Source organism: Lissotriton helveticus, chromosome 3_2 (genome assembly GCF_964261635.1).
Source record: "Lissotriton helveticus chromosome 3_2, aLisHel1.1, whole genome shotgun sequence".
NCBI classification, from domain to species: Eukaryota; Metazoa; Chordata; class Amphibia; order Caudata; family Salamandridae; genus Lissotriton; species Lissotriton helveticus.
The window spans coordinates 321,123,598-321,267,776 of NC_136062.1; positions in this window are offsets into that span (position 1 = coordinate 321,123,598).

A 144,179-nucleotide genomic window follows, 5' to 3' on the forward strand; every position below is an offset into this window, starting at 1 on the left:
TGGACCACTTACTCATGTTCCTCATGCTCCTGGCTAATACGGGGGAAGCTCTGAAGGGGGCGATGTCTTTACTGCATGTATTTGGTGCGGCTTCTGGACTTTGGGGGAGCTGGGCGAAGACCTGCCTATTCCCTGTAGATGCATCGATGTTGGGCCCTACCCAGACGAAGGGTATACGATGAGTACCTCACTGCTTGCCTTACCTTGGCACTAATATTTATCATAAGCAGAAAGACCTGTTAGAGGGTAGTATATGTAGAGATAGGAGAGGAATTAAGGGCAGTTTGGCGTTCTGGAGTACTGTGCCATTATTAGTAGCAGGTCGGGTGGCACTCCTGAAAATGGTGGCGCTCCCCCGGTTGCTGTATTATTTTAGAACATTGCCGATCTGGATACCGAGCTCATTATTCAAAACAATAAGATCACTAGTAGGTGGATTCCTGTGGAGGACCGGCAGACGACGGGTGGCCTTGATCACAATGATGCGACCGCGAGCTGAGGAGGGGTGGGCAGTTCCTGATTTTGAACTGTAATATTTGGCGGCCCAGTTGGAATGGCTTACGGAAGCAGTGGCTAGGGAGTTTAGGGGCCCGTAGGTCCGATGGGTTGGTGGATGCCACGGCATGTGTAATCCTTTATTATACTTCATCAGTGACTGCACCTTGGGTCGCTAACACATGAAGAACAGACGCTTAGGTTATGTTGACTCGGAGTCATAACAGAGGGGGGATTGCCCGACCATACCTCCAGAGATTCCTCTGGGTGCGTTTAGTGCTCTTCCACATGGGGGGGGATTGGACTGCTCTGGCTACGTGGGAGGACATAGGAATACAAGTAGTGGGAGATTTATATGAAGATGGCACCCTTCTTTCTTACCAGGCCCTGCAAGATAGATATGGCCTCCCCAGGGGAGAGTTCTTATTACATTCAGCTCTTGTGTCAGAAATTCAGCGTCACTGGGGAGGGGGGTTGTTCAAACCACAGACGGTTATGGTATGTCAATATGTGGCGATGGCAGCCGGAACCTTCAAAGCTATCACATGTATCTATAGACGAATGGTGCGTGAAGGGACGAAACCCCTGAGCCAATTACAATGGAAATGGGATGAAGGCCTTGGCCAGGATATTCCAGAGACAACTTAGGCCCGATTAGTTGAGAGAGCGTGGAAGTGCAGGCGCAAAGCCAGGTTTTAACTGATTCACTTCTATATCTTACATAGGGTGTACTTAACCCAGGATAACATCAACAGGTATTTTAAAGTAGATACAGCCCACTGCCCGCGGTGCAATGTAGTGGGGGCGGAGTTTCACCATAGGATGTGGAGTTGCCCGCAGTTGCGAACAAACTACGAGGAGGTGGTTAGCATACTGTGAGATTACAGACCGACAGATAGAGCCGGACATAGGTATGTGCTTATTACACTGGTTTCTGCATATGCCTAGAATAAAAGTCACAAGTAAGTTTTTTGATTTGGGATTGCTGTTGGCCAAGAGGGATCTTACGGCTCACTGGAAATCTAGGCAAGGGACCAGCATTGCAAGATGGAAGGTAGAATTACTTAAGTGGGCAGCCAGTGAGAGCATAGTTAGGTTCCGGCAAGCTAAGAGAACTAATAATGATAAAGCACTAGAGTCTGTGAAGACGTTGGAGGCATTAATTGTGTTACTACAGATCCCTGAGGCAGAGTCAGATGGAGACTCGGCACTGAATGAACACTGAGGGAACCCCAAACCGATGGGAATAGGGGGGTCTCCTGACATTCCTGGGTGGCACTGCTATAAAAATGGGGAATGTCAGATTGGAATGAGCAGTCTGGAGGTTGATATGCTATATTAATCTAGAATAATACAGCATATTGTTGTTTCCTTTATGTGAATGATGAACACACCGGTGGCAAAGGGTCAGGAGGGTAATAGGAGTGGGACTGGCTTTTCTTTTATACATAGATACAAATTTCAGTTGAATCACAGAGACCTGTTTTGAAAAGGGGCAGATAATACCCTTAAATGTGATTGCAGAACGTTCCAAGGTAGATGGGACATGAGAGATAGCTAGTCAATAATGGAGCATATGGTGATATAAATGTATAAACAGGTATGCTGACAAACAGCATAATGGATCAATGTCATCAGAGTGTGTACTGAAGTCTATTATTGTAATGCAAATGCCAGATGTTTGATGTTGGGGAAAAATCAATAAAAAAAATAAAAATAAAAAAACAATTCAAAATTTGATTTTTAAAAGGTTTCAAGAAGTTCTGTCCATGGAAATCTATGGGTCAAAACCCAGAAGGCAAGTTACGTGCATGACAGTTACAGAAATGTTCAATGTTTAAAGTGGTACATGGGAGAACACGTTTGCAGTGCATGGGGTGTACAGATACTAGGAGTAGGACGAATAATATCACAAGTAATTAGAAGACTGACCATGACGCCGCCTGCCGGGGTACTATCAACAATGACTAAATGCATGATGACGCTAAGGTAGTTCCACCAGTCGGCCAATTTCGAAACTTTCGTGGAACATGAATGGGTTGGGGGTCAGAATTAAATGAGGAATAGTTTTGCAATATTTGAAGAGACAGGCCCCTGAAGTGGTGCTGTTACAAGAAACCCACATAAAAGGAACCTCCTTTTGTGTGGTTATTGTGTGCTTAAGAGAAGGGTTTATAAACTGGTAGCTCATGCTGGATACACCAAGGGGTTGAGAGGGGTAGGTATTCTCCTCCATACATCATTCCCCTTTCAAGTACAAACTGTGACATATGACGCATTGGGTAGGTTTGTGACCCTGTCGGGATCCTGGAATGGAAGGTTACTCAATATTACATCTCCCTACGTACCAACCAGCAGGCACTCCTCGGCCCTGGCCATACTTAATCTGCCCGAGGGTGACTTGTTGATAGGAGGAGACTGTAATGCAGCCCTTAACGGGGACTTGGATAGGAAACCACCTACACAAAGGAGAACGGTTGGGAAGGCACTTGAAGACTTTTTGAGAGCAGTGGGTCTGATAGATGTCTGGAGAGCTCATAATCCCCTAACCCTCCAATATACCTTCCACTCAGGGGTACATGGTAGTTTGTCCTGTATAGATCACATCTTTGGTAGAGACAACCAGCGCCCTATGTTTAGTACTTTGGGGCACCACCCTAGGGGTATCTCCGACCATTCCCCAGTGATAGCAAATCATGGAGGCAATCCCTTTGCCAAGTGATATGAGATGGCACTTAACCCCAGGTATTTAAAAGTGCCGACTATACGGGAGGGTTTTATTGAGGCTACCACAAACTACTTTAAAGAAAATTAAGGGTCAATAGACTCATCCATAATGTTTTGGAAAGCATATAAGACAGTAGTAAGAGGGCAAGTAGTTTCTGCAATCGTTGGACATAAGAAGGAAAAAAGAAAGCAACTGCATGAAGACGAAAAAGAAATTAGCCACCTAGAACATGAACTTATAATATCAAACTCCCCAGAAGCTAAAAAAAATTGTAGATAAAGCCGAAAGAATATTAAGGTATTGCTGAAGAAGTGGCTAAAGCTCAATACCGTGCTACTCAACATCGATTATATGAGATTGTGATAAGGCGGGTAAATTGCTGCAATGGTTGGACAAATGAGAAAAGGCCACTAGGTGGGTGTTTGAGATTAAGATGAGAGATGGGACTCTACTTAAAGACAGGCAAAGCATAGCAAACTTCCTACCCTGGAAAACACATTTAGAAGATTTAGACTCAGCCTTGACTAACGAAAAAGTGACCAAGGAGATTGGGGCACTACAATCCGGGAAAGCAATGGGCCTGAGTGGTCTTCCAATTGAACTCTATAAAACAAATGCATTCACAGTCGCCCCGTACCTGGGTAAAATGTATGGAGAAAGTTTGGCAAATGGTATCCTGCCCGAAACTCAGAGACTGGCCAATATTGTGGTAATACACAAAAAGGTGGAATCCTCCAGAGCACTGCAGCTCTTATCAGCCTATATCCCTGCTAAATCCAGAGGTTAAATTACTAGCCAAAATTCTAGCCAAACGTCTGTCCCCCCTGCTTCACAAATTAATCCACCCAGATCAATTCGGCTTTATGCCAGGCAAAAATACTGCACTCAACCTGCGGCGTCTTAATGGTGTTATGGGTAGAGCTGGGACTATTAGAGAAGAGCCAGTGATAATGTCCCTTGATGCTAAAATGGCATTCGACATGATCGAATGGCCCTTCCTGTTCACAGCGCTTGAAAGATTTGGATTTGGCGGAAAATTCTTGTCATGTGTATGGCTCCTCTACTCTGGGCCCCTTTATTTATTTATTTAGTCATTTGTAGAGCGCGAACAGCTACCCCCAACGGGGGTGTCCCGGCGCTGAAAACATGTGAACTCCTCCAAGTACCTATACAGACGGTATGGCTGGAATAGAATGGACGGTATTAAACAACATAAACCCATTAACCCTGCTAACAGCCAGCACTAAGCACCTTGACAGATCCAAATACATATTCCAGAATACAACAAAACTCTCGCCTAAAATTACATAAGAGACTACCCTCAAGCATAAGACCATCTAACTTGGCTTCACTCTGGAACAATCTGAACATTAAATATAATGCAAAACTTTACACTGCCAATCATGGATAAACAAGGGCATTTTGTCCCGCAACGACTCAGCTCCACATCATAACCTCTAACCTTCTCTGACTTCCAATGATTATTCCAGCTAGAAAAACTGGACTTCTACAATTTTCTTAAAATCAAACCTGTCATATCGAAATCTAGGGGCTATATAAACGCACCATCCCTACCGGAATTAATAGTGAAACTTAAGAAATCCGGCCATCAAGTTTCCTAACTATACAGACTTCTATGACCAAAGACAACATTGTTAAACAAAAATATAACAGCCTTTTGTTAAAACCACTCCTCCAAGCCCATAACAGAATCAGATTAGATCAATATCTATAAATCAGTCACACATCTCGAAAAATGTCCCCTGTACTTTTACAAACTAAATTCTGGCCCATACACAAAACATATTGGAATCAATTCTGCCTATACACACGACAAATGTTAGATGATCCCACTTGCTGGAATTGTATGGAAGAAAAAGGGGATCTTCATCATCCGTTCCTCCATTGGAAATCTCTGTCCCACTTTTGGAATAAGGTCTTTTCATTTCTATCTGAACTATTCAATTGTCTTCCTCAAACAGTACTTGCATTCCTCATTAAAGGATTTCTTGACTCTAATGTTGAAAGCCCATCCGACCGAGCCTTATTAGCTCTACTAATATCATCTACAACCAAAATAGTTCTATCTAATTGAAAAAGCACACACAGGTCCTCCTTTAACTCCTGGATCAACTGGATATACCACATTAGAGGCGCAGACAATATTTCACCCCAACACTCCCCATGGAAGTCATCCTCTATACACATGTGGGATACCTTGGACAACTACTTTGCAACCAGAAAACCACCTTACAAACACTCTATATACAGTTCTCTCTCCCTATTATAGATTCTCTAATCATCGATTGAGAATAACTCTAAGACTACTACCATCGTTGTGTAACGTCTCACTCTCTTTCCACTAACCTCACCATTTGGTGCATTGTTAATCAGAATACCTATGATTATCTGTACACCAGATATCACATTCATTCTAAACAGAGGACTAAAATCTTGTATAGCACATTGTACTAAGGATATACAAATACCAGAATGTTGCCACACTTCTGTACTTAACTCGTACCACCTGTTTGGTATACCCTTAGAATGTACACAAATTAATGTTTCTGCCTCAGCAAGTTTGTTTTACATATCACCAAACAGCTCTCAGCAGAATGCTGGCTGGCTATACCATCTTCACAGGTACATGTTGTTAAAAACCCTTGCACTATGTATGACTATAGTACAAATCTGAGTCCATAACCTTAACCCCTCTCCTTACATTCATTTTGCCTTTTAGGTTTATTATGTACATGCTTATGTTTCTTTGAATATGATTAAATTCCTGCTTATCCTTTAAAATTCAATAAAACGTTTTGAAATCAAGAAAGACATTGCGCTGATGCATACCTATTTATTATACCCACACTACATTACAGAGGTAAAGCTTTTCATGCGACCTTCTTTTAAGGAAACTATTGTAAGGACTAATGAGAAAGCATTCAAAATCATTTTTAGTGAGGAAAGTTGGGAAGCAGCAATAGCAAGCTTGAATTTTTAAGAGAAGGACCCTTAAAACATAAATGTTATTATTAAATTTAGAGTTGCCTGCAATTTTTGTACGAAAAAGATTATTTCTATTTATCCACAGTAGTAGTAGTAGTAATGTAATGCACATATGCAACAAATGTCTTAGGGCTTCAATGAAACAATAACATCTGCTGCCAAAAGTCTAGCCACTCCTATTGGCAGTCACCCCACATGTCTCAAACCCCTAGGTGTAGTTGCTTGGGTTGATAGTAGTTGAGACAGAGTGAACCCTATTCAACTATATATGGGCTCCACCAAACCCCAACATATATTATTTACAGATTTGAGTGCCCTTGCTTAACCGTTTTCATAATTTGGCTGATCCCAAGTATTGGACCTAGAAGTAGGTGGTGGCAGCACAACTGAACAGCAAAAGAGATAAAGAAGGTGCTATACAGGCAGGTGAACCTCTACAAATGGTAAACATTTAACTAGGCACAAGTCTTGAAAACATAAAGCAAAACTATCCAAGGTTCAAAACAGAAGTCTCATCAACATTAGAATAAAAGTTTATTCCATGGCCCCTTCAATGACAGAGGAAAATATAAGCATGTCTCATAATGACTAGGCACCTTTGTGGGAGAATTTGTGTGAACAAGGGTAGGTTCTGATCTATGATTCCTGCGTTATGAACAGCTTGGCAAGTGCTCCTGAATTCAGACTATCTCCCTGAAGCCTCTTGGGGGAAAGAATAGAGGATGCAGGTCCACTGCATCATTATAACATATCAGACATGTGGCACTTTTTCTTTCTCTGAAGAGAGACCAACTCCGCCACCAAACACGAGCAAGAGCAGGACGTGTGTGTTTTTTCTCTGCTTTAGGCATCACTGCACTAAAGTCATTGTGGTTTCTATCCGCAGCATTGGTTTAGAGGTTCACCAGTGTACGATAATGTACATTTCTTTAACACCTGTGCAAGTTCAAAATGAATTGGTTGACTTGAAAAATAAATTTACTTCCCCCCATTTTGCTGGGTGGTTTCTGACAGCATTTTGAAGACGTGTGAACTTTTTCTGTCAGGGTTTATATTATATGCAGGGCCACTGGAATTATGCAATTGTACGGCTGCGAAGATTTAACCACGTAATCCATCAACTTCCACATAATCTGCTGATGTAGGGCCAAATGTACAACCCTTTTTTGCAGTTGCAAACGGTAGATCCTCCTGTTTGCGGCCGCAAAAAAGGGGAATAGCATGTACAAATGCTGACTCGCAAAATAGCATTTGCGACGCTCGCTATTAGGAAGGGTGTCCCTTCCAAATAGCGAGTCAGCATGCTTTGTACTGATGTGTTGCGGCCGCATTTGTGGCAGCAAAACACTTGCAGTTTACCACCTACTTCAAGCAGGTGGTAAACCACTCGCAAAGGGGAAGTGGTCCCCAGGGGACCCCTTACCTTTTGTGAGTATGTGGGAACTTTTTTTTAAGAGCAGGCAGTGATCCCAGAGACCACTGCCTGCCATTAAAAAAATGAAACTGAAATGTAAAACGGGCTGCATTTTAAAAAATAACAGCTTTATTAAAAATGCAGTCACAGACATATTGGCCTGCTGCGCCAAGCATGCCACCATACCTGGGAGGGCCTGTCATTCCCAATGGGCTCGCAAATTGCGAGAGGCTCATTAATATTAATGAGCCTCGCAATTCGTGACCCCATCGCAAACAGTGGCCAAAACACTGTTGAACATGCAAAATAGCACCTCGCAATTTGTGAATCGCAAAAGACTCGCAATTTGTGAGGTGCTATTTTGTGCATTGTACATCTGGCCCTTTGTCATTTATTTTGAGAAAACAAAATTGTTTCTATGAAATGGCATTTATAGGGTAGAGTGTCCACCCTGAATAGGGCAGCTCCTCTAACAGGGATGGACTGGCCATCGTGGGTACCGAGCGTGTCCCCGGTGGGCCGCCAGGCTGGGGGCTGATTTTGGGCCCCTGTGGGGCCCTTTTTGTTACAGGAGGTCAGCTATATCGGCCCCATGTAACAAAATCGTCCGAAACAGGCCCTAGAAAACAGCGAGGCCGCAAGCGCTCCCCACACCCCCTATTGCCCCCCCCCCCTCACCCTGGGGCCGGCTGAGTAGTTTGCCAGTGCCAGTTTCAATTCCCAATCCAGCAGCAACTCTTGTTTCTTTGGATTCTTAGCTCCCAGTACTTCCTGATTCCTACCCTGCATTTGTATCTACATCTTCCTTTGAAGTCATTTAAAGTTAACAAAGAGTGCATCATAAAAACTCTTTAACCGCATGCGCCCTAGCGGTTTTCCCGCTGCGCGCTGCGTTTTGCAAATTACCGCGTTACATGACGAGCTCAGCTCGTCATCAGCGCACAGCAGGTTACGCTCATGACGAGCTGAGCTCATCATCAGCCCCGAAGGGGTTAAAAAACCACACAATGCTTTGAATATATGGTGCCCGGCGGCATAACGTCTTAGAATTATTTCAGCAGACAGGGAATGCTATTATTTCTCCATAAAGTGGTGCTCAGTTATTCTCCTCCGGTCTGGCCACTGCAGCCATGAGGAAGAGGCCATGATTGACGTAGTGCAAGTGTAATTTATTTTAGACTCACGTCTTTATCGGTTTTATGGGCTTATTCCTGTCAAGATTCAGGATGTTATCCCCATCGTTTGCTGCTTCCCATTAGCCTGTAAATTCATGATATCACTCTTACTTGGTTACACTAGTGCATGTGGCACCAATGCTACTCCAGCAAATGAGGGGCATAGATTTTCTGTTTCCACAAGTATGCTGTCGCACCATATACACAGGCGTGCCACTTAACTCTCAAATGGTACAGGGCCAAAATCCTGCAGGAAGCTCAGACATACTGCCCCCTCAGTCACATACCCAGGGTATGACCCCTGCCTGCCTAGCCTCTTGTAACCCTTGCCTGCTGTGTCATATGGCTCCCCATGCTTCCAGTGCTTCATTGTATGGTGCTCAGGACGATACTTAATTGTCAGCACCGGCAGCTTTGACAGTCTGAAATATGATAGCAATGTTTGTCCAATTTCCACAACAGGAGATGAGCACAACAGATGTTTATTAATTCAATATTGTTAGAAATGGAAGTCTCTAGCTGGCATAGGTGTGTACCCTGTCCAAGTATAGACTTTTCCTACAAGTCAGGATAAGGGAGTTACACACGTAGATAGCCCTTGCTCATCCCCTTGGTGGCTTGACATGAGCATGTGTAAAGTATTTGTTCATAATACACACATTAGCACAGTGAAAATACTACAAATGGACACCACGCCAGTTTAGAAAAATAAAATATCTTTATCTAAACCATACAAGAACGAAATGACAAAAATCTAACATACCCAATTAAAAATATGATGGGGCGTGGCCACGGAGCCGATGAGGGAAGACGCGTGAGCCTGAAGCTCCGCGTTGACCCCGAATTTTATCATGATTTGGGACCAACACTCGATCCTCTGAGCACCTACGTTGGTGCCTATTGATGAGGAAAGCACCTACCGATGGCGATTGAAGGTTGGGAGCCCTAACCGACTGGTGATCGGAGAATGTCAAAATGAAAATGTAAATGTCAAAGGCGCTTGCTATGGGAACCCGTCCTGGCTTTTCCCTGTGAGATAACCCCTACTGGGCATCACCAAGGTGAAAGCCAGGCATCCTGCCGCGAGGGGGCCGTAGTGGAGATTAAGCAAGCTATTGCCCAGAGTTGCAGAGTGTGAACCCGTGATTCGAGTAGGCACCGAAGCGAGAATTATCGAGTCCATGGACATTTGGGCTCAAGACCCAGCCGCGTCGGGAATTGAATCCTGGTCCCGGGTCTGACCTCTGCTTCAGGGTCTGCCTCCTCTAACCAGTGAGCCAGTGAGAAGTGTGATCATCTAAGGAGCATCCAAGATGCCACTGTCGGGGGCTCTGAGGGACTGAGCGCGGCGCCAATAGCCAAACCCTGGTGGTAGCGAAGGTGTGGAGGAATCCGGAGAGTACAGTCTACCCACGGAGCTCCTGAGACCCCCACGTCGCACTAGTGGCATGGGAGGGCCCTGCAGCACCAGAGATGACGGCCGCCGCACCGGCGGAGTGGGAGCTAGTGGAGTGACGATGTAGCCCGCACAGTGCTTGTGGAGATATCGAAGGTGATAATGCAGCACAGAAGTGGTCCGCACAGGAGTGCTCAGGATTTGGCCCCACCGATGTGACTCTGAGACACTACTTGGGCAAAGAGCTGGACTTGCGGATGGTCCTCTATTTTAAAGCACCATCCACCATCTTGGGCTATTGAGCGAGTGGTGGGCAGAGCTTGAGAAAATGGCAGACAGCTGATAGCTCACTGCAGAACTACCTCTGCTCTCATCGAGGAGCCAGGAGGGCGACCAATAGCGGCAACTGCTGGAGGGCACTGCTGTGGAGAGCTTGCACAAGGATGACCCACTATCTCGTGGAAGGGAGTGAGGAGATGATCAGGCGGTAGGGCAAGTGACAGTGAGGCCATGAGGTGCTGATCGGTGAGGCACGCCACAGGCAGCCCTAGGCGGGGGTAGTGTGCTGATGCCTGTCTAGGAGTGGTTGTGAGCTGTATGTGCAGCTACTCGGCTGGTCTCATGATGGAAGGATGCCACTAGGACAGTGATCATCATAGTTCCTGGGACATCACATACTGAAGAACGCTGCTGGAGGTTGCACAGCGGAGGAGGGGATGATATAGCGGCACAGTGGCAGCTACAGGTGGAGTTGGAGCGGTGCGCAGTGACCGTGCATGAGACTTGGGAGGTACGCTCAGCAACTGCATGCGGTTTGTGATGTATTCCTATAGGTTCTGTATCGATCCCCCTATTCCTGACCCTATTCTGGTTAACAAGTTAACTAGCAGCCATCCCATGATGCAGAAACCATTATCTGATTACGCCAGACCACGGCACAGGAGCGCGTTATCTGATTAGGTCATAACGCTTGCCATCTAATTAGGCAAAGCAATATTCCTCCAGCCCCTGATAAGGCATACGGAGTTCTCAAAACAAATCAAACCTATGACAACCTGGGAAAAACCCTGCGGCCATTGTTTTGATTTCCCCGAGAACTTCAGTAAAAGAATGTGCTAACGACCAGCTCGTATGACATCCTTATTGACGTATCTATGTTCATCCTTACGTCAATCTCGGCACCTTACAGGTATAAATATTACCGATATTGCCTTAAGCAAACACACGCGGTGGTGACGAGATCGGAGCAGCGAGACTTGCCGAAGCCCAGCAGAGAGCGAAGCCCACTGGCGCTGCCCCGCCTTCCTGACGCGCTGAGAATGAGACGCTGCTTTCTCCTGCCGAGAAATCCAGCTCCGGCGCTTCCGAGCAGCCCTCGCAGGCAGCTTGGAATATCGAGACCTCAGACGAGAGATACTATCCCTCAACCATCCTAGATAACAGGTACAGAGCTGAATAACCCCTTGCAGAGAATTCTTGAGTCAGTCACTTGGCAAAACAAACTTAACTCAAACTGCTAATTTCTATCCCCGCCCACGTATTAGGCTTAGGTCAGGTACACTGGGGTAGGCGTAGTTAGAAGCACCAGTTGAGTACTATTAGTCAAATGTATATGTGTATGTATATATTCTGTCCATTTTAAATAACGTATGGCTTAGAAACCATATCAATGTTTTTACAGTATTATTTTATAATTCTGCTTTTATTGTATGCACTTTACTTAACCATAAGTATTGCAATTATATCGATTCATTTCTCTTGTACGAGAAAAGAGACTGATCAATAAATAACATCTTTTATTGAACACGCCCGTCTCTTCCTTTTCTCTACAATCTGGTGAAAGTAAGAATGCACGTACTGACTGAGTAAAATAAGTTGTCTTTTGTTTTCAAACGACTCTAGAGATACACTCTTGATTAGGGGAGAGCAAAGTTGTCATGTTCTATGGTTGTCAGAAACTAAATCCCTTCTTGTCTATCCAGGGAGGTTCAACTCCTCCTTGTCTATTCGAGAAAGTTTCTAGTGAACTCTGAGCTAGCTGGCAAACCCAAAACTTTAAGTCTAATATCGACAGTAGAAGACCTAGTTAACGTCTGGTCTAGGTCTATACTATTGGAGGTATTATTCCAATGCGCAGAGCCTATTGGGATAATAGGAACTACACTACATGGCGCCCAACGTGTTTGGATAGGCGATAAAACTAACGCAAGACTTTAGAGTAACTCAGTCGTGCTTTTTCACTCAGACCCCTTTTTCCCATAATACTCCAAAGACGTCTGGAGTGGGTGAGAGGTAAAATCCGCCAAACCTTGCAGGAGGGAACTCCTATGTATGGTTCTTGGTTCAATCAACGTTGAATGATACACTGTTCCAAAATATTGTGCATCTAATCTTTGTTTCCATAAGGAACCTGATCTGCAAACAAACAGAATAACCTTCCTGACAGTAAAATGCCAGAAAGTGATGACGAAAGAGAGAGAGCTAGATTAGCAGCTGAACTAATAGAAGCTGATAATACTATGCAAGAAGCAGACCCGGATATAAAACTCATCCCGGTCAACATAAGAAGATCTATAACGTTAAAACTTATAGACAATGGACTGACACCAAGAGGTGGTACAGTCATATTCGTAATTGAGGCACATGAATATCGGCAGACAGAGGTATTCTATTCATGGATAAACTTTCCAGCAGCAAATGCTGTAACAAAGGAGTTCCACTTTTATAAAATAGAGGAACCTCCTGATGAGTACACTCCTTTCGAGGAAGTGGAAGTACCACTCAAATTCCAAGAGCACCTGCTCTTGTTTAATGGCGCCCTAAAACATAATAATCACATCACCAGGCTCGGTCCACTAGGTAGACCAGGAGCAACGTGGCCGGTCCTAGCCGGATACACACCACATCCAGACATCGAAAGGATGTCTGCAGCAGATGTTTTAGTACAACTAAAACAATTAATTAAAATATATAGACAACTAGTCCAATATGTAATGCGGACTTCAACCATCCAACCTGTAGTTAAAATTCCACAGCTGACCCCACATCAGGGGAACACAAATAAAATTACACCACAGAACATACAGTCCTGCCTAGGTAAAGTACCAGCTAAACGGGAACAAATACCATTCTGGTTAGCACAAAAAATCACCCAAATAGAGGCGGTGTTTCCAGACACCACCCCTGTGGATAAACACAGGATTCTGACTATCTGTCTTCCAATGGGAATCGCACCACACGTGGAGGACTGTGACACTTGGGGTACAGTCTTTGCTTTCATTTACACAAAAACACATGGTGTACCATCCATGTCGGTAATACCAGATGTGCTAAAACAAATTCAAGACAAATACGGTCCAGAACCTGCTTTAACTCTCGGTATGAAATTACTAAAAGACTTCAAGCAGGTCTCGGCAATATTACTAGCCAACATAAAAGGGCAAGCAGCGAATGTGGCGATCCGCCAGATGTTAAAAGAGACAGATATAGCAGACCAACCAGCTGAAATTGCCAGAATAATAGAAAAATCCTATGAAGAACTAGGTAGAGATAGTTTGGGTGGAATACCAGTGAAGCCCCAACTAATTGAAAGTCCTGAAAAAATATTTATTAAAAATAATCTAAACAGTCAAAAGAAGAACTGGGATGGAAACAAACAATCCAATCCAAAAGAAAAGAGATTCCAGTCCAGAGGAAGGTCTCCTCGGCGGAGAGAAAGATCTCCGAACCAAGGACCCAAGTCTCCCCAAAGGGAGCCCTCTGTGAAAAAATACAACCTTAGAAATAGGGATAACATAAAGAAACCGGATAGATATCAAGATTTTGATACACGTCCCTCTCAATCTTTTCAGACTTCCTCGCAGAAATCGGAAAGAAGAGGACGATCGGAACCCAGGGAAGGGCACGTCAAGTCCAAAGACAAGGAACCTGCTCATCCAAATAAAAAATTACAGTTTCCAAAGAAGAAGGTAGCCAGTATTAAAGTATTCAACAATGCCGAGAATACTGAGGACACAGCTGAAAAACAGAGAGTGGGCTCAGACAATGCTAGACAGCGCAGCAGAAGTGAGCATAGCACGCAAAGTCCTTATGAATCATCTGGAGACAGTGGACACGAATGAATACATTCAGGTGGAACCTGCAGACACCAGAGTTAGCAAACCTCACAAAATATATGAAATAACTTTACGTATAGAAGGGGATAAGACTAGGAAAATAAGGGGCCTTTTTTGGGATAATCTCTCCAAGGGCTATGACATCCTTCTAGCTGAAAAAGATTGGCCACCAGAGTTCGTCAGGGAGTGCCCACATGGCGAAGAAATAATTATGCCTGCCTTCTCAAATCATATTCCAATTCATAAAAAATACACACTTGCAAGAAAGTGGGCAGTAGCTCAAGCTCCTGCTTTATATAAAAATCATGTAGGATGGGATGAGGACTCTCCTCCTCACAAAATCCAGTTAAAATCACAACCTACTGCACAAAGGCAGTATCCAATCAAGCAAGAAGCTAAAAAACAGGTAAAAGAAATTCTAGATCAACTAGAATACCAGGGGGTGATTGAAACTTGCACCTCACAAATGAACAACCCTTTGTTTCCTGTCTCCAAACCAGACAATTCATATCGTCTAGTTTTGGATTACAGACACCTTAACTCATGTTGCAAAACCTTTGCAGTACAAAACTCGCATAGTGCGGCACTAATGAATAACATAGTGCGCAAAAAATACAAAACAACATTAGACATCTCTAATGGATTCTTTTGTCAAAATATAGCACCAGAGAGCAGATACTTATCAGCGTTCTCAATAAATAGCGCTCAAAAAGAATTCTGTCGGTTACCCCTGGGGTACAAGAACAGCCCAGGAGTATTCTCAGCGAGGGTAACAGAGTTACTACAAACCTATGATGACGAAGCATTATCGTATGTCGACGACATATACCTAACAGACGATGACTTGGATACTCACTTGAAGAGAGTGAACACCATAATACTTGGGTTCGCAGCAGAGGGTTACAAATTCAACTTTAAAAAATCTAGAATTGCCCATCTATCAGTCCTGTTCTTAGGATATGAATTATCAAGTGAAGGCAAAAGCCTGGCTGACAATTTCCTAGAGAAATGTGCCGTACTCCAAGCACCTAGAACACTAAAAAACCTACAGTCAATTCTAGGCTTCCTAAATTTCGGAAGAACATACATTGCAAATTACGCAGAAAGGGTCAAACCCCTTTATGATCTAATAAAACCAGATTTAAAAAAAACAAATTGGACTCAAAAACACACAGAAATTCTGAGATCCTTACAAACAGATATGTTAATTAAAACAAAATTAGAAACACGTGATAACACACGCAACCTTGTGATTCGAGTCATCCCAGGAAGATGCGGATTCACATACCTGACCTCTAATGAGGGAGAAAAGGTACCAATTGCATTCAAATCACACTTGTACACAGAAGCTGAAAAGAAATTCAGCATTAAAGAAAACATTGTTCATGCAGTTCAGACCGCAATAGCTAGAGAAAAAGATAAAGCTGGAGGTAGACACATCACAGTCAGAACAGCGGAATCAGCCTTTGAGGCATTAACAACCCCGTGTAATTTACCAACAACAGCATTGAATCCAGGATGGATACAATGGGTGAATTCCATTACAATGGACAAAGTAAAATACTACTTTGATCCAGAACTAGAGGAACTAAAATATCTAGAATATGAAAGAATATTCCCTCTGCCAATCGACATTCTGCCATTACGACAGTACGCTTGTGTAATCTATACAGACGGACATGCTCAACCATCCGTTTGGGGAGAACAAGCATACAACCCCACATGTGAGATTACAAAAGAAGTGTGGCGCGGAGGTATATTAAGACCTCTATTAACAAAAACACACTCAGTAGAAACTAATTCAGAACAACAGACTGAAATAATAGCATTGAAAATGGCGCTAGATAATGCAGATCGCGAATTCCCGACACTCATAGTGTCCGATTCGTATTACTGCGTCAAATCATATAACAGCGATTTACAGAAATGGATTCAAAACGGTTACAAAGATGACACAGGTGCAACAATAAAGCAAAAACTGCTTTGGGAACAAATAGTTCTGTTAAAGAAAGAACTACCAAAGACTCACGTGATACACTCACTGAGTCATCAGCGTGATGGCGTTCACGTTGCAGGGAATTCATTGGCTGAGAAAGCCACAGCGGTAGCAACTAAATCGGCTTCCGTAGCTAGAAAAAAGCGTGCAGTAAAATACATTGACGGTGAAACAATGCTGGCGGTGAAAACGTCATCAAAAGGCGACTGCTCAGCGTTACCGATCAGTTACCCACTCAAATATACATACATAATCGATGCGAACTCCGTTCCTTTTGCTCGAATCCCTGGAGTGGGGGATAGAGTAATTCCAAACAAGGACAGGAGAACTTTGTTAATAGCAGACGCACATATGGGCGAGGGTCTCAGACACCTCAAACTAAAAGATTCTCTGGAAGAACTACAATCAGTGTACTGGTGGCCAGGCATGAGCCTGCATCATCACATTTTTGTAAAAAAATGCCTGGGCTGCAACAGAGATCGCAGCGGCGAGAGAAACAGGGTAATACCATGGCGTTTCACTCAATACGGGTTAAACAATAATCAGTGAAACAAGTGTAAATAATGCGTCCCATTAACAAATAAAGACTAGTTTCCACTTATAAATGTAGACCCCAGCACTCGGCTGACGTCGGGACTGTTATACAAAGATTTGCGAGTCTAAATGGCATATACGCTAGGAGCATGCTGCGTTTGACCAATGTTTTCACTTTAGCCCTCAAGCTTGTGGGAAAGCACGGCCAAATGAGCATAGCGAAGCGGGATTCTTCTCACTTCCTTCCTGAGGGATACGGGATGGTGTAAAGAAAAAACCAAGGCATAAAGCGATCTATAACAGCAATGGTATTAGGCTCGGGAGCTGGGTTGGTCAAACATCTAATAAGTGTCCAACGTAGTCTAAACAACTTGCCAAGAAATTCTCTGAGGGGATTCAGTCAGTACGAATTACTGTTTGGGACTAGGATGCTAGTCTTAGATCTTGACAGTCAGACTTCAGTGGTGAAAGAAAAAAGCTTTGATATCAAAGATCGTTTGGCTATTTTACAGGACTTAAACGAAACAAGAAAAGACCTGAGCAACATAAAGTTGAAACAGCAGCCAACAACCACTGAAGAACCACCACCTGTCCCAGCAAGACCTGTCTGGATTCCAAAAATCGGGGATCTAGTCAGAGAAAAGATCGCGGTAAAGAAGGAATTTGGGCCTTCTTACAGAAAAGCAGTTCCTGTCTTGTCCATCAACGGGACAAGATCAGTTGTACTACCGCCACTTGCTGGTAAAAAGGAGAACCGAGTTGTATCCATCGACCTGGTAAAACCACAATCATGTGGCCGATAACAAACAGTAGGCCAAGTGGACTCCCGATAAGTAGTAGAACACCAAGGTTTGCTACAAGTACAGAGGTGCTAACTAAAAGGCTAATCACATTTGAAACGCCTACAGAACAACAACAAGGACTATGCAACAATGCAATGGAACTCACACCTCTGAAAACCCAAATAAAAACATTTAGTAGAGACACACCAACCTACAATGAAGTAACAAATGAATATGCTGAAGCTGCAAGAAACAGTAATCCTGAAGCAATTGGAACAATAGACAGAACGGCATCCGGCTACTTCATCAACTTTGATGATTCTTCTGAAGATCTAAGTGAATCAAAGACACAGCCATCAACAAAAACTTTTAAAGATAAAGCTAATGAACTTTTGAAACAACTGAAAGAAACCTATCTGATTTCTCCATGGATTGAATTTTGGGTGTCCTTTGGTGTATTTATCCTGATACTTTGGCTCATCATGATACTATGTTTGGGACGCTTCATTGAGGGAAAATATGCTAAAATGGACACAGCAAGCCAGAAAATCAACTTGATCCTCAAGCCACACACGTCTTCACACGTCGAGAAAAGAGAACTTTCTTCAGTCAACTTCACAGCCAATCCCATACCGGGTGGGGTAGCATGGGACAATACTGACTATGAAATTTATGGTCCGGTTGAAATCCTCAAATATCCACACCAAATCAAGATCTCGTTGAGTGACTTTGTAAAACCAAACTCATTTGCTGATGATTGGGACTTTGTATTAATGACATGATGTCTGACGTAGTGATGTCTGCTAAATTTACCAAACATGATTATTTGCAGGGTTCATCTAATTATGATAGTATGTACTGCTACAACCACTATGGTAACCTTTTTTTACATAAATCAGCACAACCTAGAAATGTTTTAAATTATAATCAATGGGAATATTGTGCAACCCCTCCAAAAGGAAGCTCAAGAACCTTTTATGACAAATATTCATACTTTTCAGGGTTCAACACAAGTAATGCTGAAACATTTTATTTCAAATTGTCAAATAAGACAGGAACAAAAACCATGCTTACAAACACGAAATTGATATATTCGGACTCATTTTTTGAACAAATGAATACATTTGGTTTTAATTACTGGGACAAAAATGTTGAAGTAAAAAGTGTTTGGGGTACAAAAGAATGGCAAGTACAAGGTATAGAATCATTGTTTAGAGCCTGCATGATCCCAGAACAAATTATATTCTTGAATGAAACTATTCAACAAACTACCTGTCTTGGATTAGCCAAAATCAAAGACTTAAATAAACCGTCTATTCCGAAACCAACAATGAACAGCAATAACTCTGCGGATGAAGAGATAGACGTAAACTATGTATTAAATCAAAACAGAACAAATCCTGATTGGAAACAATGGTTAATCTGGCCCACAGATACCAATAACTGTCAAGACAGATTCCTGAACAAAACACAGGGGTTCACATTGACCAGGCCAGACCCTAGATATTCCCAAAGACAACACCCAGGGATAATCACCACCTACAGTGTGGGCAAACTCTGCCTTCAATGGCTAAAAACTTCCACACTGACAGAAATTAAGCAACACCTAACTTTACTTACTGATGGTGCTGACTTGCGTGATTTCATTATGGGACCGCGCAAACAGCGTCAAAAACGCTTCATAGCAGCCTCTATATATGCAGCTTACAACGAGGCCTGGAAGATAACTCAAATTGAGACAGCAGAAAGTATACGGGAAATTAACCGTATTAATTTGGAAAAATCACTTTCTGTAGTGGACAATGGGTTAATGACTCTGTCCTCCAGAATCTTTTCATTGGACAGCATTGTGTCATCAGCAATCGACATAATATCGCAAGACTTACTGTTGTTACAACACGGTCAGTCTCAATTGCGTTCTATTGTACAGCTTGGCTGGACGTTACAAAATCTGCGTTCAGGCTATGTGCCTTGGCGTTTAATCAACACAACGTCACTATTCAATATCTTTAACCTTACTGATAAACAAATCAGTATGGCACAAAAGGGTGCTGATTATACAATCCTGAGCATTGAGAAACTCGAGAGATTACCATTGACAATGTCAGAACGACCTGTCATTGAATGGATAATACATGGGATAATTAATATTCCGATATCTACTTTCAGGTTTCAATACTGCCAAAAATATATACAGGCTGGCATGTACGAAAAATTGGGAAAAGGGTACATTAAGACAACATGGAACTTGCCCTATTCACATGCATGTGTCAGTAATAAAGGATAGAAAGTGTTTCTTAGTGGCAATAATCGTGCAATGTCACTAAGCGGTACACTTCTGTGTAATGGAATTAGTTTGCATGGAGGCTGTGAAGGGAACTCAAATAACCTTTCATGTCACCAGCTAGGCGCACCTGCAACAGAGATAGAACCATTCTTTAAAAGACTCTATAACGGGAGTTACATTCTAAATGTGGATCGCAGATGTTGTAGTCTACTGCCCGGGGTTCCTTATCTCGTTAGTACGACTGCGAAGGTCATGTGCTGTGGACGCTTATTGTTCCCCAGCTCCTTTCCAGACAGGGAGGCAAGGGCATGGCCTAACTTGAAAATTACTTCTATTCGAGTTGATACTTTAAGCAGAATGAAAACAGTGCTTCTTCAGACGCCGACCAGGCTCACGTCATCAAAAGAAACGTATGATCTCCTAGTCGCAAGGACGACTGCAAAGATTCACTCATTGTTATCAACTAATTCCCCCATACATTTCGCAGAAATCCTGAATGAAATCTTAAATATTTCTGATACCAGTGGAGTCTCAAATGTTTTCAGGGGCATTAACACCATTCAAAGCCATACTGGGTATTTTTCCAGACTTCGTCCATTCGATTTTTGGAGGAGTTCCCCTCATTTTGGGACTAATTGCAGGAATCCTATTCTTAGTCCTTATATTTCCTTATGGCAAACCATGTCACAGACAAAACACCCGCGACAAGGGAAGAAACAATCCGAGCCATTGGATACCGGGACCGGATATCAAAAATCCTGGGACTAACCCGGCTTAGAGACCTGAACATGACTTGGTTTCTTTCATTTCGGCCGATATGGCAAAGATGTGTTTTACCTGTATTAAGGTGCATGCTGTGCGGAGAAGAATGCGTGTTGGACACCTGTCTGACGCTACAATCGGATGCACCAATGGATGCAGAAACATTGTTGGGTCCGGTAAAGGCTCATGCATTGTGCTGCCCTCAACGGCTGCCAATCCTGATGACGGCATTCGTGGAAACTTCACCACTACGATTAAGGGGTAGTGAAGATCAAGATGAAAGCAGCATCGATCAGGTACAACCTTCTGCCAGCAATACTACTCAAAACGTCAATGGAGACAATCATGCACATGAATGCATGGTTACATCCTTTTCCGAGTTAGTGGAACTCTCACAGGAAGCTGTTGACAGCTTTTTCAGCAGTCTCAATGATATGATGTTCTCACCAGAGCAGAAATAATGACTCTTGAACAGGCTAGCACACGGCGTTCCCGACACCTTGAATTTGGCCTTCAACTTTAATAATAAAGTAGCAAGATCAACTTTTCCTCCAGTCCACGGACAGCAATTTTTTTAGCAGCCCCAAAATATTTTTATAATTTTTCGGGACACTTATCTTCTGCTTAAAGTAAGAACTATTCTTAGAGAACTAATTTCTGTTTTTAGAAACTTCATAGACATTAGCTGCCCGCTGGTATGTTCATAAATATATATTTTTTTCTTGAACTGTGATGAAGTGGTCTCGAACTTTTCTTCTGTATTAAGAGCCATTTCATGTGTAATTCTCATATTCGATTACTAATAATGTATACATATGCGTGATTAATTTAGCATTATTCTACTGCTTGAGTGCATATAGTACATGTGACTATTTTTTTTCCCGTATATTACATAATTTCGAAATGCATTATATGTATTTTGGGGTGGTAGGTATACACGATACTCTACAGTGTGTTTTACTATGCCTAGATTCGTAAATATGGCCATAGTTAGCGTGGAGTGGGTGTGATGTATTCCTATAGGTTCTGTATCGATCCCCCTATTCCTGACCCTATTCTGGTTAACAAGTTAACTAGCAGCCATCCCATGATGCAGAAACCATTATCTGATTACGCCAGACCACAGCACAGGAGCGCGTTATCTGATTAGGTCATAACGCTTGCCATCTAATTAGGTAAAGCAATATTCCTCCAGCCCCTGATAAGGCATACGGAGTTCTCAAAACAAATCAAACCTATGACAACCTGGGAAAAACCCTGCGGCCATTGTTTTGATTTCCCCGAGAACTTCAGTAAAAGAATGTGCTAACGACCAGCTCGTATGACATCCTTATTGACGTATCTATATCCATCCTTACGTCAATCTCGGCACCTTACAGGTATAAATATTACCGATATTGCCTTAAGCAAACACACGCGGTGGTGACGAGATCGGAGCAGCGAGACTTGCCGAAGCCCAGCAGAGAGCGAAGCCCACTGGCGCTGCCCCGCCTTCCTGACGCGCTGAGAACGAGACGCTGCTTTCTCCTGCCGAGAAATCCAGCTCCGGCGCTTCCGAGCAGCCCTCGCAGGCAGCTTGGAATATCGAGACCTCAGACGAGAGATACTATCCCTCAACCATCCTAGATAACAGGTACAGAGCTGAATAACCCCTTGCAGAGAATTCTTGAGTCAGTCACTTGGCTAAACAAATTTAACTCAAACTGCTAATTTCTATCCCCGCCCACGTATTAGGCTTAGGTCAGGTACACTGGGGTAAGCGTAGTTAGAAGCACCAGTTGAGTACTATTAGTCAAATGTATATGTGTATGTATATATTCTGTCCATTTTAAATAACGTATGGCTTAGAAACCATATCAATGTTTTTACAGTATTATTTTATAATTCTGCTTTTATTGTATGCACTTTACTTAACCATAAGTATTGCAATAATATCGATTCATTTCTCTTGTACGAGAAAAGAGACTGATCAATAAATAACATCTTTTATTGAACACGCCCGTCTCTTCCTTTTCTCTACAATCTGGTGAAACTAAGAATGCACGTACTGAGTGAGTAAAATAAGTTGTCTTTTGTTTTCTCTAGAGATACACTCTTGATTAGGGGAGAGCAAAGTTGTCATGTTCTATGGTTGTCAGAAACTAAATCCCTTCTTGTCTATCCAGGGAGGTTCAACTCCTCCTTGTCTATTCGAGAAAGTTTCTAGTGAACTCTGAGCTAGCTGGCAAACCCAAAACTTTAAGTCTAATATCGACAGTAGAAGACCTAGTTAACGTCTGGTCTAGGTCTATACTATTGGAGGTATTATTCCAATGCGCAGAGCCTATTGGGATAATAGGAACTACACTACAGGTTAGTGCCTGGGGATTTGAACTGTTATTTACAACAAGGGGTGGTGATGGACAGAGTCTCTGAATTAAGCAGAGTACTCTCACCCAGTCAAGAGATCAGGGCTAGATCCAACACCGTTTTTTAGCTCATTGCACCATCCCAGTTTCAGAACCTGGCTGTATGCAAATTAGTCTGTCCCTGGCCCAGTGCATCATGGGAACAGGGCAGACCAGACTACAAAAGCCAATTCTTACACTGGGAAGGAAACAAGCTTCCGGGGACCGGTTTCTGGCATTACAGCCGTCTTCGGCCCGGCTTGCTTGAATCCTGATGGTGCAATGAGCAAGGGACTCACATCTGAGTATACCCTTCCACGCATAGGGTGGACAAAATTATTTACAACAAGGGGTGGTGATGGACAGAGTCTCTGAATTAAGCAGAGTACTCTCACCCAGTCAAGAGATCAGGGCTAGATCCAACACCGTTTTTTAGCTCATTGCACCATCCCAGTTTCAGAACCTGGCTGTATGCAAATTAGTCTGTCCCTGGCCCAGTGTATCATGGGAACAGGGCAGACCAGACTACAAAAGCCAATTCTTACACTGGGAAGGAAACAAGCTTCCGGGGACCGGTTTCTGGCATTACAGCCGTCTTCGGCCCGGCTTGCTTGAATCCTGATGGTGCAATGAGCAAGGGACTCACATCTGAGTATACCCTTCCATGCATAGGGTGGACAAAATTATTTACAACAAGGGGTGGTGATGGACAGAGTCTCTGAATTAAGCAGAGTACTCTCACCCAGTCAAGAGATCAGGGCTAGATCCAACACCGTTTTTTAGCTCATTGCACCATCCCAGTTTCAGAACCTGGCTGTATGCAAATTAGTCTGTCCCTGGCCCAGTGCATCATGGGAACAGGGCAGACCAGACTACAAAAGCCAATTCTTACACTGGGAAGGAAACAAGCTTCCGGGGACCGGTTTCTGGCATTACAGCTGTCTTTGGCCCGGCTTGCTTGAATCCTGATGGTGCAATGAGCAAGGGACTCACATCTGAGTATACCCTTCCACGCATAGGGTGGACAAAATTATTTACAACAAGGGGTGGTGATGGACAGAGTCTCTGAATTAAGCAGAGTACTCTCACCCAGTCAAGAGATCAGGGCTAGATCCAACACCGTTTTTTAGCTCATTGCACCATCCCAGTTTCAGAACCTGGCTGTATGCAAATTAGTCTGTCCCTGGCCCAGTGCATCATGGGAACAGGGCAGACCAGACTACAAAAGCCAATTCTTACACTGGGAAGGAAACAAGCTTCCGGGGACCGGTTTCTGGCATTACAGCCGTCTTCGGCCCGGCTTGCTTGAATCCTGATGGTGCAATGAGCAAGGGACTCACATCTGAGTATACCCTTCCACGCATAGGGTGGACAAAATTATTTACAACAAGGGGTGGTGATGGACAGAGTCTCTGAACAGGGCAGACCAGACTACAAAAGCCAATTCTTACACTGGGAAGGAAACAAGCTTCCGGGGACCGGTTTCTGGCATTACAGCCGTCTTCGGCCCGGCTTGCTTGAATCCTGATGGTGCAATGAGCAAGGGACTCACATCTGAGTATACCCTTCCACGCATAGGGTGGACAAAATTATTTACAACAAGGGGTGGTGATGGACAGAGTCTCTGAATTAAGCAGAGTACTCTCACCCAGTCAAGAGATCAGGGCTAGATCCAACACCGTTTTTTAGCTCATTGCACCATCCCAGTTTCAGAACCTGGCTGTATGCAAATTAGTCTGTCCCTGGCCCAGTGCATCATGGGAACAGGGCAGACCAGACTACAAAAGCCAATTCTTACACTGGGAAGGAAACAAGCTTCCGGGGACCAAGCAAGCTGGGCCGAAGAGGCTGAAATGCCAGAAACCGGTCCCCGGTAGCTTGTCTCCTTTCTGGTGAAGAATTGGCTTGGTAGTTTGGTCTGCCCTGTTCCCATGATGCACTGGGCCAGGGACAGACTAATTTGCATATAGCCAGGTTCTGAGCTGGGATGGGGCAGTGAGATAAATAACGGTGATGGATCAAGCCCTGATCTTTGGACTGGGTAAGAGTGGTCTGCTTAATTCAGACACTCTGTTCATCACCACCCCCTTTTCTGTATCATTTTTGGCCACTATAGGTGTGGCAGGGTATACTCAGACATGAGTCCCTTTCTCACTGCTCCATCAGGATTCAAGCAAGCCGGGCCGAAGAGGCTGAAATGCCAGAAACCGGTCCCCGGTAGCTTGTCTCCTTTCTGGTGAAGAATTGGCTTGGTAGTTTGGTCTGCCCTGTTCCCATGATGCACTGGGCCAGGGACAGACTAATTTGCATATAGCCAGGTTCTGAGCTGGGATGGGGCAGTGAGATAAATAACGGTGATGGATCAAGCCCTGATCTTTGGACTGGGTAAGAGTGGTCTGCTTAATTCAGACACTCTGTTCATCACCACCCCCTTTTCTGTATCGTTTTTGGCCACTATAGGTGTGGCAGGGTATACTCAGACATGAGTTCCTTTCTCACTGCTCCATCAGGATTCAAGCAAGCCGGGCCGAAGAGGCTGAAATGCCAGAAACCGGTCCCCGGTAGCTTGTCTCCTTTCTGGTGAAGAATTGGCTTGGTAGTTTGGTCTGCCCTGTTCCCATGATGCACTGGGCCAGGGACAGACTAATTTGCATATAGCCAGGTTCTGAGCTGGGATGGGGCAGTGAGATAAATAACGGTGATGGATCAAGCCCTCATCTTTGGACTGGGTAAGAGTGGTCTGCTTAATTCAGACACTCTGTTCATCACCACCCCCTTTTCTGTATCGTTTTTGGCCACTATAGGTGTGGCAGGGTATACTCAGACATGAGTCCCTTTCTCACTGCTCCATCAGGATTCAAGCAAGCCGGGCCGAAGTGGCTGAAATGCCAGAAACCGGTCCCCGGTAGCTTGTCTCCTTTCTGGTGAAGAATTGGCTTGGTAGTTTGGTCTGCCCTGTTCCCATGATGCACTGGGCCAGGGACAGACTAATTTGCATATAGCCAGGTTCTGAGCTGGGATGGGGCAGTGAGATAAATAACGGTGATGGATCAAGCCCTGATCTTTGGACTGGGTAAGAGTGGTCTGCTTAATTCAGACACTCTGTTCATCACCACCCCCTTTTCTGTATCGTTTTTGGCCACTATAGGTGTGGCAGGGTATACTCAGACATGAGTCCCTTTCTCACTGCTCCATCAGGATTCAAGCAAGCCGGGCCGAAGTGGCTGAAATGCCAGAAACCGGTCCCCGGTAGCTTGTCTCCTTTCTGGTGAAGAATTGGCTTGGTAGTTTGGTCTGCCCTGTTCCCATGATGCACTGGGCCAGGGACAGACTAATTTGCATATAGCCAGGTTCTGAGCTGGGATGGGGCAGTGAGATAAATAACGGTGATGGATCAAGCCCTGATCTTTGGACTGGGTAAGAGTGGTCTGCTTAATTCAGACACTCTGTTCATCACCACCCCCTTTTCTGTATCGTTTTTGGCCACTATAGGTGTGGCAGGGTATACTCAGACATGAGTCCCTTTCTCACTGCTCCATCAGGATTCAAGCAAGCCGGGCCGAAGAGGCTGAAATGCCAGAAACCGGTCCCCGGTAGCTTGTCTCCTTTCTGGTGAAGAATTGGCTTGGTAGTTTGGTCTGCCCTGTTCCCATGATGCACTGGGCCAGGGACAGACTAATTTGCATATAGCCAGGTTCTGAGCTGGGATGGGGCAGTGAGATAAATAACGGTGATGGATCAAGCCCTGATCTTTGGACTGGGTAAGAGTGGTCTGCTTAATTCAGACACTCTGTTCATCACCACCCCCTTTTCTGTATCGTTTTTGGCCACTATAGGTGTGGCAGGGTATACTCAGACATGAGTCCCTTTCTCACTGCTCCATCAGGATTCAAGCAAGCCGGGCCGAAGAGGCTGAAATGCCAGAAACCGGTCCCCGGTAGCTTGTCTCCTTTCTGGTGAAGAATTGGCTTGGTAGTTTGGTCTGCCCTGTTCCCATGATGCACTGGGCCAGGGACAGACTAATTTGCATATAGCCAGGTTCTGAGCTGGGATGGGGCAGTGAGATAAATAACGGTGATGGATCAAGCCCTGTTCTTTGGACTGGGTAAGAGTGGTCTGCTTAATTCAGACACTCTGTTCATCACCACCCCCTTTTCTGTATCGTGGGGATTTGAACTGGATTTGCTTGGGACACTGTGCTGTACCTGGGCATTTCGCATTTGAAGGTGACTATGGGCGGCACTAGTATATCACTCAGAACGTAACGGAAAGATATTAGAGGGTGACCACAGAGAGCAGACGGACGTGTGGTAAGAGAAGTGCGGAACGGTGGTGGAGAGAGACCTAACTGGCGAGGGCGCAGGCTTGGTAGCAACACTAGGTAAGTGTAGAGTTGGCAGTTGGATGCGGGGTTGCACTGGTTCTAGGACTCGCAACGTAATCAATAATGGGGATAACGTGAGGGAAAGAAGGAGGGGCGCCCCCAGAGCTGGATGAAGAAACAGGTGCGCAAGACAAGCAAGAAGTGCTATCACAACATCCGGAGGGGATGATGCAGCAACAAGTAGATCAGATACTCAAAGCCCATTACTGACACTAGAGATGCTCTCTATCAAGACATTGTGCATGTCGCGCAGGGACTGGGTCTTCTGCGAGCAGATCATGCTAAACTTGTGGACAGGGTAAAGCAAACGGAAGCGACGCTGGAGACTCTGGAACCTGCTCAAAAAGCACTGGAAGCTCAGATGACGGATGTCAACCATCGGTTGCAAACTTTGGAGAGGAGGGAGGAAGACGCTGAAGGGAGGAACCGAAGAAACAACGTCTGCGTGGTAGGGCTGCCGGAAGGAGTGGAAGGAGCCAACATGGTGGATTACCTGGAAAAACTGGCTGAGAACAGAGGTTGCCCCTGAAGGTCTGTCTTCCTTTTATACCCTGGAGAGAGCGCACAGGGTGCCAGCTCAGCCACTGGCTCCTGGCAGGCCACCCAGACCGGTGGTGGCTAGATTACTCCACTATAAGGATAGAGCTCTCCTGTTGCACATAGCTCGAACATCGTGCCCCTACAAAGTAAACAATTAAAATGTGACACTGCTCCCGGATCATACATTTGATGTGCAGCGCCGCCGTGCCTAGTTCTTAGCAGTCAAAGAGGAGCTCCGAGACGAGGGTCTCCAGTATTCGCTGCTGTTTCCGACACATTTAAGAGTGGTCATGGATGGTAAAACATATTTTCAAGATACTCCTGAAGAAACCTGGACATGGCGTGAATCGTACAGTACTGGCACAGGTGAAGCAGGACGCAGCATGAAAACATCAGCAGTGGGGCTGCCACGCCTGATCAGAGACGGATGAAACGGAAACGGGAAGTGTTCGATTGCCACACGTAACACCTGGGACAGCGGACAAGATTGTAGATGCTGAAGGACATAGGAGAGCCTAAGAATACATGAGGGAGGGGGAGGGAGGTTTGTATTGTTTCTTGCTGATTCCCCGCCCTCATGTAGGGAGTAACTGGGTGACGGTTAGAATGGTCAGTAGGGACGGATGGGTGCTCGCAATGTATGGATCCTTCGTAAAACATCGCCACAAGAGATGGAGAGGTTTATTTATCATTGGGGGTAAGGCGTGCGATGGTGTGGGACTGGTGGGTCGGTCCTCTACGGCTCTAGGCCACCTCCCCTCTTTTTGTGTGGTTGCAGTTCCTCGGTTGTTGCCAGAGGAACACTTAGAGTGTTAGTTTGGATGGGTGCTAGATTTGTAGAGCCTCTTTCTGGGGTGGAGTTGTTGGGGACATTTTGTGTTGTTTTTGGGGTAGCTAGGGCCACCGGTGTGGTTGAACGGGGGCACAGCTGATTGGGAGATTTTGGCTTTGACATAGAGGACGTTACTTGATTTGAAATGCTTTACCTGGAATGTACGAGGGCTCCGCATGATGATACAATGTCATAAGGTGCATGCTTATTTGGTGCGGAGGGGGGTTCATATGGCCCTTCTCCAGGAAACTCACATTAATCAAATTGATGGGTTAGCATTGAAGTGTAGATAGAGGGGACATCTTTATTACATGACGTACTCAACTTTTGCGAGGGTGGCCCTGATATGGATTAGGGCGGGAGTCCCATTTCAGCTGATCCAACAATTGGTGGATCTAGAGGGGAGGTTTGTGGTGGTGACGGGTCATCTTAATGGTGTAGACGTGACGCTGAGTAGTATTTATGCCCCTAATGTAGACTAGATTTCCTTTTTCAGCGGTCTGTCGGGGAAGTTAGCACCGTACTTAACTGGTTCTGTATTGATGGGAGGGGACTACAACTCTATAGCGGACACTGAAATGGATAGGTCCCATCCCCGGATGCCTGAAGCCCCTATGCATAGATTGACCCAGTCTAGGGGAGACTGGCAAAATGATTGGGGGTTGATTGGACACGTGGCGCGCACACCACCTGGAGGAGCGGGATTATTCTTACTTTTCTGCACTAAACTAATTACATGTGCGGCTTGACAGGATGTTATGTACCCCTGACGTCCATACTAGAGTAAGACACGGTGAATATCTCGCCAGAACGTCAGATCAAAACCCTTTATTGGTTAAAATACATTGGGCCCTGGAGAGACCTGTGATACCGGACCTGGCGGTTACGCCCAGAGACACTGGAGGACTCTGTCTTACGTGAGGAAATTAGGGCAGGTATAACTCAATACTTTAATGAAAATGAGAGCACAGCATCAACACTGGCGCTGGAGTGGGATGCCTTTAAGGTGTTAGTGTGGGGTTTATGTATAACTAAAATGGTGGAGATGAGGATGACACTCTTGAGTGACACAGAGACGGCTGGACAGCGATTGCAAATGGCAGAGAGAGCCGCCCGGAAAACCTAGATGCGCAAGGGGAGGTTTCGAAAGCAAGGGAGGCGGTAGCCCCGCAGGTAGAAAGGCTGCTCTGCTTTGATCATCAGTCGTATCTGGCGAGGGTGTATGAAGAAGGGGATAAAATGGGCACGTTATTGGCATGGCTGGCTAACCCGCACCCTCGGGGCACGCCTATATTGGGCCTGACGGCACCGACAGGAGAATGGGTGTATACAAAACAAGTGATTAATGGGTTGTTCTTAGAATATTATGCAGAACTCTACTGCAGCAAATTGCACGACACTGGGGATGCTATAGGGGAATTCCTATCGGAGTTGCAGTTGCCCCGGATAGATGAGGAGCAAACGGACTTATTAGGAGGGGAAGTCACGATAGGAGAAATACGGGGCGCAATTAAGCACATGGTGAGTAACAAAACACTGGGGGTGGATGGGTTGCCTGTTGAGTTCTATTCGTGTATGTTGACTGCTCAGCGCCACGTCTATTAGCGCTATTCCAAGAAGCACGCAATGTGGGAAGTTACCGGCTACTACTAGGGAAGCTATTAATATACCGCTGCTGATAACCTGAGCGGAACTCTTCGGATAAGACGGCCTATCACCCACTATCAATGTTAACCACTGATTATAAAATCCTGAGAAGGATACTGGTGACCCGACTCCTCCCGTACATGGTGCGCCTGATCCACCAGGACCAGGTGGGATTCATCCCTACACAGACTAAGTCTATCAGCGTGCGACGTTTGCTTCGCATTTTGGGGGACGATCACAGCCACGTGCCCTCTGCAACAGCTCTTTCAGTTGACACTGGAAAGGCTTTTGATAGCCTGGAATGGCCCTATTTGTTCCAGGTTATGCGAGTCATGGGTCTGGGAGAGGCATTCGTGGGATGGACAGAGATCCTTTATAGATTGGTAGACGGCTCAAGTGCGGACAGGTGCAACGGTTTCCTCCTCCTGTTCGGTTGGACGGGGCACGCGACTGGGGTGCCCACTTTCTCCTTTGCTATTCGGATTGCCCATCGAACCGTTGGACAGGGAGGCATTGCCATGGCCTGGGATTACGCATGGACATATATATCGCTTTATGTGGACCACTTACTCATGTTCCTCATGCTCCTGGCTAATACGGGGGAAGCTCTGAAGGGGGCGATGTCTTTACTGCATGTATTTGGTGCGGCTTCTGGACTTTGGGTGAACTGGGCGAAGACCTGCCTATTCCCTGTAGATGCATCGATGTTGGGCCCTACCCAGATGAAGGGTATACGATGGGTACCTCACTGCTTGCCTTACCTTGGCACTAATATTTATCATAAGCAGAAAGACCTGTTAGAGGGTAGTATAGGTAGAGATATGAGAGGAATTAAGGGCAGTTTGGCGTTCTGGAGTACTGTGCCATTATTAGTAGCAGGTCGGGTGGCACTCCTGAAAATGGTGGCGCTCCCCCGGTTGCTGTATCATGTTTAGAACATTGCCGATCTGGATACCGAGCTCATTATTCAAAACAATAAGATCACTAGTAGGTGGATTCCTGTGGGGGACCGGCAGACGACGGGTGGCCTTGATCACAATGATGCGACCGCGAGCTGAGGAGGGGTGGGCAGTTCCTGATTTTGAACTGTAATATTTGGCGGCCCAGTTGGAATGGCTAACGCAAGCAGTGGCTAGGGAGTTTAGGGGCCCGTAGGTCCGATGGGTTGGTGGATGCCACGGCATGTGTAGTCCTTTATCATACTTCATCAGTGACTGCACCTTGGGTCGCTAACACATGAAGAACAGACGCTTAGGTTATGCTGACTTTGAGTCATAACAGAGGGGGGATTGCCCGACCATACCTCCAGAGATTCCTCTGGGTGTGTTTACTGCTCTTCCACATGGGGGGGGATTGGACTGCTCTGGCTACGTGGGAGGACATAGGAATACAAGTAGTGGGAGATTTATTTGAAGATGGCACCCTTCTTTCATACCAGGCCCTGCAAGATAGATATGGCCTCCCCAGGGGAGATTTCTTATTACATTCAGCTCTAGTGTCAGAAATTCAGCGTCACTGGGGAGGGGGTTGTTCAAACCACAGACGGTTATGGTATGTCAATATGTGGCGATGGCAGCCGGACCCTTCAAAGCTATCACATGTATCTATAGACGAATGGTGCGTGAAGGGACGAAACCCCTGAGCCAATTACAATGGAAATGGGATGAAGGCCTTGGCCAGGATATTCCAGAGACAACTTGGGCCCGATTAGTTGAGAGAGCGTAGAAGTGCAGGCGCAAAGCCAGGTTTCAACTGATTCACTTCTATATCTTACATAGGGTGTACTTAACCCAGGATAACATCAACAGGTATTTTAAAGTAGATACAGCCCACTGCCCGCGGTGCAATGTAGTGGGGGCGGAGTTTCACCATAGGATGTGGAGTTGCCCGCAGTTGCGAACAAACTACGAGGAGGTGGTTAGCAGACTGTGAGATTACAGACCGACAGATAGAGCCGGACATAGGTATGTGCTTATTACACTGGTTTCTGCATATGCCTAGAATAAAAGTCACAAGTAAGTTTTTTGATTTGGGATTGCTGTTGGCCAAGAGGGATCTTACGGCTCACTGGAAATCTAGGCAAGGGACCAGCATTGCAAGATGGAAGGTAGAATTACTTAAGTGGGCAGCCAGTGAGAGCATAGTTAGGTTCCGGCAAGCTAAGAGAACTAATAATGATAAAGCACTAGAGTCTGTGAAGACGTTGGAGGGATTAATTGTGTTACTACAGATCCCTGAGGCAGAGTCAGATGGAGATTCGGCACTGAATGAACACTGAGGGAACTCCAACCCGATGGGAATAGGGGGGTCTCCTGACATTTCTGGGTGGCACTGCTATAAAAATGGGGAATGTCAGATTGGAATGAGCAGTCTGGAGGTTGATATGCTATATTAATCTAGAATAATACAGCATATTGTTGTTTCCTTTATGTGGATGATGAACACACCGGTGGCAAAGGGTCGGGAGGGTAATAGGAGTGGGACTGGCGTTTCTTTTATACATAGATACGAATTTCAGTTGAATCACAGAGACCTGTTTTGAAAAGGGGCAGATAATACCCATAAATGTGATTGCAGAACGTTCCAAGGTAGATGGGACATGAGAGATAGCTAGTCAATAATGGAGCATATGGTGATATAAATGTATAAACAGGTATGCTGACAAACAGCATAATGGATCAATGTCATCAGAGTGTGTACTGAAGTCTATTATTGTAATGCAAATGCCAGATGTTTGATGTTGGGGAAAAATCAATAAAAAAAAATAAAATAAAAAACAATTCAAAATTTGATTTTTAAAAGGTTTCAAGAAGTTCTGTCCATGGAAATCTATGGGTCAGTTACGTGCATGACAGTTACAGAAATGTTCAATGTTTAAAGTGGTACATGGGAGAACACGTTTGCAGTGCATGGGGTGTACAGATACTAGCAGTAGGACGAATAATATCACAAGTAATTAGAAGACTGACCATGACGCCGCCTGCCGGGGTACTATCAACAATGACTAAATGCATGATGACGCTAAGGTAGTTCCACCAGTCGGCCAATTTCAAATACTTTCGTGGAACATAAATGGGTTGGGGGTCAGAATTAAATGAGGAATAGTTTTGCAATATTTGAAGCGACAGGCCCCTGAAGTGGTGTTGTTACAAGAAACCCACATACAAGGAACCTCCTTTTGTGTGGTTATTGTGCGCTTAAGAGAAGGGGTTATAAACTGGTAGCTCATGCTGGATACACCAAGGGTTCGAGAGGGGTAGGTATTCTCCTCCATACATCATTCCCCTTTCAAGTACAAACTGTGACATATGACGCATTGGGTAGGTTTGTGACCCTGTCGAGATCCTGGAATGGCAGGTTACTCAATATTACGTCTCCCTACGTACCAACCAGCAGGCACTCCTCGGCCCTGGCCATACTTAATCTGCCCGAGGGTGACTTGTTGATAGGAGGAGACTGTAATGCAGCCCTTAACGGGGACTTGGATAGGAAACCACCTAAACAAAGGGGAACGGTTGGGAAGGCACTTGAAGACTTTTTGAGAGCAGTGGGTCTGATAGATGTCTGGAGAGCTCATAATCCCCTAACCCTCCAATATACCTTCCACTCAGGGGTACATGGTAGTTTGTCCTGTATAGATCACATCTTTGGTAGAGACAACCAGCTCCCTATGTTTAGTACTTTGGGGCACCACCCTAGGGGTATCTCCAACAATTCCCCAGTGATAGCAAATTATGGAGGCAATCCCTTTGCCAAGTGATATGAGATGGCACTTAACCCCAGGTATTTAAAAGTGCCGACTATACGGGAGGGTTTTATTGAGGCTACCACAAACTACTTTAAAGAAAATTAAGGGTCAATAGACTCATCCATAATGTTTTGGAAAGCATATAAGACAGTAGTAAGAGGGCAAGTAGTTTCTGCAATCGTTGGACATAAGAAGGAAAAAAGAAAGCAACTGCATGAAGACGAAAAAGAAATTGCCAACTAGAACATGAACTTATAATATCAAACTCCCCAGAAGCTAAAAAGAATTGTAGATAAAGCCGAAAGAATATAAAGGTATTGCTGAAGAAGTGGCTAAAGCTCAATACCGTGCTACTCAACATCGATTATATGAGATTGTGATAAGGCGGGTAAATTGCTGCAATGGTTGGACAAATGAGAAAAGGCCACTAGGTGGGTGTTTGAGATTAAGATGAGAGATGGGACTCTAATTAAAGACAGGCAAAGCATAGCAAACTTCCTACCCTGGAAAACACATTTAGAAGATTTAGACTCAGCCTTGACTAACGAAAAAGTGACCAAGGAGATTGGGGCACTACAATCCGGGAAAGCAATGGGCCCGAGTGGTCTTCCAATTGAACTCTATAAAACAAATGCATTCACAGTCGCCCCGTACCTGGGTAAAATGTATGGAGAAAGTTTGGCAAATGGTATCCTGCCCGAAACTCAGAGACTGGACAATATTGTGGTAATACACAAAAAGGTGGAATCCTCCAGAGCACTGCAGCTCTTATCAGCCTATATCCCTGCTAAATCCAGAGGTTAAATTACTAGCCAAAATTCTAGCCAAACGTCTGTCCCCCCTGCTTCACAAATTAATCCACCCAGATCAATTCGGCTTTATGCCAGGCAAGAATACTGCACTCAACCTGCGGCGTCTTAATGGTGTTATGGGTAGAGCTGGGACAATTAGAGAAGAGCCAGTGATAATGTCCCTCGATGCTAAAATGGCATTCGACATGATCGAATGGCCCTTCATGTTCGCAGCGCTTGAAAGATTTGGATTTGGCGGAAAATTCTTGTCATGTGTATGGCTCCTCTACTCTGGGCCCCTTTATTTATTTATTTATTTATTTAGTCATTTGTAGAGCGCGAACAGCTACCCCCAACGGGGGTGTCCCGGCGCTGAAAACATGTGAAGTCCGAGAGGGTCCGTCAGAGAGTTCCGTCAGGCTAGATCCGAGAGAAGAGCCAGGTTTTGAGTTTCCTGCGGAACACAGCCTCGGATGAAAGGAATCTGAGTTCTTCTGGAAGTGAGTTCCACAATCTGGAAGTGGCCACGGCAAAAGCCCTACCACCTGTGTGAGCCAGACGGAAGCGTGGGCAAAACATAAGGCAAAGATGGTTGGATCTAAGATCCCTTGTTGCAAGAGACCGCCTGATTCTGTGCCTTAAGAATGCCGGGCCACGACCATTGAGAGCTCTGAAGGCAAAGACCAGGGCCTTAAACTGAATGCGATATCTCACAGGTAACCAATGTAGTTTGGCCAGATGAGGTGAAATCGAGTGGCGATAAGGAATGTTACAAATCATCCGGGCCGCCGAATTCTGCACTATTTGCAGACGGTTAATGAGATATGCAGGGGCACCGACATACAAACTGTTTGAGTAATCCAGATGGGATGTAATTAGTGCGTGTACTACTGTTCTGCGGGACTCAAACGGCAAGAAAGGGATGATTTTTTTAATCATTCGGAGTTTTCCGAAGCAGGATGATGAAACCTTATTAATTTGAGTCTTGCAGGAAAGAGCTGTGTCAAATTGAAAGCCCAGATTACGGGCAACTTGAACAGTTTCAGTAAATGGTGGACGGCCAGCATTTTTTAAACTACAAAAGGGGACGAGACAGGGCTGTCCACTCTCTCCACTAATATTCACATTGGTTTTAGAACCTCTGGCAATCTGGATTAGAGGGGACCCTCTTATCAGGGGATTAAATTGGACTGCAGAGTGGGAGGACAGAATCTCCCTATAAGCCGAATATATTTTCTCTATTTGGCCAAACCTATTTCTCAATACACAGAATCTTACACATATTTACCTTCTTCCAAAAGTACTCAGAGTACACTATCAATTTGGTAAATCTCTCATATATATTTTGTGTAGGGAGTGCTCCAATCTTCCCAGAAGTTGTGGAGCTAGGATAGTTCCTGAAGGCTTTCGGTATTTGGGGATCTACGTCACTGCAAATCCTACTGTATTTTACGATAAAAATATAGCCCACCAACTGCGTCCACTACACGACGACGTGCACCATTGGAAGACCCTACCCCTCCTGTTGTTGGGTAAAGCTTCTTTATATAAAATGAAGGCACTTCCCGACTTTGTCTACCATATATTGTCCCAGCCAAGTATGGTGATTGTGTCCACGTAGTAAGAGAAGGTAGGTGGTGCAGCAGGGTAAATTCTCCTGAGTATGAGGATAGAATACAGATTACACATTGGCGCTTCCCTCTGTAACAGAGGTGCGACTCCCTTATGCACTCGAAGAAACAGTATACAAATCCAATTTTCCTCTACTTTTCAATTATACAGCCCCTGAAAAAGGGCAGTCTGCCCGAAATGAATTGGGCATAGATAAACCTTTGTTTCTCACAAACTTTGTTGTGAAGTAATAACAAATGTTATGAACGGATTAAAAACTATTAAAAATAATGAATAAAAACGCTAAACTGAACAAACTTACTTTATGAGAGAAGAGCTGACTTTGTATACCGTTTCTTCTTGTGCTTAAGGGAGTCACACCTCTGTGTACAGAGGGAAGCGCCAACATGTAATATGATGGAGGAATAGCCCTCCCAGCAATTAAAGGTTATTATTGGGCATCTCAATTAGTCGTCACCAATCACTGGGTACACTGGCCAGGAACAGAACCAGCCTACAGGATGGATAGACATAATATGACCCCTGGGAATTATTTGAGAGCAATTTTCTGGCGAGAAAGAATGCGCCAAAATATACACCAACTTCAACCACTGTCACTTTAGGGCACACGGCAACAACTGCACCAGTATAGCGTTAGTTAAAATGGGTACCCTTAGCTCTTCACTGTGCCCAAGGGGGTGTGTTCAGGTGGGAACATTTATACACCAATGGTGGGAATGTCCGAATCTCCAGACATACTGGGGAAAAATAACAAAAATGTAGCAATATATTGGAAAAAAGTGGAGGTCTCGCCCTGATGGTGCCATCTCAATGTATGGGATGCAACTGAACTCACGGAAAGGTAGAAAACTTGGGTTTTCCTTGGGTGTGTGGTCGCTAAGTGCAATATTGCAAGAACCTGGAAGTGAGTCACCGGGCTTAAATTCCGAGATTGGGAGACAGACATGGATTGGGTCATTCAGGTGGAGAGGGTGTTATATGAAGGGAGAGAAAGACCACAAAAATGGTCTAAGATCTGGGGGGGCACGGAACAAAAGTAGAGGGATTATATGTACGTCGTTCAATGACTCTTCCCCACAGAAATGACAATAATTTGGAAATGGGCGTTCGAAACGCGGCTGAGACTGCACGCAAAGATGCAGGGATGTTGGTCCTCTGTGACAATATAATCACAATTGTACAAATGCAGTGTCTTTGTTGCATATCAAATGTAATTGTATGGCATTTAATACTCAATAAACAAGATTAAAGAAAAAAAATCCACAAGGCAAAACAGTTGTAGAGGAGGGAAGCGTCAGATTCAGCAATGCGTTATTTCCTGTGTCCTTGGGAAGGCGATGCAACAGTTCTGTTGCCCGGAGGAGAAGTGCACCAAATTCAGACTGTAGAGGGAAGTAATGCATGAATTCCAAGATAGTTCTGGTCTAAGGCTGCTGCGTCTGAGATGCGTGGCGCACAGATGCAATGCATGAAAATCGAGATGCACAGGAGGTCAACGTGGTGGCGGCAAACAGATGCTGCATCGATTTCTCCAGTCGCAGTCCCATACTGCATCATTTTGTTTAGCCACACAGCATGACCTGCGTCTGAGTCCAAGCAGTAGTCTCAGACTCCGAAGACCAGTGGGTGGCATAGGGCGTGTAGTGATTCTTCAGACAACAGGCAGGCAATGCATGTTTTTCTCCCATTTCTAAATCCTCTTCATGAAAACACTGTAGGAAATACATTTTGGTAACAGGGCACAACTCTGTTATCTGTCCCTTTTTAATGTAGGGCCAAATAATGAAATTAAAGACAGAGTGACCGATCAATAAAGGAAGTTCTCAGATCTTCTGAAAAATTTGCAGAAACCAACTGCCTTTATGGAATGTCTCCATAATAAGTTGGCTGGTACACGTCATATATCGACGTTATAGGGAATACAATGGTACTTCACAGACATTAATTATATGATTTAATATTTCACACAGTGTCCACAAAGTTCACAGCCTTGAGCTAGACCTTCCTTTAAATACACCACCAGCCCACCGTGAAGGTCGAAACGCTTTGGCATATTTAGGAGCGTGGCCAAGAGCTATCATTCAATGTATAAACTTGCGCATATATGTGTGTATTACCAGTAATGCAATTCACGATCTCACATGTATAATAAGCTATGCTCTGAACACTTTTCAAAATCGGGCCAAGCAGTACAGGTTTGGACTGCAGATAAGAGGGTGTAAATTGAAATTTGCCCCAGCAATAGGATACTGGACACTTAAATCTGTCTGTTTGTTTTTTGATCAATTCTTTTTTATGTTCAATGATTAATGTGATGTATTGTATTTTGGTTTGTACATATATTATTTCAAACTAATGTGGTCTTAAGTGGAACCCTTTCTGAAGGTGTGTAAAGCAGTACATATACAGTGTTTGTCTTGCTTACAAAAAAAAATGAATGGAGCAAGATACATGATACCTTGTACATTCCCACTTATTCATCTATTCCAAGATCACTGCTAAGCTTAATTCTATTGGCGCGATCTAATTTTGTGTAATTTATTGAAGTACTTCATAAATCAAAACAAGTCAAGTTATTGACGTTTGGAAAAACAATTTATCGTTATTTTCAAGCTAGATATTGTTAGATTGATGGCCTTGGGGGTAACCTTTTTATGATATAGTAAGATATGATCCTAGCCCCCTTTGTCCTCAACTGGATCACTCTCCTTAATGATACATATATGCATGGATTTCTTTGGCGGCACAGGGCTGTGCATTGAGAAATTCTCCTACACAGTGGTGCTGTGTCAGAAAATTCAGACGCAAGAAGAGCAAAATGTCAATTTTGTAGTTTCTTCAGTTTCTTGTGGATTTTTGCAGCAGGACCAACCTCAAAGGGCCCAGAACTGAGCTTGGCACCACAAGGCAGGTCAGAACTCCCAGCAGTGGAGATCAAGGAAGCTGCCGGTGATGTCTTTGTGTTCCTGAGACTTCTTAACAGGAGGACAGCCTGCATCAAGCCCTTGGACATCTTCTTATGTTCAGTCCTTTCTACTGCCCACAGACAGTAGCAGCAACTGCAGGTCCACCCAGCAAAGCAGTACACAGCATAGGGTGCAGCACACATCCTGGCAGCTCTTTAGCTCTTCTTCGTGGCAGGGTCTCTTAGTCCAGAAGCAATCTAAATTTCTGGGGTTTCAGGTCCAATACATATACCCCTTTCTCCATTTCTAGTTTTTGTTCAGAAAGTCTCTCGCTCACTAAAACTAGTTCTGCCCTCCCTGGTCCAGTTTCACCACAGGAGGTGGAGACAGCATCGTGCAGAGCAGCCACAGCCTATTCAGGTGCTAGTTATCACCCCTCCCATCACTCTAGCCCAGGATGGCTCATCAGCATATGCAGGGCCCATTTCTGTGAGTGTCTGTAGTGAATGCACAAACAGACCCTGTCAGTCTAAAACCAGACGGTGAATCCACAAGCATGCAGAGGATGATTAACAAGAAAAAGCCCGCTTTCTAAAAGTGGCTTTTTCAAATACACAATTTAAAAACCACATTTACTAAAAGGTGTGTTATTAAATTTTGAGTTCAGAGAACCCAAACTCCAAATCTATAGCTGTTCGCAATTGTAAGTTACACCTGTAAAATGTTAGATGGTGGCTCCAAAATCGGCAGCATTTCACTATCAGGACATGTAAAACAAACCAGTACATGTCCTACCTTTCAAATACACTGCACCCTGCCCAGGGCCTACCATAAGCCTACCTTAGGAGTGATATATGTGTACAAAATGGAAGGTTAGGGACTGGCAAGTGGGTGAACTTGCCAGGATGAAATGGCATTTGAAAACTGCACTCACAGCCAGTGGCAGGTCTAAGACACATTAGAAAAGCTACTTGTGTGGGAGGCACAAGCAGTACTGCAGGTCCACTAGTAGCATTTGATTTACAGGCCCTGGGCACACAGTGCACGTTACTAGGGACTTACCAGTAAATCAAACATGCCAATCATGGAAAACCAAACATAATCACAATTTACACAGGGAGCACTTGCACTTTGACTCTGATCAGCAGTGGCAAAGTGCCCAAAGTACTTAAACCAGCAAATACGATGTCCAACACATAGTAACACAAATATATAGCAGTTAGAGGCAAAACGTCAGGGGGAAACCACATCAAAGATGCCAGGTCTAACATGTGCCCCCTCCATCTGAAAAGTGAGGTGAACTATCTCCTGTTGGCATGTTCTATACCAGAGTGGTATTCCACCATAAAATCCATCCCCTGTAGGGAAATGGACCACCTCAACAGTTTTGAGTTCTTACCCCTCATTTGTATCAACCATCTGAGAGGCCTGTCTAAACCAGGAAGTGAGCGCCAAACAAGTAGGGTCTTAGCTTCTTCAGCACCCAGACCACTGCAAAATCTTCTTGCTCAATTGTACTCCACCTCTGTTCCCTGGGAAGTAACCTCCTGCTAATGAAGGCTACAGGTTGGTCCAGGCCCTCATCGTTTAGTTGTGAGAGTACTGCTCCCACACCATGCTGTGAAGCATCAGTCTACACAACAAATTCTTGGGAGAAATTGGGTGCCTTGAGCATGGGCGCCGTGCACAAGGCAGATTTCGGGGCATCAAAAGAGGTCTGACAGGCATCAGTCCAAATCACTTTTCCTGGCAGCCAGCTCAGTCAAGGTGTCAACAATGGTGCCATACCCCTTGATAAATCTTCTGTAATATCTGGTGAGACCTAAAAAGGCTCTCCTCTCAGTCTTGGTCTGAGGGGGGCTCCCATGCCAGAATGGTGCCAATCTTAGGCTGTAGAGGCGCCACCTGGCCGCTTCCTACCTGGTGGCCTAAGTACACCACAGACCCCTGCTCTAACTGACACTTGCTGACCTTGATAGTGAGACCTGCCTTCTGCAGAGACTTCAACCCCTGCCAGAGGTGGTGCAAGCAATCTTCCCAGCTGGAACTGAACACTGCGATATCATCCAGGCAGGCAGCACTGAAATCCTCCAGTCCAGCCTAAACCTGGTTGATCAACATCTAAAAGGGCACTCTTCAACCCAAACAGCATCCCCCAGAACTGGTAGTGCCCCTCTGGCATTGAGAATGCCTTGGCTGAATCAATCAAGGCAATCTGCCAGTACCCAGACATTAAATAAAACGTACTGGGAAACTTGGCAGCTCCTAGCCGATCTATGAGCTCATCAGCGCCGGGCATAAGGTGCGCATCAGTCCTGGTAATGGCACTGAGCCCACAATAGCTCACACAGAACCGCAGTTTAGGTGTGGCACTGGGTACAGCAGCCTTTGGGACCAAAACTACTGGGCTGGCCCAAGGACTGTTAGAGAGCTCAATCACTCTTAACACCAGCCTCTTAGGAACTTCTTGTTTGATGCCATCCTTGACTCAGTCAGTAAACCTATAAATGTTCTGTTTTACAGGAGGGCTGTCCCCAGTATACACATCATGGGTACACCAATGGGGGACACCCGGGGTCAGGAAAAGCAGAGTAGCAAACTGTCCCAACAGCTGGCGACAATCACTCTGTAGTTCTGTAGTTCTGTGATCAGTGCAAGGGAGAGATTAACACCACTGACCCATCTTGCACCTTGACAGACAGGCGGTCAAGGAGAGATTCACTCTCCTCTTCCATCCCATCACCTGTCGCCAAGAGCATATTCACTTCAGACCTCTCGAAATGAGGCTTGAGGCGGTTCACATGCAAGACCCTTAAAGGGTTCCTTGGAGTCTGTAATTTCACACGATAGGTGACATCACTCTTGCACTCCACCCTCTCAAAAGCCCTGTCCACTTGTCTTAGAGAGCGCAAGGCTCTACTGGGGCAATGACCCACACCTTCTGGCCAAGCAGAAACTCAACCAAAGTAGCATTCTGGTCATACCAGCGTTTCATCATTTCCTGGCTCACCACAGGGGTCGTCTGGTATCGGGTGGCATGGTCCACCAAGATGAGGAGGTACCTGCTGCCTAGGGCTCTCTTGGGGTCCAGGTGTGATGGGAGATAGGGTCGAAGGCAGCTGAGATGTCCAGGAGGATGAGGGCAGCAGTTTTGCCTTGGTCGGGGAGGGTGCAGATGTCATCTGTAGTGGCCAGGAGAGTGGTCTTGGTGCTGTGGATGTTTCTACAGCCCGACTAGGAGAGTTCCAGGATGTGGGTAGTTTCGATAAACTTGGAAAGTTCAGCATTGATGGCTTTCTCAATAACTTTGGCTGGGAAGGGGAGCAGAGAGATGGGTCTGTAGTTCTTGTAGCACATCGGGTCAGCAGAGGGTTTCTTCAGCAAGGGGTTCATCTCTGCATGCTTCCAGTCTTCTGGGAAGGTAGGAAACTCGATGGAGCAGTTGAAGGTCCAGATGCGATGGAGGATGTATTAAAGTCAGGAATCTGAGGGGGCTCCAGCAGGGATGCTCTTCATGATCCAGAGGATGTCATCAGAGGTGAGGGTGGTCCAGTTGGGCAATGTCTGCTGGGGTCTTGAGCCATTAGGTGAGGTGGATGCGGGTGGAATGGGTGAGTCTTGGGTTACAAAGTTGTCATAGATCTCCTTGATCTTGCGGTGGAAGAAGGTGGCAAGGTTGTCTCGAGGTTGTCGCAGAGGTTTCGAGAAGGGTGAATATCTGCTGTTTCTGTGCTGGGTTTGGTGAATTCTTTGACCAAGGTGAGCAGTTCTTTGCCATTGATGTGTTCCTGGATGGCTGTTTCTTTGTTGTTTTGATGAGGTGGTGGTGTGCGGTTATGGCAGTTTTGAAGGCTGCATGGTCTGCCATGATCTTGCTGCTCCTCCATATTTTCTCGACCCGTCTGCAGGTGCACCTGGATTCTTGGAGGGTGGGGGAAAACCAGCTAGCTTTCTTGGAGGGCTGCTTGCCTGAGTGTTTCCTGAGTGAAGCCAGTGTGTTGGCGCAGTCGGAGATCCAGCGGTGAAGGTCAAATTGAAACTTGTATCATGAATATCTTTTTTACTGCTTTGATTCAGCACATCTTCTTTGTTTTTCACATGAAGTGCAGCCGCCTAGTTTTCTGCCTTGTTGTTAGATATACACATGCAGGAGTATTTTCTAAAGCATTTATTAAGCAGCGTTTTTTTTACTCAAAACACAGTATTACTTCAGAAAGCGGCATCACATTTTTATATTTAAAAAAATGTGAATTAGTATTTCAAACAGTATGTGAATTGATAAATATGATTACATTTTAAATACACAGAACCAGTTTGACATGGTTTCTTCTTATAAATGCCAATCTAGGCAGTTTTGTAGACACATACTTTGTGCATAATGAGGATCCTCAAAACAGGGCAGTTTGCAGCCAGGAGTACTCACAACAGAGGTACAACGACATGTGAACTTGCTGTGCCTGGCTATCAACAGCCACACTGGCAGTGGTCAGGAAAGAGATAAAAGACTGTCCTCTTCTAAAGTAATCTTTCACTCTGAACAATAGAGACTATAGTACCACCATCACCCCCACCATCTACCAAATGTAGTGCTTCTGGAAGACTCATCAGCAGCTCTTCTCAGCAAAAGGCCTATTTTTTCTTAAAAACACATTTTATTCGGTTTTATTGTGGTACAGCAGAAGCCAACACATCAGTAAGTTACATATACTTGTCATATTGTAACGGTTGAAATAATACAAAAAGAATAGAGAACGGAAATAAACATTTAACCTTGGCTAAACTGAGCAGAGAATCGCACCCCCCCCCCCACATCTCTTGATCTTTAATACAGAATGTATTCTGGATAATTATGTCCATTGTACGGAGGCTTCACCATTAAATTACTTTACTGATGTGTGAAGGTATCTGGGGATTCTACTGCAGATAAGTCAATACCCCTATACTCTCACTTTTGCCATATGGGCAACCCTGTTTTTGGAACACGACCATTTTCATACCCATGCACCAATCTAAAGCTTTTAGCCACTTCCCTAAGGGTGGTGAAGTGTTACTCTTCCAGTATTGGGCGATATCCCTTTTGGCAAGCGTGGGTCCTATAAATAATAAGTGTTGTTTGTACCTATTGCCACCTATTCCATCTGTGCTATGCCGTCGAATTATTTTGTGTTCAGACAGACTATTCCATGAAAGTATCTTGCCTAGGCAGGTGAATATTTTATACCAGTAGTGTGGGAAAGTGCAGCAGCTCCATACTGTGTGTAGGAAGGTGCCCATTTCTCGATCATACCTTAGGCACATCGGCAAAGTTATAACACCCATAAGCCCAAGACGATGTCTAGTATAATAGGCTCTGCGCAGAAATTTAAACTGAATCAGATGGTAACGGGACGCTATGGCAGCACCGCGGGGACTCGCCAGCGCTTCCGTCCAATCATCATCTGAGAAATCAGGTATGTCACCTTCCCAATGCTGTCGGAGTGCGTCTAGTGTTGTACTGTTGTGTGGGACAATAGTTTGGTGCATTTGTCTAATCTTATGGGCCCCATGAACAGTCGCCCTTCTAAGGGGTGGAATTTAGATAGTTCTGTCAGTGTTGCTATGTTTGAGGATAGGGCATGTCGTAGTTGAAAGTATTTGTAGAATTGGTTACGGTGGAGATGGAACTCTTCTTGTAATTGTCGGAAGGTTTCGGAACTATTCCCTTCATTATGTCCCCCAGTGTAGATATGCCAATGAGATCCCATATACGGAACCCTGAAAGTGAACCCACCTGTGATTTCTAAAGAAGCATTAGTTCCTCTGTCCCCAATTCATTGTCTAGGGTTCCTCCCTCTCACTTCAGGAATTTCAGCACCTCCAACTTGTGCACATGGACAGGTGATGGGCTTCCAAAATAGAACCAACAGGCCTCCATTACTCTGGGTCACACATACACACAGAGAGCATTAGCAAAGAGGCCACATACACTAACACGCAAAACATACATTTGGGATGTTAGTACTATGGGCCTCATTTATGAGGCCGTGCGTCACTTTTACGCCGCCGGTGCGTCACTTTTTGTGACGCACCAGCAGAGTAAATAATGTGCCTTGTTGTACCATATTTACAAAGTGACGCATCTAGGTAGATGCGTCACTTTGTAAACCCCTGCGCCACATTATACCTGCGCCAGAAATCTATGAGATTTCACTGCGTCACTTCTAGGACGCCGTTGCGTCAAAATCTTGCGCCTACCTCACAGCAGGCGTAAGACTGACGCAGGCCCTTTCACATGGGGCTTCCCCCATGTGAAAGGGCACATTGCTGGAGTTGCGTCACTTTTGTGACACACTCCAGCAATGCGTCACTTTTGAGCTTACAGATACGTCCGAAATACTGACGTATCTGTAACTCCTTGCGACATGACGCATCATTGGTGTCGCAAGGAGTGCGCAGTGAAAAGTGACGCATCACTGTTTTCACGCAGCGATGCGTCACTTTTCATAAATGAGGCCCCATGTACCTTTCACATTTGTAGTTGCTGACCTGAGCCACAGACATATCCTAGATGGCATTAGGTAACATAGAATATAAATCTGACCGCACATTGACAGTCAGGGCCAAATTCCTCATTTTTAGTTAGTGAAACTACCTTTAATACAGAATAGTGAGGGATGCTCATTAAATTAGACTTTTGCTATTCTGTGCCATCTCCCCTTGTGTACAATCCCTGTATCAAGCTTTATCTACTATAACATCTAATCTCCGGCAGTCTATTTAATCATCATCCATTCGCGTGAACTTACATAGCTCCTACCAATTATCACCCCTTACTCATATTAATTATAATCTGCCACAACAAAATTGTAATAAATGCCTGGAATGCTTTTTCTTTTTCCTTTCTTGAACGCATGTGACTGATCTCGATACCCAACAATAACAAATGATGAACCACTAAGCTTGAGATCTAGAGTTTCATGCTACTGGTAATATAGTGTTTCAATGTCTTGTCAGGGGTAACATAACAAGCGCTACATACATTCAATTTCAAGTGCAGTTCCAATTATAAATCCCAGACGGGGACCTAGTTTGGCTCCATCACCAAACATGAACATGAACAAGGTGTCTGTGCTCTTTCTCTGCTTTAAGCACCCCGCACTGACGTCATTATGGTTTGTATACACAGCATTGATTTAGGTGTTCAACAGCGCAAGGGAAATGAGGCACACTTTTTAAATACCTGTGCTGGTTAAAATTATTTTTGTATACTGACATGCCATGATCCAACGTGGTTTATTAAATATGGTCGATTGCCCAGATGTGGGGTTGTTCGTTTAATGCTATCTGAGCCTAGAAACACATTTCAAGGTGCAGATCAGGGAAAGTGCAATACAGAAGGGGATACCACTGGAGAAAGAAGAGAGCATTCAAAACTCATCTTATTAAAAAAAGCACAGAGAAAACTAATACTGTTCTGCAAAGCCGATGCTGCTCAGAAATGGAAAAAAACACGATGGACATGGTCTTTCAGTGGCGTGCATTCATACCCCTGGTGGACAGCAGCCAAAACCATTGCATGGAAAGTAAACTTTTCATGATCAAGGCTCTCAAATTCAGAGCTTTATTAGAATCGAAGCTGCGCCTGTGCGAAATACCCAGATTTATTCCACCCAGGCAGCATCAATCACCCTGGTGAGCTCAGAGTCACACTGGTGCTGAAGGCAGCGTCAGGCTTCCCTGAATGAATCGATGTGTTTTCTCTCACCGTCTGCTTTCAAACATATGTTTTCTCCAAACTGTTTTTAAAGCTTAGTGGAATAATTTATTAAGAATATTCAGGTTTAATATTTCCAGCATAAACGAAAAACAGAAGAGTAATGACAATGCTCATCTATTTTTTGATGCCGTGCTCAGTTAGGCTAATGGAGAAAAGCAAAATGTTTTTTCAAACGGATTAATTCATTTATCACTGTATTCCACTGTACAAATTCAATGAGTTCCCCTCTCTAGAGGAAAATAGAGAAAAACACGAAGGGCCTTTTTCACAAAGGTAAACTGAGACCAAGTATAACTTTACGACTTTTGTTATTCACAAAGGGCATTTACGAGTAGTAAACTTAGCCTTTTGTCTCAGTTTAACTTAAGTTTGCACTCAGTTAGACTAAAGACCAAAACTTAAGTTAAACTGAGACAAAAGTCTAACTATACTACTCGTAAATGCCCTTTGTGAATACTGAACGTCGTAAAGCTAGACTTTCTTCTCAGTTTACCTTTGTGAATATGGCCGATGTTTTCCTCTACCTAGGAAAATAGTAGGCTCCATATGTACATGGCCTATTTAATGAGATTGTATTTCCCTGTTCAGCAGAATTAACCCCTTGTCCTCTTTTACTAGTTAACCACCATTGAAGATAAATTCTATACAAGAAATGGTTTACATGCAGATGTGTCGTGTGATATAGTTTTGATTTTTTAGGTCAGAAGGCACTACCTTCATAATCAAGCCACAGCCCCACCATCCACTCAACATATGTAGCATTTCACACTACATTTATTCATGCACGGAGTGTAACACAGCTCTGTTCAGGATGTAGGGAAGATTTAATGTTACCTGGAAACGTAAGGGTGCACTTATCCATACTGAGTATTAAAGGGGCAGTGTTAGACCTGGCTTCTTTTGGCGTGTTTCTCCAGTCTTTTTGCATTCTGGCCTCCTGTTTTCAATGGTATGTTGGACTTCGTTTTGCTGATTTAGTGCCTCTTTGTACTTTCTCACTGCTGTTCAGTGTTGAAGTGCAAGTGCTCCTACTGTAAATCATATTTATAGATTGGTGTTCTTGTTTGGCTTATTTAATGTACTACTAAGTCCCTAGTATAGTGCACTGTGTGTGCTCGAGGCCTGTAAATCAAATGCTACTAGTGGGCCTGCAAATTGATTGTGCCACAAACACAAGCAGCCTTTCATAGGTGTCTCAAACCTGCCTTTGCAGTGTCTGTGCGCAGTTTTTACTGCCATGTCAACCTGGCAAGTGCCCCCATTTGCCAGGACCTAACCTTCCCTTTTCTTACATGTGAGGCACCCCTCAGGTAGGCCCAAGGTACCCCAATGGGCAGAGTACGGTTTATGTGAAAGGTATAACATGCCCTGGTTTGTGTGACATGTCTGTCTCATAGGCTAACATGGGAGTTGCTTTGTAACAGCTTACAAACCTAACTTTCCATTGGGACAAGATAGAAAAATAGAGTTTAGTATGCTTGAACTCAGGATTTTAAAATACATCTTGTAGTGAAGAGGATTTTTATATTATGTGTTTTCAAATAACACTTTTAGAAAGTGGGTATTTATTAGCCAAACCATTCTGTGTGCGTCTGCTTGTTTGTGTATTGACTGTCTGGTTTTGGAGCGACACGGGCTGGGATGTCTATTCAGTGTAAACAGTCACAAAGGGGGTTAACATGTGTCCTGCTTTTCCTGGGTGACCAATAGCTGGGATGAATGGGCCTGGTCTGCATTTAGAGGGATGGGAAGAGTTTTCAGAGGCACCTGAATAGGCAGTGTCTCCTCTGTGCAATGCTTTCTCCACCCCTTGTAGTGAAGTTGCAGGGGGTAAAACTGGTTTGGGCTGGTCTCAGAGACACTTGTCACAAAGAGAACAAAGAGAAATTGTTGTACAAATATTGGGGCCCTGACCCTAGAGCTTTATAACGTATTTGGATCAAGGAGCCTGCCAAAAAGAAGAGCTGGAGAAGCTGTGAGGAGGTACTACCACTTTCCTGCAAGCTTTGTTGTGTTGGCCTGCAGTGACTGCTTCCGTCTTGGGCAGAGAAAGGACTGGACTGAACTTTCTGCAACATCTTTGTTTGAGTTTCTCAAAAGGCTTCAGTTAGAACTTGCCCCCTTTTCAGGAAGTCTCAGGATCAGAAAAGACTTCAAGTGCATCTGCTACCAGCACTGGGAACTATGTGTTTTGTGCTGCAACAGAAGAAAGAGCAAAGTGACGCCGTCAACAACGCCGCTGCCTGCTCCGTGTCATAAAGGAACTGCAGAGGGTACTGCTGCACTTCACACTGCAACCCTAGTGTTACCGACGACGAGGCCTGACGCACCACCAAGCCACTGCTTGCACCGTGATCTGTGGGCACTGCACTTCGCATTACCTCACTTCATGCCTCTGACAATGCTCCACGCCGACATCAATGCTGCTGCTTGCACCGTAGTTTGAGAGAATCGCTCATAAGTTACACAACGCACCGCCCTGTCCCTTACTGGACCCTTGGCCTACCGACTCTACCGCCATCAACTCTGGTTTGTCAGCCGATAGCAGCACTTCAGCAATTACGATGTTGCTGCTAGCAGCATGACCTGCCAGCACCGTGACGAGCACTACACTACTTCGCACCGCACTCCTGGTCTCACCAACGCCACTGAACATCTGTCATCGAGCCGCTGCCTGAACCATGACTTGAGGGCACTGCATGCCACACCGCTGCACTTTGCACCAAAGCCCCAACACCCGCCGATGCCGGCACTCTCGACATCAACCGCACGGAGTCTGTTCTGCAACCGCACGGAGTCCGATCAAGGGCCCGACCTCTGATACTGACGCTGCTGACACTGGTTCTCCGGAGCTCTACGCGAGGTCCCCGAAGCACTACATTTCTAAATGTACTGTTTTGTGGATCTTCCCAACCCTGTAGCTGTCCGGCATCGCCAAGGTCAGCCAGAACTGTGTGGATTTGTTGTTCATGACACTGTGATAGCCCCGGATGGAGTGCACTACGTCAAGGAACTGTATTTTAAGTTTATTTTTGCTTATTGATATTTCTAAGGACTGTATGGTGGACATTTATGATTTTTCGTCTTGTTTGCACAGATAAAATATTGGATATTTTTGTAAAACTGGTGTGGTGTCCTTTTGTAGTGTTTACACTGTATTACTGCTGGTTATGTGCAAATGCTTTACCCACTGCCACTGAGATAACCTGACTGCTCATGCCAAGCTACCAAGGTGGTAAGCAGGGGTTATTTTAGAAAGTGTATCCCCTTTGTCTTGACTAGGACGAAGGGTCCCTACTTGGACAGGGTAACAACCTGCCAACTAGAGGCCCCCATTACTAAAATTGGTCATCAAGGGTGAGGATAGGACTTGCGTTTGCAATTGACCTTCAGTGATCAGTGTACACTACTACCATATTGCAGACCATTAAGTACCACATACTGTTTTCTTTTTGGTCTATTTTTGTGTCCCCATCTTTTTTAACTTAAACTTCCTACTGAATCATGTCTAGTTCAGCAGCATCATCAGTTGCTTCCCTAGACGGGCCTTTTAGGAGGAAAGGCCGGAAACCTACAACGTAAAGGAGTTGAAGGCTATTTGTAAAAACCTAAAGGTTCAAATCAGAGGCCTCACCAGGAAAGAGGAGCTACAAAAGTCGCTTAGGGCAGTAGTAGCAGCTAGACAAGCTTTGGGCAGTGTGAAGAACTAATTGTGGAGGCAGAAGAGCCTATTTCTAGGGTGGATGTGCTGTTAGGGGGAGGGACTTTCCAGGCCAGGCAGCAGTGGTTTGTCTTCAGAGGAGCTGGAGGACAGAATGGAAGCTAGAAGGCATCAAATAGAGCTTGAGAGGCTCAGGTTGGAATCACAGAAGATAGATTTAGACCATGAGCATGGTCTCAAGGAGCTGGACTTAAAAAGTGAGGGTGGCAGCAATTCCTCAATGCACTCGGGTAGAATAGTAAACTTTACCGAGAATGTAGGAAAGGAATTTAGGAAGGGTGATGAAATACATAGGTGGATTCAGGGCTCTGAAGCATCTATCCACATGAATGGGGTCCCTGAAAGAAATTGGGGAGCAGGATTGTGGCATCATTTCTTCGAAGAGGGGAGGGACACCTTTTAGCTTTGGGTAAGGGGTACAACCTCACCTACACTGACAAAAAGGAGACCCTTCTTACTAGGTAGGGTCCCACTGTTGAAAAAGTACAGGGATCAGTTTAAGTCTAGTTAGAAAAATGATTCCCAAACATGGTTGGAGTGTGTGGATTCTTTCTGCAGGTCACTGGATGGTTCGGTGAAGGGCAGCAATGTAACTGATTTTTCAGGGATTGTACAATTTGATTGTGTGGGAGTCTAGACTATGTTTTGAAGAGCTGTGCCAGCAGTGGATTGATAGTAAAGTGACTGACCCCATGACGCTTACTATGGAGGCGGACTGCTGAGTGTGTACCAGGGTCCACAATAAGGTGTATGGGGGAGACTCTGCCAAAGGTGGGCAGGGTCCCTAGCAGAAAAGTAGGGGACAAAGAAAAAAGAAAGGAATTATATAAAGTGCCCCAAGCTAGCACCCAGACTAAGGTTTCCCATCCCCCCTGGAAAGAAGAAACCATGGGTCTCATCAGGGACTTCTGCAGAGACAGGACCCTGCAAGTGCTTTGCCTGTGAGCAGGTAGGTCACTGAAGGGGGATTCCAAGTGCCCCAAGAGAACACACCCACCCACCGGTGGACAGTCCATGGTGTTGGCTAGTGTAGCGCTTGGGGAGGTGGGGTACCCAGATCAGGCTGTGGATTCCGCAGAAATTACCCTTGTCTTACTAGGGGACAGTGAAATGGTCCCAGGAGGCCAGGTGCCCGCAACCACTAAGAAGTACAGCGCCTGGTTGACCATCAATGGGAGAAGGGTAGAGGCTCTCAGAGATACTAGAGCCAGTGTGACCTCAGTCCGGTGTCACCTGGTCTCTGAGGAGCAAATAGTCCCTGGGGCATTCCAACAAGTAGCTACCTTGGACAACTCAGAGTCCCAGTGTTCGGTGGCGCAGGTTCCCTTTGAATGGGGGGTATCAGGTCCCTTGAGGGTGGTTGTGAACATCACCATGCCTGTAGATTGTCAGCTAGGTAACAACCTGGAACAGTCCTTATGGAAGGATGTGAAGTTCAGGTCTCACTTGGAGATGCTTGGGTTGCCAGAGTGGGTCTGTATGACTACTCGGTCCATGGCAGACAGTAACGGTGATCAGAAGGACCTGAGCCTGAAACAGTGGCTCAGGTACCTGCCAAGAGAAAGGGCAAGGAGCACGGAAACCCACTCCTGAAGTTCTCACAGTCCCGGAGGAGGCTGATCTTGTTCGAGATGCCCTGGCACCTATAAGGAGGCAGGTGGCTGAACTGGGGCACTTCTCTGACCAGACCCATTGGCAACAAGAAGGGGGTCCCACCAGGGAGCAGAAAGAATGCCCTTCTGTAGAGGGTTTGTGGCAGCAGTCTGCTTACCAGGTAGCTGGATCTACTGGGAGAATGGTTTCCTATACAGCGAGCCTAAGGTCGCTGAGCATGGGTCAGCCTGAGTGCTTGTGGTACCCCAGTACTTTAGGACCTTCCTACTGGGTGCGGGCCTTTGGCAGGACATCTGGGGCAGGGCAACTCATTTGACAGAATTGTCACCCACGTCTTTTGGCACCAAATGTGAAGGCAGTCTGATGCTCATTGTAGGTCTTGCCAAACTTGCCAGGTAAGTGGTAAGAGTGGAAGGAAGTATAAGGCTCTTATGCAAACTTTTTCGGTTGTTGGCACCCCTTTTGAAAGGGTGGGGATGGACATTGTGGGGCCCCTGGAGCCCAGACTGCAAATGGCAACATGCACATCCTGGTCTTGGTCAACCATGCTACCCAGTACCTGTAGGCTATCTTTCTCAGGACAACGACGGCACAAGTGGTGGGGCGAGTGTTAATAGGGTGTATTCCCATGGTGGGTTCCCCAGAGAGGTTTTATACAAATGTGGTACCAATTTCGTATCGATGACAGACCTGTGGGAGGAGTGTGGTGTAACCTACAAGTTCACCACTCCTTACTACCCCCAAGGTAATGGGTTGGTAGAGAGATTCAACATCAAGGGTCTAACAGAACCCATGAGGGACAAGTGGAACATCCTCTTACCATGCCTTCTCTTTGCTTACAGGGAGGCACCACAGAAGTCCTTAGGGTTCAGTCCCTTTAAGCTGCTGTATGGACACCCTGTTAGAGGACCTCTCAGTTTGTTGGAGGAAGGCTGGGAGACAGCTCCCAGGAAAACACCCTAGGATGTATTTCACCACATGCTGGCCTTCAGGCACCAAAGTATGTGCTTCAGGAAACTCGCTCAGGCAAACCTAGAAGCCAGCCAGGAGAAAATGAAATGCTGGTACAACCAGAATGCCACTCTGGTAGAGTTGCAGCCTGGCCAGAAAGTGTGGTGCATGGCCCAGGTAGAGCCTTGTGCTCTTCAGGACAAGTGTACTGAGCCTCTTGAGATGGTGCATCACTAAAGTGATGTCACCTATATGGTAAATTTGCAGACACCCAGAAACCCTTTGAGGGTCCTCCATGTGTACCACCTCAAACTTCAATTTGAGAGGTCTGAAGTAAGCATGCACTTGGCGACAGATGATGGCGTAGAAGACAATGGAGAATGGCTGCCTTGTTGATGCAAGGCTGCACTGTATGCATGTGGTAGGTGAGTTAGAACATGGTGGATATGTTTACATTTTTCATTTTTATGGTCTTTTGCAGTGATATAACAAACAAATGATAATTTGTTTATGACCTACAAAATTCACAGTATCTATACAAATAACATGGGGTGGGGGTTTTATGTAAGGTTTGCACTACGCTTACCTCAAACAAGGTAACACAAGGGCAATGCAATCCTAACATCAGATTTACCAAGCCACGCCAGCCCACCTAGAGCGGAACTGCCTAGGTTGCTAAATCTAGAGTACCACAATGCAGCACAAGGTAACCCCTTGCTTTAGTCATTACATGGGTGGTGCGTGGGTGTTATAATGCATCCACCCATGTATTTTGTACACATTCACAATTTAAATTAGGCTGGCAAACCTGGGAACGTATCTGCATGGTACAACTTACCAAGCAAGGTGTAACAAAGAGAAATATCATTTCGTTTTCTTGTTTTTCCGCTTTCCTAGTGTGCTGCATTCTGTAGGACAATAAACTAGAGGGAGAGGTCTCTGAGAACTGTTAATGTGCAAGCACGTGTCCAATCCCACCAAAACAAATCCTGCTTGTAAAGCAAGCACACTAGCACCATGGCGCAAGTGTGCCTGCGTTACCACAAAGCAGTAGATTGTGCCCCAGCACATAAATGCTCCATCTAAGGGGATTCCGGCCCTCTCTCTTTCACACAGCAACACTGTATCTTGCTGTATTGCACTGCATGGACTATTATTAAACCTGCCCCTTCATGTCAATCTGTGGTACAGGCAAGGCCACATTATGCTGTAGTAATGAAGTTGAGTTCCTGCAGTATGTGGTGACAAATTATTAGAGAATTGAAGTGGATGCAGCAAATGTTGCTGACCATAGCAGATGTGTCCATATAATACACACATACAGAGTGCATGTCTATTGCAATACATTTTACTGATATATGAGTAGATGATTATCAATTATGGTACAGCCATGTAGGATTTTTGGGGGAGTTTTATGTAGAGTGAATGTGACCCAAAGGTATCAGAGCACTACACATGAGCACCAATTGTCTTAACGACGGACACATTAATTTTGTTAGGCATGGGGAGATTAAGTGATTTGCCCAGAATCAAAGTATGTTGAACGCCCCTGCTGAAAACATGAACCCAGTTTCCCTGGTTCGAGGTCGACTGTTCTAGCCCTTCGGCCACATCTTCTCTCCTCAATTACATAAAACTATGGGACATATGTACATGCCCCTATCGCCACCACAATGTCACCTATAATGGGGCTGTGTCTTATGTACAAGGGACCGTGAAGCCACTTAACATGGCTTAACGCTGCCTTGTACATACGGCACCCTTTCACGCTATGGTTAGCTTGAAAAGGGTGGGCAGTGTCCACCACAACACCCATTCATTTTGACGCTGCCCCTATGTACAAGGGTGGCGTACATAGGAGGCAGTGGCAAGATTAAAACCAGGTAAAAACTGGTCTTAAGATGGCGAAATGAGGAGAAATGCATTATTTCTCCCCGTTTATGCTTTTCCCTGTGTGCCTTGTGCAGCACACATGGGAAAAGGAAAATGTCATTGTTTATTTATGTACAGGAATGTGTCCCCTCCTGTACTTAAGCAAACTATTAAAAAAAATGCCATTTCGTCACTTTCATGTGTGTTGTATGAAGCACACACCGTTCTACACATAAATAATCCTTCCCTGCACGCAGATATACTTGCACTCTAGTGCAAGGGTGCCTGCGTTGGCGCAAAATTGCTAAACTTAGCACCACCGCAGGGGGAAATGCAAGGCTGCACCATATTCTTGTAAATATGGTGCAGCCTTGCGTTTCAGAAGTGGAGCAGAGAGGTGTTAAGCAGGAAGGCTAACGCCTCTCTCCTCCACTTCCTTGTACATATTACCCTATATGTGAAATTGCCTCTCTTGTACATAGATGTGGTCTGACATTATCAAATGATGACATTTGTTAGACCTGACAGCCTTACGGTAGTCTTCCCCTCAACTTTTTCCCTTCCTCATCCACTTTTTCTGACCTTGGTTTCCTGGTATTAGGACTTTGCGCTCTTCTCCACTGTTAGGACTTTGCGCTCTTCCCCACTGTTGACCAGGGCTAAAGTGCCTGTGCTCTCTCTTCTAAACATTGGTTCATCCCCAATTGACATATTTAATTTACTTATAAGTCCCTAGTAAAGTGGTACTCCCTGTACCCAGGCTCTGTAAATTAAATGCTACAAGTGGGCTTGCAGCACTGATTATGCCTCCCACTTAAGTAGCCTTAACCATTTATCAGGCCTGCCACTGCAGAGTCTGTGTGTATCAAGTTGCATTATCAGCTTGGCAAAATTAACCTTTTGCTAGGCCCAAACCTTCCCTTTTGACACATATCAGTCACCCCTAATGTAGGCCCGAGACAATCCAGAGGGCAGGGTGCAATGTATTTAAAAGGCAGGTCATGTACTATTAAGTTTTACCTGTCCTAGAAGTGAAAAACTCTAAAAATAATTTAACAAGGCCATTCTATCCCATAGGTTAACATTGGAATAACCTTATTACATTTTATAAGCATAACTCCCAAATGTGAAGAGCTCAACTTTCGAGTTTGGCATCTCTGGTATCACAATTTAAAATCTAAACTTATAATGAAGTTGGATTTTAAATTGCAATTGTGAAATGCCATTTTTAGAAAGCTTACCACCTACAATAAGGGTTGGGCTCAAATAAGTCAGTAAACTAGGCCACTGAAAGGTCAAACAGCATACAAATGCCGAATATGACATTCAACCTAACGGTGCCGGGCTGGTTGAAACACTGGTAGTGACTGTGTTATCATTGGATTATATCTAACCCTTGGTCTCAGTACTAGGGGACATATTTAGAAGGAAAGTGGCGGAGTGTGGCAATAGTCTTTCTGGCTTAATTCCCCACTCCGCCACTTCAGAAACGAAAATAAGGTGCAGCCCTGCGTTTCCCACTGCGCTGGGCCTACACTTAGCAGCCTAGCACTAATGCAGTGTGTCTGCGTGCAGGGGAACATTGTTTATGTGCAGGAAGGTCCTCCTTCCTGCACATAAACAATCTTTAAATGCCATTTTATAACTTCTATGTGTCTGCTTAATTCAGCACACATAGAAGTTGCAAAAAAGCATTTTTAAAACATGATTATTTATTTGCAGGAAGGGGGCCCTTCCTGTACATAAACAATCATTGTCCTTTTGCTATTTTAATGTGTGCTTCACAACGCAGCAAACAAGAAAACAGCAAAAACAAGGAGAAATTAAACATTTCTCCTCATTGAGCTAGGGTAAAACCTGTTTTTCACTGGTCTTAATTCTGACACTGCCTCCTATTTATGCTTCCCTTATAATTAGGGTGGAGCGTCAGAATCAATGATTGTTATGGTGGAACGTACACAGCAACACCCACTGCCCTCCCCGTTCACGCTAAGCATAGCGTGAAAGAGGGCCTAATTTACTAAGCAATGTTAAGCCACATTAAGTGGCTTAACACTGCCTTGAAAATAAGGTGAAGCTCCTTTCACCACAGAAACGTCGTAAAAAGTGACATTCCCGTGGCAATAGGGGCTTGTAAATATACCCCTAAGTATTTGTGTACACCTTGATTGGTGACTTGTCAATGTATTTCGATCCCATAACCTTTTCCAGGCCACACAGCAACTTACATAAACTACGTTAAAAAAGGGAATCACTCATTAGTATACTAAATGAACTTCTGTGGTAGCTTAGTATATATGTTTAATACGCAAAAACATTTAGAAAACACTCACAACCACTGGATGATGTCATCAGTGAAGTCATTTGAGATATCATCAGTGATGTCATCTGTGATATCACTGACCATGTCATGAGTGATGTAATATGTGAGGTCATAAGCAGTGTATTGTAGGGGCATAAATATAGTTAGCTCAGCTAACTATTACTGCTAAATTTCTCTGGTCATGTACGAGTGAAACTAGAGCCTAACTATAACGTCTCTGTAACCTTTGTTTTTTTGCAGTGAATTTCTAAGGATTTTTTAAGGTTTTTCAAATTCTTTTTCCCACCTATAATGTTAATGTAACCCAGGATGTATTAATTACATTTTTAGGATTTTAAAATTGTAATTCCTATCTAAAATGGGTCGTGTATTTTTATAAGCTTGTATTTCCTTCTGAGAATTAAAAAGCGTAGTTTTTTTCTTTACATTTTTTATATTCGTGGCAACATCGTGATACTGGTGGTGACGTCACGAAAGTCGCATGTTCTTGTTTCAAATCTTTTTTATTTTTCAAGCGCAAACACAGAATATAGATCTGATTGTACACAGCGTTAAGCCCACAACCCTACATAGGGCTGGCCACGTAAGTTGATATTTTACTGGTGACATAAGAATCCACCACAGGTAGCAAATTGAAACACAGCGTTTCGCCTACAACCCCTGAGGGGCCGGCCGTGTAACATGATGCATATAGTTATACCATTCAGGTGTGGGATTGAGCAAGGCCTCTGAGGAACCATAACTGTATCAGACAGGCAACGAGCCCAAAGACAGAGGGCAGACATAGACAGGTACGGGAACCTTAAAAATTAGAAGAATAAGAAAAGAGATAAGACAGAACAGCAAGGATAAGAGTAGTGTGTGTGGGCAGGGGGAGAGCGTGTGTCGACCCATAGGCAGGCGAGATCTGGTTTGCTAGGGGGTGGCATAATCAAGCAAGCAAGGAGATTACGGGAGCAATCTACCAGGGTCCGGCGGAACAATCGCATCCTCAAAGAGGCGCAGCACCCTAAGTTTGTTAGGCATGTGGCGTACACGTTCGCGTGCATAAAGATATTTAATAAGAGGTTGCCAGACAGCCTTGAAACTTGCATCTCGCTCTTGTAGCCGTGCTCTGAAGAGTTCAATAGCAATAACATGCCATAAATGCACAAACCAAGCAGCGACTGGAGGGGCCTCCGTTTTTTCCCAGTATAACGCTATAAGGTGTTTAGCCGCCCCTAGTATTTGAAGCGCCAGAATCCAGTCATTACGGGTGAGCGCCTTCAGGTTGGCAGGCTTGATGCCCAAAAGGATCGTGCTCGTGGTCTCAGGCAGAGGGAACCCCAATACCCCTTTGATGTGGCTAAGGACCTACTTCCAGAACATGGTCAAAGATGAACACTCCCACCAAATATGGATGAAATCCCCAGATGCAGTCAGACACCTCCAGCACAAGGGAGAAGACGCAGGAAACATGTTATGCAAGCGCAGGGGCGTATAATACCATTGAGTCATAATTTTATACGTGTTCTCCTGCAGCGGGATAATGCGATAGACTTTGGTGATATCCTGCCACAACCGGCACCACTGCGAGGGTGTAAATTCCTTGTTGGACGTCAACTGCAATTGCCGTTGGTACGTGTGAGAGGGCACTGCAGGCGGGTGCTGCAGGATCTGATAGATATGAGATAGTAGCCGCCTGTTGCATCTCCCGCCCAGATACCCAATGCCGCAGCTGGGCGTACTGCAATCCTGCCTCCAAGGGGACCCGAAATTCCTCTCTACACTGGGCAAATGTCTTTAGCATGCCCCTTCAAACAGATCACAGATCACCCTGCATCTTCCCTGCGCCCTTTTAGCAAAGGCGCGTGTGCGATAGACTGGCGGGAACAGCGGATTCCCCTCCAGTGGGGTATGCGGCGAAGGTAACGTCGTAAGACCCATACGCTCTGCCACCCTATCCCATATATCCAGAACCGTTCTAGTGGGCACCGCCATATAAGCACTTCTAGAGCGCGCCACCCGGCAGAGCCATATAAGATCCCAGATGGTTTGACCAGTCACTGCCCGGTCCATATGCAGCCATATCTTCTCACTCGCAGTCGTCGTCCATTCTACCGCACAGCGAAGGTGAGAGGCCCAATAGTAATCTACGAGGTTGGGACAGGCCAGCCCTCCCCTGTCTCACGGTGACATAGGAAGCATTTGTGAGAACCGGGGTCGACACCCACCCCATATAAATGCCATGAGTTTGCATTGAAGGCCTTGTATGTGATGCAGTGGAATAGGTGTGGGGAGGCATTGAAAAAAATATAACATTTTAGGGAGGATCGACATCTTAATGCCATTGAGTCTGCCCAACCAGGACACTGCCAAGGGTTTCCACCTCCGTAGCTCTTCTAAGATAGCCTTCCTGCACTACCGCCAGTTTACTTGAGCCCATGTATCGAGAGAGGGAGTCAACTGGAGACCGAGGTAGCGAATATGATTGGAGGCCCACTGATACGGTGCAAGCTTCTCCAGGAGTGGTATCTCCTCCTTAGGAATGGTAAGATTGAGAGCTCAGGATTTGTTGTGATTGATTTTAAAGCCTGAGGCCCGCTCAAAAAGCTGCAACAGAGAGTGCAGTGCTGGGAGAGACTCCCGGGGACGCGTTAATGTAAGGATAAGATCGTCCGCACAGAGTCCCACCTTGACCAGTCCACCGGTCGAATGCCTTCTCTGCATCAAGCGACAGGAGGCAGGCCGGTATATGCCAGTGATGCACTTAACCCACTAGGTGCGCAATTTTCCGCATGTTATCTGCCCCCTGCATATTACAAATGAACCCAACTATATCTGGCTCTACCAATCCAGGCATGCAGGGATCCAGGCATTTTGCAAGCAGTTTAGTATACATTTTAAGGTCAGTATTCAACAAAGCTATGGGTAGGTAGGACGCACAAATAGTGGGGTATTTTCCCGGCTTAGGGAGGAGTGCTATTTCCGCCATACCCATGGCGGACGATGGGCCATCCGTGTCCATGAAGGCGTTTTACAGCTGCAAAAGTTGGGGCCGAAGTTGTGCTTGGAACATGGACCCGGCATCTTCCCAAGCGGGAGATCCCTTATGGCCGCTGTTAGCTCCTCCTCGGTGAGGTCCCCCTCCAGGGCCTTCGCGTGATGGGGGTGTATCGGCGTCCAAGCACACCGATTTAGAATGTCCGTCACCAGATCTGATGATGGTGCTTCCACTGTATAGAGTGCCGCATAGTAGGTTCTGAACACCTCGCATTTATCCCTCTCCGAGGTAATCCTCGTCCCATCCGGCAGCTGGATATTAGCTATATAGGCCCTGGCCATCCATGCCCTCAGATGTCTCGCCAGCAGCCTGCCCACCTTATCTCCCCCCTCAAAGTACCGCTGTTTCAGTGCCAGCAAGGATTTTTCAGCCCTGTTCATACGCAGGAGTCGAAGCCGTCCCCTTAGGTTAACGAGCCGCCACCTAGACGCCAACGAGAAACAGTCCTGGTACTGTTTTATGTCCTTTGAGAGGCTATTTTCCAGAAGACTAGCCTCACTCGCCGGCGCGATCGAGAGAGAAGTAATGTGTCTGCGAATCGTGGCCTTAAAGGCGTCCCACACCACAGGGAAGGGCGTCTCTGGGAGATCGTTACTAGCGAAGTAAGAGTCAATGGCACCCCGTATGCTTTCCACATCTGCTGAGTCCCGGAGAATACTCGGCGGCAGGCGCTGCGCGTCATGGGTGGGGCAAGCAGCTGGGTCCTGCAGAAGCAGCTCAACATGGGCGTGATCAGAGACCAATATGTTAGACATTGAGGCTTCTAGCATGTCCCGCACTAGTGCATGGGAAATAAAGAGATAATCAATACAGGAGTACGAGCGGTGGACATGAGAATAGTACGAATAATCCTTCCCTTCCGGGGAGTAGTATCGCCACATGTCCAACAGACCCAGGTCCACTATCTGCGTGCGTAATGCGGACGACATAGTCCCCATCCCATTAAATGAGGCCTCTCTGCGGTCCATTTCAGGGTCCCACACTAAGTTGAAGTCTCCCCCCGTATCAGGGAGGGATCGCCCTGCAGCACGTGATCCCACAAGAGTGCCCGGAGGTATCCGTCCTGCATCTGGTTAGGTGCATATACATTACACAGTGTAAAGAGGTGCCTCCCAATCCCAACACTTACTCTAATAAAGCGTCCGTCCTTGCTCCTGAAGAGTTTAGCTTCCCCCCGTCTGATGCCACTCCTTCACAAAATCACCACTCCCGTCGTTTTGGTGTCTGCTGCAGCCCAAAATTGGAGGGGGCACTTAGGATGAGCCATGAGCTGCACATCAAATTGCAAGAGGTGGGTTTCTTGAAGAAATATGATGTCAGGACTGTGCTGTAGAAGATAGCGCCACGTTTGCCTCCGTTTATTGGGAAAGTTTAGGCCCTTGACATTAAGCGTTAAGACTTACAAGGGGCTACGTAGAGTCGTAGTCAAGACAAAATCCAGTTAAGTCCATTCCGCTGCCCACCACTGAACCTCAAGAAGAACAACCCAGGGCTGAGAGGCCTATCCATCTTCACCAATACACTGCCCCTTAGCCGTATGAACCCCCACCGTCACACTCAAGGAATAAGGTGGAGTAAGAAAAGGGAGAGAGGAAGATGCGGAAATACAGAGAGAAAAGAGAAAGAATCAGAAGTGGCTAACGGGGCCATGTAATCCTGTTCCAGGATCGGAACATCCTACACCCAAGGTTCGGATAGACCCAGAGATGTCACTCCCACAGGAACAGCTAGAGGAGGGCAGTACCCTTTGACCAACACATCCAGGACAGGAGCTCCGGCCCCCCCAACAGCGCACCCAATGGCGAACACGATAACTGGGTTATTATTTCTGCAGTCCCTCTCAACAGGGGGAGGAAACAGCCCCCGATACCTAAACTAAACATAGTGTGGCTGCATATGATTCAATCAAGGGCTCTTCGGTTGCTGTATAGGCCCCATTGTGTCCCCCTCTAGTGACCTGATATGTTCAATCATGTCCTGCTTGACCTGCGACGCTGCTTGTTCATCAATAGGCGGGGATTGTCGGCGATGAGACACAGTGGACCAAACCGGTTGAGAAGGAATCCTTGTCGTGGCTGGGGGTCGAGTGGGGCTGGTCATCGGCGAGGACAGGAGGCGAAGCAGCTGCGCCGCCTCCCTGTAGGATCGTACAACCCTGCGCTTGGTCTCCCACGCGAAGATGAAAGCAAATGGATGCCCCCATTGATAAGGAATGTCCATACTTCGTAACTTGTCGGTGACTGGTTTAAAGACTCGCCTTCTTCGCAGAGTATTGGGCGCCAAGTCCAGAAAGATCTGGATCCTGTGTCCATCATATGTGTGATCCTGCTTGGCACGCACCGCCTTGAGGATGGCTTCCTTCTCCACAAATAAGTGGACTCTGGTGAGGATGTCCGGTAGAACTCCCGGTCTCCCAGTAGGCCCCGACACCTAATGAGCCCGGTCCAGTGTCGGCGGCGAAGCGTCATCTTCCCCCCAGACCTCGTGTAGGAGCTGAGCCACATACGTCAGGATGTCCTTCCCCTCCGCTCCGAGAGGTACCCCCCGGATATGGATGTTGTTCCAACGACTCCGATTTTCTAGGTCCCCTTGTTCGAGTTGCAGCTCAATATTGTGCTCTTCCAGGGTGGTCAAGCACTGGCAGATCCGCTCCTGTTCTTTCGTGCGGGCATTAACATTCTTTCCAGGAATCTTAAGCAGCAGGTTGGGTGCCTTCACCAGATACAGACACCCCAGGATCTCAATTCACGTCTTAGAGTGGGGGGGATCCTCAGTCCAACCGTCCCCTGGTCAGGTAGAGCAAATCTGTCCCCAAAGTCAAGCCACTGCACTTCCTCTCCGTGCCCTGCCAGCTACTCCTCTCCACCAAGGGCAGACCCCCTCCTCTCCACCCCAACCAGTCACGCCTGAATTTAAGACTTGGCTCTTCCGCCCCCGTTGCAGCCCAACACAGGATCTGCAGGCTTAAGGGCTCCTTCGCTAGGCCCAGTCACCACTCCTCTACAGCACCTGTGCCAGATGTAAGCAGGCACCTGCTATGCGGGGGCAGTCAGGGAACACCGCTAGTCTAGCCACTCCCCGTTTTTGAGGGACACCAGCTGGCAATTGGGGGGCACTGGCCTCTCCCCTCCGATCCTTCAGTCCCTGCACCGGCACCTACACACTTGGAGGGCCTCTTCCCAACCCTGCAGCAACAGGGTGTGCAACATTCCCAGGCCAAGGTGAGATCGCGTCTGGGGCCCGGCAGCACACCTCGACCTATGGGGCAGAAAGAGTAAGGGTCCCGCTCCCGCCTCCATCGCCCCCGCCAACACAGTGGCCCAGGAAGAGCAATATAGGCCCCAAATGGCGGATTGGTGCGTAGCAGCAGCTAAATCTGCCCCTCTTCTAGCGCATCTGCAGTCTCCAATGGGCACCCGCTCCTCACCTACCACGTGTATCGAGGGTTGTCCAGCTACTTCCACACAGACAGTGCTGCTCGCAAACCAACCAACAGCAGCCCCTGCCGTGAAGCCGCCGCAGCCCAGGGCACCAAAATGGGGGGTCATAGCAGCTTGGCGTGAGAAAGTGGCAGGTGCCTGCAAACTACCCGTAGGGCCTCAGCCGTCGCTCCTCCCGGCTTCAGATGGGCTGTTTGCAGAAAGTCGCGTGCATGTCCAGCTGCCTCCAGACAGTTAGCGCAGCCCGCAGGCCCCGCTGTGCGGCCGCCGCAGCCCAGGGCATAAAAATGTTGGCCCACCACAGCTCGGCGGGATGAAACGGCAGGCACGCCGCCAGGCAGTCAAGGTGCATCAGCTCGTACAGCACCTGCAAAACTGCCCACTGCCCCCCCCGCCTCTGCCGCCACACCTCCCAGCTTCAGATGGGCCAGCCGCACAAGGTCACACAGTCGGACTGCACGCCGCTGTGGCCGGGCAGCCCAGCGCCCAGCCCGTTCACGATCTCAGCTCACCCCCAGCGGCACTGGTCTCTTTATTGCAGAGACCTCTGGGGGCGGCAATCACACCACTAAAGGTGCAGCAGCCCCCTCACTGTCGACCACGGGTCTGCTCAGCTCCTGTGCTGCTCTGGCACCACCTTCGGTGCTTCTCCACTCCTTCCAGCTCACCAACCGGGGCCAGTGCATGCCGTCTCACATCAGGCGTGGGTATGCCCCGGTCCCTCAAGATGGCGATCCGGAACCGCCTGGGTCGCACACTCACTCGGAGACAAGGTCACCACCGCACCGCTCCGGGGGATGAAAAGGCTCACTTTCGATTCCCAGAGCCTTCCACCGCACAGGGGGCCCAATCAGTGCCCACCGCGGCTGTCACGCTGCTTAAATAATACTGAAAACGTTTGTGGCGGACCGGAGCTCCCGTGGCACACGTCCTACTCCATTGCCGGTCAGGCCACGCCAGTCGCATGTTTTTGAGTATGTCAAACATATATATATATATATAGACAGATTTTACTTAATAGCAGACACTAGTTGTTTAGTAATGTAGAGTTTCTATTTGAGCTGGTGTGCTGGTTTTGTGAACAAACCTCTTAAATGTGATGTTTTATATATTCGCTGTGACTCTGTAGACAGCGTCATCTTCGGTAGTAGCGAAGTACGCATGTTTTTTTAAAACATGGGGTCAGATTATCTCCACCCTGACCCCTTATGTTAATTTTCACACAAATTTTCAGCCCCGGAAACCATTCCCGGGTGATAAAATGGTGGCCGCTACTTAATGTTAAGGTTGCATCCAGCTGATCAGAGCATTCCTGTTGGCACACGCATTCGCGATTAATCGCAAAATTGTTGTGATTAATTGCAAAATTGAATTTCTCCAAAACTACTGGTCAGATTTGCCCCAAATAACAAAAAGCACACTCTGCGAAACAAAATCTACCTTACAGCCAAATTTGGTGTAATCCCAACCAGCAGTTCGGGCTGTAGGTTCCACAACGCGTTCCTATGGGAATTAGCATTACAAACTCACCCTTTTTTCGCACCCTTATTCCTTGGTCCCTACTGCATGGATCAACCTCAAACCTTCTATGATAACCAGAACCTACTTTGACACGTTTAGGGGAACATTTCATGAAGAGCGGTCAAACAACGCCAAAGTTATAGCCAAGTCAAAAATGCTTTTCGGATGGAAACTAGGCCCTAACTAATCCCTGCGTCCCAGGCATGAAAAAGCGAGTCACTCAGTGTGAAGGTGCAATTCAAGGGTTTTTTCAGCAAACAAGACGCAATTCGACCTCTCTCTCTCTCTTTTGTTTAGGAAAATGTTTAGATAGTATTTGTGTAGGCCATAGTATATGTAGGTCATGTGTCTATTCATGTTTATTATGTCTTGCTCATAATAAATTGTTAGATTAACATAAATGTAGGCATATTTACAATATAAATTAGAGTAAGTAGAATAGGGTTAGTTTTAGTTATGTATTGTTATAGTGTGTGACATATTGTAAAAATAAATATGTTTCTACGTTATATTGGTGTTTCATAAGTTTAGCTAAGGAAATACACTATTAAGTCATTCATAGACATAATCCATATATTTATTCATAAGGATAATATTTTCATAAATGCTGCTGGTAGAGGAAGAAAGCCAAACATCAAGATTGTCATTAAATAATTGTGAAATCTTAAACAAATCCTAAATGATTAGCACAATTTAGTGAGTACTCTCCAGAAGATTACGATTGCATAGCAAGGATGTTGTATGATAACAATAAAAGAACAACAACAACCTCATGTCGCCAATTGAAGACTGTAGTGACATTAATATAGAGTGGCTTGATCATAAGCACATACTAATGAGAAAAACTGGCCTGAACACAGTCACCAGTGTTCACCAGGATTTTTTTTTTGTAAAATAGGTAAGTGTGCATCTTCATCCTCTGATGTATTTTCAGACTCCGGATGTTGACATCAGTGAATGCCAGTAAGGCTGCATGGTCATCCCTGGAAAGGGATTGCTGGTTTTGAAATACAGAAAGGATGCTGGTGTTGAGAGCACTCATTGTTACTATCAAGAAATCCATCTTGGACTCCAAAGTATTGCCTAAGGCATCTAGTCCTCATACCAAAACACTGGATTGAGGAATTGATGGTTCCTATATGTTTTACAATATCACTGGTATTAGATGCTGATGCCCGTCGTAACACCTACTATGTTGGCAAAGGAGCCATCAAATCCATAGAGCCAAGAATGGGTGTCTCGCACTGCCTCAGCCAAACCCTTATTGGAGCTGAGACACCCCTGGAATCCTCCAAGAGTGCCCACTTAGATCTCCTTCCCCTACTTGACATTTTCTGCCATACGCTGCTGGACCACTACCACTCTGCATTTGAATTGTACTTGGTGCTCATCATGATCCACACTAGCAATAAGGAGAACAGGGGTGTCAAATGTAGTCTAAGAAGGTTCATTTAATGATCCATCAAAGTCCTTTTCCTTCACCAAGGTAGAGGAGAACAGTGAATAGTGTCCAGGAGGTCTTGAAGGTGTCTTCATCCATGGAGGATAGCGGGGAGTCGAGATCAATATTGACATTATGAACAGGTTGCTGTAGAAGAGAAGTTGTTGTTTTCTATGGAAAAAAGAGATATATTTTAGAGTTTTTAACAAGTAGTTTTTTCTATAGAGAGTATGATTCTTTACTATTTTTTGCAAGTCCTGAAACACTGAAAACTCAAATTAACATATTAACATAATAACAAATTAGCACCTGACAATTAGATTACATTGTAGTGGAAGCCTACATATTTTTCCCTCATGTTGTATGATTATACATTCTTATTGTGAACTATTACATAGTTGTTATGTAAGTGCAACATGATATGTTGTTCCAGCATACATCTTGTTACTGCATATATATCTCTACTAAGTTTTAAGTACAGACATTACAATCTTACACCCAAACCTTATTGCTACTCATCCTAACATGGGGAGTATTTTATATCAGTATATATTGTCCTTCTTTCCCACAGGTTTGACTGAAATGGAGTATTTCAGTCGCATCTGCACAACCTCGCAAATCCACCTTCAGTTGCATGCGTGCTTTTTAAAATCCTATTTAATGCATTGTATTATTCAGCACTGGATAAGACATTACATAGACGGTACATGGGTGTACCCATGTATCCAACGAATACATTTGGTGGACATACATATGCATTGTACATCTTCCCTTTGCAGCCTCTATCTGACAAATATAACTTTATTTGGTGTTTTAGTTTCGTGTTTCTACGTAAGGTACATTATGCTGCACACTTATGAAAAAGGTAACTCCTCTAAGGTTTATTTTTTTTATTGTGGACGATATCCCTCTCTGAAATTAATACAATGCAGCCTATAACATGAATAAACCTTCTATCATGGGAAAAGGGTACCTGTGTTGGCACTTGACACCACAGAGTTTAGCTGTAAAGGGCGAGTGTAGCAATGGACCATATTGTAGTATGTTTGGTAAATTTCTGCTGTCTCATTGCGGCACAGAGCAGGCCATCAAGTTGTGGGGGTACATAGACAGCCTTTCATTTACATAATTAAGGCCCACATTTCCCACTCACATTTACCTTAACGAACTGTTGTCATTGTGAAAAATTTACTATTTTGTCCTAACATCTTCAGAAAAGAGACATAGACACATGATTTGTATCCCTACATTTACCAATTCTTCCAGATGCTAGGCAAACATTCATATTTATGTATTACAACTTTTTTTGAGGATTTCCATTTGTAATACATGCATATTTCAATGTACAACATCTTCATTCAAGTTTTACAATCATTTCTATGATGTGAGTATTTACGTTACAACACAGTAATGGATATTTCTCACACCACTGGAAATACCTATGTCATTATTGCCATCACCGAGATGCATCATGATGCCTACTAGGTAATTAAAGCTTTATGTGTAACACTGAAGCTACACACATTTACCTGCTATGCATGACAAATTTACTAATTGCTCTATGACACAGTAAGAAACAAGCTGGCTTTGCGTTGGTTGTGCATCACGCAAGATTGAAAAAGGACAGCACAAAAACATTACTGAAATGTAAACAGCCACACAAGTCCAGATTTCCATGTTCTTGCATGGCTTGGTAATGGCATGTACTAAAATGCAGATGATTGGTCTGCGTTTAACTATATCTCAGGATAGGGAGCATTCCATAGGCGGATCTTGGACATTCCCTTGCATCCACCTCTGAATTCCGCACCTTCACACATTTCACTTGAAGCTGAGTCCTTCTACTTGTGACAACCTCTCCCTCCATGATCTTTTGCATTTTGTTTTTTTCTGTGCTTTTTATGATATCCCTTGAGGGACGTATTTAATGCACCTGTTGAAAAAGGTGCACTTTGTCCTGATTAAACCCACCCTAATGTATTTAAAGAAACTTTCAGATGTACACACAACTTATACCGTGGCTTGCTTTCTTGCCTCACTGTTGAGGATTGGAAAGACGCTTGATGAGTTGTGCGAAAATATCACCAGAGCATCTTACGCTCTTTTAGAGAGAGCTGGTTTTATATATCGTGCATTTTATTATGTTCCATGTTTCTGATTATTTTATCATGTTTTAATTTATGTATAGATAAGCTTGTTTGATGTGCCACTAGCAGAGCTTAAATGCAGTGATGTTTTATATTAAGACGTCTGTTCAGACAGTCCTAGTTAAGGCCTTAAATGGAGGCTTGGTTTAACGTTCCACTGATCTTAATGATCATTGTATCGCTCCAAAATGAACATCAGGTATTTTTTAGGCTTTTAGGGATGTAAAATGATCACCGAAAAGACTATGTAGCCCAACTTATGGATTTGGATTCAATGGGGCATATTCTCAAGCCACTATTGCCACGGGAACATCACCTGTGGCGATAGGGCCAGCACCCTATTCTCAAGGCAGCGTTCACCCACTTAACGTGGCTTAAAGCCACGTGAAGTGGCTTAACGCTGCCTTGAGAATAGGGCCCCTTTCATGCTAAACTTAGCGTGAAAGGGGGCGTGCAGTGGGTGTTGCGGTGGGCGTACCACAGCAACACCCATTGAATTTGACGCTGCCACCTATTATCAAGGGTGGCGATAATAGGTGGCAGCGCTGAACTTAAGACCAGAAAAATCCTGGTCTTAAGGTGGTGAAACGAGCAGAAATGCTTAATTTCTCCTTGTTTTTGCTATTTCCATGTGTGCAAAATGCCATGGTTTGTTTATGTACAGGAAGGTGTCCCTTCCAGTTCAGAAACAAACCTTTTAAAAAAGGCTGTTTTGTTAACTTACATGTGTGCTGCATGAAGCAGCACACATGTAAGTTACTAAATGGCATTTTAGGTTTGTTTATGTACAGGAAGGGACACCTTCCTGTACATAAACAAACCTCCCTGCTCGCAGACATCCTTGCACTCTGGTGCAAGGGTGCCTGCGCTGGCGTTAAGTCGTGAGACTTAGCGCCTTCGCTGGGGGAAACGCCAGGCTGCACCACATTCTTGAGAATAGAATGCAGCCTGGCTTTTCCGAAGTGGCGGTGAGAGGCGTTAAGCCAAGGAAGTTAACACGTCTCACGCCACTCCCTCGTGAATATGCTCCCATGTGTTTTTACTGACTGATGTATGTACAAATGTTTTGAATGAATGAAAGAATGAAATAGCACTTCTAAAGTGCGTAGCTACCCGAAGGCATCCCAGCGCTGAGGCAGTTCTTAGTTCTTAGAGGTGAAAGGGAGCCTCTAGGGGAAAAGCCACGTTTTTAGCTGTTTGCAGAAGGCCAAGTGATTGGGTTCCTTCTGCAAAGGCAGAGGGAGCAAATTCCACAGTCTGGGGGCGTTATAAGAAAAAAGCCATCCGCCACTTCTGGCCCTTTTTGATCCTCGGAACAACTGCTAGAGAAAGGTTGTCCTGAACACAGTTTCCTATTGGCCCGATAAGGCTGGACCAAGGAGAGATTAATTGGAGGGCTGTTCTCTCCAAGTGACCTGTGAGCAAGGCACAGGGCTTTGAAGTGGATTCTCTCCTGAACAGGAAGCTAATGTAAGGACCGAAAAGCGGGCCTTGCCAAATGGCGAGACGGGATCCCCATGACCATTCCTGCTTCACAGTTCTGCACTGTCTGAAGTTTTACAATTACCGAGCTAGGTGCGCTTAAATATTAGACGTTTTCATAGTAAATCCATGACAAAACAAGTGCCTGAATCATCAGTTTTCTCGCCCGGAAGTGAAGAAGAGGGAGAACTTTACGGAGCATCCTTAGGATGCCGTAGCGCGAGGCTGCAACCTTCCTTGCCTGTACTTTTAAACTGAGGTCCTGGCCCAGACAGACTGTCAGACTCTTTATCTCTGTCTTTGGGGTGGGAGGTGGACCAATGCAGACTGGCCACATAGTATTTGCTTTAAAGTTAATGCGATCAACAAGAACCATGAGCTCAGTCTTGTCGGCGTTCAGTTTCAGATGAGACAAGTTCATCGAATTGGCGATTTCCTCGAGGCAAGGGCGGAGGCCCATGGACACCTGGTCAGGTTGATTCAGAGCCACAACCAGCTGAGTGTCATCAGCATAGGTAACTATGTGAACCCCAAATGGAAGCACAATCTCTGCTAGCGGAGCCAAGTAGGCACTAAAAAGAGTGGTGGTATTTCTCCGCAATCTTGCTAATCCCTGGGAGACGTGAGATGGGCGGTAATTGCTCAAGCAATCCGAGTCTAAATTAAGTTTCTTCAGGAGAGATTTTACCATATCCCTTTTCCACTGGAGAGGGACTATACCCCTGGAGAGCGGGGCATTTATCATGTCAATAATAATTGATGCAACTATATTGGCTACCTGCTTCAGAATATTGGGAGGAGCCAGATCACAAGGCGATCGGCTCTTGACCAGTGTTACAATAGACTGGAAGGATTCCTGGGTAATAGGGGAGAAGACCTCCAAGAAGTGTCCCTGATCTAGTAGACCAATATTCTCCTTGTGGTGAATAAAGTGATTGTCAACCAAGAGGAAGGAGGAGTATATAGATTGGATTTTATGATACAGATAATTTGAGTGTTCATTGCATCGACAGCCTGACACAACCAGAGTGCCTGGAGGGAAAGTTGAAGGCCAGGAAAATCCTCTCCTCATAATACCAGGCCTGGGCCCTTTTAATTTCTGCTTTATAGGTTCTAACTGCCTCCCAATTTCTTGCTAGGGGAAAAATCTTTCATCCATGCTCTTTCGAATTTTGTACAATTCTGTTTTAACTTCTGAAGTTTCGGGGAATACCAAGCTGTCTTATTGTGCCCTCCTTTCATTTGAACCTGCTTTTTCGGAAGGACCCGATCAAGGGAACCCTTTATCCAACAGTTGAAGCTTTTATTAGCGACAGCCAGATTGGTATTCAGGGTTGGCTTTGACCTTTCCAGTTCCTGGATCCACTTGTCTACAGGGAGCTTAGTCCAAGGACGGGACAAAACTTGCATAGGTCGGCTATGGAGAGCCGTATTTTGAGGGTTCCATGAAAATGGAATCAAAGGGTAATGAAAAGGGCTCTTTCCCAGATATACACTCCAGGTTGGAGAATATCGGGTCAAGGAGGTGTTCTTTAACATGAGTCGCAGACAGAACCTTCTGAAAGAGCTGATATACAGCAAGCCGTCGAAATGCAGATTGAAATCTCCTAGTACTGGCAAGGTTTTCAGCTGCTTCCATTGGTGATTTACAAAATTGCCCATTAGGTCCGGGCGCATGGTAAATGAGAATACCTGAGAAGGAAAGAGTGGGGGTGATCCCAATTGAAAAGTGGAGATTCTCACAGTCTTCTACCAAACTGCCAAATAAGTGACAAGAAAGATTTTGTTTATAAATGATAGCAATACAACCGCCCTTGCCTGTCGATGTATCCAATCTCTGAAGCAGATATCCTGGGGGGAGGGCTTGCACAACATCTGGCTCTGAGGCTATATTGAGCCAAGTTTCTTTAAGAAACAACACCTGGGGGCTATAATCTTTTATAAGAAAATAGATCTCCGCCATGTGCCGGGGCAGAGACCTGCACTTTAATAGCAGCATATCGTAAGTCTTCTGAGAGGGAGGGGCGTGGGAAAAAAGGGCAAGAACTTTTTGTACATTTATTTTCCAGTTTATACATCATAAACAATAACACACAACTGGCACCAAATCAGCGTATGTAAGCAGATCGACGGCCTCATTAGTGGCACTTAGGGTCATAGGAGGCATCAGGGAGGGAACGGACACATGGGGAAGAGATGCAATAGCATACAATGAAAGCACTGTGAGAAAGGAGCCAGGCTCGGCGCTGCTGCAGGTGGCGAACATCACCAGGGTCCACCCCCTCACTCCTCATCAGATCCAGATGCAATGGGCGTATGCAACCCACTGCCCCCACAGTCAGTTGTGCCGTGTACGGAGAGTTCCTCTTCTGCCAGCCCCGACGCACACATGACGTGCCAGGCCATTAAGTCGTCCTGCAGCTTCTCATCCCTCCGAGTGAGTTGCATATGAGTTTCCTCGGCCAGGGACCACTCCCGTACATCTCTGAGCCAAGTGGGCACCTACGGGGCCCTCCGCCCGATCCATGTTATCACCACCCTGCGCCTGGCGAGCACCAACATTAATTGTAGGAATTTTTACAAAGTTTCTTTGTCTTGGGTTTCCGAACTAACGCCAGCAGACAATGCAGTGGTTAGAGTACCATCCGAAGGCCTGTAGCTGCGACTATTCGCTCCACCACCCCTACCCAGAAGCGCCTGACCAAAGGGCAGTCCAAGGCTAAGTGCAGGAATCCCACTTTCTCAGCGTTACATCTAGGGCATCCGTCTCCTCTATCCCCAGAAATACGTCTCAGGGAAACTGGGGTGAGGTAGGTGCGATGCAAAAGGAAAGAACTTGAACGAACAATGGGAACAGCGGAAGGTAGACTCACCGAGGGAGATGGAATGGGGACAGTTCCCTCCTAAGGTCTCATTTAGCTGTCTCAGCTGCTCAGCAGTATAATGAAAAATATTTTGTGGAAACAGTGCAGGAAGTCTGGCACCTGGTCCCGGTGAGGACGGATGCAGATGGGCTTGCCCTTGGCACACCAGCAGCGTGCCCCCGCTGCGCGGTCACATCATCTGGCGTTTAAGTAGCTGGAAGAGAGAGCAGGGGTACACCAACTAGAACGCTGACCCAGGACAAACTGCTCGATTGTGCGTGCAAAATGGTAAAACACAACTTCCCCCCTCGAAGCTTTGAACACAGCTACCCCAACACAATAAAATACAAGTCTAAGAGCAGTGGCCTGGTGAGAGATCAATCCCCTCAGAATGGTTATGTGGTCGTGTCATCTGGCGTTTAAGAAGCCGGAAGGGACAGCAGGGGTTTAGCAACTAGAGCGTTGACCCGGGACAAGCTGCTCGATAGTGCGTGCAAAATGGTAAAACACAACTTCCCCCCTGGGAGCTTTGAACACAGCTCCCCCAACATAATAATCAATAACAATTTTTAAAAAGTAAAGTGCTAGTGCAAAAATTCAGTTAATTTAAAATACAAGTCTAAGAGTAGTGGCCTGGCATGAGATCAGTTCCCCTCAGAACCGCTGCACGGTTGCGTCATCTGGCGTTTAAGAAGTCGGAAGAGAGAGCAGGGGTTCAGCAACTAGAACGTTGACCAGGGACAAGCTGCTCGATAGTGTGTACAAAATGGTAAAACACAACATCCCCCCTCAGAGCTTTGAACACAGCTCCCTCAACACAGTAATCAATAAAAAAATGTAATAAGTAAAGTGCTAGTGCTAAAATCCAGTTGATTTAAAATACAAGTCTAAGAGCAGTGGCTTGGCAAGAGATCAATTCCCCTCTTATGGTCTTTTTAGACCGAATACATTTATTTTGAAGAAACAAGCAGTAATTTTTGGAGGAATAGCACCTCCTAAGAAGGGATGGAAAATCATACAACAGAATGGCAATGGCAAGGAAAGAGGATCAAGTGGAAGAATAGATGGCAGCAAGAAGGACAAAACCATGGCTGAGGAGAAGACAGAGGAAATTCGACTGTTACCACGGTGACAGCACCAACCACAATAGTGCAAGTCCAGTAGGTATAGAAGCATAAAACATTTTAAAATCAATATATCACAGTGAGCCTTGAAAACTGTTGAAACCAGGTCGCTCATTTTTGGACTCTCTTTCTGCCCAAAACAGATAATGTATATTTTTTTTATTTAAAATTATAATTTAAGAATTTATTTTTACATTTTATAATTCTTAATATTTATTTTTTAATAGTGTATTTTGCAAATGTAGTATTGTTTTCTGTAGAAGCTAGTTTTTTGTTAAATATATTTTAAACTAAAATTCGTAAATAAAAAATGTATAATAATAATTTAATTATCACTCCTATTTTAATAAAGAAGTTGAACATGTTTTAATATTTAATTATCAATGTTTTTTATTAATAAATCTTTTCATTACTTGATCATTTTTAGGTTTAATTTACAAATAATAATGCTATATACACGTTTTTTTCAGTACTAAAATTATTTTACATCTTCTGTATGCTATATTATAAAACAGTTAATCAAGAATTATAATACTTATTTGATTTTTAAATATCACATTCTTTTTTGATTAAAACATTTATTTGTTTCTAATGTTTTTATTGGAATTATAAAGATATTTGGGATTGTGTTTCAGAGTTTTAAATATATTTTAGATTTATTCATTTGGGTGTTTATTTTAGTTTGAGTTGGTTGAAGATTCTACTATGTACTAAAATTATTTTGTAGTGGTATGTATTGTGTACAATCATTTTGTTTTGGGGTGGAAAGAGCAAATGTGGCCCCTTTAGTTTGAAGTGAGAATAGTAATGATGCATTGCTGCCCGATGTCAGCTCCTGATGCTATCTCGGGCAGGCAGGATACGCAGCTCCCTCAGAAGTGGGAGGTAGGTGAGAGTTCCAAAAGGCCGCAACATTGTCAATCTAAACTTACTATTCGGCTGCTGGCCCCCCCAATGTTGTTTCTAATGCTACGTTTCCTCTCCCGGGTTAGTCTCTATCAGGAGATGCCAGTGGCGCCCCATTAGCTCCAGTCCTTTCTCTATCACAGAAACCCTTGTGATGATTTCCAAGGAATACTATTTGACCGAATTCTAGATGTCCATCACAGTATTAAAGTCTGTAACCTTTTTCGCAAAGCAGAATGGACATTTAGGTACTCCCTGTTACTTTGGCCTATATAAGAAGGAATATTGGTACATTACTTGCATCACAACACTTCGTGCAAACCTGTCGCCTTGCTTTAGTGCTCCTGATCGAATGATGGTTCTCTCCTGGGGTTTTGCCAGATCTTATCCTATTGTTCATGTTTCTGGGTTATACTCTTCCTCCAGTCCTCTCCTGGTTCCTCCTTGAAAATCTTCTGGAAAGATCTCTTCTTCTCCAGCGCCCTAGAATCCTGGTCAGCATTGGTCAGAATTCCAGTCCAGAACTTCCATGTCCTCTCAGAAATGTTATACCTGTGGGTTTTTTCCTCCATTTGGGTCTTTTACTGGAATGCACTTTCTGCTTAGGGGCTGCCTACCTTCGGCAGCAGTATGGCAACTACAAGGGGGACCATACCTCAGGCAGATTAAAATGGTGCCTGCTCTATGCACATCAATTATGCTGTTTAATATGTGAAGAATGAAGTCATATGTGAGGTCATTAGCAGTGCCTGATGGGGTATGCAAGTTAGAGGTAGCTCAGTAATTTATAACTGTATGCTAGGATTTATTAATCTAATTTTAACACCTAACTATAACATCACTATAACCTTAGTTTTGACAATGAATTTCTTTTTTTTTTTACTGAGGGCTAAGTTCCAATTACCACACCTAAATATACCAACACTTTAACCTAAGCCATGGCTCAGCAAAATTAAGTCCTTTTGTAGTTTTATTAAAATAGAAGAAGTCTTGAATACCCTATTGACACTACCTAGAGAAACAATGGCCAAGGTAAAACAGAGTTTCTGGGAGTGTATGATACACAAGATCCAGAGAGAACAAAGGGACGAGAGAATGGAAGCAAAGTGTTTGTTGCATAAATGCTTACCAAGTCTTGAACCATATCTAGACAGGATTAGGCCCAGTCTCGCTAGATCTTTGTATATCAAGCTCAGAATTTAATACCTTCCATTGAATACCTTCTCAGTACAATGGAGAGGATCTCTGAACCTGACTGCTGGTTGTCCCTTTTGTCCCTGATACAGAGGACCATTTGTTCTTCTTCTGTCCAGGCAATGCGACCCAAAGGAAGCATTGGATAGTTCCGGTGTGTAGGCAGTTGGGCACATTGCATTACTGGGAGGTTGGAAGGGTCTTGAGATGTGATACCTCATAGCACCTTACCTGTGTCATGTCAGGATACCTCCTTTGTGCTTAGTCAGTTTGGTCACCGAGCCAAGTCAGCGGGACTTGGAAAGACTCTGGGTTAAACATTGGTAAGGCACAATGTTGCATTGCTCTTGGCCATTGGTGTTTGGGTTTAAAGCTCCACGGTGATTTGGTGCATTTTATTGTGCTATTCAAGCAGTTGATCTGTTACCTATCCCTGTTTTACTCTTTATGGCACTTGTATTTTAATCTTAAGCCTGATCAACTATATACATCTAACTAATTTTATTTTGACATTATCTTAATATTTCCAAATGATGGACGATATTAAAACGGCAATATGACAGAACATATTTGAATACTTGGTCCCTATTGACATGCACAATGCTCTAATGTTCTTGTCTTACTAAAGCATCCCGTCCATTTTTCTCAAAGAACTTCAAAATAGTCCTGAAAATGTAAAACAGGCATTTGCAATGCAATCGGTCTCGCCTTTGGGACCTTATATGTATTTAGCTATACAGCACATTAGCCTGGGTGCTGAAACATCTACTGTTCTTTAACATGGATTCAAAGTAAGCACCAAACTGCATGACATTCCTGGTATGGGAACACATGGAGAGAACTATTGCCTTTCAGCTGGAAATAGCATAGTCCATAGCTCTGTTTCTAATATAAAATCAGGGTCTTCAGTGGGCATATCACTGAAAATACAAGATTTGAAAAAAATATTACTGTCAAAGGGTGGTCGTGGAAAACTATTTCTATGGACTGGAATCTAGAGAATGCTAAAGTGAATCTGATATTTTACTGACCTCTCCTGGTCGTTTTCTATCAAGAAAGTTAAATAGAGGCAGTTGCCAGAAATAGAAAAAAAGGAAAGACCCTCAGCAGAAAGCAATTCTTGTATTTTACTGACCTCTGCTGGTCGTTTTTCATCAAGATAGTTAAATAGAGGCAGTTGAACAGAAAAAAAGCCCCTAAGCGGAAGCAGACAAGTCCTAGGGCTCATTTCTAGAGCTCACAAAGTACTTACATATATAAGTATATACTAAAGTATATTCAAGTGGTCTCGAATCCTCGACCTAAAAAGCAAAGCATTGTCTCCTGTTTCCTTAAACCTACCATATGGCAGGCAGTTGACTCTTTCACTCTTTATCATCTGAAAATCGTGTGACCAAATCATGCTGTATTACTGAGGCATCAGAGAAACCATTGTATATTTCTATTTTCTCGGTGCTTCATAACAATTATAAACAATATAATGTAGGTCTCCCATCATTTAAAAGTGGCGTTGTTGTTTATAGCATTGCATGCATGACTAAATTTTGAAAATTGAGCAGTGGTACCATACCTTTTGCTTCATTTGCACTATGGCTTCAGGTGGGTCTTATTGCTCAGCAACTAATGCATCCTCTGATACATCCACACAGGAGTTTTGTGTTTTGACCGCATGGCCCCAAGCCTGCATCCCGACTGATTCACTCTGGGGCATATTAGCAAGAACCTCGTTAAAATTATTGCCATATTAGTGGCAGGAAACTGCGGCTAAAACGGCGATAATGGGCTTGCTAATATGCGTTATAGAATTCCAATAGAAGCCCAGGTCAGATGTGCAGGACATCTAACCTGGGCTTCTATTTGAGTTCTATAACGCATATTAGCAAGCCCATTATTGCCGTATTAGCGGCAGTTTCCTGCCGCTAAAACGGCGATAATTTTAATGAGGTTCTTGCTAATATGCCCATCTGTCTTTAATTCTTCCTAAGGCCCATTGATTGAGTACCATTCGTTTGGTTAACAATAGCCATCAGTACGAAAATAACATGTGTGGTGAATGTATGCTATACAAACACACATCGCCATAGGCCCTCGCTATGAGTTCAGCGGAGAGGAATTCCTCATTAAATTCAATTCCACCGATCACTTTTTTTGAAGAGTGCAGGAGCACCGAACCGGATTTTACCACCAGGAAAAATAACTTTAGGGTTCCGCGACAACATCATCTAGGTCAAAGCCCCTGGAACTGGCCCACCTCCTACTCTAGCAATGTGGGAACATGCAATAAAGCCACCACCTGCCAGGACACTTCTTCACTTTACTCCCCAGCTCCTACTTTACACCCCGTCCAGACAGTAGCCCCTGCTCCCAATTACCACTGGGTCAGAGCAGGTGGTGTATGGGTACATGTGGTAAACGGGAGCATTAAATCCAGTGTATTGAGTATTGCATGCAGTTTTACGCCTGAAAAAACTGGGTCTACACAGTCAGTCTCTGTTCTTTTGGGTTTATCTTGTAATTACATGGTAAGGGCTGGGTGATACTAAAGGATACTGGTGATTATGGATCCGAAGGTTGCACCCTGTCAGTAATGTGCAGCTTGTATAATGAGGTCTTTCTGGGGGCAACATTCAATTGCTCTGCACTGCCTTTAAAACCGTAATTCCTGATCATCAGCCTGGCACAGCGTTTCTTTTCATGCCACCACACAGTCAAATGTGAGTCAGTCAGTCAAAAAATACTTTATTTCGACTTTGCAGCCTTAAAAGCACAATACATATTACATCCAATAATAAGTTAAAACATTTCAATAAAAAAGGGCGATTTACTGTACAAGTTCAAAATAACCATTCATTAGACAACAAGATATGTAAGTTCTTTAGCTTAACTTTGACAGAGAAAGGATAAGTGCCTGACCCCCAAGATGATGGCGTGCAGTTTGTCAATAAGACCGAAATCACTTCCTTGAGAATGATAAAACTGTTAAAAAACAATATCACAACATTATCGCAAATAAATAGACTTCTAGTTAACAAAAAAAAATATTTAAAGTAAAAAAGATTAAAAGTTACACTGCTTCATAACCAGAGTAGATACAATTAATATCATAAATTCTCAGGACGATACCATATAGCAACAAGAGGCAATAGAGATTGGGTATAGAGGGCAACATCATCAATTACCCAGTTCTCTCCCCTTCAAAATTCGTCTCCGTGTGCACCACATTGCATAGAGAAATTTCGAGGTGGCAACTACATATAAGGGTATTGTCTCAACTTTGAGTAGCCTAAAAACCTTGATTTGGTTTCTAAGCCCTAGATTTCTGCATAGTTGAAGGACCCACTTTGATCTCGACCTATGATATGCAGGACAGAAAAGCATTACATGGTGCTCTGTTTCTTCCGAAGAAGAGCATCCAGGGCAATCTAAATGTGCTGCACCCTTCCATTTGTTTGTGAATGCACGCAACGGGAGTGTGCCATGCCTAAACTGTAAAAACTGTTTTTTAGCCATAAATGGCTGGATGCTGTCCAAGGACGTTTCGAGTTTATATTGCTGCTTCACATCTAGAGACCTTGATGTCAAGGAGCATGAGGTTGAACTTTGAATTAGTTGAGCCATCTTAAGATCCTTAAAGGCTAGAACAAGGTTTTTTTTCGGAGTACTAAGACGGGTCACCTCCGGAGTTCACCACATGTTACCACACCCCAGTGCAAAGCAACGACTCTTAACATAGGACAACCATGGTAGGTTAGTAGCCCTCAATTTGCACATAACCTCGCTCAGTTCTTCCCAATTAGTTAATTAACTCTGGCGTGCTCCAGATGCGATGCGAGAATAGGAGAGGACGTAGTGCAATTAAGTCTGAAATGGGGCCAATCTCAAGTCCATCCTGAGTGGTGTCAGGGGTGGACTTTTTAGGAGGCCCAACAGTTGCCTAATAAATGATTTCTCAGTCACCAGTAAATAGTGAGATGAACAATGTCCCCAAAATTCGACACCATAAAGGGATGCTCCTCTTGCTTGGATTTTATAGATTTCAGCCGGGGCACCAATCACTTTTTGGGAGCACTTTTTATGGGCGTTTTAAGAATTCCTCCCATTGATTGGGTTAATTTCAAGTTTGCCTTTATTATTTGGGTCCTCCAGTCCATTTTATCATTCAATGTAATGCCCAGGTAATCAAAAATGGACACTCTCTCTAAAGGCCTACCACCTGGGGTGTGGGCAATTAATAGTTTTGGCATGGAAGACCATATATTTGTTTTTTTTTACATTTATCACCAAATTCATTTTCCTACAAAATGAGCTGAACTCATCCAGGACACGCTGCATCCCCATAGACGATTTAGACAGGAGCAGTGTGTCGTCAGCAAACATTAGGGCTGGTATTTTCCTATTTGCTAACCTTGGTGAGTCTATATCCTTCACGGCCATAAGAGTGTTAATTAAGCCGTTTAGGAAAAGGGAAAAAAGGGCGGGCGCTAACATGCATCCCTGCCTCACCCCTTTCTCCACGGGAAAAAGGGCGGTCAATTCACCATTCTTGCCAAAACCCTTGCGTAAGTGCCTTCATGGAGGCGTTTTAAAAGCTGGCAAAGGTAGACCGGCACCTCCAGATCATAAAGGAGTCCGCTTTCGATATATATTGAAAGCGGACTTAAGGTCCCCAAAAGTCAAATAAAGACTACCCCCTCCCAAGTTAATTGTGTTCCAGTAAATCAACTGCAATCTAAAGATTTGGTCTATAGATGAAGTTTTGAACCTAAATCCTGCTTGTAGAGGGGTAAGAATTTTTGACTCGTCCATCCATGATTGCAGACGCCCTAGTAGAACCTGCGCAAATATCTTTTAGGTAACATCAATAAGGCTGATAGGCCGATAATTTGCTAGTGGGGAATCTCTGCACCAGCCCACGTTGCGGGGAACTCCATACCTTGGATGGTAGCATTAAATAAGGACTGCAAATAAGGTGCCCAGATAACCTGTTCTGTTCTGAACAGGTCACCAGGGATTCTATCTAAACCTGGTGCTTTTTTAGGGAGCACCTTGCCCCCAAGTGCCCGAGAGAGTTCCAGTAGTGTACAGGGTGGTGGGTCCATGTTTTAAGGAATCTGAAGAACATCTACCAATCCTTGTGCCATGACATCATCGAGGGACTTCGAAAATAAAATTTTAAAATGCGATCTCCAGGCTTCTTCCGTCATATTTGGAACAATAGCCGAGTTGCCTTCGGAACACCCTGTCTTCACTAGGTTCGAAAAGCATCTCATATCTCTAGAGTCCAAAGCTTTTCTGATCGCTTCCCATTTTCCATTCTCCCAGACTATTTTAGCTTCTGCCAGGGTATTTTTATAATGAGACCTGGCTGCTCTGGTGCCTAGGACATCTTTTTTTTAAATTCTAACAATCAATGCACTTTTGGCTTCCCTGCACGCCTTATTGAAACATTGATGTTTCGATTTAGGGTCCAGCTTAGTATCATTTTCATGTTTATAAAAAAAGCCTGCCAACTTTGAGAACAACTCCTGATGATTAGCTTTCATAAGCAACATAGATTTTTGGCCTTGAAAATTTTCAAAAGCATTGAAAGCGTCCTCTAGGAGGGGGATAATCTCGGAATACAAATAAGCCATTTTTCCATCTGATACGGCTACTGTACCCCAAGGGACTCTTCTTCCACCTTTGCTTATTATTAGATTTGGAGGGGATTGAGTTAGTTGGCCAAGGACTTTCCTGAATTGGGGAATGCTCAACTCCAGTATTAGTGGGTTGTGATCACTTTCACATCCAGTTTGGACAGAAAAGTCGCTGATTTTGGACCAATACACAACGTCAACCAAAATGTAATCAATTATGGAGGCCTGTCCTTATTAAAGGTTGAGTTTCCCTGACTATCTGAAGGGAATCGAGCATTACAGGCCCTGAGCGAATAGGTAAATATGGGTGAGGTCAGCTGAAGAACAAGCGGGGACCAGCCCCTATTTGGATACGTGTTACAATCTGGAATAGACCATACAGAATCTTCTTCACTCGTAATATTGGAACTGATGCCATTGAGAGGTTCGAAGTGGCAATTAAAATCCCCCCAACAACTAAATGAGTAGAATCAGTGAGAGTCAACAAAAAATAGGACAAGGAGTCCAGAGTCTGTGAGATATGCCCCGGCTTCACAGGGCGAGAATATACATTTATAATAGCCAACTTGGAATGGTCATCAAGGAGGAGAAGAATACAAAGTATGTCGAGAGAACCAGTGTCAAGAACTTTAATTGAGCATCCCAAATGAGAGGCAACCCAAATGCACAGGCCCCCAGATGGTCTCCCACTAGGGCCCTGAATGACTGGGATTGAATACGCTGCATATCCTTGCCTATGTAATGGATTGACAGCCCATGTCTCTTGGAAGAGACATAGGTCATGTTTATCAATGTATTCTCGCCCAATCAGGATGATCCATTTTGGAGACAAGGCCTGCTATGTTCCATGAGAGAATCTTTGTATTGGATATATCTATTGTATTTCCAATCAGGGGTCAGATATTTCTGCCTCCTTCTGAAATATTTGGCAAAGTATCCCCTCATGGACTTGAGTAGTTTCCAATGTATCTCCCATAGTGTTCAGCTGTGCTCCCCGACCACCCAGGGATAGAATGGTCTCTTGTGTTTCAGCAAGGGGGCCAACCCCGAACACATTTCCTTCACAACCTTGTGAGGATGTCAGCTGGGAGGGTATACCTTCTGCCATTTCTACTGCGGGGTCCAGTCAGTCCACTAGGTCTAGGCTGCTGAATCTGTTGCTAACTGGAACGTTGAAGAGCAGGGTTGTTCTAAAGCCCTGTCCCCTGTTTAAGAAGTGGTCAGTCTCAGCTATTTGCTCCCATTTTTTGTATACACCTCCCATTCTTTCTATCAGCGGAATAGAAATAACCAAGAGGGAGCAATCTTATACCACTATCTTCCCTTCCATATTCCCAGTTTAAAATATGGTAAACCACCCTGGGGTCTCTAAAGGTAATCAATATACAGTCTCCCTGGATTTTTTTTTCCTCTAGTCCAGCCAGTTAAGCCGTCGGGTGAAAAGGATTTCACTCTAGAGAGAAGTGGGTAATGGTCTATTTTTATTTAGCCAAAAGATCACTTTATTTTTTAGTTCCAGTTATGACTCCCCTCTTTCATTTTCCAGCTCAGGGACTCCGGTTAATATAACAGTATAAGGAGTCGAAGCCGGAGGCAGGTCTATACATTGATAAATGGGTTATTAAGCATGGGCGGATTTTGCGAATTGGCAATCCGCGAACTTGCGTATTTACGGATTCGCAATCCGCAAAATCCGCGAACTCTCACGAATTTAGCGGATTTTTTTTATTTTGGTTTCGCAAGTGTTTCTGCCGTTTCGCGAGGGTTTTTTACCAGTTCGCAAACGCGAACTTAATTGTCGGGTAGCAACTGTAGCGACAATGTTGTTTCTACGTCTGGTTCATCACAGCACCCTCTTTTTCACCACTGCCACCCTCTGTTTCACCACTGCCACCCTCTGGCTCACCCATGCCACCCTCTGTTTCATCACTGTAGATTATGGGGGGAAAAGCACACCTGCCCTGCCTCAACTGACATGAATGAATTAGGGGCTGATTGATTAATGTGTCACTGAATTTGAGCTTCCAGTCTGGCACCTGCTTCCTTATCTGTAATTGCTTTCTGTTGCAGTCTAATTTGTTTTAGCAGGACCTTTGGCATACTTGTAGCTATTCTCTGAGCCTGCTGTGAGGGTCAGAGCAGGGTCATAGAATAGTTGCAAGTAGGCAACTGAACTCTGGAGGGGTCCCTCAGGAAGCACTAGAGGGAATGGTTACTAATGTTAAGATTGAACTTTTGCACCTGCTGACTGCTTTCAGTTTTGCAAAAATCATTGTTCTGCTATTTCGCGCGATTCGCGGGGCGCGAATTCATGCGAGATCGATTTCGGAAGCCGCGAATACACGATTTGTTTTTTTTGCGGCGTGTTTGTTCGCGTGATTTTTTGCGTGTTCGCAAGCCGCTTGTAGCGCAACGTTTGCGAAGTTACCCTAGCGGTCGTACATGGGCGCGGCCATCTTGTTTGCGTGACGTAATTCCGTTTCCGGGCGCTATGTGTAATCTCGCAAAGTGTGCGGCTCGCTAGTACATGTTCGCGTGTGATCGCGGGGAAAATCTTGCGCGAACTTACCCACGCGGTCGTCAACGGGCGCGGCCATCTTGTTTTTCATTCATTGCTATGGTTCTGGGCATGCTTTCTGTATCCTCTGTCAATCTCTGCCATCCTTTGCTTGTTTGAAGTTTTTTTTGTTCTATTTTACTTATTATCTATCCCTCTATTTTTCTAGCTCTATATTGTTGTGTTTTCTGCTACTTTGGGTTGATTTTAAACTACTTTTTTTAACTCTTTTCTTTTCTTCTTCCCTATTCTATTTCTTCTTTATTATTTACCTTCCTTTCTGCCCAGACCATGGTAAAGGGAGCCGGGAAGCAGCCCGCGAAGGGGAAGGGTCCCGCACCCCGTGCCCGGCTCCCGTGCGGGCGTTTGAGGGGGGGAGCAAGTTATAGCTCGGGAGATTTTTAGTGCGGAGGAGGTGGCCGCACTAGTCTTTCATGTCCAGCGCCGCCTCCCCAAGACCATCATGGGAGGCGGCAAGATCGCTACCGGCTACGGGATCCGGGAGCGCCGGAAGCGGTGGGAGAAGGTTTGCCGGGCCATGTTTGAACACTCTGGGGTCCGGCGCACCTACAACCAGGCCACCCACCGCTGAACGGATCTCATGGACCGGGAACGCGACTTGCTTTACGTGCTCGGCGTCAAGATCCCCGGGCTTGGTGAGTAGTAGTAGCTATTTCTAGCTATTTCATCACTACTCTGTTTTCTCCCGCTCTGTGTGTTATTATATTGCAAATTTTTGTTTTTTACCAAGAGCAATAATGCTGCCGATTACATTGTAGGTAAATTATATTTCAAAATCTTCTGTGCATTTCAGGTGCACTGCTCTCCTTCTCAGTAGCCTTGCTACTATCCTTATTTGTTTTCTATTTTGTGTTCATTTCATTGGCCTGAGAAATTATGTATGAGTGTAGTGTAAAGAACTGCGTAATGCTAGACACTAAGGGTCAGATTTTCAATTACCGGCGCATCCCTGCAAAGTAGCAGGGATGCGCCAGTAATTGTGCGCCACGCCACCACCACCCATGGTGTGCCGTATTTACAATGCGGCGCACCATGGGCAAAAACGTCACAGAAGCCTTACGCATCTGTGCCGTAAAGGCGGCGCATTGCTGGAGTTGCGTGACAACGATGGCGCAGCTCCAGCAATGCTCTGGGGTGCCCTATCTCCCCAATGCTGTGTCTAGCCGTACGTCTGCTTCAAGCAGGCGCAGGGTTTGAGTCACGCATCATTGTCATAAAAGTGACTGATTGACATCTTGTAGATTTCCCTCAACCACTTTTAGGATGCGTTCCTGCGCAGGAACGCCCTCCCTTGCGCCGGAACGCCCCCTGATGACGCAGGGCTTTACAACGTGATGCATCTCCCGTATGCGTCACGTTGTTAATATACGCCGCACCATGGCGCCTCTTTTGTTATGTCTCTGCGTCACAAAAGTCACGCAACAATGGAGCAAAAGAGCCACAAGGGGCTTGTAAATCTGCCCCTACAGACTCCAGTCCAGTCCTTCCTTTGTACACCTGGCAATAAGAAGAAATAGTGGTGGTGGATTGATAGTTTGAGTATTTTATTGACTGGTTAATGTAGTAGGAAACTTTTTAGTGTTGTCGCTGATCTGCAATCACGATGGAGTTTTTCTGTCACTTCGCGTGCTGCAGACTGCTGCCTGCCAGTCCTAGGCGAACCTTTTTAGTAGTTTGTTTAGTGAGTTGCATAACTTTCCAAGTCGACGGTCCGCAAATCAAGCAATACTAATATTGTAGTGGACCACATGAGATAGGTCAATATATCCCGTTCAATAGTAGTCTATTTGCTATTTCGCCAAAAGATTTTGTTATTGTTCTTTTGAAATGTTTGATTTGGTTGACAACAATCATCCATGTTTTTGGGTCTTTCTTTTTCTTTCATGTTGTACATCAGCTCCCCCCAGGGGCAAGAGGACATTGGAGGAGGCTGCTGCTGCTGACCCAGGCCAGGATCGGTCAGGCGAGGGCTCCTTTGCTGGCCACGGTAAGTTTTAATTTTAATATAGAGTACCTATTTTTTCCTAGCGTTCCTCATTCGATTTTTTCTAAATTGTCTTTGATCTTCTTGTACACTGTATCAAAATTCTTATCCTGCCTCGACTATGACTCCCTGTGGTATTACTAGATTATTATTATTTGTCTGTCTGTGTAGCTAACTAAGATTGAACATTTGGCAAAAGGTGTAAAACAAAACTCACATTCTAGTCAGCAATAGCTCTATGCTCTGAGTGCAGTCCTCTGGGATTGTCCATAATGTCTTTTCAAGTCTTCTAAATGTTTATGCTTTGACAATTACCAACAATAAAAAGGTGAATGACCACCAAGAAAGAATAAGATACTACTTTACTTTTGGTTTGGATAGGAGGACAATCCATACTACTACTGTTGCAGGGACAAATCTGTACAAACAGAACTATGGACACTAAAGTGCATTGTTTATCAATTATAATAGGCACAGGTCGACTTTCCACATACCTCAGTGATATCAGACTTTGAAGAACCCCCAATCTCCTTACTGACTAGATAGTGTGGCAGAGTCATTTAGCTCCCGAATTCATCGATGATTGATCCCCAATGATGATTATCCAACGCAGGACAAGAGTACGGAGTCAGAGTCCAGAAGTGTCAGAGGCACGGGCTCATGCATAGCAAATTGCAAAACCTTTTGCTCATTCACTCATGACCAAAAACAACAAAGTCTATTTAAGTTTTAAAGCTTTATTAAAAGTAAAAATATTTATTGAAATCAAGCTTGTCATAAAACATAAACGGTTGATTAAAAATGGAAAAGTGCTTATAGTGATTTATTTCACACATTTATTGTGGGCGAGCCGAGCCCTCACCTTGTTTGAACTTTAATTTTTCTTTTTGGTGCTGAATCGTTGGTCCCTCCGTCCTAGTGATGATGATTTGTTCTTAGAAGTGAAGATTCTGTCTGTTATGAGACAAATGGTGCGTGTTAAAAAGCAAGCATTCATCAGTCGTGCCAAAAAGTGCAGCAAGACAACACCCTTCCCTGGAAAAAGGGACATTTTTACTTTAGAGTAGACAGTCACAAATTATTAGCTTGTTTTCGGTATTCACATTTCTTCATTCCTAGACAAAATACTAGTGATTGGTGTATGTCTATGACATCTAACATTCTTAAATGTACTTTGTAGGTGGAACATCTGGTGCTGGGCCCAGCGTGGAGGTGGAGGAGGGAAGTTCTGGGGAGGAGGCGGTGCAAGTGCCGGACCAAACTGCTGTGCGGGTTGCCACGGTAGTGGCGGGCAGTGGTAAGCTCTTATATTCCTTACTTATTGAGATTGCAGACTGCTAGACCTCTCCGCGGCATTCGACACGGTCTGCCACCGCACCCTAGTACGGCGCCTCAGCAACATCGGAATCCAGGACAAGGCGCTGGAATGGATCATCTCCTTCCTCGACGGAAGAACACAGAGAGTCCGCTACCACCGTACAAGTCAGAGGTCTCCGAAGTCATCTGTGGCGTCCCTCAAGGATCATCTCTGAGCCCCACCCTCTTCAACGTCTACATGAGCCCCCTCGCGGCCATCGTACGCAAACACAACCTCAGCATAATCTCCTACGCCGACGACACCCAGCTGATCCTCTCCCTGACCAACGACCCCACCGCCGCCAGAGCCAACCTGCACGAAGGGATGAAAGAGGTAGCCGAGTGGATGACGACCAGCCGCCTGAAACTGAACTCGGACAAGACGGAAGTCCTCATCCTGGGCCCCTCACCCTCCGCCTGGGACGACTCCTGGTGGCCTCCCGCCCTGGGCACCGCACCCAAACCGACAGACCATGCACGCAACCTGGGCTTCATCCTGGACTCCTCCCTCTCCATGACCAGGCAAGTCAACAACGTCTCCTCGGCGTGCTTCAACATCCTACGCATGCTACGGAAGATCTTCTGGTGGATCCCCACCGAGACCAGGAAGATCGTCACCCAGGCCCTCGTCACCAGCCGACTGGACTACGGCAACGCCCTCTACGCCGGTACCACCGCCAAGCTCCAGAAGAGACTCCAGCGGATCCAGAACGCCTCAGCCAGACTCATCCTCGACATCCCACGAACCAATCACATCTCCGGACATCTGAGAGACCTTCACTGGCTCCCCGTCAACAAAAGAATCACCTTCCGCCTCCTCACCCACGCACACAAAGCCCTACACGACCAAGGCCCGAGCTACCTCAACAGCCGAGTCAACTTCTACGCTCCCAAACGCCACCTCCGATCAGACAACCACGCCCTCGCCGCCGTCCCCCGCATCCGAAGAGCGACTACAGGAGGAAGGTCCTTCTCCTACCTGGCTGCCAAGACCTGGAACTCCCTGCCGACCGACCTGCGCCTGACCCAAGACCACCTCTCCTTCAGGAAGAAGCTGAAGACCTGGCTGTTCGAGCAGTAGCGGCACCCCCCCCCCCCCCCAGCGCCTTGAGACCCTACGGGTATGTAGCGCGCTTTACAAGTGGCATTGATTGATTGATTGATGCATAGTGTGCTCCTCGTGAGAAAACGTAAGGTTTGTCCAGATGAGAGACATGAAGAAGAATTATTGACATATAGTTTGAATGGATGGATGCCTGGATCATGGTACTATCTGACTCTTAGATAGCATATGTGTATCTCGAGAGAGTAGACGGTCACTGGATGAACTAAGTGTTACTCTGAAGAGCATGTAACACCGCACCCGCACGTCCATCCCAGTGTAGGAAAGGCAAGAAAAAGAAGTTGTAATTTTGTCCGAATACTACCATGAATAGTAGCAGTAGTTTGTATTGCAAGCACAGCATATATCCGGCTATTACGATGGCCGCTCACTACATCTGTTAATAAGTTTAGTAGAACTCGGTCATTCTTGTGTGGATGTATCACTGTTCACTCAATAAAAAGCAAAGCACCTAAAGTCATCCCATATGTAAGCAAATACATACCATGTGCAGTGATAGATAATCAGATTATTTATCTTCTTCATTTTCCTTTTCTAGTATCTATTCATTGGCACTGTAGGGTGAAAGTTAAATTAATTAAGCAGTAGCCCTTGTAACAGAGTATTCTCAGTGCCACCCGTAATAGAAAAGTATAAGCATCACCACCTGCATGTACTGGACTGGTACAGTAACGCAAGTCTGTCTCACTCATCATGGCGGGCGTCTGTTTTTCTCGGGTGCAAGTTGACTGCGCTGGCATTATGCCGGCTTGCTGAAGTTAACGTACCAATTTTGCTAAACAAGAGAGAAGAAGAAGAATAAGACTGGTGTACTGTCATAGTCGACTCTAATGGAGTGAGTCCATAGTGCTCGTGAAATTGATTCCTTAAACTCCCACTAATGTTAGAGCAAGGATGAAGAAGTGGGAGGTTAGATAGATACTGGCCACAATAGTTATGTACTGCGCTTCCAAGTTGCTAGTTCTACTGTGACACAACTTTCTGCTGAATCATTTTGTGTAAAGAGCATTGGTTACAGACTATGTCTTTCTTTCTTCATATAGATGCTCCTTCCAAACCAACAAGGAAGGAGCTGGCTGAAAGGGCCCGGCAACGGAGGCTGGAGGTGACTGTCGCCGAATATCGGCGGCTGGTGGCCCAGGAGGAGGAGGACACGCAGAGTACGTCAACAACATCCACGGCGACACCTGCATCCTCCTCCGCGCTCCCTGGGTCAGCCAGTCAGTGCAGGTCTCTAACGGTACGGAGCCGGGGTACCGCAGCCACCCACCACCACCGAGCAGCAAAGAAATCAGCTGCCCCCCACAGCAGTTGCAAAAAAAAATGCACCGACTTTCCCTGAGGACACATGCAGTACAATACTACTAACCCTAACGAGCCATAAGTTAAGAATAGTGGCAAACGCTTTCTTTAACTAGGCCAAATCCCCCCTTCCCCACCATGGATTTTCTTCAAACCACTTGCAACCAAAATTACATATTCCCACGAGTGCTCCAAGACCCCAGAACTCGGTTGCAAAAATCTAGAACACCCCGAAACACATGCAACCCTGCTGCTAGTGCTAACCCTAACGAGCCCTAAGTTAATGTGGAAAAATGCTTTTTCCTCATGGATTTGGTCCAAACCAGTTTTATCCAGTATTAGAGCTTCCCAGCAATGCCCCAAGACCCGCCAACCCACCCGCAAAAAAGCATAACACCGCCAAACAGGCAAAAAGCAAAAATGGAAAATCTCATACTTACAATATTTTTCGGCCTTCTGTCCAAACGCGCTGTGCAGCTAGGTCAGACTCATAACTCCCATTTTCCACCATGGATTTCCTGAAAAACAAATGTAATCAAAATTAGACTGTGCCAGCAGTGCTCCCAGACCACAAAACCCACCCACAAACACCCGGACCCCCCCCAAACAGCACCTCAAAGACAAGCAAGTCAGCAAAAACGCAAAGAAAAATTCGCCTCCGATTTTGTCCAAACCACTTTTTTTCCGGTATTAGACCTTCCCAGCAATGGCCCCAGAGCCGTCAACTCACCCGCAAAGGAGTAGAACACCCCCACAAGTGCAGAGTCTTTCTTCATTGGGCGTAATCCAGCCCTCTGCTTTGAGGGAAATAGGAGTCTGGAGGAGGAGATTAAAGGAGCATGTTCTTGTGAACTTGTGAACCTGAGGAATGCAGACTGCGGCACCTTCAATTCAATAAGCAAATAAGTGAAGACAGTTCTGCTGATGGGCTTGTTTTGTGATTGGGTGATTAAATGTTTTATTTATATTGACTTTGCAAAACAAAGAAAGACATACACACAGGAATAAAAGTGAATAAGGACGAAAAAGAAAGTTATTGATTCATTGGCTCATTTTCAGGGCTCGGTGTCAGGGAAGCAGAGTTCGTCCTCATACTCTGCGAATTCAGGCTGGAGTAGGTCACCTAACAGAGAAGAAATTCCCTCATCTAAGTTGGTGTCCTCCTCGTCTTCTTCCGGCGTGTATTCTCGTACTTTGTAATCTGGTGGTAGGAGGTGCTGATTCATCTTTATCATTGTTAACCTCTCCACATTTTTTGGCGAGAGGCGGGTCCTTTTGCAAGTTACAATGCCACCAGCAGCAATGAAAACACGTTCAGAAGACACGCTTGCGAGTGGGCAAGACAAATAATTTATAGCCAGGTTGGTGATCTCTGGCCACAATTATCTTTTCCCATGCCAATACGCCAATGGGTCATCATGAATATAGACCTCTGTTGGGTCATTCAGATAGTCCTGCACCATCGACTCAAGGTTCTGCACGGTTCCTCCACTTTGCGTACTTTTTCCTGGGACCTTTTCAGAAGCAAACCCAAGCTCAGTTAGCCAATCGTCTTCTTCACACAATGTTGCTGTTGTGTCTGGTGCAGAAGATCCGGTTGCTGGTGTCTTTAACAGCTGAGAGGTCACTCCTGCCACAGCCACAGGTGCAAAAGTGAATTCTTTGGACTCCGGATGGCCTGCTGATGCTGATGTACTGCCTTTTCCTTCAATTTCCTTCGGTTCTCTTTCAAACCTCATGGTTGACAGAGCTAGCCAACGTTTGTACTTTGAAACTTCTGCGTCACCAAAAGCAAACAATGCTCTGCCTGCCAGTGCCTTTTTGTAGCGTGGATACAGAATAGTAGCACAAATGTAATGCTGTTCTGTGTGGATCTTTTGAAGACGTTGATCGCAAAGTAGGCGCTGTAATAATTTCTCCGCCAAATCAAAAGCTTCTTGCTTTTCTTCATCTTTTTGAAACTTAGAAGACACCGCCTTCAGTGGGTACTCTAGCATGCGCAACAATGCGATAGCTTTTCCCAAACTACAGTCCTCCCTGCTGACTGCACGCGTGAAGACCTCAAAAGGACGAAGCATGTCTGTCAGGCTTTTAACTAGCTTCCATTGCTCCGCATGTTTATTTATTTTTTATTTATTTATTTATTTTATATTCTTCTATAGCGCCTGAATAGACCCCCGAAGGGGTATCTCCGCGCTTTGCCAGTGAGAATATCCTCAGATGATTATGGGTGGATGAATGGTACATATTGACAGAGAGGGATCAGTTACTGGGGAATAGGTGCGTTTTTAAGACCTTACGGAACTTCAGATGGTTGGTAAGTATTCTCATCTCAAGAGGTAGGGAATTCCAGAGCTTTGGTCCAAGATGGGCCAAAGCTCGCCCTCCTTGTCTGTAACCTCAGGTCCTTCACAGCTGTACCCAGTGTAAGGAAATACTGATCGAGTACCGTAAACTGCTCATACAGACGCTCAAGCATGTAGAAGGTTGAGTTCCAATGTGTTGCCACCTCCTGGATGAGTGCTTTCACTGGCAGTCGACGTTCATGTAGCAGGCCCCTCAGATGCTGCCGGGCCTTAAAAGAATGGCTGAAATGTGTGCACATTCTTCGGCAGGTGGTCAGTAACTCGCACGCTGGACTTTCTTCACTCAAGAATTTTTTAACAACCAGGTTTATACAGTGCGCCAAACACGGCACTCTGAAATAGTTACCCTTATCCATGGCCTTAACTACATTGACGCCATTATCCGTGGAAACATAACCAATCATGCGTTTTTTGGGGGACAGCCATTGAAAGACCTTTGTGTTAAACTCCTGCAAAATGTTTTCTGTTGTATGACTTGACTCCATGCCAAACATGGCTAGTGTTGCATGTGTCCGAGCAGCTTTAAAAACGTTGTCCGTGTCAACACCTGCCCTTAGCTTTGCTGTAACTCCTGAAAAAGAGACCCAGTGGCCAGTGATGCACATGTAATCAGTGCCTGCGTCACTGGTTCACATGTCTGTTGTCAGATGTATAGTGTGAACAGCACTCTTCTTCAAAGCTGCCCCAATCGCCTCCAACACATCTGCATGTAGTGCTGGAACCGCAACTCTGGCAAAATAGAACCGGCTAGGAACCTTCCATTTAGGGCAGAGCGTTGCCACTAATTCAAGAAAACCAACCCCTTCCACAAAAGAAAAAGGGAGAAAGTCCAGAGCTAGCATTTTAGCCAGCTTAGTGTTATACAGACGCACCATTGGGTGGTTGCGTTCAAATGGCGCATCTGAACAACATGCTTCTAATGGTGGGCTGGACCATTTTTTTACGGGAAGATGATGACTTCTTCGACCCAGTTACGCTCGGTGATGATGACATTTTTCGCATTGGTGTCTCACTCTCTCCCACACTCTTAGTGTGGCGCACAGGCGGTGTGCTGCTGACAGGGGTACTGGGTGTAGGTGAAGAAATGTTTGACGCTTCATCAACGGATACAGTTTGTTGACTTCCAATTCGGGCTTCCTTGATCTCCTTTAGGTGCGCAACCCATTGGACAGTGTGCTGTCTCTTAAGATGACCTCTCTGGCCTCCGGTACCATAGTTGGTACCAAGCTTACCACGACTAACTGCAAGCTTACAAATGCTACAAATGGCTATGTTTTCCCTTTTTGAGCAAACACTAAAGAAGTCCCAAACTGCGGACTTCAAATGTCTGTGGGGGGCGGAGGAGGCGATACTGCTGGTCATGCTGCTAATGCCAGATGAAGTGGAGGATGTGTGTTGCCGAACTTTACTACGTTGTGCACTTGCATCACCACTAATTGAGGTGGAGGTGGATGGAGGTACCTTCTGGCGAGAAAATATGGAAGCAGTAGGTGGTGGTGTACTAGTTAACTGCATTTGTGATGGTCCCGTTGTCACGTCACTATCATCACGCTCAGCAGCATTTCGGGATAGGGTAAAAATGTCTGTTTGCTGCATGTCCGCTGAGGCTGGAGTGACGCCTATGATGACTGCGTCGTCGTCAGGAGAGTCTTCATCAGCAGGAGTATACGCCACTTCTTTTTCTGCGTCATCATCACACTCCATAACTCTGAGACTTTCGGGGACCTTCCTTTTACGCTTAGCTACCTTTGTCAGATCATGGTGTGCCTCACTCTCAGACGGCAGTGGTGGTTCCCATGTTTCATCCATATCATCAGAAGGAAGCGGGCTTGAAGAAGATGTAGACACCATCCTTGATCTTTTCCTTGCTGGGGATCTGGAAGACAATGAATCATCAGGAGGAGTGGCTTCCTCATGTGATACCTCGGCTTGAATGTCGATTTCCTGATGTGCCTCTACTTCGGGAGGAACAACTATTGTGGGCACTTGTGCCGCTCCATGCACCTCTGCTTGAGCATCTGCTTGCGCTGCCTCTCCTTCCACATGTACTTGGGCTTGTACTACTTGCACAGGTGGTTGTTGTTGCGGCTGTGTTTGTTGAACACTCGTCAGATGAGTTACAACAACCTGTGTTGATTGTGGGACATTGCTGCTACTTTCTTGCGATGAGCCAACATCACTGGTCGATGGTGATTGAACAACTATACTGGCAGCCTCTAAAGCACTCAAGGGCTTGGACCTAAGTTGGCGTGGTGGTGATGGCGGCACTGAGCCCAATGGAGCGGGGGTGCTGCTCCCGGCAGCTTGGTCCCCAGCAGACCCCGCTGCTGCTGCAGGCGTACTTATTTTTTTCCCCAAAAATGTGGCGGTCATCACACCAGTCTCCTTGGTAAGTGGCGCCACTTGCTTCTTCTGCTCCTTACTGGCAACTTTCGTGCTAGATGAGCTATGGGGAACTTTTTTTGGGGCCATCTTCTTCAGAGGTCTGAACAGCAGGCCGCAGTTGCAGAGTTGTCTTGTCTGTGGCCACACGTGACGTCGCGTGACGTTATGCTACACACACACCGCTGCAGGACTTCTTCCTGGCACTGGTGGTTCTCTTGTGCACCTAAAAGCCATGGAAGACAGAGGAACATCAGTTATACACCCCAAAAAGTCGAGAAACACACAAAAATCAGCACAATCCCATGCCATCAATGATGTTTATGTTCAAGAAGACACCCCACAGAAAGACTAGGCCCATGCACCACTCACTACCCCTGGGCATAATGGATGGAAGCTAGGCAAAATGGGTGCAGGCCTGACAACACAGGCTGCATTCAAAATGGCCCCTTGCACCCCAAGCACATGGCCAGGGCCTGCTTGTACCAGCACTCAAAATGGCCCCCACCCACATGGCCAGTCCCCATCAACAGTACACCCCAAAAAAAACGAAAAACACACAAAAATCACCACAATCCAATGGCATCCATGCCCTCCATGATGCTTACATTAAGAGACCCCACAGACAGACTCAGTCCATGCACCACTCACTACCCCGGGGCAAAAGGCCTCAACAGCAGCAACAAAAATCGAAAAACACACAAGAATCATCACAATCCCATGCCATCAATGATGTTTAAATTCAAGAAGACACCCCACAGAAAGACTAGGCCCATGCACCACTCACTACCCCTGGGCATAATGGATGGGAGCTAGGCAAAAAGGGTGCAGGCCTGACAACACTGGCTGCATTCAAAATGGCCCCTTGGACCCCAAGCAAATGGCCAGGGCCTGCCTGTACCAGCACTCAAAATGGCCCCCACCCACATGGCCAGTCCCCATCAACAGTACACCCCAAAAAAAGAAAAACACACAAAAATCACCACAATCCAATGGCACCCATGCCCTCCATAATGCTTACATTAAAGAGACCCCACAGACAGACTCAGTCCATGCACCACTCACTACCCCTGGGTAAAAGGCCTCAACAGCAGCAACAAAAATCAAAAACACACAAAAATCAGCACAATCCCATGCCATCAATGATGTTTAAATTCAAGAAGACACCCCACAGAAAGACTAGGCCCATGCACCACGCACTACTCCTGGGCATAATGGATGGAAGCTCGGCAAAATGGGTGCAGGCCTGACAACACTGGCTGCATTCAAAATGGCCCCTTGCACCCAAAGCACATGGCCAGGGCCTGCCTGTACCAGCACTCAAAATGGCCCCCACCCACATGGCCAGTCCCCATCAACAGTACACCCCAAAAAAAACGAAAAACACACAAAAATCACCACAATCCAATGGCATCCATGCCCTCCATGATGCTTACATTAAAGAGACCCCACAGACAGACTCAGTCCATGCACCACTCACTACCCCTGGGCAAAAGGCCTCACCAGCAGCAACAAAAATCGAAAAACACACAAGAATCAGCACAATCCCATGCCATCAATGATGTTTAAATTCAAGAAGACACCCCACAGAAAGACTAGGCCCATGCACCACTCACTACCCCTGGGCATAATGGATGGAAGCTAGGCAAAATGGGTGCAGGCCTGACAACACTGGCTGCATTCAAAATGGCCCCTTGCACCCAAAGCACATGGCCAGGACCTGCCTGTACCAGCACTCAAAATGGCCCCCACCCACATGGCCAGTCCCCATCAACAGTACACCCCAAAAAACGAAAAACACACAAAAATCACCACAATCCAATGGCATCCATGCCCTCCATGATGCTTACATTAAAGAGACCCCACAGACAGACTCAGTCCATGCACCACTCACTACCCCTGGGCAAAAGGCCTCAACAGCAGCCCCAAAAATCGAAAAACACACAAAAATCAGCACAATCCCATGCCATCCATGATGTTTCGATTCAAGAAGACACCCCACAGAAAGACTAGGCCCATGCACCACTCACTACCCCTGGGCATAATGGATGGAAGCTAGGCAAAATGGGTGCAGGCCTGACGACACTGGCTGCATTCAAAATGGCCCCTTGCACCCCAAGCACATGGCCAGGGCCTGCCTGTACCAGCACTCAAAATGGCCCCCACCCACATGGCCAGTCCCCATCAACAGTACACCCCAAAAAAACAAAAAACACACAAAAATCACTACAATCCAATGGCATCCATGCCCTCCATGATGCTTACATTAAAGAGACCCCACAGACAGACTCAGTCCATGCACCACTCACTACCCCTGGGCAAAAGGCCTCAACAGCAGCAACAAAAATCGAAAAACACACAAAAATCAGCACAATCCCATGCCATCCATGCCCTCCATGATGTTTACATTAAAGAGATCCCACAGAAAGACTAGGCCCATGCACCACCGAGTACCCCTGGGCAAAAGGCCCCAACAACAGCCAAAAAATCGAAAAACACACAAAAATCAGCACAATCCCATACCATCCATGCCCTCAATGATGTTTACATTCAACAAAACAGTTGTATCATGCACCCATAACTAACCCTGGTCCTACTGGATACTGTGGCTACCCCCAATATCTTTTATTTAAGGTTCTGAAAAAGTTCCAAAATTGTAGTTGCAGCAACTGTAATGCCCCAAACAAACTTACTTGTGAAAGTTGATTTCTAATCCAAAAGTGATCCAAAGAAAGTCAAAAAGGCCTCAAATCCAAATATCCAGCAGCATCCACAAAAAAGTAATCCTTCCAGGTCAAGATCCAAATGAAAGTGACCAGCACATGAAGAAAGCACTGGGAGGAGCCTGCTGGACAGGAACAGGAAGTTGGAGACTGTGGGGCACTTCCCCCCCCCCCAAAATGGACTCCTTGCAAAAAAAGTGCAGGCAAATGTCAACCTTAGGAGTTATTCTGATAGAAATTATCATTTTTAGAAGGTTTATGCTGCTTGCTGGTGGATTCTTGTGCAAAATTGCAAATTTTTAAATTTCGCGAGTGCGAGATTGTTGCTGCTCGCCGCATCTACGTGTTCGCAATTGTGAACTCTTGCGATGCGTGCTGTGCAAGGTGGCAAGCCGCGATGACGTAATCGCGGTCGCCAAACTCCCGCGGGATCCCGCAGCAAGATCCAAAATGGCGCACCACAAGCAAAATATGGAAAAAAACAACTCTGCAAACTCTGAATGACGGTAAGTCAATGCCGCGCGCCGCTAAATTGTATCACCAAGCCAAAAAAATCTGCTGCGTGCGAATTTGCGGATTTTTGGCAAATTCGCGAGAGTTCGCGGATTGCGAATTTGCCAAAAATCCGCAAATTCCGCGAGCGGAACGGATTTTACGCCCACGCTTATGGGTTATGATATGGCTTTATAAAGAGGACCTTTGTTCTCGTAGTCTCCTCTACTCTTACTGGAATTATTAGATTCCCCTTGCGGGCACACAATTGTAACCAGTGGCAGAGGACCATGGCCATCCACCCCCTTCTTTGGTACCCCAGGATGTAGACCACCCACATCTATAGGGTTTTTAAGTAGAGAGGGAAGCCCAGGTACAACATTATCCTCTCTAGGGGCGGTGTAAAGGGTGGCTGTCACACAATTACTCTGGGGTCTAGGAGCCTGTTCTCCAGTCTTGGAGCTTACCAAGGTGTTGCAAAGGGTATTAATTTTGGTCCCCCATGAGTCAATCGCCAAGGTGAGCTTCTCTGGATGTTTCTTAAGGGCTTCAATCTCGCTGTGAAAATAACTTTCCAAATGGGTTTTAATTTCACTTGACATATTAATAGCCCATAATGGGGGCTCTAGTACTAGGGAGCTACTTACACCAGACGTGTTGCACTCTATCTGGGCCTTAAGAGCTGGTCACAAAGGGGGATTTGCTTGCTTCCCCCCTTTGTGGGTTTCTGTTTCTTTTGGTCACCTTTATTCTTCTGCCCCCCAAATCGGATTTGTCTACAGTCAGAACGGGTGTCCTTTCCTTAGCTGAGTTTAAATCAGAAGTATTCAATAGATTCATTATCTGTGACTGGTCCGAAAATCCTGGTTCCAAAACCATAGAGGAGCTTAATATTGGGATTGATGGAGTCAAATAGAGCCAACGCTCTGTGCGTTCTATCTCTTGTGAGACTGCTCCTATCGCCTGACGCAGCATTTTGTCAATGGCTGTTGATTTGGTGATAGGTGTGCGTACAGAGGCTTTATAACGGGTAATTGGTCTTGCAAGCGGGGGCAGACTCTCCCCATGCTTATACAAATACTAGGATTAGTCGGAAAAAAAATGTAAAGCAAGATAAAGCCAAATATGCACACTCCCCACAATTCGTCAATGGCAGCAGTCTATAAACATAATAGACCCCTCAAGAGGCTCTATTAAGGATCATCAATTAAACAGGGCTCAAATAGTCACATGAAAACTCACTTTTGCCGACTTATCAGCGGGGTGGCCCCGTCCAGTCTCTTACAGTCAAATGACTACAATTGGCCCTGTCTTCTTGCACACACATTTTACATACAAGATAATATGTGTTTCCTTTTACTGAGGAACAGAAGGTCTTTCCTTACTCATCTTCATGAACATTGTATCAAAGCTCTTCTAGAGTGTGGCCAAAAACCCATTGACCAAAGATAGAAAGCAGCAGTCGTGGCCCATGCAGGTAAGAGCAGTGAGGGGGTGAGGCTGAGTGGGGGGATTTCGACAGACGCTGATGAGGGAAACTTAAATAAATAATTAATTTTCCCTCGTCGTTGTCTATCGAAATCCCCCTCCAACAGGGCCCCACTGCTCTTACCTGCAGGGGCCACAGCTGGAGAGCAGCCTATTCTGTCCTGCCTGCCAGTCCTATCAGTCTTTATTGTAACTCCCCTCGTCCAGCCGTAGCACTTTGAATCATCTCCTTAGCAGTATATAACACTTTGGGGTCGATTTAAATGTTGGCAGAGAGAGTACTCTTAGAGGGAACTCTGTCGCAACAGAGATCTCTTGCCACGAACATTGTGGAATGCCTGCTCAATTTTGATTCAGGCAGACCATAGTTTGAGGATGGCGGAGACTACTCTGTTTCTGCATGTGGTCAAACTTGTCCGAGCGCCGTCGCAGATTTAGCTATATGTCTGCCCACTTAATTTATACTGGCATACATATAGGCATTTTGCAGTGCCCGTCACGGCCAGTAAAAATCTGGTGGTAACGTACAGTTACAAGTGCTTAACAGCCTCCTTGCCATAGGATGGAGCTCCCATTGAGGGGGCATTGTTTTTTTTATTTTCACAATCCTACCTTTAAGATTTTGTTATTAAAATAAAAAAAACTGTAACTTTGCCATACGGTCCGTTTCAGTCAATTTTCCTGTCCGGCTAAATTACAATGCATTGGCAGGAACCACCTTGATGGCAGTTTCCGTCAATGCTTGAAAGGCTGAAGGACAGATCAAAATTCGGTGGGCGGCACCTTCATCAAGGCAAGCGAGTAAGTTACTCAGTCGCCCTGACGAGGATGTGCAGCACTCTAAAATCTAAAGTGGCCTATTATAAAAACCTACACATTATGGGGCAGATTTACAAGCCCCTTGCGCTGCCAGTGCGTCACTTTTTGAGATGCACTGGCAGCACATTTTCCTGCCCCATATTTACAAGGACAAGAAACGCCACCCTGCGTGGCCTTTTACTGTCCTTGTAAATATGACCCCTTTATGCACAGCACTTTGCATGAAAGGGGCGTTCCATGGGTGTTGGTGTGGGTGTTACCTCACAACACCCTTGGAACCAAACACATTTCCAGATTTACAAGAAATCGTAAATATGGCAATGCTTCTGAATGCTACGACTCCCCAGGGGAAGCGTAGGGAGGTGCAACAAGGAGAAATATGTTCATTTCTCCTCGTTGTTTTCCATTTCTATGCGTGCTACATTCTGCAAAACACGGAGAACGAGGAAATAACCTCTAACGATTGTATATGTGCAGGAAGGTGTCCCTTCCTGCTCATAAACTATCCTTTAAATAAATTGCGTTTTACAAGTACTACGTGTGCTGCTGCAGCACAGATAAAAGTTGGAAAATGCCATTTCTGATTGTTTATGTGCAGGAAGGGAACCCTACCTGCACAGAAACTATCATCCATGTGACGTAGGCATCCTTGCACCATGGTGCAAGGTTGCCTGCGTCGGCGCATTGCAGCAGTTTGTATGCCTGCACAGGAGGAAGCACAGAGATGCGACATATTGTTGTAAATATGTCGCATCCCTTTGCTTCCAAACTAACGCAGCAAGGCGCAGCAAAATGACTTGCTGCACCACTCTGCATTAGTTTATTGCAAATATGCCCCTTAATGTGCAGTAAATTAAATTTACAAGTGACCAACCTCTGAGTGTCTATACAATAAATAGAAATGCAACAAGTGCTGCAAACAACCGACTAATTCAGGCAACTACGGGAGATATAGATCCTTGTCTGAGATTGAACTGGGCCTAGTATTTCTGTGTTTCCAAATGTTTCTTGGGATTCTGTAATTCGCCGCATGAAGGATTTTGCAACAAAAAACTTTTTGTATAATTGTAACCCACTTTCTTGTATGTATCGTCCGATATTTTCACATTAATTTGACTCTCGAAATTATTGCCTGCTATGTTTAGCTGATCCTTGCGAAACAGAAAGCAAAGTGCAGCCAAAAATAAAGCTGTCTGTCGGCTTGTCTATCAGTCGTGCTCCACAACTGCCCTTCCTACGAGCATTTCTTATATGCACTGTCCTCTTTGTCATGAAGCTGTAAAATGTGTTATACAATTCCATAAAGATGATGTACATGCTTCAGTAAGCAGTAGCAGCACTTTGATGTGAGACAGATTGTGTTCCTTTCTATGACTGATTGATTCCTGGCTGTTTGCTCAGAGGCAAGTACAGAAAGGTTTTTATCATGTAATAACTCATGAAATGCTTTCATCGTGCACACCTACCGTATTACAGCGCTTGGATTGCTTCCTGTGTTGCCTTTTATCTCTGCACCTGTCTTACTTCTGCCCAACAAATTCACCTTGTTTAGTAATATTTTGTAAATATTTGATTTACCTTTTGTATCCTTCGTTTTACAGCACTTTGAAGATGAAACAGATGCCGAGTAGCAATTTGGGGGCCAAAAACAGTAAAGAGGAGTATAAGTATTTTCTGAAGCTCAAAAATGACAAAAAAAACATAAAGCTGAAATAAATAAATCTGCACTGTTTTGGCACAAGGGAGGTTATTTGAAGAAATGTAAGGGACAATGAAGAGAAAGTAACATGTCAACAAAAAAGAGACATTGACAAAACTGATGGTCAGATAATATAGTAATCGCATAAGTGCAGACGGCCCTGACTCAGTTACCATTACTGCAAACTGCCACAGGTCTGGTTGCCAAAAATAGGTTGATGCAAGCGTAATTCGAGTGCAAGTGCAAGTACAAAGGCCTTTATTTTCAAGTAACTGTTGCATCTGTATAGATGCGTCAGTTTCCTTGCGCCAGCGCCAAATGTCCTTAAACCTCCTTGGGTGCACTGTATTTACAATACAGTGCTCGATGGCGCAAGGAATAACAGATGCGTCAGAAATTCTGACGCATCTGTTGGCACAAAAGTGACGTATGGCAAGAGTTGCTCATGAAAGTGATGGAACTCAAGCACTGTGCCACAACAGATAGGTGAGTCCCATTCAAAAAGCCCTGCGTCATTCCTTACTCCGGGAAACATCATTTACGACGAAACTTTTACAACGCGGTACCGTTACCACGCAGGTTTTACAACGCAAGTCGTTACAACGACTTGCACTGGAGGGCGCTGTAGGATAGGGAATAGTTTAATTTACTATCCAACACCTTCCCTACTATCCACGGGGACTGGAGTTGGAATAGTAAATTAAACTATTCCACTATCCAGCGCACCCCAACACAAGTCGTTGTAACGACTTGCGTTGTAAAACCTGAGTGGTAACGGAACGCGTTGTAAAAGCACGCGTTGTACCATCATACATCCCTTACTCCTGGTATTAGCAAGCCTAGGGATTTTGACGCAGTGAAGGCATACAGTGACCTAGTGAAATGTTGTAAATTTCACTGCGTTAGTTCTACATAGCTTTTTGTGTGGGAATGCCCACCCTGCCCACATTATACCTAACGCAGGTATAATGTGGTGCAGGGCTTTACAAGGTGATGCATCTCCCTAGATACGTCACGTTGTAAATGGGCCGTAATGTGGTGCATCCTTCACGTCGCCACTGCGTCACAAAAAGTTGCGCAATGGTGGCACAAAAGTGTTGCATGGGGCTTGTAAATCTGTCCTAAAGTTTATTGCTTCAACTAAAAGCAAAACATACAAATACAACATATATATATGACATACGATTTGAGAATTGAATTTAAAAGAAGGATGAAAATATAGTCAATATTTTAGATGAATTCATCTAAACTTAAGTGGTTCAAGTTTTCTAGGACCAGTAAAACCCAGTGTGAAATGTGGCAACAATGTGATTTGGAAAATCAATGATTAGTGATTTCGCCCTCAAAAGCACAATCAAAATAGCTTTATCTGGATTTGCAGGTTAAACTTAAGTTTAACTGAGACACAATCCTAACTTTACTGCTCCTAAATGTCCTATGTGAATATCAAAAGTCATAAAGTTAGGATTTTGTCTCAGATTACGTTTGTGAAAGGGGCCCTATATTTTTAATCAATCAGTCAGGATTTGGACAGCACGGCTAATCACCAATGAGGGTATCCAGGTGCTGGGAGTGCTGCTACAGGGGGCTCAGTTGAACAGCCAGGTCTTGAGTCCTTCCCTGTAGTCCAGCAGAGAAGATGAGGCCCCTAGGTGGAGAAGTAGATCTTTCTAGGACTTCACAGCGATATAGGAGAAGGAGGGTGTGTGCAAGGCGGAGGGAGGCGGAGCGCAGGTGTTTAACTGAAAGTGGAATGTCAGACAGTGGTTCATATATGCTGGTCCCTGGTTGCGGAGAGCTTTGAAGGTGTGGATCAAAGCAACACCAAAGGGGATGATGGACAGAGTGTTGAACATTGCAAGCACTCAACCCCAGTTAACTGACGTTTGGTTTTGCTTTGAAGGTGTGGATCAACATCTTGAACTGGCCTCTCTTCTGAATGGCGAGCCAGTGGTGCTTCCTGCGGGTTAGTTTGGGGAGGTCTAGGATGAGTCATCCTGCAGAGTTCTGAATTGTTTGCATTCTCTTGAGGAGGTGCAAAGCGATTCCTATGTAGAGTGTGTTTCCGTATTCTAGTCGGCTGGTGGCTAGAGTTTGTGTGATTGTGCATCTGGAGTCAAAGGGGAAGCACTTGAAAATCTTGCAGAGCATGTGAGGAAGCAGGCAGATGATACTGCGTTGATCTGTCTTCTAATGGTGAGCTTTCTGTCCAAGATGATGCCAAGGTTGCAGGTGCGGTTGGTCAGAGTGGGTGAGGGTCGTAGTTCTGGGGTCAACCAGGAGTCGTTCCGTGGGGAGGTGTGGTTCCTGAAGATCAGCATTTCGGCATGTTCTGTGTTGAGTTGTATGCAGTTGTTTCTTATTCAGTCGGCAATGCTCATCATGCGCCTGCGGAAGTTAGTCAGTTTTGCAGAGTGGACTTCTTATCAGAAGAGAGGATGAGCTGGGTATCTTCAGCGTACAATATGATGTTCAGTCCATGAAATCTAACGAGGTAGGCTAAGGGGGTTATGTAGATGTTGAACAGGGTATGGCTGAGGGATCAAGCTTGAGCAACGCCGCAGATGGTGTTCTTGGGTTCCAAGGAGAAGGGAGGAATGTGTATTCTCTGGGTTCTACTGGTAAGGAAGGATGTGATGCAGTAGAGGACATCTCCTCGGATTCCAATGTTCAGTCCTGTGTTGGGGTGGAATCCGGATTGAGAAGTGTTCAGAAGATTGCTGTCCTCCAGATGTTCTGTGAGTAGCTGGTTGATCGCCTTCTCAAGGACCTTGGCTGGAAAGGGGAGCAGGGAGATGGGGAGGTATCTCTTGAGTTCTTCAAGGTCTGTGTGTGGCTTCTTGAGTAGAGGCTTGTCTTCTGCATATTTCCATTCTTAAGAGAAGGGGGCTGTGGTGATGGATGTGTTGAGGATCGTGGTGAGCTCAATGCTGATCATCTTGCTCCTGAGTAGAAGATGTAGTAGGGGCAGGAGTCTGTGGGTGCTCGAGTGGCGGAGATCATGATGACTGTAGTGTCTTTCAAGGTGAGCTGGTCCCAGGTGGTGAGAGGGTGGTCATGTTCCTCATTTGTGGGGGTGAAATGGCAGAGTATTATGGTGGGTTGGGGTTTGAAAGTTCTGTAGATGGTGGTGATCTCGTTGTGGAAGAAGTCTGCCACGGAGTCGCAGAGTTCCAGTGAAGAGGTGAGGACATTTCCAGTGGATGAGGGTCTGGAGAATTCTCTGACAATGTTGAAGAGTTCCTTGCTGTGGTTGAAGCTTGCTCAGATGCGGTCAGCCAGGATGCTTCTTTTCGTCTTTGTCAGGAGTTAGTATCATTGGTTGAGGGCAGTTTTGAATGCTGATCGGATTTCCTTTCGAGTCGTTTGCAGGTGTGCTTCATGGTTCTTAATTCGGGCATGTACCAACTGTATTGCTATGAGTACCTTTTGGGCTTGGTGGTCTTGCTGGGGGCGACTCTGTCAGTGCAGTGTTTTATCCATGCAGAGTGGTACTTGACTGCCTGTTCTAGGTTAGTTGCAGTGTGAGGGCAGGAGGTGTTGTGGACTTTGGTCCATTGGCTCTTTGAGATTTTATTCCAGATGCGGTGTGAATTGCTGGATGGCTTGGGGGCGGTGTACGAGGATCCAGAGAGGGTGAAGTGTACGACGGCGTGGCAGGTCCAGGTGAGCTCATTGAAGGGGCTGTATTTGATTCTGTTGCCTGTTGTGAAGTTTGGGTTGAGTGTGTTTCCTGTGATGTGAGTGGGGTTAGTGACTAGTTGGGTGAGGCCCATGTTGCTCATGCTTTCGAGGAGGTTGTACGTGTGGCATCACTTGGGTCGTCGAGGTGAAAATTGAGTTCTCCAAGGAAGATATAGTTTACTGAGTCGAGTGCGAGTATAACAATGAAATCGGGAATGGCGCTGCAGAAACTGGGGCGAGGTCCTGGATGCCCCTAATGTTGGTTTTGATGTTGGTTTGGAGTTGAAAGCTTAGGCGGGCTGCAGCTGTCTGCAGTGGTGGTGCAGTGGATGGTATTCTTGTGAATGATGGTGGTTCCAACTTGTGTTTGTTGATGCAGTCTTGGTGTGCTATCTTGTAGCTGTCGGGCGTGACTGAGCTGTTGTCAAGTGTGTATGCGGGGTTGAGCCAGGTCTCGGTGAGGAAGATTACATCAGGGGTGGGGAGGTGATGGTGTCCTAGATCCGTGCTTGCGGAGAGATCATGCTTTGAGCAGAAGTCAGTGGAGGTGGTCTGTGGTGGATGTGGTGGTGACAGTGCAAGTTGGAGTTCAGTGTTTCAGGAGAAGAGACAGTGCCAGCAGGTGAAAGGTCCTACCATGGATCAGGGAGAGGTACAGCAGCAGTTGTTGTAACGGAGTCCTGTGTCCAGTACTTGGAGCTCATGGCTGAGTTCTTCGGGTGGCAGTAGGGCCAGGGTTCCTTGGTGCTGTGCGCAGTCCAGATGTTGCTTGATGCAGAAGGGCTTGGCTTAGGCATGCCTTTGGCGTGCAGGTAGGTGATGCACACTGCGGCCTCCGTAAGTAGTCCTGGGAGGAGGACGGGCCCTCCACAGGCAGGAAGTGGGAGGGCAAGAAGCGAGAAAAATAACAGAAAACAACAAAAATACAGCAGCAAATAAGAAACAAACTAGAATGCAAGACACTTACAGTGCAGCAACAGAAAAAGGGTACAATACAGTTAAAGGCCTAAGGCAGAGTCCAAGTTGACAACGAGTGGTCTGCAGCAGCAGCGGGGGAGCTGCTCAATGGAGCCACACAGTAACTCAGGCCGCCCTCGAGCAGCGCTTTGAAGAGAACTATGGAGCAGGTCTTTAAAAGCTGCTTCGTGTTTCTCTGTGCAGGCATCAGCCTGCCTGCAATTTCAAGTGAGAAGAGAGAGATTCCCTTGCAGGTGGATGCAGTGAGAGCACCCGCCTGCAAGAGGATGTCTGGGGGAGTCCCTGGGACCCACTTTCTTTCCTCCAGAGGGTGCCTCCTAAAAGCATGTTTGCCTCTGTGCCTATTTCGGAAATACGGTGCGGTTGCAGAGGCAAAGAGATTCCATCAATTACATGGGGCCATGCCCCAATGCAAATAAGGGAATGCCCTCTAATGATGGAGCTGGTGCTAAATGTGTGCCAGCACTATCTGTATTACAAAAGGGGCCGCTCCAGTGATACCAAAGTGCTTCAGAGGCGTATAAAGCAGCCCCTGGTAACCAACTTGGAATGGTAAAATAATTACACAATATGGACACTATCATTCCAAAATAGCCACCATTTTAGAAATAGTGACTAAATGGAATAAAATATGAATAAATAAGATTAAATGAATGGCAAGCAAGCAGCCCAGTAGGACTGTCTGGGGAACTGCAGGTGCTAGCCCGGAAACTTTTCTCCTCAACTTTAGGTCGATGGTCCTTGTTAAGCAGCATGAGAGATAAGGAACTCCTCAATTCTTCCACTCAGAAACAGAAATTTCTTAATAACTCTAGTCCACAACAAAATAGTCATTAGTTGTTTTATTGTAGATTTTGAAACAGATTCAAATAGATCAATCTAAGCATATTACTATAAAAATACAGAGAACACAGAATGAAGCCAAATCTCTGAAACCTATTCATCCTATATAACAAAAATGTAAGTTAGATTGCATTGAGGTTTTTTGAAGAAATATTCCCTATGTATCCTAACGATCCCTTCACTACGGAAAGGGGAGCCCTAAACTAAGCAAGTTCAAGGAAAGTATAACATTGTATCAGTTGTCAGAGCTCTCCTTAGAGAAACTCTAACAGTGGTCATATAGCTTAATGCCACAATCAACAGGTGAGGTCTGTACATCGGGAAGTCCACAAAAATAGTGTCAGCAGTCCCTAACTAAATTAGTATAAAGCAGCCATCCAATACTGGCACCTCCCAATCCGCAAAGTAATTTTCCTAGCAGCCTGCAGTGACTCCTGTCTACACCTTCTTTGTCACACTGTAAACTCCCCTCACGTTCTTGGTGCCATCTCCATCTCCATGACCGCTCAGCCCTCCACAGGGCTTGGTCGCCCCACTCACTGCTGCCGCTCCTGCCTGCCTTTGCCGCCTCATGCCTGTGGAAAGCCAGGAAAATGGTCAGGCGATTTAGTCGATGTTTCTTAAGTTTGCCCGGCGTTAAAACGCCTCTAATACCATACGAAGTTTATCAAATAAAGAGGCAGGCGCTGGAGACAGGAAGACAGGAAACAAGTTTTATTCCGACGGAGCAGAACACATCAGATCGGACAACAAGGTATCGTCTCGAGGTGCTCTCTAGCAGCCTCTCTGAGGCCTGGCCTTTTATACACTGGTTTACGACATGTGACCGCTCTTTATTACAATAAAGGCATTGTGAAGTAATGAAAAATGACATCCCCGGTACCCCCCCAGTTCCGGCTCATTCCAACACGTGGCTACAGTAGAGGTCCTCACCCCCCATACAATAGGAGGGGGCTATCACCCAGCTGAGTGTTCCGCCGATTCCTTTGGAATGTGTGCGCCTGATCGAATCTCAGGGGGTGGGGAAGTCATGATCAATAGTAGCTCCTTTGAAGAGGGGCGAGTGCATACAGTAGTGAGCAATAAACTGTATCCTCAGGCCAAGGGATGACCAGCGGTCCGTGCAGACAATCGGGCTCAGAGGAAGGGGTCATCAAAGGAGAGATATTCCATGAAAGAAAGGATCGGTGTGGACAGTCGAGCATAGAGGAAGGGTTTATCAAAAGAGGGGTATTCATGGGAGGAAAGGAGGTGTTGGTCAGGCGCGGGGTGTGATTCCCAGAGACAGAGTCATGCGGAAGAGGAGGGTTCATGACTTGTGCATGTGAGCGTGGGGGCAGCCAGGGTGCATGGGGGATGCTTGCAGGGTCAGGGAAGTGTACTGATGATCGATCGTGAACAGGGAGACCATGGTACCTAAAATGGCTGTCGTGTATGTTCATACGTGAGTCTGAGAAATGGGCAAGATGGCGCAGATGATGTTCAATTCACGAACTAAAATTCCACAGTCCTCCCTTTTAACATGTCTCGCCAGCTTGTTAATTCGGATCTATCCCCATAAGACCACGTATTTCTATCTCATAGAGGGGACTCATGTGCTCAGTTCTAAAGTCCAAAGTCTTAGGGCACATACAGTTAGCAATGAGTGAACACAAAGGTGGCAAACATTGAATACCTAAGCAACACCCACACAGTATCATGACTGGTATCAGTATAAATGTAAACAACCTCCATCCCCAGTCCTTCAAAGTGTCCCAAAACCAGATTCCAAGCGACCATCCTTCTCGCTCCTGGTGAACCTCTGAGGATAGTCTGTGGAGGTGTTCGATTGCTTTGTAGACTGAAGGCGAGTTATCTGGCACGTAGGTGCAACAGCTGGAGCCGATGATGCGGCATGCTCCTCCACGGTCGGCCAGAACCACATCTAGGACAAGGCGGTTCCGAAGAGCCACTAGGCGGACTGCCTGAAGCTCAGCCGTGTTGTTAGCGAGGATGCCAGCCGTGATGTTAATGGTTGTTTCTACTGCCTGAGTCAGATGTCGGATAGCGCGGCTATTTGCCATTGGGCCCCACAGAGGAACAAGTCCTTTCACCGCATCCAGGAACTGTGCTCCGGTGGAGTCGGATTGTCCAATGTCTCCGGCGCGCTTTTGCCGGTGATGGTAGGCTGGGGCCACATACGTGGGGGGAAGAATGAAGGCGATGTAGCACGTACCCCTCCAACCTTTCGGGAGCCAAGTGTAAGCTTTGATGCCACAAACAAAGTACATATTCGGAGAAGCAACAAACGAGGGGGGATCAACTGAGACCAATGTTCTGGTGATACGGCAGGAACTGTGACCCACCAGCTGTGTTCCCTGGCCTTCGAGGCACACGAGACCTGTGACATTAATAACGGACAGGGCCACAGTCAGAGTGGCAGCCGTTCGCTTCCGCAGGTGGGAGAAGGTGGGTCTAGCTGGATTATGGAGCACTTGCATCTCGACTCGTTCTTTGGCAGGGATGTTCATATGAAAGGCGGAACCTGAGGTCACAGGACAAAAGGGGGCAGACGTCCTTCCTGTTTTGTTCAGCCAGAACCCATAGTAGAAGTGTGACACTGTTTGACCAGAAGCGGCGTTGTCCTTGTGGCTTTCCTGCAGGAGGATCAACCAAGCGAGGCAGGAGCCGTGTACTGAGAAAGGAGAAGGGATGAAGGGGATGGAGTGTCCAGTGGCATGTGGGAGCAACCCGCAGACCCAGCAGTTCGGGGCATTTGCAGCAAGGTTGTGTTGGTGCAATAGTTGCACGAAGGAATTGTTCCAGAACTCCTTACGCCTTTCTCGGAGCTGAGGCGAAAGGGAGATCAGGTGATGCTCTTTCATGGTGGTTGGCTGTGCAGTGGTCAGCAATATCTGATGAGCGGGTGTGCTGTCCTCCAAGATCCAGAAGGAAGTCATGAGGAGGAGGCAAAGGAGGAAGAGAATGAAGAAGGCGATTGTCTTTGATTTGTGCAAATTGTCAGTCTTTGGGTTCCTGTAGTGGGTATTTCCGGTTGCGTCCATCATCTTCTTGTCTGGCGCTTCCATCATCTTCTTATCTGGCGCTTCCATCATCTTCAAGGTGCTCGGTAGTGGGCAGAACCACAGACTTTGTTTAGCTTCTCTCCGGGTAACCCTTGGTTGTTTTAGGTCACCGTTCTGAGATTTTAACTTAGTCCGTGGTCTACTTAGCCGAAGCTCCCTCCTTTCGACGCAGGAAATACCCTTCCTGGGATGGCACAGTGGGATCAGGGAATTTTGCAAGTTCAAGTGCCTTGGTATCAGGATAGCAGTTCAGTGATGGCCGGTCTTTGTTCAGGAGCTCTTCTTGGGTGTCGACGTTTTCTGTCGTGGCCAGGGTCGAGGAGACCTTCTTGCAGTGGTGGGCGTGCAGCCAGTGCCTTTTCCCCTCTACTCGAAGAGCCGTCCGAGTGGTGATCAGTACTTGCCAGGGGCCCGTCCACCGGGGTTCCAGACTCTTTGCCCGTTGAAAATTCCGGATTAAAACATAATCTCCCGGTTGGATATCGTGACCGGGACCCCTGGAAGCATCGGGGATGGCCTGCTGCACCTGTTGATGAATGACAGACAACGTTTTAGTTAATTTGCACAAATAATCTGACAGCAGGACGTCGGGACGTCGTGAATGGAGGTCAGTTTGGGGGCAGTCCAGAGGTTCATTGGTCGCCCAAACACAACCTCGTAGGGGGTCAGGTGGTGCTTAGTGGGAGTGGAGCGCATCGATAGCAATGCCAGTGGGAGGGCATCTGGCCACTTAAGACCTGTGGTGGCCACTATTTTTGACAGTTTCAGTTTCAGTGTAGCATTGTGTCGCTCAACTAGCCCAGCGGATTGGGGGTGGAAGACCGCATGGAACCTCTGTTTTACTCCCAGCCCCTTCAAGATTAGTTGGATAACTTCAGCTATGAAGTGGGGGCCATTGTCGCTCCATAAAATTCGACAAAGGCCGTAGCGAGGGAAAAACTCTTTCAGTAGTACTTTGGCAGTAGTCATGGCAGTGTTATCACGGGTTGGATAGGCTTCCACCCATTTGCTGAAGGCGCATACAATGACTAATACGTACTTCAAGCCTTGGCATCTCTCCAGCTGGATGTAATCCATCTGGAGGACCTCAAAGGGGTGATCGGGGATCCCAAACCCTCCCCGGGGTACCACAGTTCCTTTCCCGGGGTTGTGTTGTAGGCAGATAAGGCACTGCTGGACCAGGCGTTTGGCTGAGTCGGGGATTTTGTTGTTGTGCCAGACTTTGGAAATGAGTTCAATCATGGGGGCAGAACCTATGTGTGCAGGGGAGTGTGCCATAGTTAGTATGGGGATCAAGTATGAGTCAGGCAGCAACCATTTGTTTGTGTCTTTTGTCCGCCAGCAGCCTTCATCATCCTTTAGACCCACCCGTGCCCACTCGGTCAGTTCGTGAGGTGTGCTGGCCGACTGGATGTCCCTAATCGTTTCCCTAGCGTCAGTCCATTTTTCTGCTTGTGACCTGGTCGCATATATGTGTGTCGTCGTCCTATTCTCAGCTGTGGTTCGGGCAGTGATGTCGGCCAGTGCATTTCCCTGTCCAACTAAGTCCATCACCTTCTTGTGTGCCTGGCATTTGATCACTGCTAATCGTTTGGGGAGGAGGACTGCTTCAATCAGGGCGGAGACTAGATCTCCGTGAAGGATGGGCGTGCTGTGGGACATCAGGAATCCCCTTTCCCTCCACAAGAGCCCAAAATGATGAACCACCCCGAAGGCATACTGGCTGTCCGTGTAAATGTTTGTCGTGGTTCCTGCTGCTATGATACATGCTCGTGTGAGGGCAATTAGCTCTGCCGCCTGTGCGGATCGTTGCGTGCTGCGGGCTGTTTCAACTACTGTTAGGGCTGTCGTCACCGCATAGGCAGCTGAAGTGGTGCCGTCTGGGAGTTTGATACAAGAGCCGTCTACCCATAGCTCTCCATCAGGGTCTGTAAACGCAATGTCTCGGAGGTCAATTCTACTCCTGGTCTGTTCGTCCGTGAGGGTCACACAGTCGTGTATAGGGGGCACATCGGGGTCATTTTCAGGCAAGGGCAACAGTGTGGCAGGATTCAAAGTTGTGCATCTCTTCAGAGTGATGTGGGGTGCAAGTAGAGTCAATTCGTACCCCGTCAGTCGTGCACTAGTCAGGTGTTGGGTCTTGGTCTGTTTCAAAAGGGTGTCAACTGCATGGGGTACCAACACCGTGAGAGAGTTCGAAAGTACAATTCCCTCACTCTGTCGGATAGAGACAGCAGCGGCGGCTACTGCTCGAAGGCAGGCAGGTAAAGCTCTGGCGACTGGGTCAAGAGTGGCAGAGAAGTAGGCAGAAGGGCGTTGTTTGGAGCCGATGGGCTGAGTTAGAACAGATGAGGAAAAGTCAGCCCATAACACACCTGATGCCCAGGCTGCTGGCGCAGGACGCCTCTTAGTTCCCATCTTGAACAATTACCAAATAAAGAGACGGGCGCTGGAAGCAGGAAGACAAGAATAGAGTTTTATTTCTCATGAGGAGAGCCTGTCATTTCGGACACTCGCATAGTGTCTTCAGGAGGTGCTCTAACAAGTTCTCTGAGGCTTCGTCTTTTATACACATGTTTATGATGCACAAACATTCCTTATTACAATAAAGACGCTTTGAAGTGGGAAAAGGCATGCTTGGAATCCCAGCTTCAGGCCTATTCCCATACCAGTCGCTCAGATGTCATCCTCCCCTCCTGAATATAACAAGAGATTGTGACCTCTCAGCTGGACATTCCTACAGGGCACGAGGGCAGGAGGGGATGATCAGGTCAAAGGTTGGTCAGGTGATAAGGTCGGACACTTCGGTTGGTGTATCACGGTTTTGTTATGCTGGGCAGGGAAAAGGGGGATGTACATCCACGAGGCTTGGTCTTAGGACTTGGGACCGGGTCGAGAGGTCAAGTGCAGCCGGGGGGGGGGTTGTCAGCTGAGGGGAAGGGTGTTCCTGGGAGGAAATGGGGGGGTGTGGGTCAAGCAGGAGTGCTACTTCTAGAGCAGGGTCACGCAGAGGGAGAGGGTCTTGTGGCCGTTGCATGAGCAGTGCGCGCGGGGAGGGGTGTCGGGGGTTTAGCAAACGGTCAGAGAGGCCATGGTGCCTAAAATAGCTGTCGTGTACATATGTGCATGGGTCTTATGCTGGCGGGATAACACAGTCAGTGTTTCGTAATTATTCATTCTGCTTACAACAAGGGGTACAGTGAACACAAATGAACGCCGCTTATGTACACATACATTGCCATTTTCAACAGTCGCCGCTTTTTTTACATAAGCAAGTTCAATTCTATATAGTCGATACGATAGGCAGAATGCAATACATGTTAATTTACATTTGTTGGGTTCTTCATACAAGTCTAGAGATCGATATTATACTTTAGTCGGGGTTAATCAAGAAAAACGTTCAGACACATTATAGAATCATGTTCTGACTTTCTCTCCGCTGACATCAAAATACAGTAGAAAAAGCTCTGATACCTTCGGGTCTTGTCAGTGCTATAAGAGACTTTTGGAAAACTAAATGCATGAGTGATCGATGAAACATTTTAGAAAGCAATACAAAATGGCTGAGGGAGGAGTTCAAGTTGATACAAGCAATTTGGTCAAGGGGGTGAGTAGAAAGTTCAGGAAGGGGGGTTTTCGTCACAATGTCTTTTTTAACAGAGTCCGTCTTCTTTTGTTGGCGCTGTTGAGCACCGGCGGTGGAGCTATAGGTCCAGCTCGGATTCATCCTTACACGTTGCAGGGTGCGATCAGTCCTCTGCTGTTAGATCACAGTCCTGTTTCTTAACTGATTTTCTTAGGGGTGCCTCATGCTGGGCACCTGCGTGTCTTTCTTTTTCCGTGGCAAAACCTCATTCTATAGTCAAAAGTTATGCGAAAAGTGTGATGTTGTTGAATAATCAAGGGAAGAGAGGGCGGAGTGGGATCAGATCTTTGAGCACATCAAGGGACCAAAAGGAGTAAAAGATGACGAGCAGGCGGGCCCATCAGTCGAGCTCAAAAAGGGACGGGGACTTCAGGCACGAGTGGGTCAGCAAATCGAGGGCTTCAAGGCGGCCCTTTATTCCTTCATCTGCCGAGTTTGAGAGTGGTGCCTCGTCCCGCGTCTCGTTGCTCGGTGGCTCCACCTTTGGTCGCGGTCACACGTGCTTCATGATCTGTGGCCAGGCTGTGCGTCACGTCCAGCTCCTCTCCTCCGGTGATTGTATCTTTGAATGGGTACAAAATAAGTTTTAGAAAAACTGGCAGGAGAAGACATTTATACATCTCAATTCCGTCCCCAATCCTATGTAGGTGGGAGATAAGTTCATCGGTCACAGTCAGAAGTCATCTCTTATGGAGTATGTAGGAGGGCATTACCATTGAATTCATAAACCTGTTTGGCGTTCATTCGTGACGTATGTGGAGAGAAATTGGACCTTGATACACAGTGTATTATATCAAACTCAAAATCGAGTCCTTATGTATAGACTCGCCCTTCCCTTTAACCCAAGTATCGACAATCTTACATTTCCCTTCGGGGTCGGCTAACTCTTGCAAGCAGGGGCGTTATCGTCATGAAGAAGGGGGAGGGGGCAGATGTTAAACATGCTTTTCTTGGGGAGCGACCGTTAATCAAGGTCATCAATTTCGCTTCGAGGGTAGCTGACATGAAGCTGGGGTTAATCGGGGGAAACGGGGACGCTTTGGACAGGGAGCTGGGGTCAATCGGGAGAAGCGGGGGCGCTTTGGACATCCGCACTTAAGTGCAGAGGGGTGAAGTGATCGGTGCATTGGGAATTGCATTTCTAGCGAACTGGAAAACAGAAGGCCATTGACGTTATAGTCCCCCTATAAAAAGCCAGATTAGGGGACATCAGTCGTCTTACCTGTCCTTTCCTTCATTACCAACTCGGGTTCTATCGTTTTGCAGAAAGGAGAGGTAGTAATATGGCAAGTCACAATCGTTTTTAGTTCCTGTCAATTTTGCCGAACACCTTTGTGTTCGAGGAGACCCAATTAAGTTTTGTGCCGGGGGGGGGCACAACGTCACCATACAAGGAAAGAGGGAACAGGGGGCTTTTGGAGAGAGAGAGAGAGAGGGAGAGAGAGAGAGAGAGAGAGAGAGAGAGAGAGAGAGGGAGGGAGGGAGAGAGAGAGAGAGAGAGACCGCACTCTAAATGTTCCATTCGGTACACGTATGACATGGAGAGAAAAAGAGAGAGAGAGAGAGAGAGAGAGAGACGTGTACAATAATGGGTCATTCAGTGCGCGCACAACACAGAACAACAGGGGTTAAGTAATACGGAAACACAGGCAGAGGGATGACGTAGATCCATACATTACGTACACACATACTCGGGTGAGGGAGACAGTACATGTATTATATACAAAAATCCAAGACAAGACATATAACCGTTATTGGCCATAATGATCTCTTCCTGTATGCTGCGCATCCTTAGCATCCTACGCTCTTTTTACCCTTTTCTTTCCTTTTATTGTCGGCTGCCTTTACTGGTCTTTGTGGTTGTACACACTTACGCCTTTGGCAACCAGTCAAGAACTAACCTGGTCGGGCTAATGTGTTTCCAGGCTGAGGCAACAGTGGGTGTCAGTTGGGGGAACAATAGGGCAGCTTTGAGTTTCCGGTCCATGAGGGTGCGGAAAGGATGTAGTAATTTCCAAACACTGACAACATTCCTAGTCCGCCAAGCGGAGGGTACTAGAGTAAACCTCACCTCAGAATATTCTTTAAACCTTTCCCTATTTAGTTAAGTGTAGAGTGCTTAATCATGAGTGCACATTATTTTTGGTTGTATTATTCGGGGTGCGTAGGCACCATAATCGAACGCCTTTTTCCCGTCTCTTCGTCCGTTAGATCACCATTTTCTTTTTCGTATTTTTAATCGATGTTCCAAAGTGACCTGCAGAAAGAGGGAAAAAGAAGGGGGCGGGGGCAGCATTTAAAAACACATCAGCGCGCATAAACCCGAAAAGGCTTTTACTTACTACATACTCGGTCTATCTCCACGGAACGCAGTTCTTGCCAACTCGGCAATTAAGCCCAGATGAACCTTTTAGTGTGGGAGAGATGATTATCGGAAGCCGGTGGATAGCATAGGTCACCCAAGTGTGGTATTACGGACCGTATGTAGGGAGGCCAGGTGGCACTCCTTCGGGGCGACTTAGGGGCATTTTAGCACAATTTTCCTGATACAGGTAGCATATAAAGTATAGACTGAATTCCAGGGTCTTTTAGCGGTTGCTTTAGGCTGTACAAAAATGTGCAAAGTACATACAACAAAAACCTGGACCATTCATATTTGCAATATTTCTGCGTACTATGCTTTTTAACCCTTAACTAATCGAGCTGAGCCATTTCACCTGTAATTCAGTTATATCGGAAACAGTGGTCAGTTATTCGAGACTTACCAATTCACACGTGACAACTACGTACGTTTTTCTCCAAAAATCTTTAATAAAAAATGTCGGTGCATAAATATGGGCCTACAACCCTGTGGGCCGGCCAAAACTGTACATGTGGGGGAACCTATTAGTGCAAAACCTAATGGAGTCGGTGGTCATTGAAAAAAGTGCGACAAGTGCAATAAAATCATATCGAAACTTCAGTGTGAGCGAGTATCATAAGTGTTGAAATTCGAACTTTCAATAGTCATGATGCGCCAAACTTAACAACAATTCATTGTCCGAATGTACAACCAGCACCCATCTCACTTTAATTCATTGTCCGAACACATAATCAGTACCCATCCCATATCAATTCATTGTTTTTTTTTAAAAACTGTATGCATATTTCATGACACCAAGGCTGAGCAATCGGGGTACAACAAGGAGTTGAAAACTTCATTTGTACCAGCGCCATTTTGGGTGCGGCCAGGCAGATCCAGGCATAGTCAAAACCTCCACCAACTCGTGGTTGGCCCAGAACCTCTTTCGGCAGTCCAAAAAGTTCCGTTAAAGGGCAACAGAAAGGGATCGGCAGTATGAACCATCAGTCAAAAGGGGGGGGGGGAGGGAAGCAGCATTTTTCTACCGGGTCATACTGCGTTTTCACCGGAACTGATCCGAACTGTAGTCTGCAGGATTTTAGTCATTCAAATTGAGGCTGGCGTCAGCATGGGAGCGCCGACGTCCCGCGGCTACATTTTCATCGTTCCGCGGGCAGTTATGGCAGTCATTCCCCATCGGGGGTATCTGCGGGGGTCGGGGACTCCCACGGCTCCTATAGAATCTTCAAGGTCGAGGAGAACTTTTATGATGGTGGAGTCAACAAGCAACCGGGCCATTCCTTCATGCTGGGCCCGCTCTTGCAAGGTCGACCGCCATTTTGAGAGTTCGGCAGCTACCGGCAATCGCGGGGTCAAATGAGCAGACGGGCTCCAACCTGTCGGGCGAGGCGTCGCAGCATCGCCACAGTGGACGAACCCTTTGCCGGGTGCGTGGAGCGTCGCTGCACCGTAAGAGTGGACGAACCCTTTGCCGGGTGCGAGGAGTGTTGGGGGTGCAGCTGGGGAGCCTTCACCTGGGGAGGTGGGAGAGGCTCGTTCGCGCCGCCTCTCCCTCCCGGTGCACCCCACGGCGTCTTGCTTGACATTTGTTATGGCCGGACCAGGCGATGAGGACGAGGGGGGGGGGTCGGAGGCATGTGCAAGACATCCCCCCCCAGTGTTGTCGCAGCCATTATGAAAGAAGTGGGGACGCCTGGCACGTTTCGGGCCGGGCCCACAGCCGATGGCGGCCGGACGCTTCTTCGCCCTGGCCCCAGGAACGGGTCCCTTGGTTCATCCGGGGGACAGGCCTTGGTGTGTGGCGCCGCCTTCGGGCTATTCGCGTAGTGGTCCTTCCACCCCACCGCCCCTGACGGTTTTTGTAGACTTTAAAACGCCCAAAAACTACTAGAAAGTAGCCCAAAGTAGCCCAACATTGCTACTTTGGGGAAGGAAGGGCTGGAACGGCGTCAGGCAGACGGCGAAATGCATTGTGGGTTTCGTTTGTCGTTGCAGCAGTTTGTCATGTAAATAGTTGCTTAAATGTTTTTTTTTTGTTTGTTAAAAAATAAAACGTGTTCACCTGTTACTTCGCTAGAGTGTTATATATTTTTCTATTATTCGCCTAAGTTTTGTCGTTAATTGGGCGGGGTGGGTGGTGGAGCCAAGCTGTCTCGAAGTCATAGCGTTAAGTTCGGCTTTCCTCACCAGTTTCATATTTCCTGAGGGGTTGTTCCCTATGTTTCCATTTCAGCGAGGTTGAAAAGAGATCTCATCAGCGGCCTACTGATTTCACTCTATTCCTTTTCTTTTCCCTAACGATTTTTATATATATATTTTTCTCTTTTATTTGCTAGCACGATACAGCGGCTAATCCGCATTTTTATATTTGTCCTTTTGTATTAGGGGTACCCTCGTGGCCGAGCCAGATGACCTACCTCCAATAAATGGTCCGGGTGGAACTGGTTTACCAATCAGTGGGGAGTAGATAGGCATGACAGATTACAACGGGGACAAAGGTCCGCATTACCTACCCTTCCTTACTTGCAAAGACTAGACAGAACATTTCTATTCCACGTTATTTGCAAACAGAGAATGCCTCAAAAGAACTATTCCTTGAACAATAAATGTTCAGACAATCAATCAATCAGTGGGGAGAAAAACAGGCATGACGGATTACAACGGGGACAAAAGTCTGCATTACCTACCCTTCACTATCTGCAAAGGGAGACAGAATATTCCTATTCTTCCCCGTTTGTAGACAGCGAATGTCTCAAAGAGCAACAGAGCAACCAATCAATCAGTGGGGAGAAAAATAGGCATGACGGATTACAACGGGGGACAAAAGTCCGCATTACCTATCCTTCACTATTTGCAAAGAGAGAGGAACGTTCCTATTTGTCGCTGTTTGCAAACAGAGAATGTCTCCAAGAGAACCAATACTTCAAGTAGCAACCGAGGCTAAATGAACCAATCAATGAACAATACCAGTATTTTAAATACTGATTTCAAAACAATCAATCAATCAATCAATCAGATGGATAAAGCCATCCTACCAATCGGACGTAAAGACGTCCTACTTAACCTTACCCGGACCGGACCATGTGGGCAATTCTTCGCCTTCCTTTCTCCAGCGCCCCATCGTTCTCTTTCTCCATGTTTTTACCACAGCATTCCTGTGGGATTCCAGTCAGGACAGTAGGTCACTTGAGAGAGGTCCGTTCAGAATCGGTGAAGTTCATTCAATCGGCAGCCGGACGAGGGCCCTCTCAAGGCAGGTATACTCCAATCGTTTAGATGTTCACCCCATCGTCTGGACCTCTCTTACCGGACCTTATGTCACTGATGGACCCCGCGTTGGGGCGCCAATTGAGGAAAAGTCAGCCGATAACACACCTGATGCCCAGGCTGCTGGCGCAGGACGCCTCTTAGTTCCCATCTTGAACAATTACCAAATAAAGAGACGGGCGCTGGAAGCAGGAAGACAAGAATAGAGTTTTATTTCTCATGAGGAGAGCCTGTCATTTCGGACACTCGCATAGTGTCTTCAGGAGGTGCTCTAACAAGTTCTCTGAGGCTTCGTCTTTTATACACATGTTTATGATGCACAAACATTCCTTATTACAATAAAGACGCTTTGAAGTGGCAAAAGGCATGCTTGGAATCCCAGCTTCAGGCCTATTCCCATACCAGTCCTCTCCTCCTGAATGTAACAAGAGATTGTGACCTCTCAGCTGGACATTCCTACAGGGCACGAGGGCAGGAGGGGATGATCAGGTCAAAGGTTGGTCAGGTGATAAGGTCGGACACTTCGGTTGGTGTATCACGGTTTTGTTATTCTGGGCAGGGAAAAGGGGGATGTACATCCATGAGGCTTGGTCTTAGGACTTGGGACCGGGTCGAGAGGTCAAGTGCAGCCGGGGGGGGTTGTCAGCTGAGGGGAAGGGTGTTCCTGGGAGGAAATGGGGGGGTGTGGGTCAAGCAGGAGTGCTACTTCTAGAGCAGGGTCACGCAGAGGGAGAGGGTCTTGTGGCTGTTGCATGAGCAGTGCGCGCGGGGAGGGGTGTCGGGGGTTTAGCAAACGGTCAGAGAGGCCATGGTGCCTAAAATAGCTGTCGTGTACATATGTGCATGGGTCTTATGCTGGTGGGATAACACAGTCAGTGTTTCGTAATTATTCGTTCTGCTTACAACAAGGGGTACAGTGAACACAAATGAACGCCGCTTATGTACACATACATTGCCATTTTCAACACAGACAATGCGCATCCCTCCCTTTCGTGAGTGAAGAGGGAGAAGGGCTTGGAGTAATCTGGTGTTCCTAGGACGGGTGCCGAGCAAAGGGCATCCCGCAACTCCGTAAAGGACGCTTGGCATTCGGGGGTCCACGGGAGTGGGAAGGGAACATCTTTGGCCAACAGGGAAAGTAGGGGCTTTATAATGAGACTGAAATTTGGTAACCATTGTCGGCAAAAAGAGGTAAGGCCCACCAATGAACGGACTTGCTTCTGTGTTCTTGGGATGGGGGTGTCTAGGATGGTTTGGATTCGGTCGGGCATAAGTTTCCTCCCTTCTTTGGACAGGAGATGGCCTAGGTATGTCACTTGAGGCTGGCAGAACTGCAGTTTCTTTTTGGAGACTTTGTGGCAATTCTCCGCAAGAAAATGCAAGAGTTGGATAGTGGCCGTGATTGCAAGTGGAGTGGTGTCGGCCGCCAAAAGGATATCATCGACATATTGGATCAATACCACTCCATCTGGTAGCTGGATGGCGTCCAGCTGTCTTTTGAGGGCCTGGCTGTAAATGCTGGGACTTTCAGTGTAGCCCTGGGGAGCTCTACAAAATCGGTACGAACGGTTTTTTAAGGTGAAGCCGAAGAGATAACGGCTGTCTGGATGGATGGGGATAGAGAAAAATGCATTCTTGAGATCAATAACGGTGAAGGTGGTGGCAGTGGACAGGATGAGGGTCAGAATGGTGGTGATGTCTGAGACTACGGGGTACTGTGGCACCACCACTTTGTTGACTTCTCGCAGGTCGATGATGAAGCGGTACGCTTTCTCATCTTCCTCACCTTGCTTCTTAACAATGGGTAGGATAGGGCTGTTGCAGACATTACTAACCACTTCCTCTACCACTCCTGCATCTACCAGGGACTGAATAATCGCTACCAATGCCTTCTCGCCTTCGGGCGATATCCGGTACTGTGGGAGTTTCGGGAGTATTGCGTCTGGTCGAACAGTTATCTGCACAGGGTCGATCATCATTCGTCCTACATCCGAGTCGTTTCTGGCCCATAGGTACAGGGGTAGGGTGTCGAGCAAGGATAGGTCAGCATCAGTTATAGAGTACATATGTCGTGCGGGGCGGGATCTGGACATGCTCGGGTTGTCGTACAGGATGACTCGGACTCCATCTGGGGAACACCTAATAGTAGCTCGGAAATGTTTTAGTAAATCAATACCCATAATGGCGTCAGGGGAGTTGGAGGAGAGCAGAAATGTTGTGTCAGTGGGGTTGTTTCCTAAGTCAAAGGAGATAGGTACAGACAGGGGATTAGTGGAGGGCGTTCCATCGAAACCTATCGATGTAATGTGTGAGCCAGACAAGGGTGCCCTTGGAATCAGTCGCTTTGATAATACACTACGTGTCGCTCCAGTGTCTACCAAGAATGGAGACTTTGTACCCAGGACCTTAGCGGTGACGTAAGGACCTTGCTGGTCAACACAGAGCTCAACTGGATCCCTCCCTTGCCCCTGGCAGTCCTATGCAAAATCGGGAGTGTTCTCACTGTCAGATAGTTGGTACTGGTTCTGTCGGGGATGGTCAAATGTGTTCAATCTTCCTGGTCTGTCACCGTTGGTGTCGTTTGTGTACCCCCGTCCCTGTCCTCTAGTCCTGGGACCATTCGTCATGTCCCTTGTTTCTTTATTTTTAATTAGTTCCAGAAGAGCCGGACATTGAGACTTCCAATGCCCGAATCCTCTGCAAAATGCACACTGATTATCTTCTATGTCCCTACGTCCAGAGTAGGGAGTGGGTGTGCGGTCCTTTGGGGGTGGATTTCTAGGGGCGATTGATTGGTAGTTCCCCCTGTGTAGTTCTTTCCCGACTGCCACCCCTTGTATCTGGGCTATCATCACCCTTTCTTTCAAATCTCTCTTCTTTCTCTCGATTGCCCTATCATTCTCATCCTTTTGGTGTTCGTAGTACTGAGCCATTTGGAGGATAGCGGTGGGTTTGGAGGCGCCCCAACTACTCTCGCTCGTTTGTAACTTTTGGGAAACTTCTCGTGACAGACCCTTTATGTAGTTTTGCACAAATAGGTGTTGTCCGGTTGCGGTGGTCATGTCTTGGCCACTGTAGTCGGAGAACACCGTTTCAAATCGGGAGAAGTATTCTGATACGTCTTCCTGGGGTTTCTGGCGGCAAGCCGTGACTATTGACCAATCTACCTTTTTCTCTGGGATCAAGGTTTTTAACTTCTGAACTATTTTGTCCGGGAGTTCCAGTATGTCTTTTATCGGTTTCCTTCGGGCTCTCGTCGCCTATCTAGCTCACTGAGTTGATTCCAGGTATGTCCGAACAGATCTGTGTGTTCGGGTTTCCGGATTTGCTTCCACACGTCAGCCGGCAGACATAACCCGAAAAACAAATCAATGTCAGCTAGAGTCATTATCGTTGAGCCCAAGGCTGTGCCTAATTCGGTGTAAAATGCTGTCGAGTTCTTCCTTAAATCAGGCAGGGTTTGCCTAAAGGTTAAAATATCTTGTCGATCCCATGGTTGGTAAACCCAATTGTACACAACCCTCCCTTTTGCATCTGCGTGGTTGATATCGTCGTTTGTTCCCTGACCTCTTGGGGGAACCCAGTAGGGGGCGGCTTCTCTGATAGGCATCATAGTGTTGGCTACTTCTAATGGGGACTCAGCCGTTTCAGGGACTGTGATCTTAACCTCTGGTTTCTGTTCCGTAAGGTGGCGGAAGACTTCAAGCGTTTGCGTGAAGAGGTCCGTCACATCACGCTCAGTCCCATCTCCAACATCGACCTTTCTATATAGAGCCGTCAGCTTAGCAGGACCCTTATTTTGATACCTATCCTCATATGCGTTCAGGGTGTGGTAACTGAACCGCACAATGAAATGCCGTCTGTGGCTACCGGCATGTGAATTGTGCATATCCATCGTATATTCTTCGCTCTCTTTCCGTTCTACCAGTGTCTTTGCTATCTTGTCAATCCCATCCCGCTCGTCTTTGCTCAACCTATTTGGTCTGGTCGTTAGCTGCTTGCTAGTCTCGAGTTCATCTGATGTTGTTACCAATGTGGCTGGTGCGAAGGCCGTAAGAGCCGGGGCACTAGCGCTAGAGTCACCCTCGCCCGCACTCAGAACTGGTAGGTGCTGTGCCAGTGGCTGGCAGGGGGCATAAGGAGGGCGCATGTAGATAATCGGAGGACCTAGCAGTAACTCGTCGTTTGCCCGTTGTTTGGAGGGCATCTCTGGGTAGAGCGTAGAGGGGGTCCTAACAGGGCATTGGCCTTGGCCTGTCGACCCTGATTCTTGCGTTTGTCTAACTTCCTCTTTCCTTCTTATTTCTTCATCAGTTCCTTAGCGGCCAGGTGGGCTGCCTTTCGTAACTCTTTCCCTATTCTTGCTTCTTCTCTTTTCCTTCGTTGCTCTGCTATCGAGCATGGTGGGTGTTGCCTTATTTATTCTAACAGCTGCTTCTAGCGCTTTTATTTTATGGTCATCAAAGGAACCTATCAGTGGCCACTGACTTTCGGGATCTTTTTTGTATATTTATGCCAAAACTTACTATAAGCTATAGCGACTAGTCCTTGTTTAGTGAACATGTCCTTATTAGGGGTGCCTTCCAATGGAGCTGGATGGTTCATCTCTAATAAGCGGTCCGGGTTGTTCCAACTACCAATTAGTGGGGAGAAGACAGGCATGACAGATTACAACGGGGGACAAAGGTCCGCACTACCTATCTCTCACTGTTTGCAAAGACTAGACAGAATATGGCTATTCTAAGTTATTTGCAAGCAGAGAACCTCAAAAGAACTATACTCTAAACAATCTATGTTCGGACAATCAATCAATGGGGAGAAAAATAGGTACGACAGATTACAATGGGGGACAAAAGTCCGCGTTACCTACCCTTCACTATCCGCAAAGGGAGATAGAATATTCCTATTCCTCCCCGTTTGCAGGCAGCGAATATCTCAAAGAGCGACAATGCAAATACTAGTATTTCAATCAATCAAACAATCAATCAATTCGTAATTCGTCGTGTGTCACGACCTTACCAGGACCGCATGGACAGTTTCTCGTCTTCCGCTTCCAGCGCCCGATCGTCCTCTACTCTCTGCTGCTATCGTGGCACTCCTGATGGTTCCCAGTCAGGACCGTAGATCACTCGGGAGAGGTCTGCTTGGAACCAGTGAAGTTCGGATGATCGGCTGTCAGACGAGGGTCTATCGGACAGGAGCTCTTCCGATCGTTGCAGTCGTTCACTCTGTCGTCGGGACCTCTCCCACTGGATCCACGTGTCGCTGATGGGCCCCACACTTGGGACGCCAATTGTGGAAAGTCAGGAAAATGGTCAGGCGATTTAGTCGATGTTTCTTAAGTTTGCCCGGCGTTAAAACGCCTCTAATACCATACGAAGTTTATCAAATAAAGAGGCAGGCGCTGGAGACAGGAAGACAGGAAACAAGTTTTATTCCGACGGAGCAGAACACATCAGATCGGACAACAAGGTATCGTCTCGAGGTGCTCTCTAGCAGCCTTTCTGAGGCCTGGCCTTTTATACACTGGTTTACGACATGTGACCGCTCTTTATTACAATAAAGGCATTGTGAAGTAATGAAAAATGACATCCCCGGTACCCCCCCAGTTCCGGCTCATTCCAACACGTGGCTACAGTAGAGGTCCTCACCCCCCATACAATAGGAGGGGGCTATCACGCAGCTGAGTGTTCCGCCGATTCCTTTGGAATGTGTGCGCCTGATCGAATCTCAGGGGGTGGGGAAGTCATGATCAATAGTACCTCCTTTGAAGAGGGGCGAGTGCATACAGTAGTGGGCAATAAACTGTATCCTCAGGCCAAGGGATGACCAGCGGTCCGTGCAGACAATCGAGCTCAGAGGAAGGGGTCATCAAAGGAGAGATATTCCATGAAAGAAAGGATCGGTGTGGACAGTCGAGCATAGAGGAAGGGTTTATCAAAAGAGGGGTATTCATGGGAGGAAAGGAGGTGTTGGTCAGGCGCGGGGTGTGATTCCCAGAAACAGAGTCATGCGGAAGAGGAGGGTTCATGACTTGTGCATGTGAGCGTGGGGGCAGCCAGGGTGCATGGGGGATGCTTGCAGGGTCAGGGAAGTGCGCTGATGATAGATCGTGAACAGGGAGACCATGGTACCTAAAATGGCTGTCGTGTATGTTCATACGTGAGTCTGAGGAATGGGCAAGATGGCGCAGATGATGTTCAATTCACGAACTAAAATTCCACATGCCTGCAGATTCCTTCGCTCGCTGCCCGCTGCTCCTGGGAATTTCCCGCTGCGCGCTGCTTCTTGGAATTTCCCGCCGCAGCCTCCCTGCGACCCCGCCCCCCTGTGATTCCATTCGCCGCCCCGCTCCCGCCACCCAGCTGCTCCTCTCTCCCGGCTCCTTACTTATGATGCCCCCAGAGCGACCGCGCAGCGGACGCTCGCAGCTGGAGCGCCGATTGAGCGCCGAAGGTGCGCCAAAGGTAAGCCCGTCTGCGCCCGTCCGCGCCTGGCCCGCGCCCAGCGCCAGGACCCCTGCCCCTCCCCGCTGAGGCAAGACGACCCGACTGACCTACGACGCCGCCACTCTCAACGCACTCAATGCCGGCCGGACCCACGCCTGCTGCCGAGCCACCCCGAGACGCACCCACGGACCCTTCACCTGCTGCACCTGCAAGTTCACCTGCCTCCGAACCTGCCCCGCACCCTCCAAGACAAACACCAGCAGCAACAACCACAAGTGCATCCTGATCAACACCCGCTCCGTCCACAGACACGCCGTGGAACTCTGGAACCTCCTCGACGCTACATCACCGGACGTCGCCTTCCTCACGGAAACCTGGATGAACGCCTCCTCTGCACCCGACATCGCCATCGCCATCCCGGACGGGTACAAGATCATCAGGAGGGACCGCATCAACCAGACCGGAGGTGGCATCGCCATCGTCCACAGGAACACCATCCGCATCACGACCGCCTGCGCCGACGACCTCGCGCCACTAAAGAACCCTCCCAGCAGACCCAGAAGCAAGAAGGCATCCTGGTTCACCGATGACCTCAAGGACTCCAAGTAGACCTGCCGCACCCTCGAGAAAGCCTGGCTCCTCGACCGGACCACCGACAACATGACCGCCCTCAAACACGCTACCCGCAAGCACCACCAGCTCATCCACACCACCAAGAAGAAATCCCTGAAGGAACGACTGGACAACAACGCCCACGACAGCAAAGAGCTCTTCATTATCATCAAGTAGTTCTCCAACCCCAGCACCGGCACCAACGACATCACTCCGTCACAAGACCTCTGCGACTCCCTCGCCTCGTTTTTCCACCGCAAGATCGTCGACATCCACAACAGCTACGGCGCCCCACCCACGCACCCAACCGTCGCCCCCCCACCGCCACCCTTAGCACCTGGACCACGGTGACCACCGAAGACACAGCCCGCACGATGAACACCATCCACTCCGGATCACCGACCGACCCCTGCCCACACCACGTCTTCAACAAGGCCGACTCCACCATCGCACCCCAACTCCGGAACATCATCAACGCCTCCTTCAACACCGTCACCTTCCCGGAGAGCTGGAAGCACGCCGAGATCAGCGCCCTCCTGAAGAAACCTACAGCGGACCCCACCGATCTCAAAAACTTCCACCCCATCTCGCTCCTCCCTTTTCCTGCTAAAGTCATCGAGAAGATCGTCAACAGACAGCTGACCGCCTTCCTCGAGACGAACGGATCCCTCGACCCCTCGCAGTCCGGCTTCAGAGCCAACCACAGCACCGAGACCGCCCTCATCGCAGCCACCGATGACATCCGGACCCTGCTCGACAAGGGGGAAACAGTGGCCCTCATCCTCCTGGACCTCTCCGTTGCGTTCGACACGGTCGGCCACCGCACCCTAGTCCAGCGCCTCAGCAACATCGGTATCCAAGAGAAGGCACTGGAGTGGATCATCTCGTTCCTCGCCGGAAGAACACAAAGAGTCCGCCTCCCCCCGTTTCGCTCCGAGGCCACCGAAGTCATATGCGGCGTCCCGCAAGGATCTTCACTCAGCCCCACCCTTTTCAACATCTACATGAAACCTCTCGCAGCCATCGCACGCTAGCACAACCTCAACATCATCTCCTATGCCGACGACACCCAGCTGATCCTCTCCCTCACCAGAGACCCCGACACCGCCAGAACCTGCCTACACGAAGGGATGAAAGACGTCGCCGAGTGGATGACTCCTGGTGGCCCCCAGCCCTGGGCACCGCACCCAAGCCAACCGACCACGCTCGCAACCTGGGCTTCATCCTGGACCCCTCCCTCTCGATGACCAGACAAGTCAACGCCGTCTCCTCATCGTGCTTCAACACCCTGCATATGCTTCGCAAGATCTTCCGCTGGATCCCGACCGAGACCAGGAAGACTGTCACCCAGGCACTCGTCACCAGCCGACTGGACTACGGAAACGCCCTCTACTCCGGAACCACAGCCAAGCTACAGAAAAGACTCCAGCGCATCCAGAACGCCTCCGCCCGACTCATCCTGGATGTCCCCCGACGCAGCCACATCTCTAGCCACCTGAGGAACCTGCACTGGCTCCCCGTCGACAAGAGGATCACGTTCCGGCTCCTCACCCACGCACACAGGTCTCTCCACGACCTGGGCCCCAAGTACCTCAACGACCGCCTGACCTTCTACACGCCCACCCGCCAGCTATGGTCCACCAGCCTCGCCCTCGCAGCCGTACCACGCATCCGAAGAGCCACCGCCGGAGGAAGATCCTTCTCTTACCTGGCTGCCAAGACTTGGAACTCCCTCCCCATCCACCTTAGGCTGACCCAGGACCATCTCGCCTTCAGGAAACAACTCAAGACCTGGCTGTTCGAGCAGTAGCATACCCCTCCCCCCAAGCGCCTTGAGACCCTCCCGGGTGAGTAGTGCGCTATATAAATGGCATGATTGATTGATTGATTGATCTCCCACGAGCATTCATTCCATCTTCATTATTGCATTCCTTCCTAGGCCTATCAACTGACCAATGGCCCCTTCTCAAAACTAACAATGTCTTATCCACCTGAAGTGGGAACACAAATACATGCAACTTTCAAAGTGCAAGCAAAAGAACGTTAAAGGTTAGTCATGGAAACGATTCAGAAATGCAATTCAGGCCTATTGCGTTGGCCAGATCAGCATTACACGGATTTCAATAGGCTTCTCCGTGACTCATAGAATATGTTATTTTAACATCCATGAATACCCTATCTCTACCACATTGTTATGACAATGACATTATCACAATTTCACAAACTCTTTAAATGCTTGATTATTCTCGGGTGTTACCACAGAATCCAAAGTTGTCAAATATTTTTCTAATGCACACAATATATATCATAAGACATCTTGAATATAGACCCTCTTGGTTCCTAAATTAGTCACATAAGGTGTATGTGAGTGCAGGCTACTCGTGGTTATAATGCTCTCCTTCGGATTCTATCAAACGAACTGAAGCAAACATAAAGCATAAACTACGCTTCTTCACAGGACACTTGAAAATAAACAAAAAAGTAGAAAGGAAGACATGAATGGGGCTCTGTAACAGGAAAAAAGGAAAAACGTAAAAACTGCCACCGGCCCAGACTCATGCAAACTTATTTTCTGGTATATGTGCATGTGTGGTCAGGGAAAATGGTGTTATTCACAGGGAAATAGAGCCAGTGACAGAAATTGGCTAACCCAGTGCCCCATGCACTATGCTTCACTCAAACAGACAGAAGAGGTCGGACCAAATGTCTCTGTAGGTATGTATATGTTAGTAAAAATTGTTTCTTATGAAAGCCTGACAGACACCTCTACCTGACAGGCCCTCCCAAAAGTGACACTGTGCAAATCACAGTGCAAAACGTCTACCCTTCTCGGTCTATTGAAGAGCGAAAGGCTTGCACTATACAGGAATCAGAGAGATTTAATGTAGCAAAATGCCTGTCAAGAGGCATTGTTACAATGCAACCCTTGTTTGTTGACCCTTCATGAGAACTTTTTAGCTCTTGCCTACAGACTTCGACCATTAAATATACATTTAAAGTGCTGTTTGGATCCCCCCGTGCTTACTATCCAGTGACTTACCTGTCTTTCTCAGTTCCTGTTCCGGATTCAATGATTTTTCTCCCTATACTTGTATTTGTACGCCTGTGAAGCGTTTCGGGCTTACTATGTTTCATTAAATGAGTATCCTTCAGCTGTTGACGTTTGTACCTTGATTGCATTGCTGTACATACAGGGCACAAGTCTGGGGCACACGCAGGTACACAGCGTCCACCCACTATTTTCAAAGGGTGGATGCCGTCCCCCCCTGGCAAGATGGTGGGCCCCACAGAAATATGCTGAAGTTGTCCCGGTGTAACAGGAGACACCGGGACACATTCACCAGTGCCTGCATGTTGTCTACTTTCCATTTCCATCAGCAACATGCAGGCACTGAGGTACTTTTTTTTTACCTCCAGCTGGACCAAATTTAAGGGGCCATCAGGCCTCCTTTTGTTTGAATATCCTGACTCGAGAAGGCCTGGAACTTCACACTTAAATGTGAATGCAACGGAGAGGGGAAAGAAAGGCACACAACTTGTTATCTCTTCACAGGTACTTAAGAGAGGCATGCTTTTGCCTTTGTTCAGTCCCCGTATATAAGAGATGTGTGCACTGTAAGAATGTCAGATGTGCTGGTCTCTCCCAGTATTTACACAAATACCAATTTCAATAGCACTATTTTATTTCTTTTTTTGCACTATGCAACCCAAAATGTCCCAGGCTGTCAGAGCTCATCTCCTTGTGTTTGCAGAGCTTTTTACGTAACATACACATTATACATTGACAATAAATAGGCTTTCCTGTTTTCAGTTTCAATTTTTGGTAAATTCTGGTGTTTTTTTCCCCCAGTGTTTTTAATACCTTAAAAAAACAGTGGTTATCAGAGGTTACACATTTTCGCACCGTTAAAAACAATAGAAACTGTGTTTTCCCTGTGTTTATGGATTGTTTTGCTTTTAATTATTGCTTGTTTTCTGCACTGATAGTGCCTATTTATAGACATTGTTTGTTTAGGGTATATGAGGTCCAAATACATTTTTACAAATCAAACATATTGTTGTTCACCATATAATACTTCTTTAGTGAGTCTGTGGTCATGTGCGCTCACTCTTTTCTTCCTATGTAAATGTTTATCTGTGAAAAGGCCCTCTCAAATTTGGCACTTGAGACGGCAACACCAAAACAACTAGTACACAATTTGCTAACTCTGGCCAATGACATAGCTTTCCATGCCAGTACTGGTGCACCTGAAGGTTGTGATTCTCCAGGACATGTTCTGAAACATATGTGCTGAATTGGGTGCATATGCCCTCAGTTATTGAAGCAGTCAAAAATGAAGCAGTACTTTTCAAAGTCTGGAGAAAAATTCAGAAGGGATCTAGAACTTGTGCAGAATACCTCAGTGAGGCTTCATTAACTTCAAGTGCCATGTTTGGGGAAGGGACATTTCTATGCATCATCGCAAGCAATTTCCCATAGGCAGTAAAATAACATTTCCTGAATTGCTCCTCAACATTTCTTTGCTTACAAAGTGGCAGAAATTCTAACATGCAGCATATTGCAGTGCCAAAGTCACTAAAATTGTCGCCCAGCCTACTCTCAAGGAGATGTTTCACATCTACACCAATTATGCTGAACACTTGGTAGACAAGGGTGTTTTTAGACTCTAGTATTTTGATTATGTTCACTACATCAGTCATATATTCCTGTAAAAACCTAAGCATGCAGTAGACCGTACTTTTTTCACATCACTATCAATATGTGACCAAAGATCATCACATTTCTTGCCTTAGGCATCATTACTAAGCAAACATTCTGTAAATGGTTGCCACATGAATAATATAGCATTCACAGCCTCTAGGACTGAGAACCATCGGCTAAATGACAGTTAGGATGACTCTTACTTTGATGCCACACAAAGCATAAAATGAGAAATATTTGCATTTTAGTTCCTGGGCGTACTGAAACAGTGCACCGGAATGGACTACACAGTCAATAGCATTCTTCATTAACTCTGAGGATTGCAAAGATGCTTTCCTCATACCATCTAGCAAGTGACAAGGATCTCTCATAGGGAAGCACTTCAGCTCAGGTATCGATTTTGAAAGGTCATCATACAACTTTTTCATATACGTAGCTGAATTACTGCAAATACAAACAATATCACTCCAATCTTTATTCAACTTGGTAGGAACGTTTTTGCAGCAGCATTCCAAGTAATATTGCATTCCAGGTTTACCAAACGTCTGGTGTCTTGTTTTCACCACTATCTCGGATGCTTGGTGACAACACTCTTTTCACATATACCTGTCACTACACCTTTATTGAATGTTTAAAGCGTGGAGTGTTTGGCCATTCATCTACAATCAATAATGACTCGCTAGAAAAGGAGGCTGATGTATCAAAGGATTTCACCCATTCTCTGTCTGTGGGTAAATGTGATGGTATATATTGGGAAAGATTCTTATGATGCAAGCCATTTTACTGATCAGTGAAATCAAACATAGCCAAAATATCAAATATGATTTTGATATTTTCTGATTCTATACAGTTTATAAAATAAATAAATAAGACCTAAAACATACCTCTAAACTATGCAACTTTAGACCAAAGACCACACAACTGAAAAAGCAGATGGAAGAAGAAACAATATTTCAGTGACATTCCTAAACAACAAAACTCAAGCAGAATAATCTTAGCCCAGTCTTTCTCGCTACTGCCTTGTATAGCAAAGTTACATTGTATTGGCCTCTTCAGGAAGAAATAAAAATGAATCTTTCACTCATCTTTTCCTTTCTTTGAATGGCACTTAGTTTGTGGATGTGAAGGTGTTTTTCAGTGTTTATATGTTTACACTAGTGATGGCTATTTTCCTTTCGGTAGGGTTTTATCAGTTATTATAGGTTTAACCTAAAACCAGACAGTCTAACAATAAATCATGTGCATGTGTAAATCAATGTACAAGATGAGTTACATGAGACAGGGTTACAAGGTGTAGGAGTCACATGTCCATCATAACAAACTGTACTATATTACAAGGATTCAAATGTATCAACTGCAGGTAACAAAGGATCTCCGTGTTCAAAGCACTAACCCACGTACCTATGTACATAAAATAAGAATCTATTGTCTGCATGTTACATGAAGTGCTTTGCAGGAGAGACATTAACCTTCTATACTAGTTTGATTCAAATCTGGGACTAAGCAAGACACAGATCTCTCCAACAAATGTCTTAACGTCCAGAGTTATCTCGCCATTATTATTATTCCCTGAGATTTACTACGCACCTCCAGCAGGTGCCTTAACCCCATAAAATATTTTAAGATGCAGACTTTTCATCCCATTAAGCATAACAGATCTACTGCCATGTTTCTTTATCCTTGTTGCCAATTTATAATTTGGCAAGGTTTAAAAAAATGTATTAGTTGAGGCCCAGATTTTGCGTTGGGATTGCCCCACTTATTTGGCACAACCCTGATGCCAAATCCCATTTGTTAAATCTCATAATGCACTTAAATTTAAGCATGATAGTACCTGATACACATATGTGTGCGGTCTTAAAATCTGATGTCACTTCCTGTGTTGTCACTTCCAGTGAGGTGACTTCCTGTGATGTCATGTGCAATGTCGCTCGTTGTGACATCATGCGCTGTGATGCCATGCATCATGATTTCACTTGCATACTGCCTAACCTGGTTAGTCCCCCCCAATTCTTTTTTTTAATGGCTTGTGGCCTGAGTAGATAAAGGTCTATTTTCTCTCCCTCTCTCGCCTTGAATTCCCTGTTCCCCTCTTTATTTCTCCGTCCCTGGCTCTTTTGATTTTATTATTTGGCTTTCCGCTCTGCACCCATGCCACCGCACACTCAGAACAGCAGCTGCCACTGTTTCAGTGTGCAGACACCTGTCTTTAAGTATTTTTTAAACCATTCTAAAATTGGGGGTAATGTGTATGCATGTGTTCGCATGTGCGTGCATATAGTGGCAACCTGGAATGTTTTTTCTTGTGCTTCATGAAAAACGATTACAAAATGTCCTCCATCGCATACGCGCACACATCGGTCATCTTGCAATGGAGTTCTTGTCACATCAAAAGTAAAAATATTTCGAGATGACTGCCATGTGTGCGTGGATATTCTGGCCGTCATTTTACAATACTTCTTTGCCACAAATGATTTCAAAATGATATTGACAAAACTAATAGCTCTCTGTTTAGGTGTAACAGTTGGAACTTAACTGCTATGTCAATACCTATTTTGTCCTGTCAAGAGCTTTGAAAATATGTATCTTGCTTGTGGCCGGACTCGGAACTTAAAAAAAGTTCTGGCAAAAATGATATCTTCAGCCCTTATGTGCAGACTTGTTAAGGCACGCCAGAACCAGAACAACCCCTTGAAGTTGCCACCGCGATCACGTAACGTGCACCACAATTCAGGAGGCTGAAACTGGCCTCCAAGTGTCAAACCCGGCCTCTTGGGGCTCCAGTCTCCCGGTGGATTGCCCGCTGGCCTGGTTGGCCAGTCCGGCCATGATCTTGCTTCCTTTCAGAACGAACGTCCTCCTTCGCATGCGCTCACACATTGCTCATCTTGCAATAGTTTTTTTTTTACATCATAAAAATTCGAATCTGTGAATCAGTCCCATTCACTCTTAGAACCATTAATCTGATGACGATGTATATCCACGTTTACGAATACAGGGACGCAGAACTTGGTACTAGTTATAAAGTAAAAAATCACTTTTATCATGTGAGTTGTACAAAAAATAAGTGAATGAACTAAATAAACGTGTAATGAATAAGAAATGAACTAAATAAACGTGAAATGAATAAGAAATTGAAAATGTAAATATTTCGGGGTTACATCACAATCTGTGATTTGTCTCTTCCTTTCAGTTTAGTCGTAACTTGCTCTTGAAATTACGGAAGTACAACTCTCTTACAAAAAAAAGCTCTTAGATACAGTTCATTAAGCAATAAATCTATGCAAACGTGGTGCTGGAAACGGGATAAGGGCAATCGGATACAACTTTGGGGACGTTTTAATTGCATCTATTTTAAATGAAATATTTTGTGATAAAACCTTTCTGGACTTGCCTTGGTGTCAAACGCTTTCTATAACAGTCAATCAAAAGCATTCCGTTTGCAACACATTAAAGTCACTTTTATATTTTATTAGATCACCCAGGTGATTTACGACATTCTTGTGCATATTTACACCTGTTGGAACAGCAAATTAAATGCATATCACAACATTGCAGATTACTCAGTAGACAGAGCAGTTAAGTGGTATGAACGTTGAACAAGCACAGCCATCTCTTTTATTCTGGCTGGTGAAAATATGGCATCCATTCACGAGGGCCATCCATCAATGATGTTCAAATGCATCTAAGGGCTTTCCTGCTCTGATAAGTGTCCTAGGATTCACACATATACTTGGAATGCATTGTATATATTTTGACCATATTGCTAGCACTCCATTGACATCAGTACAAGTTAAGTGCTAAATTCGCATCCCTTGTGCTAACAGAGTTTGCACAGAAATCAGAATTAACCACTTGTGGTAAATATCCCTCCCTATTCCGACTTGTGATGAGGGCCTTAGCAATCAACTGAGGAATGCTAGACAAGCGACTGGTGCAGCAGGGATTTCTTGGTAGGGAGTTGAATATCACTTGCGAAGCGTAAGTGGTGACGAGCCTGCACTCGGCAGCCCTGCTTTGTGATTTACTGCTAATTGTTGCACTTAGAAATACCTATCGCTGTTGAATTACCGATTAATATGCACCATGTAATATTCTGTTTTTAAATCTGCCGCCTACCGATCTGCCTGCACTTTTAATGTAATTTCAAACTCTGCTATCACCTGCTGAATTGTCTTTAAATCTCGTTTACCCTGACTGGCAACTGCCCCGCCTCCTGAGCCTCCGATTCCCTGGTCTAACACAGCGTTTGCTGATTGATTGGAGGGAACCGGATACCACTATCTGTCCCAGCTGAACCGCCTGACTTCCGGCAGGGAGAGCGGAACACAGGGCTTTCCCGCGTCCGGCAGGCTATTTAGATTTATGCCAAGCCGGACGCGCAGCAGACGCACGCAGCAGGCACGCCAAAGGCAAGCCCGTTAGCGCCCGTCCACGCCCCGGATGCGACCGGCGCCGGCCATGCTGCCGGTATGTTTATGCACGGCCAGTGTATAAACTACACTAAAGACGCACTTTTAGCGATAAGGAGGGAACTGTGCGTATGCCCCCCTTTTCCTATATCTGGTTTCTGGCAGCAACCTAGGAAGACATGCCCCTTATGTGGTTGGGAGGGCTTCACCTCTAATATCAAGCAGCCTTCTAATAAAGGATCTGGGGGAAACCTAGGCTCTCGTGATTCCACCTACGGCCACAGCAAAAAGCAACTTTGCGCCCTACTTCTCAACAACCCTGTCTCTGAAAAAACACGCTCTCAATATCCACGATTTACTAGTGGACAGATCGCCGGCTATTCTATTTTTAACCGAGACATGGCTATGCGAGACATCTAATCCTATCTTAGCATTGGCTATCCCTATGGGTTACCAGATTTTCAGGAAAGATCGCCAGGTTGGCACAGGGGGTGGCATCGCCATTATCTTAAAAAAGCACTACTCCTGCTCCACTATGCCCGAGGTTGAACTGGAGGGCACGGAATGCCTCGGCTTTTACCTTGTGATATCACCCCACCAGTCCATAGCGGGTATCCTAATTTATAGACCTCCGGGGTATGCTGGCAGGTTTATAGCAGCAATCGGCGACGCTGTTTCGCCATTTGTCCTCAAATACAAACATTGCCTGGTGCTGGGTGATTTTAATCTACATATGGATATTCCGGAAGATACTGACTCAGACAGATTACTAGACACACTGGAGGCGCTAGACTTGGATCCTTATGTCTCCTCTCCTACTCATGAAAAAGGCTATACGTTAGACCAGATCTTTTCTACAATCACACTAGGCATGAGTCAACCCCTTCCTCTTGTCTGGTCTGATAATTTTCTTCTTGAGTTTACATGTGAGAAGATTTCCAACCCTACCAAGGCTCCAGGGATTTGTAAAAACACTAACTATAGACCCTTTCACTTAATCACACCGGACGCTCTTCTTAAGGCCCTCAAAAAGCACCCGATCATTCTCAGCGGGGACCTAGAGAAAGATGTCGAGGACCTCGATGACTGGCTTTTATGCCGAGCTGGGGAACTTGCCCCCCCTGTCTCTCACTCCGGTAAGTCGACCAGGCCATCCGCCCCCTGGTTCACCACTGCTCTCAAAGAAAGTAAGAGATCATGCAACCACCTCGAAAGGGTCTGGCAGAAAATGTTTGACTAACGATAAAATCACGTCCAAACAGGCATTAAAGACCTATTTTAAACAAGTCCTAGAGGCAAAAAAAACTTTCTTAGCTGCCAAGATCGAACGTGCGTCAAACAAAAACAAGGACATTTTTAAAATTGTCAGTGATTTCTCCTCCCCGGCAGTAGTAGCCAAGTCATTTTCTCCCACTGAGCCATGGACAAATCTCATGGCGACCTATTTCCATGATAAAATCGTAAGCATTCAGAATCCTTCCTTATCTCTCCTCGGGCTCAGAGTGATAAGGGTGCGCTTGGTCACCCCCAAAGTCAAGTTAAGGGTCCTTCTTTGGAACAGTTTCCACTGATCCCAATAGAACAAACTCATGGAGTCATGAAGGGCCTCAAATCTGGCTCTCCCTCTGACCCTTGCCCTGCGCACACATTGGCATCTATCGCGGATATAATTAATCCAGCATTCAATCAGACACTAAATCTCTCCTTGAAGATGGGCCAGATCCCTGACAGATGGAAGAGAGCCAAAATCCTGCCTCTCCTAAAGAAACCTGCCCTAGACCCTGAACTAGCATCTAACTACAGACCCATTTCACTGCTTCCCTTCATGTCCAAAGCCCTGGAAAAGTGGTGAACAAGGTCACCACAGAGTTTACTGAAACCAACTCCTTACTCCACCAGAGTCAGTTAGGGTTCAGGGCCAACTTCAGTACTGAGACGGCTCTCCTGGAAGTATCTGAAGCTATAAAAGAGGAAGTGGACAGAGGTGGCAAAGCCATTCTGTTACTCCTGGACTTATCATCGGCATTTGATACCGCCCCCCACGATCGCCTCCTGCAGCGACTCCGGGAGTGCGGGTTTGGGGGTACGGTACTCAACTGGTTCACCTCCTTTTTAAAGGACCACCAGCAAACAGTATGGGCCCCACCTTTTGCGGACCAATCCCACCCCTTGAGGTGAGTGTCCCACAGGATTCTATTCTGAGCCCCATCCTCTTTAATCTGTACATGACACCCCTTGCAACTCTGGCTGAAAACTACGGCGCAAAAATCGTATTGTATGCCGACGATACGCAGCTGCTCTTTACCAGCGGCAAAGACATGGACTTCAAGGGCAACACAATTAACAACTGCCTTACAAAGGTATTCTCCTGGCTCCAGCACAACCAGCTTAAATGCAACCCAGGTAAATCGGAGATTATCTTCTTCGGGCACCGCCCAGCAACCTCGGGCGCTGTTGGTGGCCCGCGGATATGTCCCCTCCCACGTCTCCTGTAAAGACAGTGAAAAATCTGGCGGTGAAGCTCGATGAAAATCTCTCCATGCAGGCACAGATCCAATCTATGACTGGGTCATGTTTTGGTCTGCTTAAGATGCGGAAACAGTTTCTGCCCCTCTTGTCTACCACCCACAGAAAAACAGTGGTCCAGGCCTTGATAATCTTCAGGCTGGATTACGTGAATATACTCTATCTGGGTCTGCCTGAGTATCTGCTGACTAGACTACAGGTGACCCAGAACGCCACAGCCAGAGCCATACTTATGCAGGGTCCTAGAACCTGTATGGCTGCACAGTTGAAGTCTCTTCATTGGCTCCCTGTCCGCAAGAGGATTCATTTTAAAGCCATGGCCCTGGCTTTTAAGGCCCTCCACAATTTAGGTGCTGGGTACATCACAAAAAGAGTTACATTTTATCACCCTCAACGTGCCCTCAGATCAGCAGCACTGCAACTGGCTCGGTCCCCCAGATACTTTTAGGCACGTATCGGGGGTCGCTCTTTCCAGGTGCTAGCAGCCAAATTGTGGAACAATCTACCTATCGACCTAAGGTTAACTCAGGATCTCCTGGGGTTCAGGAAATCTCTAAAAACATGGCTGTTTCAGCAGTAGACCTCAGCCCGTAGCTCCCTTTTCGGGTTGAGCCTTCATCCTGCTTCAGCGCCAGGACACTCAATCGAGTAGCTGTGCGCTCTACAAAGCAACTTTTTTTTTAACATGCGGAACTGCTTCAGGCAGCAAACCAGTCAGGTCACAACCTTTCCTACTATCAACATGTTTGTTGACTGGCATTGCGCTTGGTGTAAGTCTCCCACCTGTGAAGCAAGCACCTCTCCTACTGGATGTTCTAGCCAATGATCACCCACCAAACACAAGCAAATGGGGCTTCTAGTGAGTGAGGGAAGATAAGATATAGCGGTGGGGTGATGCTGTGATGCGTGAGAAATGTCGGAGTAACTTTAGTGGTTTACATACTGGTGCAACATGGAACTGGCTTGTCTGTGGTGTTTACATACTGGGGCAAAGAGGATACTGGCTTGGTTATGGCACTTTACTTAGGCAATTTAGTTTTTTTTTAAATGTATTTTATTTGTTTGTTAAATAACACAATAAAGAAGTGTACACACAGTAATTCCCAAGCACACGCACAGACCCGTTGCAGTATGTATAGTGGACCAATCACAGCTCACCTGGCAGGTAGGACCATTGCAAGTATTTCAGGCCCCGGTCTGAGTGCTGACCACCCGGCCACTCACTGTGACCTTCGCTCATTAAAGAGAAGGCCCCGGCTCGGGGGCATCCCCGAAACTACCTTGCAGGCTGTGGTATGTCTTCCACTGTCCCCAAACCTTTACAAATTTCTTAGGGCATCCACAACTTTTGTACACCACTCTCTCCACCTTCATTCATTGATTCATCCCCACCCATCACTAGGCCCTAGTGGGCGAGGCAGCCCCGCCCTCCCCTGCCTCCCCTCCCCACCAAAGCACCTCGCCAGATCTCGTTGGCTACAACAAAACCCAGCATGCAAAACAACAAATGCATCCCTTGAAGGTCCATATTGTTGGGCATGCCTAAGATCACCACCTGTGGAATGGGTACACCCCAACACCAATTCTAGCATGCCAGTTACCCCTTCTCAGTATTCCAATATCTCCTGGCATTCCCATAGTGCATGAAGGAAAGTACAGCAGCAGAGGCCCATTGGTGTGCTCGATCTTTCTATTTTATAAAGCTATCATAATTAAGACTCCCTGTTTTCCATTTTTACTGTTTTTTGCTGATAAATACAGACAGAAAACCATTTATTTTCTTCTCTGTGTTTATTTTTGAATGGGAAAAATGTGGAAATTGAGTTGCTTTTTGAGTGAGTGGACATACTCTCTGCCCTGACTGCCAGGCCAATAGCAGTGTGTATTGATATGTAACAGGCTTAAAAAAGAAAAGAAGTTTAGTAAAGAGTCTTCAAAAGCAGAAGATATGCACAAGGATGTTACTGAAATTTGAATATTTTCATATAAGTGCATTGAATTATCTTATACGTGTGTTCATATCACTGAAACCAGGCAGGCATTCAATTATGAGTGCATATTTATCGTTAAAAAAATGTGTAAATATACCAATTTCTGCTTAACTTTTTCACAAAACCCATGTTTTGAAAATGTTGATAAACACAGATAAAATTGCAAAAAATAAATATGGGTAAATACAGATGAAAAATGCAAAAAAATAAATACCATAAAACTGGGAGCCTTAATTATAATATACACTGTGGAGAATTATAAACTTTATTAAGTGCAGGAGGGCTTTGATGGCCAATTCTGTGGGGTGCAGCAATGCTGCCTCTGGGTCCACATCCTGCAAGGCCCCAAAGTTCCTTTCCCATTTCTCTTGCAGTCCTTCCAGGCGCTCTGGTGCATTGTTGAGTATAGTGCAATAGAGGTGGGAAACTGCCTTATGGACCAGCAACACCAAGGTCTCTGGCGTGGAAGACACGGGAAGGTTCAGACCCAGAACCTAGTCTCCCCTGAGGATGTGTGCAAGCTGCAGATATATTTGAACAGTTCGGTCCTGGCAACATCATATTCCTTCTGCAAGACCACAAAAGACATCGGGCCTCATTTATGAAAAGTGACGCATCGCTGCGTGAAAACAGCGATGCGTCACTTTTGACAGCGCCCTCCTTGCAACACCAATGATGCGTCATATTTACAATATGACGTATCATTGCGCAAGGAGTTACAGATACGTCAGTATTTCTGACGTATCTGTATGGCGCAAAAGTAACGCATTGCTGGAGTGTGTCACAAAAGTGACGCAACTCCAGCAATATATCCTTTCACATGGGGCAAGCCCCATGTGAAAGGGGGCTGCGTCAGTCTTACGCCTGCTGTGAGGCAGGCGTAAGAAATTGACGCATTTGTGTCCTAGAAGTGGCACAGTGAAATCACATAGATTTAACTGCGTCACTTCTACGACCCTTTCTTGCGTCAATACGCCCCCCTTGCATACATTATCCCTGGTGCAGGTATAATGTGGTGCAGGGGGTTACAAAGTGACGCATCTACCTAGATGTGTCACTTTGTAAATATGGCGCAACAAGGTGCATTTTTTACGCCACTGCCGCGTCACAAAAAGTGACGCACCAGCGGCGTAAAAGTGATGCATAGCCTCATAAATGAAGCCCATAATCTCTACATTTTCCAATACATCTCCCAGGGTCACAATCCCAATATGCTCCCACCGGCCGCAACCAGTTAACCTCCCATTCTTCGCAACATCGTACTCCTCCATAGGGGGCTAGGTAGGGTAACCCTGCTTTTCCAGCCCATGGCCTTGTGTGCTGTGCCCCATGCAATCAATGTGATGTTAGGTGCCGCCGGTCCCTCGTCCATAAACATAGTGAAGATTCGTCTGCCCCTCAAGAGCAAATCGGTCAGTCCGGTATGCCGGTTCACTGTACGGGAAGTAAACACAGTCATTGAGAAAGTATAGCTATGCCACCCTATATAAGACCTAATATCCGGGAGCAGCAGTCCCCTGTTGTATACTGATTTATATAAAGACTTCAGAGCTATGCTCAGGGCAGCGCAATCTCATAACAGTGACTTGTCAATACTGTTGAAATAGGGGCCAGGGACCGGGTATTAGACATTTTGCAGGACAAAAAGGAGTTTGGGTAGAGTGATCATTTTATACAGGGCTCCCCTACTTATGATTGTCAGAGGGAGTTTGAGCCAGTGTACCACATCCCTAGGGAAATCCGTCACAATCCGCTGTATATTCCGCTCGAGAGATTACGTGTGGTCCAGGGTAATTCCAATGCTTAGGTATCTAAATCCATCTTTTGCAACCCGGTGACCCCACACTGTGGGGTACAGCCCCTCTCAGCAACCCAGCTGGAAGAAAAGAGGCTTATTGTGGTTCATTTGGAACCATGAGAAAGTCTCAAAGGAGCTAAACACCAAAAGCAAGGCCAGAACTGACCATTCAAGATCAGTCAAGTGCATCAGGGCATCATCTGCATACAATTAGATATTTTCTGGTACCGCCAATACCAGTGGGAACTCAATAAGGTCCACCCTGCTGTGCACCCAGCATGCCAGTGGTTCCATGCGGAAGGTGAAAAGGAGGGGTGACAGTGGGCAGCCCCGTCTTGCCCCACTTCCAACCCTGAATGGGTCAGAGAGCACGCCATTGACCTTTACCACCACTGTGGTTGCCCAGTGCAGGAGTGCACCCACCTTAAGAACTTTGAGCCAAAGGTAAGATGTTTCAATGTCTCAAACAAGTAACGCCAGTCAATGAAGTCGAACGCTTCATCTGTGTAGAATGATTGGAGTTCCCATGGAGTGGGGTCTGTTTGGCATCTATCCATCCACAAGAACAATCTGTAGAGGTTGAAACTTGTGGACCGCTGTGGCATAAAGCTGATTTGCCTGCATGGACCAGATCGGAGATTACTCTCATCAGTGTAGACGCAAGGATCTGTGACAGTATCTTCAGAGTTGAGTAGGGAGATCGGCCGGTAGGAAGAGCATGGAGTTTTCAGAATAGCCAAAATAATGGCATGGTTAAGGTTTGGGGAAAGGAGGTAAAGGAGATGAGGGTGGAGCAGGGCCGCAAAACGTTTGTGAAGCTCCAATGAAAGGCCATTAGAGCTTGGTGTCTTCCCAAAGTGCATCCCTCGACTACATCACTTAGTTCCGCTATCGTCAAATCGGCCAAGAGGGCAGCCCTAGCCAAAGAGTCCAGGCCCTG